We start from the raw sequence: 111191 nt of genomic DNA, 5'->3' as shown, positions 1-111191 counted from the left end.
TTTAAGCAGGTTCCATTAACTAACCTACCCGGTCATTATTAAATTCAATTCCTATTAACTTAGGGTTTGGTTAACCAAAGTCGGGGCTTAAACTAGCTACCATGCTAAGGTCAAACCAAATTCACACTTATGGCCCATAAGAACTAATCTAGCCACACACAAGGGTTTAAAGGATATATTTATATATTTATTTTTACACCAATACATAGGCATAAATTCAATAATTACATTCATATCCCTAAGGACATATTTGTCACTCAGGTCAAACCCACAAAGATAGACAAGCTCTAGGTATGGTATTCTAAGTCATTTTGGGTGTCACATCACAACTTAGGACTCCCTCTATGAGTCTAAACAAGGTTTGGATGAACCAAGTAAAGTTCAAATAGAGGTTGTCACTAGTCCGTGAGGTGGCATAGATGACCTCCACATACACGTGGCCACTAATAACCACCCTAGGCTAAACTATCTAAAACCAGCCTATTATTTCCTTTCTTCTTGTCTGGCTACGAGTTGGATCCTATGTACCCCGATAAGGGTTTCTATATCACATAGGTTTAGGTTTCCCAAAATTTCACTCTCAGTTCGCTCACTAACAGGGTCTAAGAATTTTCATCCTTAAAGGTAACTCTCCTCCTTTCACATACGAGGGGAGTTAAAGCATTCACTAACGCCTACCATTTCTTATTGGCTGGCCCAACGGATGTAGGCCCAAGAATGTAAATACCATAATTCACATTCAAAGCAAGCAATAATTATGCATGGGCCAAACAAGATGGGGGTCTAATCTAGGGTATGGGCACAAAATCATCACATATGGGTGTGGCCAAAAGGTCTCAAAATCTGGGCTCAAAATCATAAAAGAAATCGGGCGAACTCATAAGCGGTATCAGTACTCTGGGTCCGTTCATGGCTCCTCCGTGAAAGATAGGGAGAGCGGAGTAACGGACGGATGCGGAACGTGAATCTGTTCGTTCATCCATTCTCAGAAGGTCAAATGGCCGAGAGGATTTGAATTGAACGGATCTATGGACGGACTCATACATGTGGATCCGTTCGTTGATCCGCACAATTTTAAAAGTGAAGATTTACGATTTTGTGCAGAGCGGATTAACGGGCGAAATCACGATAAGTGGATCCGTTCATTCGTCCGTTCGCAGAACTTTAACAAAACAGAGCCGCGAGTTTTAAAACTCATTTTTGGCTCCAAGAAAAGGGACACAATCATAGGGGAGAAACCGCTCCAAGGGATTTTCGCCCCAGCCTTCCTTGCCCTATTTTGGGTGATTTCTTGGTGATTCAAGCCCCAAGGTTCATCTCCCACACTCTCAAGGTAAGATTTTCTTCCCATTTCTCTTTTTCTTCCATTTGTGGGATTTTGCTTGTGTCTCTTCATCTTCCTTTTCCCTTTTTCCTTGGATTTGGGATAGACATCTTAGGTTTATGATCATGCTTTGGTTTTGATTGTGTTTCCATGGCCATGTGCACCAAGACCATGCTAAAATCGATTTGAGGCTAGGGTTTTTGGGTTTAAATCAAGCCCTATTGATCGATGGCACTAAATGGGTGGCTCTTTGTGTGATTATTGTATCTTTTATGAATTTTAACAGTCTTTGCAAGGATTTTAAAGATTGTTTGTCCCATTTTCCATGCCTAGTTGAATTTCACAATTTATTCCTAGGTTTTGGGTAGAATAAAATCCTCAAACTTTCAATACTTGGAAAACTTCTCAAGTCCACGCTTAATCCATTGTATGCATCACAATTTCATAGATATTATTCCATTAACATGTCCTAAAATACATTTCTCATTTTCATTTAAGTAGTTGCTAATAATTCCTTGGTGTTTACCTCATTTTCCTCAATAAACAAATCTAACCTCTTGTTGGGGCATCCCACTCAATTACTTACTTATTTGGTGTTGGTTGGAATGTATAATAGTCAAAAGCAATTATTGTTTACATCAATCTCACTTCTTCCCATTCACACACTAGGGATCTCACATGGATTTTATTTGTGTGTCAACCTTGTCTCTTTTTCTTCTCAACAAATCTCCAATGGTATCCATGTTTTATCTTATTATATTTATATATATATCTTTTGATCTCCTCATCATGTATAGGCTTCTCATTTAACCATTTCCATACCATTTAGGTATTTCACTTCTATACTTTTAATTGCAAATCTTATATTATTATTCCAATTTGGCTCATAGTTGTTGTCCTTCTTTGGATGGTGCCTTGTGTGTAGGTAACTAGACATTGCTCCCAAGAGAAAGAGGGACCTTGCTATCGTGCCTTCCATCCCCACTGCCTACAATGTGCATCGATTCACTTCAGAAAAGACTGAGGGGATTTTCCAAGAGCACCTTTTCAATAGAAAAATCTTAGTAGAGAGGTATGTGACTATGGAGGAACTACTGGCATACAAGGTGGGTGCCAGGTTTGACAGGTTGAAATGGAGCAACATGTTGATTCAGCCCGAGCTTTATTACCCTACCTTGGTCAGGGAATTTTACTCTAACCTGGTACTAGTTAAGGAGGATGATAATGAGTTCAGGCTGACTTCCTTTGTGAAGAGAGTTGTCATTAGTTTCACTGCAGCGGAATTGGGAACTCTCCTTGATGTTTCTTCAGAGGGTAAGAGGGTTTATTATCCTCCAGGCAGTCATCCAGACAAATGCCTGCATCCAGAGGAGAGTAGGAAGTTATTCAAGGTCCTAACAAATGACAAGTATGAGGAGAATATTGATCTTTCCAAGTTTCCCCCTTCTTAGCGGGTTCTCATCTTCATTGCCAAGACCAATCTGGCTCCTTCTAAGGCACAAAACACACTGCCTCCTTTGATGTCTGTAGTTCTAGCTCATTCTCTGTACAATGGCCAGCATATTTGTCTGCCTCATGTAGCCATGCAGCATATGGCTCGAGCAGTAATGAATCCCGCCCGCAATAATACTCTACCCTATGGTCGGCTACTAACTAGGATTTTCTTATTCTTTGGGATTGATCTGAACCGTGAGCCCAAGGAATCAAGCATTGAGGGGTCTATTGGGTTCAATGCACTGCAAAAAATGAATTTGTACTATGATTATGACAGTGTTGGAGAGCAGGTCAAGTATGGGGATGGTAGAAAGCCCAGGGATGATGATGAGGATAGTGATGATGACCTCGAGTTCATGGGTTCTGGACCATCTGCAACAGGGTCTTCAGGTGCACCAGGGGGAGGAAGTGACATCTTGATGGCTATCAGGCAGCTGAACCTGAGGATGGTGGATGGCTTCGATGAAGTCAAAAAGCAACTCTCCACTCAGGCTTGGCGCCTTGAGGGCATAAAGCGAGGGGTAGATGACATCAATGCCTTCCTAGGTCGCGGTGGTGGCAATGGTGCAGATGACTAGCCCAGCTCTCCCTCCAACAATTCTTCGAAGTTATTCTGGATCAGTTCTTTTATTTTCCTGTCCTTTGGTGGAACTCTTTTATTTTGCTTTTCCTTTAGTTTTCTTGCATTTTCTCTTTTTCTTTTTCTTTTTTCCTTTTGATCAATTGGTTTGAACAATTTGGGAACTCTTTGGAACCGGTGGATGCATATTTTGATCTTGGATAGTTAGAATCAAGTGGTTTGAGTTGGAACAGGTGGAATCTTGTGTTTTGGATTGGAAAGGGCATAGTCATGCCCAAGCAGAAATTTGGAACAATATGGAATTTGTAATTGGTCTTATATATATAAATATGCTTATATTTGCTTATTTCTTCTTATTTGGATTATTGTTGGTAATTGTGGGTTGGTTGTGTTTGATTCATTATTTATCAGAGATATTCATATATAATTATTCAACCTTTACTTAGTTAACACCCAACAAGCAATTACATAATTATATTCAACAGCCTATATTTCAGGTACTAATTTCCATGTTGCCTATTATTTTCTAAGTTCTTGTTTCACCACAATTAGTTTTTTTCCTATGTCCATATACAATCATTTATGTTCTTGAGATTTTTAATTTAGAACCTAATTTGTGGAGAGTAAATCAAGAGGTTACGTCCGGACTGTGGTTGTGATACCACTCTGTCACGCCTCCATCCCGATGTAAGATATTTTACTACATAGGGGGTGACTGGGACAATACACATCATCCCAATACCTACCATGATCACAGATACAGTGTCCCGAGCCACAGTCCACCCTGTCATCAATGGTGATGACAGCAAGGAACGCACTAAAATGGAATAAATCGTTCCAATCACAGAGTTAGCGAAAGTGAAATTTAATTAAATTATGTGAAATTATAGAGCATCGATTCTCTAATGATAACACATAATACAATTTCCATAAGTGTAACCATTCAATCTCTCCCTATAAATAAACATAAAGTTTATACATGATTGTGGAATGAATACAAAAATTAAATAATAAATAATTACCATAAGGGCACTATTCTTGGGTGTACATCTACATCCAAGTTACAGCCACCAGCTCCACTTGATTCGCATCCAACGGTGCTCATCAAGAGTAGTACCTCCTGTATATCAACTAAAAAAGAGGTTACGCAATGGGGTTAGCTACACTAGCTAGTGAAGAAGCAAAGGGGAATGCACAAGCATACACACAAACAGTTTCAATATCCGAATGATGCATGCTAATGTTAGATTCATTTTTCACCTAGCATACAAATTCTATCGGTCAAGTGTATGCTACTGTGATAACTCGGGAGACACTGAGGGTCACTTGACTTATCGCCCCAGTGAAACCTCAATTATCACATGGGAACCTACGTCGATAGAAACCATCAGGTCACCCAGTGGCAGACTCCGACAGCCATCATTACCCCTGTCCTGGCCTCTCCCACCTCCACAGACCACAGGTGCTCAGACTATCCAACACATAAACCCCTATTGGTAAGGATCGTAGCATAAGGGAGCAAACGTCCTAACCACAGATATACTATATGCAAGTCTTATCATCCCGAGAGGTCTTTCGGGTGCATCAACGTCTCATTCCATCTAATACCCGGGTACCAGTACGGCACGGCACATACAGAGCAGGATGGCATATAACAGTTTTTATAATTAAAATAAATTAGGATTCCAGTACCGGCACACCGGGCACTGTAGCCCAATACAAGGGTGAGAATAATATCACATTCATAACAGTTCACATTGAGATAAATAATGCAATGCGCACAATGCTTATATTTATATAATAACATGCTTAAGATTGTCAAATATATATATATATATATATATATATATATATTCAAACCCAACAAAGTCACCTAAAACCCACTCACTAAACATCGGGTGTCATCCGGCGTGGTTGACATGAATCTCACCAGTGCACCAGCCTAAACATACAAAAAAAATCATTAAAGCATGTATAGAAGGTTCCCATACTAGGCCCCTAAGATTAAAATCAAGTTTCAACCAAGACAGCACGGGCGGACTCACAAACGGTAGCAAAGGTGAATCTGTCCCTGACTCCGTTCAGGCCAAAAGATAAAAATAGAGCAAGCGGACCCACGGGCGGAATTTCTTACTTGGATCCAGTCATGCATCCGTTCGAATTCTGAGACACTCCCAAGAGTGAGCGGACTCACGGGCGGATGTGTTTCCTTAGTCCACCCCTACAACCTGTCGATCCCTGAGACATACCCGAGAGTGAACTGCCCCCGGGCGGATTCAACAGACTTGAGCCCATTCCTTCATCTGTCCAGGCCAATTCACAGGGATTACATTGGGGGGACTGACGGGCGGTACCACGATCAGTGGATCCGATTGTACGTCCGTTGGCAGTCTCTTTCAAGTTTTCAAAGGGCTTCTTCTCCAGCTTGAAGCTAGGAGTGCACCCAGCTCTTAGAGACATGGGAGGGGTGTCTAAGAGACCCTAAGGTCACTAGAACCTAGGCTCACCTCTTGGATCCAAGATCCTACAAAGGTTTGGTCTCAATTTGGTCCAAAGGTTAGTTTCAAGGTTCAAAACCAAAGGTTCACCAACCATGGCTGAAATGCAACACTTATAGGTCTCCAGTGGGGTTTGATTAGCATCATTTGAGCTCCAAATTAGAGTCAAGCATCACCTTGAGTCCCAAATGGAACCCTAGGTTAGCCCAAGCTCAAGGAAATCTACAAAATGAAAAGAGAAATGGAGGAGAACCAAGTTTGAGGTCTTACCTTGGTGAGCTTCCTCCCTCCAACCATCCTCTCCATCTCTTCTCCTTCACCTTCTTCTTCTCCCTATGTTCGGTCAGCAAGAGAAGGAGATGTGGGGCAGCCAGCCATCTTGGCATAGCTCCCCTCTTCTTCCCTTCCCCTCCTATTCCTCTCCTACTTCCACTTCTTCTTCTTCCTTCCTCCTTCTCCTCCTTCTCTTGTCTCTTCTCCTCCACGGTTTGCTTGGGAGGGGGAGAGATAAGAGAATAAGGATTCTCTTATCCTTTTAAGGGGTAGAAGGGGCCTTAGGTAATGTTTGGTTAGGTATCCTTAGAACATATTTAACCCCTTAGGTCTTAAATGGATTTTAATTTGGGTCTTAGGGCATGTTTGGCCCAAGTCCTAAACCATTAGGTTCATTTAGTTAATTAGGACATGTTTGGGTTACACCCTAAGTCCATAGGACCTAATTGTTCACTAAGGCTTGTTTGGTTTAAGTTAGGGTATAAAACCCATCAATTCTTTAAGTTAGGCCTTGTGGGCCCACTTTCATGGCCGACTTAGCCAATCAATGGTAAGGGTAGGGGTCCATATGGTCCAAAGGTCCAATTAGGGTGTTCGGGGTACGAGGATGTGGGTCCCACAGGAAAGATTACCAAAAGAGCAGGCAACAGCATGGGCGGATCGTCGAGCGGATTCAGTTCGAGTGAGTCCGTTCGTGACTCTGATGCTGCTATCAAGGCCCAAAATTCAAGGAAAGTTGCGGGACTTTGACCCACACTTCCAGTACCTCGAGGGGATAGTTATAATAATATTTTAAATTCAAGGTCATTAATATTGTTGACCATTGCCACCTAGGCATTACCCTGTGGGCAAGGTCTAAATTACCCCGGGGCATAAGGGTATATTTCGGGTGCGGGTGTAACACAATCTCTCTCTTGATGTTCCCCAATCGGATAGTGGAGACCTTGTTGAGTGACTCTTTCACTTACAAAATGTTCACATGTTCCCCAACACATCGGCTTTTGTTCTTAGAACCTCAGTTATTGATGAACCAAAGTATATGTTTGCATTTTGCAGTGACAAGATCCTCTCAAGCATTGAGTTTCGGTGACACATGTCTATCCCAAACATATATGTGACGATAATACACACGAGAATTGACATAAATAGATACTTCACCAACAAACATCCATATGTGTGCTTGCATTCGTACCCTGACATCAACGTGTCTAGGCATACCTAATGCGACAACCATATGATAAGGGTGCCCAGCCCAAACCCTAGTCGTGACTCCAATTTAAAGTATAGACTTAAGGATACATAATGCTTGAAAGTTTTATATCGCATGTGATAAAATCAAACCAAAACAAATAAACGATTAAATTGAAAAGTAAACTAAGTTTGATGGACACATAAATTCAACAAAGGTGAGAGCTGGGGGTTGACAAAGTTGCAACGGCGGCACGGGGGTTACAAGAATGACAAAGGGACGATTACAAGGCATAGAGTAATTGGGACACAAACCAGTCTCTAGTTTGCCAAGGGGAAAGCTAGAGCTGTAGCTAGAGAATGGGGGAGAAGAAGGAGAGAAGAAATTATGTGGGACAACGAACTAACCAAAATAACCTCATCCACATAAGGATGTACATGAGATGTGGCTAAGGGCTTGAAAGAGAGGTTAAAAAAATTGATTGTAACAGGGTTCGTAATGCCCCAGTCCCAGGAAAAGGGAAAGAGCAGTCCTCACGAGCTATGACCGTATGGCTATGATGTTTAACTTTATAGTAAACATTTTAAAAAATAAAAAGAAATATATTTTAATAGAATCCCAATATCGATACCATCATCATTACATCAGAGTTGCATAAGGTACGAAAATTAAGTATGTACATTTCTTATACAAAGTTTCTCGCCCATTGGCGCACAATCATACAATAGACACCTCCGTACAACTAAATGAGTCTCAAACAAAGGTTGACAAAATTTCCCTTTGAAAGAAATTCTTTCTTTCTAGACAACAACAAACAACACTATGTTGTATGGCGAAGGTCCCGTCAATCTCCATTGGTCCACGAATTCATCAGCACTAGGACACCCAAAACATGCTAAGAAGATGGGTCCCCACAAGAGTGAGCTACAATGGCTCAATGAGTAAATATACCTTAAAACACTCTCAACCATGTAAAAACATTTAGTAGTATTTTTCTCAAAATTCGCATTTGAAAACTCATAGCATTCCCAACATCGAATCTCATAACAATCAAACACATATATTCACGTCAATATTTCTTTTTCTCATTTGAAAACCCATTTCCTCTCTTACTTTCACACACTTAATCATACCATGCTCACTCTCACGGTGAGATGGGCACATAATAGTCTCGCACTCAAACCCCAAAAGCAAAATCAACACCATGATCACACTCAAGGTGGAATAGCCTCACAAGAATATCATTCTCTTATTCATATCTCAAAATCAAGCTATAACCGCATTCATGGCGGAATGGTCCCATAATAGTATCGATCACACATATTTCCATCCCCAAGCCAACTACAACAGGGTGGGAAGGACTCATTACATCTCTGCTACTACATTTGCTTCTACTGCCACCTCCATTACCTAATCCATACCCTCCACTCCATCCTTACCCCCGCTATGAGGAGGTATGTGCCTATGGTTTCCCTATCTCTCATGCAATCCCCCCTATCCATATGAGGTATCCATCATCCCACTTTACAAAGTGAGGTGTCACACAACCATATCTGTACCCTATACTCCATCCTTACACTCGCTAAGTGAGGTACGCGTCTATGGTCCTCATCTCTCATGCAATCCCCCTCGTCCACATGAGGTATCCAATACATATTCCACTGTATCACAAGCGCTTTTAGTACATCACATTCACAATACACAACATTCAATTTGCACAAGGTCACACCATTTAAAAACATGAGATTCATATCTATGTTACAGTTAGCAGTTCCACAATATACGTCTATTCATTCTTTCCTAGAATAATTATAGCATTTTAAGATCAACCAGTCTCATCTCAGTCATATAATCATGACGCATTGACCACACCCATCATCATGCCATACATAAATCATTCATGTCACTTTTTATAACTCCAATAAACACAATTCATTTCTTTATCTACGATATCACAAGTTATCAAACAATTAAAGAGAGTTCTAAGGTAAAACCACTCACCTCATTTGGCAATTGACGGATTGCCTGATCGAAGGCCCTAGGGTTTTTAGTTATCCTCTCACCATCTGAGATGAAAAAGTCATCAAAAGTGTCACTACTCTTGAATGAACCAAGGGTCACATTTCCATTGTGTTGGGTGATGTGGCCACATTGCCGTTATCCAGTGGATCCATAACGTCACGTCCCGTAATAGAAGGGATATGGGTGAGAGTTTGGGGGGGCGATTCCGCGTTAAGGAAGTAAGCAACGGTTCTTCTATGGACTCCTATAAATATGGTTTTAAGGAATTGGAAAAATAACGAAGCATAACGCAAGTGGAGCCCCCAATCATCTGTTCATCACTTTGTAATCTTCTTCTCTAAACAGGCACTGTATTTTCATCGGGTGACTCGATTCTCATCTCTCGACGAAGTCGATCTCTTATACTGGTATCAGAGCGCGGTTGTGTAACGGAAATCTGATCTCCATTGTCGAGTTGAACCTGCAACTAAGGCACCTAACCTCTCTGACTTGTAGCGGCTCCTTCTTGCCGAACGAAACAATTCGTTTTTTTTCTCTTTTGGAAGAGAAGGTAGCCTATAGCTCTTAACATATTTCTAAATTTCATTAATTGTTGCTGCCCCAAGTCCGAGAGGTAAGTGAATTTTTTTTTTAATCTTATCTCATTATTACTTTATATTGCTTCTAGAGAAAGCAATCTGAAAGTGGGCTGACTTCTCAGTTAGGGAGGTAAATTTTATTTGATAATTTTTCCTCTCAAGCCCCATCAGTTTGATAAAGTATTTAATATTTTTTTTGTGTCAAGTCCCATCGACTAGAGCAAGACTAGTATGACTGTGAGTAGTTCATGAATTGTTTATGATAAAGTTTTTTTATAATAATAGTTTATGATAAAGCTTTTTTAACAGAGATTTATCAGTATTCAGTAAATGCATATACTTTGTTGAATGCGCCATGTCATTAATGTATATTTTTATGCATTGACTCTATCCCCAAAATAGGTAGAAAAGACTATTTTGTATTGTCATTGAGTGTTTTTGGGAAACTATTCTGAATCAAGTCATTTTTTTTATGAATGCATCAGCCCTTCTTTGTGACAAGTTTTTTTTAATTTACCTGCCAACATCTCCCATTGAAGTGACAAGACACCTTGAATTTGTGTCTCACAGTATTAAAAAAGGGATTATTAATTCTGATTTTTGGAATTTGATATTTGAATGAAGTTTTTATATTATTTGATAAACACATTGCGCGTTTCTCCACAACTGTAGTTAAGATCGATAATTTTTTTTAATCCATTGATGCATTTAATGCTTTCTGTTAAAGTTTTTATACTGACTTTTATATAGTCGTTTCATATCTATCACTATTTCTGGGTGTTTTATTTGTTTTCATGAGATTACTTTATTCTGTTATGCGCAGTTGAGATAACCTTTTAAGAACAATAAAATTAGTTTAGTATATTTTTAAAATTCCAGATTTTAATTAAGCTTACCGTATATCTATTGATATTTTCTTTAAACCCTTAGAGAGGGGAAACATAATTAGAATAGAAAATTAAATTTTATTAATTATTTGTCAGATCATCATTATGGCCGAAAAACCCGTAGCACAAGAAATCAATCATCTTGAGAAACTAAATGGATCGAATTATGATACATGGAACATGAAAATTAATCATATACTGATATATGAGAAGTTGGACCATGTTCTGGAACCAAAACCTGTGGTTGGGGATAATTCCACCATTGCAATGATTAAAACTACGGAAAAATGGGTTGAAGATGACAAGAGAGCCCGTAGCATGACCCTTTTGAAAATGGAAGATCATGTGATGAAGGTGTTTAACAACCACAAGTCGACCAAAGCAGTGCTGGAAGCGGTGAAGGTCAAATATGATGTAAAAATTGAAACTCACATTCAGCTATTGACTCAGAGATACAATAATTGTAGAATGGCTGAAGGTGAGGATGTTGTGAATCACATCAACAAGATGCTCGTAATGGCTCAAGAGTTGGATGATGCGGGATCGAATGTGTCAAATAACTACCAAGTATCCACAATCATCAACAGTTTGCCCCCTTCTTAGGCAATGGCTCAAACTGCACTGAGATTCTTGGGAGAAAATCTCACTCTTGAGACGCTTCCCCAACAACTACAGTACTTCCAAGAGTGCATGGTGACTAAATCCATGAGTGAACTGCACATAGCCCAGCCTAGTCCAACTGAGCCTGAGCGTGGACAGGTGGAAGCATTGGCACATCAGCACCAGACCCGTCCCATTACCAACCAGCTTCGCCTGAACACCAATCTGAATAGGTTTAAGGGGACGGGTAAATGGAAGCCCAAGAATTTTCATAAGGTGCGACCTGGAGCATGCCACAATTGTGGGAATTTCGGCTACTTTAGGGATAATTGCCCTAATCCTAAGAATAACAAATGGAATAACAAAGGAAATCACGGACCTGGATCCTCATCAAACACTCAACGGAAAGAGTTTATTGGCACAGTTGAGTGCAATTTGTCTGCGGAACTGTATGAGGGGTGGTGGATCGACTCAGGTGCAACTCGTCACATTGCAAAGACTAAGCAAGGACAACAAGAGATGAAGCCTCTTGCACCTGGAGACCACAAGATCTTCATGGGAAATAACTCATATAGTGAAGTGCAAGGTATTGCTGACTATGTGCTGGACCTCGGGAAGGCTAATTTTCCTCTCAATGATGTAATCTATGCTTCTGACATGCGCCAAAATTTAATTTTTGTACCCGCCCTTGTCAAGAAGGGCCTTGATGTGCGCTTTATAGGCACTGAGGTCACTATAGGACTACACAGTCGTTCTTTTGCTTCAGGACGATTTGTCCCTAAGCAGGACTTGTTTTTACTTTCTACCGTTGAAAAAGTTATCAATGTAACCACTGAAATTAATGAAAAAGCACCGAGTTCATTGGTTTATTCTGATTGTGCAAACATAGTTGATTCATACATATGGCATATGAGACTAGGACACCCTGGAATAAAAAAGATGGGAAAAATAATTAAATTGGGGTTAGTTCCTAGGTTAACTAAAATAGAATATGATGCATGTGAACATTGTTTATATGGTAAGATGACTAGAAAACCCTTTCTAGTGGGAGTGAAAGCAAAGGAACTCCTCGGAGTGATACACTCTGACATTTGTGGACCACTCAATGTGGATACCCATGCTGGAAAGACTTATTTCATCACGTTTACTGATGATTTCTCTAAATATGGATACATTTATTTACTAAGTAGGTTGCATGTTATCACATTCCTCTCTCTCTCCAAGAAGTTCTGGGGAGAAGCCATTCTCACAGCAAATTATATTTTGAACAGAATTCCCACTAAGTCTGTTGAAACTACACCCTATGAATTATGGACAGGTAGGAAACCAAACTTAGAAAATCTAAGGAAGTGGGGATCAGTAGCCCATGTTCTAACACCTGAGCCATATAGAAACAAATTGGATTCTAGAACAATCAAATGCAAGTTCATAGGATATCCAGAAGGATCAAAAGGGTATAGGTTTTATCACCCTGAAAAAGGGGTCATTGAGAGTCGTGATGCGGAATTTTCAGAGAAACTAGAAGGGGAACCGCAGCAGGAGGATACTGAACCCCTGCATGTTATTGATGATGACTATGGTATTGACTCTCAAGAGGAACCAGGAATTTTTTATCAAGGAATCTATGCTCCTGAAAATCGAGTTGATCTTCAAGGGCAAGACCCGGAACCTAGGGTAAGTGGGAGTAAAAGAACAAGGACACCACCAACTTACTTAGATGACTACAACCTTTATTTATGTGAACCATCTTATCATACAATTGACACGAATGTGGAAGAAGTAATTGATCCCGTGACCTATAGTGAAGCAGTTAAATCGCCAGAATCAGGTGGATGGCTAAATGCCATGAGGGAGGAAATCGATTCTATCACAAAAAATCAAGTATGGAAACTTTGTGACCTACCAAAGGGTAGAAATACCATAGGATGCAAATGGGTGCTTAAGAAAAAATACAAAGTAGATGGGTCTGTTGACAAATTCAAGGCCCGTTTAGTCGCAAAAGGTTACACCCAAAAGGGAGGAATAGACTACCAGGAAACTTACTCACCGGTAGCCAAATTTGCCTCTATTAGACTGATATTGGCCCTAGTTGCACATCTGGACTTAGAATTGTTTCAGATGGACGTGAAAACCGCTTTTCTGAATGGAGAGTTGGAAGAAACCATATACATGCTATAACCCGAGGGTTTTCACGTAATGGGACAGAAGGATAAAGTATGTAGACTTAAAAAGTCTTTGTACCATTTAAAATAGTCCTCATGACAATGGGACCTGATATTCCACAAAACGATCCTTAAATTAGGATTCGAGGCTAACAAGTTGGACAATTGTGTATATGTCTTGAAAAGTGGGAACAGTTTTACCATTCTCTCCTTATATGTTGATGACATATTGTTAGCTGGAAACAGTATAGAAGTGTTGAATAAGACCAAGCATGAACTTAGTAGCAGATTTGAAATGAAGGATATGGGGGAAGTGTCATATATCCTAGGAATTCAAATCTCTAGAGACAGGACACAACGTAAGTTGTGTTTGAGTCAGAAAAAATACTTGAGTTCTGCGTTGAAAAGATTTGGAATGCAAAATAGCAATCCCTCATCGACTCCAATTGTTATGGGAAAGGCTTTGTCGAAAAGTCAATGCCCTCAAGAAGGACAGGAAAAGCTAAATGTACCTTATGCTCAGGCAGTAGGTAGTTTGATGTACGCCATGTTATGTACACGACCGGATTTGGCCTATCCAGTAGGATTGGTAAGTAGATACCAAAGTAATCCCGATTCTACCCATTGGGAAGCAGTGAAAAGGATTATGAAGTACATCAAAGGAACTAAACACTTGAAATTATGTTTTCAAGCTGAAAAACTTGAGGTCATTGGATACTCTGACGTAGACTTTGGAGGGGACAGAGATGATTGTAAATCCACCTCTGGTCATGTATTTATATTTGGAGGTGCAACTGTTTCTTAGGGTAGCAAGAAACAAGGGTCTGTTGCAAGGCACACACAAGAAGCTGAGTACATTGCTTGTAGTATGGCAACTACTCATGCAGTCTAGATAAGACGATTTTTAATGGAATTTGGGCTGGATCTTGTAAATGGACCAGTGAAAATATTCTGTGATAATCAAGCGGCAATAAGCTTGATACACAATGGTGTAAATAGCTCGAAGGGAAAACATGTAGAAATACAATACCACTATATACGAGATATTGTAGAAAAGGGTGAAATTAAAGTAACCTATATACCTACAAGTGACATGGTAGCTGATCCTCTCACAAAGGGAATTCATGCGGAAGCCTACATCAAACATGTGAATTTGATGGGACTAAGAGCAATCTAAGTCTGGAATAGGGACTAATTGTTCCTCATCATGGCAATAGAAACTTTTAATGATTGTTCCTGGAATTGGGAACGGAAACAGAAATGTCATGATGGATTCTTCCTGGGAAATGGGGACAGAAATGGAAATGACATGACAAATGTTCATGGAAATTGCAATTAAAATGCAAATGTAATTCCTGGAAATTTGGGAACAATAATGGATTTTTTTTTTTGGTAGTTCATGGAAATGGGAATGGAAAGGAAATTTCATGACAGAAGTTCCTAGAATCTGAAACATGGACTATGGATTCGGACAATGTGGCCAAGTGGGAAATGTTGGGTGATGTGGCCACATTGCCATTATCCAACGGATCAATAACGTCACGTCCCGTAATAGAAGGGATATGGGTGAGAGTTTGGGGGGGGGGGGGGCGATTCCGCGTTAAGGAAGCAAGCAACGACTCTTCTATGGACTCCTATAAATATGGTTTTAAGGAGTTGGAAAGATAACGAAGCATATCGCAAGTGGAGCCCCCAATCATCTGTTCATCACTCTGTAATCTTCTTCTCTAAACAGGCACTGCATTTTCATCGGGTGACTCGATTCTCATCTCTCGGCGAAGTCAATCTCTTATACATTGGACCATACTGGTCAAAACAGTCAAATCCCCCAAACAAGGGTGATCTGGACTCTCCAACAATCTACCAGGTACATCTGGACTCCTATCCAAGCTCGCCAGATCCCAATTCGGAAGCCCACTGCCAAGCTAGCCCTGCATAAATTATAAAGATTCCATTCATCCTGACTCGTCGAAGAGTTTACTGGACTTGCCAAACACCTCTGCTGGATCTCTGGTTCCTACACAGAATTAGCTTGAGAGTGCAATTTTTTGGGTTTTCTCAAGGGGCTTTTGTCCCAAACCCTCATGTATGGCTTCCTAAACTCTTAGGGTCAAATTCACTACAATGGCATGCTCTATAGCATGGATTGAGTAAAGGGAACTCGAATCCACCCATTAATCCCATATTATTCATCTTCTATGGTTTCAAACATAAATCTTAGCTTGAATCCCCCAACCCTTCTTGTTTCTTTTGAAACTAAGACTATAAGTGTGCGTATTCGGTCTCAAAACACCTTTTACATGTGTTGAACCCAACCCCAACTCATGAAACGAAAACCAAATGAAATCTAAGGCATTTTACCTTCCGGGTGACTTGGTAAATCCAAGTTGGTGCACAATGGCGGTTTCCACACCATCCTTCAAGATTGAGTGAGCATCGTCTCTTTCCAATGCTGCCCATTTTGAAGGTATCATGGTCGTTCTCCCACAAGCTTGATCGATGGAGGTCCTCCTCTCCTTCCTCTTTTCTTTCTCTTTTTCTTCCTCTCTATTTTTCCCAAATGTGGTGTGAATAGTGGTACTTAACCCAGCCCAAAGTCTTATATAAACTACCCCTTGGACCAAGTTGGTCCAACCATGGGTCCAACCTATGGCTCAAGTGAACCCAGCCAAACTCAAATTGATTCCTTACATGGTCTAAAGTCTTCCAAGTTATTCCACTATTCATCTTAAATTTAATTTAAAATATTTATTTAGATTGCTTGCCCTATTGCATCACAACTCCCATCTAATTATGAAACTACAATCCTTCATAGGAATTTTTCTACAATGTTATAAATTTCTAAATCCGATTTTCGGGGTATTACAAGGTGGGTTACAAACAGAAAATCCCTTTGTAAAAAGTTCAGGAATATCATTAGTTATAATTATCATTTTCTCAAAGTTAAGAAATGTCTTTAAGTACAAATATATTATTTTATTTTCTTAATTGTTTTATTTTCTTTCGGGGAAAATTTTCATACATGGTCGTGTAAACCGTGTATGTGAGAGGGTGGAAGTTTTAAGGCATTAATTAATGGGTAGGGATTTATGACTTTTCCAACTCTTTGTGAGAGGCCCTCTCACATGCACGGTTTATACAGCTGTGTATGAAAACTTTTCCCTTTTCTTTAAGTACAAATATTTTAACTATTGCATTTGTTCATTCAGTTTTAGTTGATTCCAGAACTTAATCCATGAACCCTTTGAAACCTCTGAATCCTGAAATGTCTCCATTATTCCTATTCCTTCTTTGTCTCCATTATTCCTATTCCTTCTTTGAGGTTCCTAAATTGAATGTGCAAATGTGGTTACTATATTCATATTTTTTATGGTGGTAACTGGAAAGTTTCCTAAATCACAAAGTTTGTTGTAACCTACTTATTGACAAGAGTTCCGTCGTTTCGTGCGTGTTTGTTTATCCGCCATTGTGCATTGTTCTACCCCATCTTATTTCAATCAATTGGTTCTTCAATTATTGTTTCAATTATTACTAAGATCATTCCACCGTGAAATCACTCTTTTTACACATTTTTCATTCACATTCTTTTTCCTTGATCTTTGTGTTCTCCTTCTTTCATGTCATTTCATCACATCACTTCCTTCTCACACATTTATTTTCTACTTCATTTCCCCCAATCCATCACTTTCTTTCATAGATTAATTCTTTTTATTCAATTATCTTCTACTAACTCATTTCCATCAATTTCTTTCACACAATATGTTTCCCGCTTTTTCAAATTTCTTATTATCCCTTTGTCTGCAATTCAATGATAATCTAATAATGAAATTGGATACTTCCCGCTCACGCAAAGGGAAAACCATATTTCATCATCCCCACCACCTTCTAACATTTCTTCTTAACCTACCTTTCAACGTATTGTTCCTATATCACACTCATCTTTGCCTTCCTCCTCTAAGACTATTAATCCTCCACCACATTCTACAACCGCTACTAATCCTCAGTTTCAACCTTCTAGAATCACTTTTCCCATTCCCCTTGACCATGATACACCACTCAATCCTTTACCTTTGCACCCTAACCTTTCTTCTAATGGGCCGGGTTAGTAGATGAATCATCTTCGGATGATGTTACTTTATCGATGGATGATGCTATTGTAAGAACAAATTGCTACAAGTGATGCACATTCTCATATTGGGAAAATTTTGGTAGCCAAACCTTATCGTTAGAAATTAGTTACAGACAATTTGTTGCGTGCCTATAATCCTACATTTGGTGTCCATGCTACTCTGCTCAAGGATGATCATTATCTGTTTGGCTTTGATCATCTAATGGATTTAAATAATGTTCAATCAGTTGGTCCTTGGAGTATCAATGGTAACTTACTGATCTTGAAGCACTGATCTCCCATTGCAAATAAATTCTTCTTCTGTTTCTCTTTCTAGGTTTAATTGCATGATATCCCTTGTGATTTGTGTACGGTGAATCCCTTGTTGAACCTCTCTAAGAAGATAGGAGTACCACATCAGTTGATGATCGAGGATGTCAACCTATGAAGATGGAATGAAATAAGTTTGTGTTTTACAGCTATAGGGTTCGAGTTGATGTTCGACGATCGTTAAATCGAACTACTGTTATAATTGCGGGGTGATAGGACATGAATCTAAGAATTGTGTGGCTCTTTATGATGCCTGGTTTTCACCGCAAGTCCCATAGATGTTCAGTTACAGTTGATTGTAATGTTGGTCCCAAACTGCATTTTGGATCGTCTCTTCATGGCTTTGCTCCATCACTGAGATAGATGGAAGGTTCTAGGGTTTTATAGGATTCAAATTCTAAGTTGATCAGTGATCAGAGACTGCAGGAGAACCTGCCCAGAGAAGAAGACGGTTTCAATAACTATTGCAGTGGTGGTTTCAGCATCTCATGTGTTCAATAGTCCCATTTCCAACCAGCAAACCCTTCCTTTCGTACTTGCCTCCAACTCCAATACTGCCACATCAACAACCTTCACCCTGCCTTTTCCCACATTATCATCTCTTCTTTCACTTCCTCATCTCATCCACAATTCCCCCTCTTTCCTATCTAGCCTTGTGGCAATACAGTCAAGGATTGGACATAATTTTGGAACTCTTCCAGAGTTATCCAGTCTGTTGACTACCTTGCTCCATTCATCCTACACCTGTCTCACCGATTCCATATACCCCTTCTATTTCAGTGATCCAACCCCTACTTCTGATGCTCAAGTTATTTCGATGGTTCCAGTTGTAGTAACTCAGAATTTTTGTAACTTTAATAATTGGGGGTCATGCATAGTAATGATATAAATTTAAATTCTAAAGTGTATGCATATAATGGAATCATCCGTGCTAAGATGTAAAAGATTATTTTATATTTTAGATGTATTTTTTTGAACGAGCATGATGAATGATGGGTGGATGTATATATACAATGCCTGTATTTCATGCAAAATATGGTTTATTTATGGTAATTTTTAGATTTTATGTGGCTGACTTAATATGGAATACTATGTATGATTCATGGGTTTACTTATGAGATTAGTTTATTATTGGTTCAATTAGCACAATGTTGGGTTGTATGTAAGTTATGATTCAGCCATATGAGTAAATGGAAGTTTTTTGGACATCAATGATGATATGGCAAAGTGATGAAAAATACCATTTTTATATTAATGTTTTTTTCTTTCTGCCCAAGTTAGAAGAGAGATTTTCAAATACTAATCAATTGAATTAAGGGGACAATATAGGGACACCCCCTCAACTATGGCCTCTTTTCATGTACACCCCCTTATCTTTAAAACCTTTCAAACACACCCCCTCAACTACGGCCTCTTTTCATGTACACCCCCTTATCTTTAAAACCTTTCAAACACACCCCTTCATCTATTGAAAGTAAGTAAATTAGTCCATCAAACTAACTATTATTGGTTTTAAACGTTAATACTCACCCAACCATTTTTTTAGGACCAAATTGCCCAAATTAAAAGTTTGAAGATGAAAATACCCTCTATACCTTAATACATTTAAAATAAAAAAAGACTAAACTACCCTAAATCCTCCCACCCTTCCAGTTACCCTATTTCCCTAATCTCTCACGAAACCTCCTCACCGCTACTATCTCCTCGACCCCCACCTTCATCTCCTGTTCCCCTATGCTGCTTACTCGGAGAATCTCTCCCTTTATATTATTAAACAATTTTTTTTTTCTCAAAGAATCTCTCCCTTTATATTATCACCCCTCTTTATAAGGAGTCACATTTTTTTCATGTTGCCTTAATTTCTACCTAAGTGAGCTCACATTTATAAGCTCTTTTTTATTTTTTGTTTTTTTTTTTGTTTTTTCTGATCATCATGGCTTTTGTGGTTTTATTTTTCAATAACCAGAGAATGGAATGGTAAAAATAAGCACTTTTTGTTGTTGACCTTGAAAATATCAGATTTCATTCTCCTTTGTTAAGAGGTGGGAGATGGGAGCGGTACAAGGGAGTGATGGGAGGGGGTGGTGAAGTAAATTAATAGAGGTGGGGTGGGTCGGTATAGGGGAGTGATGGGGTGAGGAAGATAGTAGAACGGGGGGGTGGGGGCGGTACAGGAGAGATGTGCCCAACCCTATGGCAGACTAAGAAAAAACAAAGGCATGATTTGTATTTAATATTTATCCCTAAAGGGTATTTTTGTCTTCAAACTTTTAATTTGGGCAATTTGGTCCTAAAAAAATGGTTGGGTGAGTATTAACGTTTAAAACTAACAGCAGTTAGTTTGATAGACTAATTTACTTACTTCCAATAGATGAAGGGATGTGTTTGAAAGGTTTTAAAAATGAGGGGGTGTACATGAAAACAGGCCATAGTTGAGGGGATGTCTCTATATATTCCCCTTGAATTAATGATGAGAGAAAAATAAGAATGAAGTTTCTTTGTTTTGGGAAATTTTCAATGGCTTAATATCCTGGGACCAAGTTTTTGGTAATACTTGACTTAGGGAAATATCAATCGAGATAGTAACTTGGGGACCAAGTTTTGGAAAAGAAAAGGGATATTTTGTTTGAGAAACACCATTTCAGTCCCAGCTCGTAGTGAGCTAGGAAAGCTTGAGAAGAAGAGGGATTTGAGAAATTATGCTCCAAGATGACTACATTGGATGATTCAAGGCTGGTTTGTTAATTAAAAGTGATGTCGGAGCTGTGATCCAAGTTCCGGTCTCTGTAATTTTTCAAGTTTGGTGGTTGCAAATAAGGATGTAAAAATTTTGACGTTTTGAAGCTAGGTTTATCTCAGGTATGATTTCAGCATGAGAGTTGGAGTTTTATTTGATAGTCCTAAGTCCAATGAGTAGCTAAAGTAATGTAAACACTGAGTTGAATGGTATTTTTGTTATGCATACTATTAGATTCAAAAAAGAAGAGAAAAGAGAAGGTGATTCAAGGCTAAGACCATCGATTGTTTATTTGATTTTAACGATTTCTACAGTACGATATGTGAATTCAAATGCTAGATTTATATTAATAATTATACTATGCATTTATGGTGGAGTTTGAGATAAGTTTTGATGTCTTTAGGTTTCAAAGATGGAATCCTATTTTTCAGATGCATGTATGTGTTAAATCTGAGTTCTCTGTTGTGGACAGAATCTGTCCACCTATGGTAAAACGTGTATGGATCATAGTAGAGTAAGATTTTGGTGGGTCTCAAATTTTTTATGGATAAGGATAACATGTATATTAATGACCACGTCAAATTTGAGCTGCAACCGAGCTCATTTGGTATGTCTGATTATTCCAAACTCGGGTCTGATGTGTTGTCAAGGAAAGAATCCCAATTCGGGAAAAAGGTAGATGAAAACCTAACCTAGGGTTTGAATTATAGCTTATTTTTAGTTTATATAATTCCATTATTATATCTATTTTAATTCTAAAAAAAATATAAAATTAATATGAGATTGTTTGTATGCCCAAAGATAGCAAACTCCGAACTGGTCTACTATAGGGCAGAATCAGTAGCAGTGTAAAGATGAGCCTAATCACCTGACCTATACTATGAGAAGAAACATAAATTCTGGTATGGCTAAATATTTTGTAGATATATTAACCTTCAAAAAGATTGTAATCGTTTGGATTCAAGAAGCATTTGTTTTAAATTTTAAGTTTAGTGCTCAGATTCAGTAAATTTGGGGTATAAGGAATGTTAGGATCTTGTGTGTGGGTCGTGTTACTTGTTAAAACCCAACCTAAATAGATTGTTTAATCCCTATGTAGACTCTTTTTTAATTGGATCAAAACATCTTGAGGACTTTTGATCTAAGGAAGACTTGAAGGTGAATGAAACTACCAAAACCTCTATGTATTATTTTATATAATCACTCTTTGTTTAATATTTGTATGAAATGACATGATTTAAAATAGCATATATGAATGTTTTGACATATATTTTATTTTACTGTGAATAAAATCAAGGGATGTGTTATAATGGCATAATGAGACTTTTAAATGTTTTATGTTCTATGTTACCGTTGGACAGCTACCCTTGCCAATAGGGGTTGATGTTGGGGTAAGTTTAGAACGAAGGATAGTGAAGCAGACCATTACTTAAGGGCAAGCGTTCCCCTCCATAGGAACCTTGTATCGGATTACATGAGTCTCACATTAACTTCTAGCTCATTGGGCCGATTGGATTAGGTTAGAGTGGGAAGACGGTGAAGTAGACACGCTACATAAGGGCAAGGTTTTCCTTTCCATAGGAGCCTTGTACCAGACTACATGAACCAAAGCCACTGACTCCTTCCTTCCGTGTTCTTTCTGTTATTAGTAGTTCACTTTGAGCATACTTTACCAAATGATTTAAAGCAATAGAAATAGATGGAGATTGTAATTTTTTGGTGTTTTACTGCATATTTTATGAACTTTAAGTAAGCATGGCATGATATTTTTCAAATGTATTATTTTGAAGTGTTTTTAATCTGCAAATTCAAATGTTGACATGAAAGGATATTTGGATTCATTTATTTAGAAAAATACATGTCTTTAACCTATTTGTGGTTATGTTTTCTTTTACTCACTAAGCTTTCCCAAGCTTACCCTGTTACTAATCTTCCAGATGACGTTGAGTAAGAATCTTATCAGTGTGAAGAATACATTGTGGTCATTGAAGAGAATGATTCCCAGATTTAGAATGTTTAATCTTTTTACTTTAATTCCTTATAGTTGGAACAAGTGCAAATGACCTTGGATTTTAATTCAAATACTTTAATTTATATAAAGATTTTAATAATTGGGATGTAATTGAGATTACTTTCACTTTTAATTGTAATGCCACTAGCACATCTGAATTTAGACATTTGAGTTGGATAAAGATTTATGGTTATGTGAGTCTTCCGTTGTGTATGTTTATAATGATGATGTAGATTATTTGGAATTAAGAAGTTATGGTTATATTTTGGTTCACTATCTAAACCATTCTCGATCATGTGGTTTTGAGTGACAACCACTACCCCTACCCCCTAGGTTGGTTTTGGGGGTGTTACAACAACTCCTACAATGATGGGCGAAATTACGATGGGTGACACTTCCACCGCTGGTGTTGACTCTCTACGTTATGGACTATTTATTGCACGTCCCCCTATGCATAGACCTAGGATTATCTCTCCTTATGAAACCAATAAGAGGCCTCAGCCTGCTTCTCAAAAACCTGATTTTAATGCACATGAACCAGATTCTTTATAGGTTAATAGCATTACACCCGTGGCGGTTGATTCTCAGCCCCACAAGCAACAATGAGATTTCTAAATTGAAATTGTTAGGGGATTGGGAGATCCTTGACAATTCGGCTGCTCTCTCAACTCCCCTGTTGTGATCGGACATACATTATATTCCTTATGGAAACCAAATGTAATTGTAGCCGTTTGGAGTTTGAATGTTGTCGGTTACATATGTATGGTTTGTTTACTATTGAACCTGTTGGGATTTCTAATGGTCTTTGCTTTATTATGGAAAAAGCATGTGAATGTTGATTTTCTATATACTTCTAATCGGATTGTGGATACCTTTATTTCATATGAAGGTGGAGATCCTTTTTATATAACTTGTGCCTATAGTGACCCCATCAAAACTCTTCAGCAATTAGTGTAAGATAAGTTGATATCTATTGGTGCTAGTTAACATGATAAATGGTTGGTGCTTTGGGATTTTAATTCTCATTTGTCTTGCCATGGAAAACAAAGGGGAAATAAGAGTTATAATCGTGACATATCACAATTTAAGCATATGTTGGAAGTGTGCCATCTTGTGGACTTGAACATTCATGGTCCTATTTATACCTGGTGTAATAGACAGGTTGGTAACTCCAATGTTATAATTAGATTGGACAGAGCTCTCTCCAACCTTAAATTGGAGGTTACATTTTGGTGATGCGGCTCTTCTAGCCAAACCGACCATTGAGTTGGAACACTCACCACTTCTTATTGACATTGAAGGAAGGAGACCTTTTTGCTTTGAATCAATATAGTTTTATCATCCTGGTTGCAAATCTATTGCAACTAATGCTTGGTCTGTCAGTGGTTAACACCTGAGAGGTCTATGTACGATGGAATAAGGAGGTATTGGGTAATGGGCAACAAAAATTTAAGTTTTTTATGCAAGATATTGATGCTTTACAGAGACTTCCACTGACACAGGCTATTCAAGGATAAATTATTTCCTTAAAGAAATCATTACATCTGGTATTGGCAAATGAAGAAGAGTTATTTTAACAGATATTCGGAATAACTTAGCTTAAGAAAGAAGATAAAAACACTAAGTTCTTTCATGTTTCCACCTTGCAATGGAGACATCAGAATTGGATTCTTAAATTGAAGCTTCAGAATGGCCTTTAGACACAGGCAGAACAGGAGGTCTATGATGAGGTGCTCATTCATTTCGGTGTCGTTTTCCAATCCGAAGGTAATGATTCTGATTCTCATAATATTGTTTTTGATGCAGTACAACCTATTATTACATCAGAAATGAATGCTATATAATGTGCTATGCCTATATTGTAGGAGATGTGTACTTGTTAGTTTGCCATGAGTCCCTTAAGTCTCTTGGTACAGATGGTTTGCCCCTTGCACTATTTTCAAAAAGTATTGGGATCTCATTCATAAAAACTTATTCAACTTTGTGAATGATTTCTTTCTTACCAGTATGATGGTTGCAAATTGAATGAGACTTTGATATGTTTGGTACCTAAGGTCTCTAATCCAGAAATGATTGATCCACTTAAATCTGTTGCCTTATGCACCGTTCTTAGTAAGATGGTGACGAAGATTCTTGCATCAAAGCTGAAATTGCTACTAGATGATGAGGTGGTCTCCCCATTCCAATCAGCTTTTATTCCAAATAGATCTATTTCAAATTATATTTTTGTGGCCCACGAACTCTTCCTTTATATTAGACACAGGAAGAAAGGCAAGTCTATGTATGTATCACTAAAGCTTGATGAAGAAAACCTATGATAGGCTTAAATGGGGCTTTATTGAACATATGTTGCTTGGAATGGGATTCATATGACATTGGGTTAACTTGGTGATGATATCTATTACCACTATTTCTTATCAAATATTAATCAATGGTGCACAACCATTACACCGAACCATTACACCTACAAGGGGTATTCGACAAGGGGATCCTTTTTCACCGGTCTTATTTATTTTATGCTCCCATGCTTTGAGAAGTATGTTAATGAAGGTTAAATCAGAAGGTAGTATATGTGGGTTGAAGGTTCGGAATAGAGCACCAACGGTTAATCAACTTTTATTTTCCATTTTCCAAGGTTAATCTTAAAGAGGTTTGTTCCCTGAGGGACTGTTTGATCACTTATTGTAAAGTATCAAGACATGCTATTAACCTCAAGAAGTCTTGAATGACCTCTCCAAATACACATTCCAAAATGAAGAGGTGGTTTTCCCACATCTTGAAGATTCCTTATGGAGCAAGGCCTAAGAAATACCTTGGATTGCCAACAAATTTCGGAATCTCTAAGGCATCTTTATTTCAAGATATATCCACTAAGGTAGATAGCAAAGTATAGTGTTGGAAAACAAAGTTGCTATCACACGCTGGTAAGGAAATTCTTGTGAAATCAACGGTGTTTTCTATAGCTAACTTTGCCAATATGCACTTCAAATTACCAACCTCACATCACAAACATCTCCGACAAGTTGCTTCCAAGTTTTACTGGGGTGAGGGCCGGCTAAAAACCAATTGGGTTTTATAGAGTCGTTTATGTCAATCAAAGGAAAGGGGTGGATTGGGATTTCATAATCCCTCTTTGTAGAACAAAGCATTGTTATCCAAGGTTATATGGTGTATTTAGTCAGATCCTAACTCCTTGGCTTGATTTTAAAAATCAATTTACTATCCTAACACATCTTTCCTACTCCCCAAAGAGGGGCATCAACCTAGTTGAGGCCGGAAGATAATGGCATCCAACTCAAAAACCTGAGCTTCAGGGTGGAAAGGCCCTTCCAAGGTCATAAGTCAAACTGCCACACATTACCTGACCGATGTGAGACTACATTCCCCTCCCATTCATAGTAATGGAGCTCATTCGCTACATCAACTCCCCCTAGCTTTTGGCCATGGGCCCCACATGACAGGTGCATAGACAATCCACTCTGATACCACTTAATGGCGTCTAACCCAAATGCCAAAGCTTTATGGTAGAGAGGCCCTTCCAAGGTCATAAGCCAAACTGTCACATATTACCTGACCGATGTGAGACTAAACTCCCCTTTCATTCCTAGCCATAGAGTGCATTCATTGCATCAGAAGAGTAGTATAGAGGGTAAGAAAGTCCTTCCTATGGGTCTTTGTTGGCAAGTTGGCACTAAGGAAGGCATTAATATCTGGTGAGATACATTCAGGGTTATAAGGTTACTACATCATAACCTATTAGTCCACAAATTGATAAGGTTAGCCAGCTTATTGACCAAGGCAGTAGGAGATGGTGGTGGGATGTTTGATATAAGGAAAATTAAGAAGATTAACTTACCTTTGTTCCCTCAAGAAGATAAACTAAAATGATCTTTCACTAATAAAGGAATATACTTAGTTAAGAGTGTCTACCATCTTCTTACAAACCACAAGCAAAAAATGGAAAATGCAACGGCTTTATGTTGCACCTATTTCTGAAGTTCCTTCACTATTACCCTGGATTTCGGAGTAGGATGCAAATTCACCTCATGGGAAAGCCTTTAATAAGCAGTTGATCTTTCATGTTAGCTTCATTTGTTGGCATCCATGGTTAGTAAGAAACGACCTTGTGTTTGAAGTTTGGACGTTATCTTTGGCCTCCAGACCAGGTTACTGTTGTAGCCAATAAATTGTTCTTGGAATTTCATACTTTTTTACCATTAAGCCATTCTACTACAGCATCAGTTGTTCTGCTTCCGGTTCCTTGGAGTACACCTCCCTCAAGTTATGTGAAGGTCAATTGTGATGCCAGTTATCTTAATGATTCAAACCGGGGAGGTGTCAGCTTTTATTCCAAGGGAGATGAACAGCTTGGTTGACTCCCTGGCTAGGAGGGCATTGTCAGTGTCGCGTACGATGGTTTGGGCAAACTCCAATCCATGGATTCGAGATTGTTGTTCTACTCCAACCATAAGTTCTACACGTTTTGAATAAAATTAAGTTTGTGTGATGGAGACATTACTCCACCTTTCAACCATGGTACAAAATTTCGCGAGATAACACTGATATATCGCAAAATTTTGATAATTTCGGTAGGGCCGAGACGAGATGGGCTTCCAAAATGAAAAAAGTTCAAATTTCGGTATATTTTGAAATATTTCGTAGAAATACTGTGTATTGAGCAGTATATTTCGATAAATTTCGCAGAAATACTGTGTGTATTGAGTATTGAACTATTGACTATTATGAAGTTTATGAGTTATGACTTACGCACTTATGAGTTATGACTTTATGAGTTTAAACTTTAAACTAAAGGCTACATTTGACTTTATTTTTGTTTCATTACTTTGTCAAAATTTCTTATTATGTCTTTTAGTACTTAAATAATATGTATTTAACTATTTTATACAATAGGGTCTGACCGTATACAGTCAATCAAGGGTGCAAACCCAAAACACCACTTTGAGTTCATTTTTTTTGCAATATGAAGGTTTAAATGTGTTTATTTAGCTTAAATAAGGGTGTCCATGAAGTATCAGGCCTAGATATGACCAAATACCCACCTAGATGGACTCCCGAAATATTGCAGAAAAAATGCAATATTTCGACGAAATTTTGCCAAATTTCAGATATTTCGGATATCTCGGTAGGCCAGAGATACCAATATATCGCGAGATATAGTACTATGCTTTCAACCCAAAAAAAAAAGGGTTAAAAAAACTGGTAAACTAGCTAAACCAACCCTATAGATTCCCACCACTTGACATCTTTAACTATCATAAGGTTGTGCGCGCTCTTGTAGCACAATGGTGGCAGCCAGCAGTATATTGAGTCCAGTTCCTCTGCACGTACATGCAGGTGCACGTACATGTGAGAGGTAACCACCTATTTTTATCATTTACAAGGGGATGAGGGGTATTAATGAAAACAAAAAGGACAAGTGGTTACCTCTCACCTGTGCATTCACCTGCACGTACATACAGATGATCCATACTACAATATACTATCAATAAGACTAGGGAGGTCCTGATAGGCTGATGTTAGAATGAATGGGTTGTCAATGAACCAAAAAAAAAACCTATCATAAGGTTTGACTTTTCTAAAAATTATTAATAGGCGCGCAATAAAAAAAGAATAAACTAGAACAACAACGAACACAGCCTTATCCCAACTTAATGGGGTTGGCTACATTGATCCAAATAAAAACAAAGAAAAGAAAATTGAGATAAGATGGGGAATGAGATGAGAAATGCAAAAATGGAAAATGACAAAAGAAGGATGGACATTGAGAGAATTCCTATATTGGAGAATTAGGATTTTTTCTTTGAACCATAGTGGACATTGAGAGATTTCCAATGCAAGTTACATACAAGAGTTGTAAGAAGAGTAGTGCTTGTTCCTACGGCCAATCATCTGTTGGTGTTGTATTCCTTTTTAGAATCTACACTTATGAACTAATCCCTCTAATGAGATAGATTGAGTACTCATTGAGACAGAGAGAAAGAGAAGAGGCAAAGTTTCGTGCTTGGGCCCTCCCGGAGCATATAATCTTGTATAGTAGTCCAGATGGAGGAGTTCGGTGTGGTGCACGACCCAGGTGGAGACTGTCCGGTGGTGGATTTGGCGAGATTCTTGGGTTTTTCGACGCTGGAAAAGGTGGTTAGTGAAGGGAGGAAGCCGTTATCATATGCAGTGATAGTTAAGCCCCCGTCTTACCGAGATCGATAGTCTCCCGTCGTCGGTCAGGGATGGGTCTCTGACGCGGATTAAAATTCCCCAGGCGGCCTATGTGGAGCAGTTGGGCAAACTTCAACACTCTCTTGTGGGCAGAGTGAATTTCAGATTCACAACAATGGACAAGCTGCGTGAGGTTTCGCAGGCATGGCCTCTGCAAGAAGGGGTGTCATTGAGATCCATCGGCAAAGGATTCATTATTTTTCGCTTGACAAATGCTGAAGATATGACGGCTGTTTGGCGAAGAAGCCCTATTCGAGTGGATAATCAATTACTGCGCTTCCAACAATGACGAAAGGAGTTTAGGGTTCACGAAAAATCTAGTACCCACCGGCTGACTTGGGTACGCTTTCCGAATCTTGACGGGCTTTTAGGCACAGGGCTGAAGCATGCCCAACCTTAGTTAGTAAATACGCATACCCGAATTTTTAAACGTATAATACTCCCATCCCCGTATTTTTATATAAAAAAAAGTGTTTTTTAATCGATCAAGTATTATACTCGTATAATACGCTTTTTTTTTTAAAAAAAATAATACCCAAAAGATTAGAATTTAGGGAAACGATTTCACTTTCCCTTTCGTCCCTTTCGATTTGCGTTGAACATCCAACCGTAGCAGGCAACACTGTTGCCGCAACAGTAGCCGCCCTCCATCTCCAATCATCCTCCCCACCTCCGTTCAACAAAGCGGCACTTAAGTCTTGTACTCTCCTCTTGTTTCTCTGGTCTTTGAACTTTGATGGTGGTAGTGAAGCAAATGAATCGGTGTGATATTGGCGAGAACGGCTCAATCTCTATTCTATTTTATTCTTGTTTTTCTGTCTCTTGTAGCTAATGTGTACAAGTGGAGATCCATATCGGAACTCTCCCTCTTGTCTTGTGTTGGTTAATTAGTGGGAACTCATCCCCCTTCACAAGAACACATCTGGTTAAAAATATATGGTTATCTCATTGTAAATAGAAAGCAATGTAATGTTGGAAGAATGATTTAATGATAAGGTAGTCAACTTGCTCATCTCATTTTCAGACAATCTACATTCATTTCTTGTAGATTATTGATGTTTTGGTATGTTAAATGATAATCTTAGAGATGTTATATAGCATATTATATTATTGTGTTTATTTTAGTTCATAAAATCATGATATTATTTTGTTTATTAGGTGATGAATGCATGTTATATAATGAATATATGTCCGTTTTTTTAAAAGTATTATTGTCGTCTATATCGTATTATACCCGTATTAAACGTGTACCGTATTATTACCATATGCATTTTATGAAGCTGGATTTTTGAAAAGTATTATTACCGTCTAGTCCGTTTAATTGCCGTACGTATCCGTTCCCGTTCAATTGCCATTCCCGAACTTACTAACTAAGTGCCCAACCATTGGTATTGAAGTGGAAGGTTCTAAGGAGCTAACCCCAGTAGCGGATGATCCTGCACCGAGTGTTCATGCTCGTTCACGGAGGGTTTGGCGTTGGAGGTCATCGCCGACGTCGGAGATGCCGCAGCAAGGTAGAGACGTGGCGATGCCTCTGCTTGACAGAGACGTGGTGCAACCTACTTCTGAACACCTGGATAGAGTCGTGGCAGTGCAAACGTCTGAGCGACAGGGGGTAGCGGTTAACAATTCCTGTTTTGTAGGAGACTCACATAAGCCGTATGGAGAGGGTATTTCGGTCTCTAGAGTCATTGTCTCTCTCTCTCTCTTCCATCTGGATGTTGTAATGCTCTAAATCACGTGGAATTTGAGGCCTCTTCTATTGGGACTGGAGTTGCTGAGACAATTGTGTCTTCTGGTTCCCATGCACACCACGTCTCTCAGGAGGATGGCCTGCTATTGAATCAGTGTCGCGTTAAGGAAATCCCAGAGCAACCAGTGGAGGTTACGTCACCGATTACAGTAACCTGTCGTAACAGTGGGCGTATGGCTATAGTAGTGCATGATGAATCTGAGCAGCTTCAAGGCGACAAGGAGGGAGGTGCACCTTTTGTAAAGGTGAGCAAGCGCAGAGGAGTCTGTGAAAAGCATATTTTGAAATCCAATATCCTTGCAAGCTCAAGGCGTTGTGGTATGGCCGAGATCAACGTTGTGGACCAGGCACTGCAAGAGAACTTTGGTTTGGACGCTCTGGATGCGTCACCCCAGCTCTAATGTATTTCTCCATGAAATGCCTTCATTGGAACATTAGAGGTGTGGGTAATTTTCGTGCGCATGCGCATTTGCGTGGATTGGTGAAGGCTATCTTGCCAGATTTTCTTTGTTTAGCTGAGCCCAAAATTGATGTAAACACATGCCTGATTGGCCTCCCCTCTGCTATTGGCATGACGGCAGAGATAATTTCAAATACTCGGGAGGAGGGAACGACTAATCTATGGTTTCTATGGAGGGTCGGGCTTCCCCGTCCTCAAGTGATCATGGTCTCTGACCAGCATATTACATTGCAGGTAAGGTTAAGGGGATTAAAAGTCTGATTAAGGTGGTACATGCCAGTTGCTTTCGCGCAATCAGGCGCAACCTCTGGTGCGACCTGGTTTCTCTGTCAGGGGTAACATGCCCATGGCTAGTTCTGGGTGACTTCAATGCCTATTTATATGCTGAAGACAAGAGAGGTCCTGGAAGATTCAACATGGGGTCAGCAGAGGAATTCGCTGCTATGATTGATTCTACTTCACTTTCTCTGATCCCCTCTATTGGTAACAGATTCACTTGGTCAAATAACCGCTGTGTGGGGAATGTCCGAGCTACTTTGGATCGAAGCCTTTGCAATGATGTTTGGTGGCAGATTTATTTAACTAGTGCACAGCAGGTCTTGTTGAGGGGGTCTTCAGACCACGCCCCGATTCTGGTTCTCTGTGAAGATGTGCCCCGTCCTGCAAATGCTCCTTTTCGGCTCCAAAGATTTTGGACAGAACATGAGCAATTCAAACAGTTTGTGCAGTCCTCTTGGGAAGTGTCGGTCAGAGGTTCACCATCATTTGTGGTGGCTCAGAAGCTTAAACGTTTGAAAGGTCCTTTGAAAGCATGGGCGAGAGACATGTTTCCACATGTGGATAAGGAGGTAAGTAGGACCCAATCTGAACTTGTGACAATACTGAATCGAATTGAAATGGAAGGCTTCTCTGAGGAACTATTTGATAAAGACTACCAGATGCGAAAGGAATATGATCAGGCTGTAACCCTTCAAGAAAAGATGTGGTGTGAAAAATCAAGAGATAAAAGGATCAGACTGGGTGACAAGTGTACAAAATATTTCCACCTTTTGACCAAAATTAAAAGGTCCAAGAGCTCCATTCGCAAGATCATAAAGGATGATGGTACGGCTCTCTCTGATGCGCATTCAATAGGTGCTCACTTTGTTTCTCACTATGAGAATTTTTTCAAAAGAGGGGTTTCAACAAGGAAGGCAAAGTTGCTTGATGTGAGTCCATCTCTGATATCAGCTGATGATAATGCTCTGCTTGCTAGGGTTCCAACACATGAAGAGATAAGGGCTACTGTGTTTTTACCTTGATCCATCTAGTGCTCCAGGCCCAGATGGGTTTTCGGGAACTTTTTACCGAGTGTGCTGGAGTATTGTTCGCAACGATGTCAGTAGGGGAATCCAGAATTTTTTCAGGGAAGGAATTATCACAAAGGGGCTTAATAATAATCTTTTAAGCCTGGTGTCTAAGGTGGAACATGAAGACAAGGTTGGTCAATATAGGCCTATTTGTGTAGGAAATTTCTTATTTAAATTGATCCCAAAAATTTTGGCGACCAGGTTGTCTTCCATTCTACACAAAATTATCTCGCCTGAGCAGGGAGCTTTTCAACAGGGCAAAGTTATCTTTGAAAATATTGGTGTGGCTTTAGAATTATCTAATTTAATGTTCAAAAATAGCAGATGTGGTGGACTTGGTTTAAAACTGGATATTCAGAAGGCATTTGACACTTTGGAATGGAGTTTTTTGTTTGAAGTGCTGCAAAATTTTGGTTTCTCTGAATTGTGGATCTCCTGGATACACCAAATCATGTTATCCTCTAGAATTTCAGTGCTGATCAATGGAGGTGCAATGGGCTTCTTTGGCATGGAGAGGGGGCTGAAGCAAGGAGACCCTCTCTCTCCCATGCTTTTCATCATTGCCAAAGAGGTTCTGTGTTGAGGGCTCACTGAGCTTCGCTCCATGGGTAGCTTGAAGACTTTGCCAGGTCCACGCCAAGTACCCACTCCTTCTCATCTGTTGTATGCTGATGATCTTTTTATTTTTATGAAGGCTGAGCTGCGACAGGTTAAAAAGGTTTTGAACTTTTTAGAAGACTATGGAGAATTCTCTGGACAGAAAATTAATCTGGCAAAGAGTAAAGCTTTTCTAGAGAGGGTCCCTACCCCACGCAGGCAGAGGTTGGTTTCAACTCTACAAATTCCCATATGCTCTTTTCCAACAAAGTATCTTGGGGTTGGACTGTTAAAAGGGAGAGTTAAGAAGGATGTTGTGTTGCCTTTGATGGATCACTTCAAAAAAAGGTTGTCAGCTTGGAAGGGGCTGCTTCTTTCCATGGCAAACAGAGTTGATTTAGTGAGAGTTGTCATGTCCAGTATTCCCATTCATAACTTGTCCATTTATCTTTGGCCTGCTTCTGCAATAGAGATAATGGAGCGTTGGATTCGCAATTTTATATGGTCGGGGGAAGCTGATAAAGCGAAAGCCATCACAGTGCGATGGGATAGCCTATGTAAACCAAAAAAGGAGGGAGGTTTAGGCATTCGTCGTTTGAGGGATGTAAATTTGGCTCTACTTGCGAAACTTGCATGGTTGATAAAAGCAGCAAAATTAGACCTGGCAAGGTTTCTTCATGGCAGATTTGTGAACAAGGAAGGAAAATTAAGAAAGATAGTGGGCTCTTCCTCTATCCTCCCAGGGCTCCCTAAAGTGTGGGAGTTTTTTCAATTGGAAGAAAGATGGGTGGTAGGGGATGGGTCAAGGATTCGGTTCTGGTATGACAAATGGATTGGGAATCAATCCATAGAAGATCTGCTTCTCCCTAACCGGATCCCCCAAGGCTTAACAGCCACGGTTTCTGATTTTTTAGGAGAAGGGTGGAACTTTCCTCAAGTTCAAGATCGAGGTCTACAAGAAGTACTTTTGATGATTCAAAACATGGGGATCGCTCTATCACATCGAAGGGATGAACGTATGTGGGCTCATACCACCTCTGGAGTATTCACTATTAAATCTGCCTGGGACGAGTTGAGATTAAAAGTTACCCCTCCTTCATGGGTTTGGGCAGTATGGCAGAAAACTTTACACCCTCGCAACTCTATTTTTGGTTGGCGGATGATGCATAATGCTCTACCCACAGATGATAAGGTTTGCCGCCGATCAGTCCCCTTAGCTTCTCGCTGCAAATTATGTCATTCAGCCAATGAATCTGGGCAGCACATCTTTGTAAGTTGCAACTTCTCTTATATTATATGGAAAGAACTCCTCTCCTTATTTAATGTAGTTTGGAGTGGGTTCCCCTCAACAGAGCTTCTATTCTCTTAGTGGCGGAGGAAGTCCAAAGTGGGACCACTACCATGCATTTGGAAATCACTTTTAATAGTTACCTGCCAACAAATTTGGTTGGAGCGTAACAAACGAAGATTTGACAATCAGCAAAGTGATCCAAAGCAGGTAGTTATGAAATGTCTCAGAGCAATCACAGATTGCGCAAAATTTTCAGCAATCCACATTAAATCAATTCAGGAGCTAATATTGGCAAGGTCACTTCATGTAAGAACAACCACACCGCCTAGCAAGAAAGTAGTGGAAGTAAAATGGAGGGAATCCCTGGTGGTTTGGTGGAAACTCAATGTGGATGGATCATCACTGGGGCTTATTCGAAACCATCTTGGGGTGGTAAGAAGGGCTTTTGCGACTTATCAAGGAGTTGGAACCAATCACAGTGCTGAATTGGGGGCCTTTTTTATAGGAATCAAGGAAGCCCAAAGGCTAAATGTAAATAAGCTGTGGGTGAAGAGTGATTCTGCTTCAGTGGTGTCAACCATTCTATCAGCTAAGCTCCCATGGAAGTTTATACAAGAGTTAGGGGTGTCAACGGGCCGATTCGGGCCGGTTTCGATTTGGGCTTTTCGGTTTCGGTGTGACTTTTATAGAAACCGAAACCAAACCATTAAGAAATGTTCGTTTCGGTGCGATTTCGATTTCGGTGCGGTTTGGTTTCGTGTCGATTTCGGTTTATGATAACGGGTTGATATCGATTTGGATTCGATTTGGTACCGGTTTTATATAACTAGTAAGGTCCGATTAGTGTTAATTTTTCTTCTCTTTCTCTTTTAAGTACATAAAATATTTTAAATACAATGCATCTTTGTATCCTATGTCCTATGACCTATGGATACAATTGGTTGGGTAATCACTAACAAAGGATATGAGATAAAGTGAGAAACTATCACAACACATTTAGGGGGCAATGGGGCATTAGGCATTTACTTATTTACTCATTTATCGGGTTAGGTCGGTTCGGTTTGGGTTCGGGCCTAACGGTTCGGACTAACGGTGCACCGTCGGGCTAGCCCAAACCAAACCAAACCGTTTGCCTCTCTGGTCGGTCCGGTGTGATCCGGGCTGGTTCGGGCCGGTTTCATCGGTTCGGGTTGTGTATTGACACCCCTAACAAGAGTGGTGGATAACACAAAATTTCCTAGGGACCATCCAACGGTGCATTACCCATTGCTACAGAGAAGGCAATGCTCTGGCGGATTCACTCGCAAGTCATGCTGCAAGAACAAAGTCTACTCAGGTCTGGGATTCTCCCTCGAGCTTCATTGTTAATGCAGTAAATTGGGAAGCTCTGGGTAGGCCATTTTACAGATTTTGCTGAATCTTTTGTTTGAACTACTCAGTGTTACAGCTTACTGCTGAGAACCGTGTAATTTTAAATTTATTTTTCTTTAATACATACTTTGCTGACCATTAGCAAAAAAAAGATCGATTGAGTACTCCAATTATACATGAAATACAATTCTCAGAAGAAAAAAAAAAAGGTATGATTATAAGTTTTATAAAAGGGAAATTTACGTTTACCATCCCTAAGATTTCAAACAATTACATATACCACCCCTAGAATTTCATCTATTTCATAAACCTCCTCTGTATTTTGAAAAGATTCTTACAAACGTACCCCTACTGTTAGATGATAACAGTTAAGTGACGATGTCATCACCCAAAATAAATCTAAATATCCATAATACCCTTACAAACATACCCCTACCATAACAATTTTTTTTAACCCCAAACTAACCTTGAGTCCATGTAACATGATCCTTTTACCCTCCTCCTTCCTCCAATTGATTGGCAACGGTACTGACAATGAAGAAAACCCTGAAACACAGTGGTAGCACTCCCTGAACCAGGTGAAGAACCAAAGAGGGCATCGTCTTCCTCTCCCTTCTTCTCCACCCTTTCTTTTCCCATGACCAAAGTCCCCAAAACCTAACCCCACCTTCGATTTGCCAATACAACATCTCTTTCCCTTCTTCCCATCTCCATCGATTGCAGCAAAAGATCGAAACCTATTTCTTTTTCTTTTTATAAAAGCTAATCTGAAATCCCAGATTTCAGTCATTCCATTTGAATCGGCTATAGATGCCTTGTGATTTTTTATTCCAATATTGACTCTTTTTCTTTTTTCTTTTTATGGAATTATTGACTTTAGTTTTACTTTATGTATCTAAATCCAAAACTTTCCATCGATTCTGGTTTATGTTGGAGGAGAGAACCAAGGCAAGGAAAGACAAGGATTTTGAGAGTACAAGTCAGATCAGGAAACAGTTGTATGCCAAGGGCATTTCTCTTGAAGGGTGCTGTAACAACCTGGTAGCCTTGTGTACCTTATGAAGATCCAAAGCCTACCTAAATTTCTATAGACCTGTTTAGTATGAAGAATTTTATTTCCGGTAAATTTAAGAAAGTGCCCACAAATTTTATGGGCATCCCCTTGTTTTTAACCCCCATTCTTTTGTTGGTGATCTGGATCATCTTTAGGAATCAATGGCTCTACCGAAGCCGGGACCAAATTACTTGGGGGGTTTATTTTTCGGTAGACTGGAGGTCAAAACTCTTGTATTTTGATGGATACATGCACAGGTGGTTGTTACAGTGGTGGATACGGTGGTTATAACGGAGGGGGTAGAAGTGATGGTGGTGGTGGTGGTGGTCGAAGGGGAGAGGGTGGTGGTGGCTACTTCAATTGTGAGGAGTCAACAGGGAGGCAGAAGGTATGGAGGTGGTGGCTGCTTCAAGACCATAGAGATGAACAGTAACAGGGATGGAGTAGATTGGGTTTATTTCTTTAAGAAATAAAGGCAAAATTGTCATTTTCTTCCAAAACTAAGAGTTAGTACTCATGGGTACGGAAGTATTTTTGAAATTTCAGGGGTCATGCATGTAATTGTTTCAAACACCAATGGTGGTAGACGTAAAAAATTATGACACCTACTTCCAACAAAATCATTTGCATTTTTTGGACCACCACATGGTTTCTAATAATTAATCAAATCCCAATTTTTTTCTTTTTGGTGTGTTTTTTTTTTTTTGGGGGGGGGGGGGGGTTGGGTGGGTGTATTCGCCATCACTGACATGCAATTTGCAAAAGTGCAAGCCATCTGATCGTCTAGTCAAATAGGAAACGGCAAAATAGGGTCAACAGCTTTCCCACCGGTTGTGTGAATTCAGTCAAACTGATAAATCTGAGCCTCCTGTTGGTTAATCCCACAGTTAATAGGTCAGGTGTGGCATTAGATTTTACGATCCAGTTTATAAAATGAACCAGCCTTATGTTAGTGCGCGCAGGACACTCAAACATAGACCGGACCTTCCATTAATTTTGATGCATAATATGAACGTAAATCCAAATTGGGACTGCTGGGTCATTTTCCAACCCATGCATGCCTAATTAAATTCCATGCCTTGCCATTGGAAACAAACAGAAACCACCACAAGCAGTGCACGTTTGCTGGAGCAAGCAGGCAGGCAATTTGAAGGTAAATAGGTAAAGGAATACCTGACTGGTCTATGGTACCTATGACATTTCATGAACTCTCTCTCATTAGAGTATCGACCCTCGAAAATCTCTCTCGCACAAATACACACACACACACTGCCTTTCCTTGTAAACTTGTTAACTTAATGATCAGTTAGACCTTTCTAGCAAACTGAAAAGAGTCTTTACTAAGCCACTAATCCAGAACACCTAGACAACATCAAAAGATTAATCCTTGATACATGCTATCCATAAAAATCAGCAAGATAAAAGAAGACAAATGTAAATGGACTTACATGAAATTTGCTTTCTTATCAACATTTTGCAGTTCAGGTCCAAGCCACAAGCCATACACCTGTAAAATGCAATTTCTTCTCATTAACAAGACAGTTTATAATACACAGCCAGAAGCATGAAATGTAAACATCAAACAGATTATAGGAATTTAACTTCCTTGAATCTCAGGGCAGTCTGATTTGATTGATCAGTAGGCGAAAAAGGGAAAAATCCCAAAACAAACAGAAATAACATAAGAACCTAAGAGGAGCAAGGAGGGACGAACCTCACCCATTGTTAATGATTTTCGAGGCCTCAAGCATGAAGCATACGATGCATTTTTTAAGCATCACCAGATAGATGAAATGTCATCAGTCATCCCAAGCATCATCAGCAGCACCCTCCTTCTTCAGGTTCGTTGGGGTTAGCATATACCTGTACTTGTCCTCAATGTTTATTGATGCTGGACCCAACACTGAACATTTGGATAGAGCAAGCCTTGCTTCTCTTTGGGCAGCTGCAGCTTCTCTCTCCTTCCTTCTTGCAACCTAAAATAACACCAGAAATTTGGCAAAATCATTAATAATGAATGTAAATAAATGCAAGTATGCAGTTATACTAAATTTATCCCTTTGGGTTGGGAGTTGTACAACAAATATTGAAGTAAATAAAAGGAAAAAGTGCACTTACTGCAGTAAAGCATATTCTTAAAGGCAGAAAAAGGACATGGTTGGGTGCATGATGGAAAGTGCAGTGAAAGGGAATTAGAGGTGAGCATTGTAGTCAAAGGACATACCTTCCCCGTTGCAAATGACACAGTATTTCCAGATTCTACATCTGCAATTGCTTTCCTTATGTGTGCCACAAGGAACTATGAGATGCAAGCACCACAAAACAAGTATTAGAAAGAGTTCAAATTACCAAGTACAAAACTGGAAGGAATCACAGGATGGGGAAATAAAAGCAAAAGACAGAGAATACACCATGTCTCTATCAGTATAGAATGATGTAGCCTGGCCTGTAGATCCAGCACGCCCTGTCCTTCCAATCCGATGCACAAAATCCTCCATTGCCTATCAAAGTAGCCACATTGCATGTTTGAGGTAATATTCCATAAGCAAAATATAAAAATAAGGCTAAAATACAATGCTTGAATGGTCACATAAAGTGGTATAGATACTCCTTTAAATATTTCTACAGAATAGAAATCCTATGCAGAAGACAAATACTCTTTCAACTTCAAGGAGATGATATAGTATGACAAAAAAACAATTCTAGTACACAAATGAAAGCACAGATTCTAGGAGGAGATGATATAGTATGACAAAAAAATTCTAGAACACAAATGAAAGCACAGATTCTAGGAAGGAAAATCTAATATTCACAATAACTGTCAAAGTTTCTCCAGTGAGTCACCAAGTCAGTCAACTTGGGATTTAGATTCATGAGTTTTGGCAAGCACAAAGCCAGCTCCACATGCAGTAAAACAAACCTTAGGAAGATCTAAATTAACAACATGAGCAACTCCAGTTACATCCAGACCACGAGATGCAACATCAGTAGCAACCTGCACATAAAGCTCATAACATAAGCTACAATGTAGATGCAATCAGACAAAAAATCACAGCATAATCTTGGACAAAATCTCAAAAGCAGTTAAGCAAACAATACCAAAATATTGGTAGCACCAGATCTAAAATCACGAAGAGCTGCCTCCCTTTCACTTTGGCTACGGCCACCATGAAGAGCAACAGCATGCAAACCTTGCGCTACCAAAGCTTCTGTGACTTCATCACACCTCGTCTGAAAGGGTAAATGCATTCATGATCTTGAATTTGTATGATTAGATGATGCAAACTGGAATTATAGTGCACAAACATCAGCCCCAATACCTTTCTCTCAACAAAAACAATGGTCAGTGGCTGTGGATGGCCAGAACTCTCAGTCTGAGAAGCCTCATCCACAAGCAAGGCCAGAAGCCGATCAATCTGTATAAATCATACATTGTTATAGCTCAACCAACAACAGCAAGTACATCAGCTCCCCAATCAACAATGAAATCTTTGCAGATAATTCTAAACCATATGCAGTTCTCAGGCAATTTCAATATTAAATACTGGATAATGCAAACTGGGATGTTTGATAATATGCAGACTAGTCAAAAAAGAGTGCCCTTTAACTGCAATAATTAAATAAAGCCGGAGAAGCATTAAAAATTTCTTAAAAGAAAGAAAGAAAATCCAGTTTATGCAACACATAGCAACTGACCACAGGAACAAAAGAGAGGTAAGCTTTTGAAACTATGATGTTCCTCATTAATAAACAATCAAAAGGAGCATTGACCAAAATACAAGGGTTTGTGAAGTTGTGACTTATCTTTGTCACAAGTCACTACTTGCAAAGTGGCTGCTTCAGGTGATATAGGAAACCATACCCATCTCAGTGGTCAAGTCTCGGCCCCAAACAATTATAGAGAAGCAGCTTAAAAGTGAAGCCACAGTGACAAAAAGTTACAAGAATGCCACTATATCCAATTATCCAGCATGATATACCCGTAGTTTTATAAAATCGAACTCAGTTTTAGCTACTTCCCATGCTTTGTTTTTTGCTGAAATTTGCATCAGTGAGATGGATGTGGGCCCTCTATCACGTTGATCCTCCAGCCTATCCATGTGCACCACCTATGTTACCCAGATTTGGCACTTTCCCAACCAAATCGCATGCCTATACACATGGACATGAATTCAGAAATGGGTGCTCTATGGATTCGCCCTCTGTCCCAAACTCCTTGGGCCAAAAAATGAGAGAAAAAAAAAAAGTGGCAACCTAGTGGAGAAGAAGACCAGAGGAAGCATAGGAGGCCAGGAAGGTGGGAGAAGAAGCAAATGAAGAAGGGAGGCAGGGAAGGAAAATGGTAGAAGAAGAAGAGTAAGCAAAGAAGACAAGGGGCAAAGGAAATGCCAACCTCTTTTCACTCTGGTGGTCCATCACTCTCTCATCCAGCTTCGACCATGACTGTCCAGGCATCGACTGTTGACCAAATGACAAACATCTCTCTCCAGTCTCCACCCTATGACTCGTCTCTTCATCTTCGATGACTCCTCCCCCACTCCCCTCAAGTCTTTAAAAGATGAAATATAACCCAGGGTCCACAGCCTATTGTGTAGACCCAATTTACAAACTATTACTTGAAAATATCCCTTATCACAGGATGTTATTATTACACCTAGGGTCCACAGATAAAACTATAGAAGCCTAATTTTGGACTTGATGGTTTTATATTTAATTTGATCCCTCTAATAAAACTTATAAATTTGTTTTTTGAAATATAAAAATAGTTAGGCTTATCTCAGCCCAACCAAGCCCAGGGACCCCGACTGGCCAGATTGCACCACTAGGAAAAAAGTATATCTGGTTGGCCCAAAAATCTACCACAAGGCATGTTTGATGGGCCCCAAATTTGGTGGACAGGTAGACCCATAGGTCCCCTGCTCATATGTAAAGTTTCAGCCCAAACAAAGTTTGCCAAGTGGCCAAATAGAACTTAGAAAATCCAAGACAAATGGGAGAGTGCACAGTAGTGGTAGGAGTACCATAGGCGTGCATGGACATGCATAGGGAGGCATGCAGCATACCAGTACAAACAAGGGGTATACGAGTTTATTTGAGTCTGAATTTGACTGGTAATTTATCCAGACTGTCCACTGTATACCCAATGATCGGAATTGCCACGTCATTTTGCCATGTGGAAGATGGGCCACAAAGATAAGTTTATCTACAACACACCATGTAGGGGCAATTTTCCGTTATATTAGAAGGATATTGTTGGAATTTTAAATTCATTTAAAATATTTGATTCAAAATATTTTTATTCTTTATTAAAAGGTTTATTAGAGGGTTTTGCCGTTTCCTAATAGACACCTAAATGACCAATGGGTGTACCTATTGGAAGACTTGTTTGAATGGTCAACAAACAAGTCTTATGGGAAAAGGCATGTTTTATGGGCATATCCTTTGGAGACACCCTTGGGGGTGCCTTTTCTTCTCCTATATAAAGAGAGGAGTCTTGTCCATTTCTCTAATAATTTTTGAGAAAACTTCTTTTGTTTTTCCTCTCGGCTTTGTTTCTCTGTTGTTTATATCCAATTGAGTGCAACTCTCCGTGCCCTTAGTAGCCTAGTATTTGAAGTGCATCATTACTAGATAGCTTTAACCGGAGCGTTGTTTTATCTTGGAGGCTGATTCGCAAGGACCCGGCTGCACCATAGGGGGCGTCTACAGTCTTAAGGAGAGTGATTTTTGTCACGACTCAGCCCCACCATTTCTTTTATTTTCTTCATGTTTTTCAGGCTTATGACGCGTTATATGGTGCTTGAGATTGTCGTCATTCATCTCGGTTTGTCTACATTGAGATAAGTAATCTAACTCCTTTGTTACATATATATATTGATATGTATGTTTTGGAAGATTGTTTCCAACAATCTTAAGACTGTAGACTTGCTTTTATTTGCAATTCTGATTACTTATTTGGCAATTCTGTTGGAGGGTTGTACACGTTTGGTTAATGAATGTGCTTCTCACAAGAGACTCAGTCCATCTAGAGTGTATTTTTGCTTTATAATTTGAAAAGGTGAAGGGTTTATAGTTGGGAACGATGAAATACCTGTTGTCATTTGTTGTACCCTTCCATGGCATGACAACCAGATTATCATCATTGGATTCTTTATTTGGTTCATCTCAGCAAAGCATTTAAAGCCATTACAATGACTGAAATCCTGTTGTGATGCGTTGTACGGCCGATTGAGTTTTAATAATGATATGAATGCATCGTATGTTGTGCTGTTTAAAGAAACAGTACGTTTGTTTTATCTTGCTTTTGAGATAATGAGATAGTGGGTCGATCATATTATACTCTGTGCCATCTTGTTGGGTAATTGATAAATTTATATTTGGTGAACTGTTTTCCTCTTCGGGATGGTCTACCTATTTGAGCGGATATGAGAATGCGAATATGGTTTGTTGTGTTTATGCTTGAAAGTTTGTATCTCTTTGTAACAAAGAGACGTTGGGAGAAGTGGAAACCTGCTGGTCACTTTGTCCAAGAACACTGTATAATGATCTGAAACAGTGTTAAATCCCACCTTGCTAGCCCGCAACCGTGTGAGCAGTATTAATTCCCCAGTTGATCCTTCTCTGGTGGCCACAGAGAATTAGAAGGAACACAACGGTTTCAAAGATTTGAAACGGTAGAGCCATATTTTCTCAAAGGTTCGAAGCGGTGAATTCCGTCCGAACCTGTTCAATGCCTCTCCATCTGTATGTGGACTGGAGTAATAAGTTTTTGAGTCTATAGAACCGTAGCTTTCATTATCTGGATTTCAGTGAATATTAGCATATGGTTTGGTTTGAGGATTGGAGAATTCTGATGTACAATGTCTGTAGTATTATAAAATGCTTATATGCTACTATATATGCTGATATGGTTTGGTTTGAGACTCTCATTCTTAATATTCAGCTTTGCTTCTGTGGCTATCATATGCATGTCTTTTTCCAACCAGAAGTATTTTATTTTGACATATTTACATCCATGCATTTGATGAGTGAACTCTCATGTTGAACCATCACATTGGTTTTGACCGAATGCTTGTGATTGTTGGGGTAATCACAATCTGCCTAGGTTGTTAACTATCCTATTTGTTACATGGATTGGTGTAATATCATTCCTATGTTGTGTATCAAAGTAAATTGATCATGGTTATATGATCAGGTTTGATTAGATTATTTTATTTGATGAATGATATTATCTCACTATACGTGAAGGAAACCACTTCGTGACTATTAGGTTGAGTATATGATCATTTATACTCTTATTTTAATGTATTGAAAGGAATCTAACTACTTTTTGGTATGGGTTAGCCAATCTATGTTGTTGTGTTTCATGGTGTTACATATATATCACAACGTGTTATGATGCAAAGTTTAAAATATATATATTGCATCATATGTCATGATTGCATTAAATGCCTAGTTGTTGTATTTGATGGTGATCATATTTTTTGGCTGAAATTAATGGCTAATAAAAGTTGTGTGACCATATTGACTGATCTATATTTTGAGAATAGGTTGGAGGCCTGGTTATCAAATTAGATAATTTGAGTGTTGGTTTGTCCGGTGGATTTATCGGTCGGTAAATCAAGTAAAGCCAAGTGACTGTATTTGTTGATCAAATCAGTTGATGATAGAGATAAGTGACATTGTATACATATTGGTCGAATGCTTATTCTATTGGTGTTTGTGCATGTAATTATAAAATTGTATGGAACATGAATTTGAAATCCATACTATATTTGATATGCAAGTAATGTTGCATGGGTAAATTAGTATGGAAGTGTGGGGGTTACAGTTTTCTCACAAGAGCAATCTCATATTATTTTGGCTTATATCTTTGAATGTGATAAATCCAAATGTGGGGGTTATTATGAGAATACGTATATTTACATGTTGAGTCTCTTCTTTAGAGATAAATAAAACCAAGTAGAATGATTAATCTCTATTTGAAAATTGAATCTAATAGATATGTTTATGTAAATATTTGGAACAATACCTTAGTTCAAATGTGGCATGTACAAACATGTGTTGGTGGGGTGATTTAATTTTACAAGTTTATGGCTTGTAAAAAGGCTGGATTGGGAGCCACTAGGCTAATGATCGGTAATATAACAGATGTATGGTGATGGCCGAAACCAAATCAATGTAAGCCCTTATCCGGAAGGGAAATGACATGGTCAGTAGAGAAAAAAGACTAATATGTTTTAGTTATATATCTGGTGAGGCTAAGGAAGGTAGCGGTGTCGATACAGTATAGTCAAGACAAAAGACTAATACGATTATATAGCCTCTGACCACTGTTGTGGTACACATCTAAAGGAATGAGTTTAAAGCCTGTGTCATAGATCATGTGATGGACACCCAACCTATGTGAAGAGGTTTAATCCTGAATTAGGTTCAAAGGGTAAAAACGAAGTCACCGGATGATATGTTTAGTACTACTAAAACTCGCTCATTCTGGTTAGATGGGAAAGTAATACCACCACAATGAAAGGAGGATGAGTTTTAAACTCTTAATTAGCCGAATCCGACGAAATGTGGGGGTGTGTTAACTGTGGTGCACACTGGCTGACCTAAGTGGATGTAGGAGGTCAGGCCGCCTACCGATGAGAATTTTATAGGTGAATTCTCTAAACATCCATGAAGCTGAGATGGGGACAAGGCCGGAATTATTAAAAATAAAAATGTCCATACAATTAAAAGGGAGCTTCACGAGGGTCGATTGATAGGAGGTGGATGGTAGGCTAGTCGGCTACACCAATGAGGAAAGGTTCAATAAGTCTGACTTCACCCGTACTCTGTAGCGTAGTCTATCAGACCTAGTGTAGGTTCAAGTCCGAAAGACACCTGCAATGATGCGTCCTATTATATCTAATTCACTCAATTGGATTTGTCGATTGTTTTGGATATTTTGAATCTGTGGGGGATTGTTGGAATTTTAAATTCATTTAAAATATTTGATTCAAAATATTTTTATTCTTTATTAAAAGGTTTATTAGAGGGTTTTGCCGTTTCCTAATAGACACCTAAATGACCAATGGGTGTACCTATTGGAAGACTTGTTTGAATGGTCAACAAACAAGTCTTATGGGAAAAGGCATGTTTTATGGGCATATCCTTTGGAGACACCCTTGGGGGTGCCTTTTCTTCTCCTATATAAAGAGAGGAGTCTTGTCCATTTCTCTAATAATTTTTGAGAAAACTTCTTTTGTTTTTCCTCTCGGCTTTGTTTCTCTGTTGTTTATATCCAATTGAGTGCAACTCTCCGTGCCCTTAGTAGCCTAGTATTTGAAGTGCATCATTACTAGATAGCTTTAACCGGAGCGTTGTTTTATCTTGGAGGCTGATTCGCAAGGACCCGGCTGCACCATAGGGGGCGTCTACAGTCTTAAGGAGAGTGACTTTTGTCACGACTCAGCCCCACCATTTCTTTTATTTTCTTCATGTTTTTCAGGCTTATGACGTGTTATATGGTGCTTGAGATTGTTGTCATTGATCTCGGTTTGTCTACATTGAGATAAGTAATCTAACTCCTTTGTTACATATATATATTGATATGTATGTTTTGGAAGATTGTTTCCAACAAATATAAATAATATGTATACCTCCCAAGTCCTCGAATTCTATTTTACAATTTGTCAAGTCAGACACCCCGAGTCACTGTTGGGACTCTTGACACCATAGTTTAAGATCTCGCGATATATCGGTATCTTGGGCTTGTCGAGATGGCTGAAATATACCAATATATCCGAAATATGGTATTTTTTCTGCCATATTTCGGCAGTCCATCTCTTGTGGGTATTTGGCCATATTAAGGCCTGATACTTCATGTACACCCTTATTTAAGCTAAATAAACACATTTAAACCTTCATATTGTAAAAAAAATGAACTCAAAGTGGTGTTTTGGGTATGCACCCTTGATTGACAGTATACGGTCGCCGACCCTGATGTATAAATAGTTAAATACACATTGTTTAAGTACTAAAAGACATAATAAGAAATTTAAACAAATAATGAAACAAAAATAAAGTCAAATGTAGCATTTAGTTTAAACTCATAAAGTCATAAGTGCATAAGTTCATAAGTCATAACTCATAAACTCCATAATACTCAATAGTTCAATACTAAATACACAAAGTATTTCTACGAAATTTACCGAAATATACCGAAATTTGAACTTTTTTCATTTCAGAAGCCCATCTCATCTTAGTAGTGTCGAAATTACCGCAATTTACTGAAATTTCTGCTATGTATCACGAAATTTTGAACCATGCTTGACACTAGCCTCCGCATCCTAGTAACATAGTCTGCCACACAGCAAGAGAGAGGTTGTGACCAAGACAAGTTCCCAAAACCCTTCTGATGCCTACATAGTGTTTCAAAGACTAACTTGCATCAAAATGTGTTGAATTACTAATCCAGGTATTCTTTCTTTCCTACAACTGATGATCAATGAATTTCATGAATGATATATGATATAGGTACTAGTAGACCTAATATTTTTCTTTCTTTTTGTATGATATAGGTCAAATCATTCTCCAGATTGAACATTCAAAAAAGCCATGAATGACCACATAAAGCATCCAAAGAGCCCTCATTCAAAATTTATTTATTGAACACTTTCAAACCAATAAGCATTTTGTGTCGCCACTCACTACCCTGCCTACGTTCTTTTCAAATACATAGATAAAGAGTTGAGAAGAGGTTAAGTAACCAATACAAATAAGGTATGTTAGGTAAGGCTGAGTCACGACCCTTATCCTAACATACAATGAACCTAGACAATCTAGTTGTCTAGTCAACTCTTATCCTTTAGCATAGATATCCCTCATGCCCAGCTGGAATACAATAGGATGGAATGACTTAGAAGTCAAACCCTTTGTGAATACATCAGCTAATTGATTCTTGGAGGTGACAAACGGAATGCAGACTGAGCCTTGTCCAAGTTTCTCCTTAATGAAGTGTATGTCAATCTCAATATGATTGGCCATGTCGTGCTGGACTGGTTATGAACTATATTGATTGCTCCCTTATTATCATAGTAGAGCCTCATAGGTTCTTTAAATGTCACTCCCAGATCGCCAAGTAACACTTTGAGCCATATAAGCTCACATACACCATGTGCCACAGCACGGTATTCAGCTTCTGCACGAGATCTGGATACCATTGGTTGCTTCTTGCTTTGCCAAGTAACCAAATTCCCTCTGAGGAATGTACTATATCCTGAAGTAGAGCGTCGTTCATTAATGGAACTGGCCCAGTCAGCATCTCTAAAGGATTAAACTTCAAATGGCTGTTGTTGAAAAATAAAATGCCCTTTCCTGGTGCGGATTTCAAGTACCTCAGAATTCAGTATTTGTTGGAAAGCTTTCAAAACAAAGCTTTCCAATAAGTCCAACATTGCTTAAAACTGATTTATATTGAAGGAGTTATGTACTGGTCAAACTTAATTTAGTGTACGCGTATTCTGTCAAAATCGCTCTGAATGAAAATATTTTTTTGAACATTAAAACAAATGAATATTTTACCGCACTTTTGGTTTTTAGCAACGTTTTACCATATTAAGATTTATGAAATTTTTAGATTTGAGAAAAACCCCAACATTAGAAAGTTGAAAATTGCACATACTGCCAAAAATCCAGTTTTTGTTCTTGAACTGGGGGGTTGACTTTTTTTTCCTTTTGGAATTTGATTTTTGAACTATTTTTATTAGATTCAATATGAGAAATATCTAAAGTAAATGATTTACTTAAATGATATTAGGCATAAATAAGTGTTTGTCCTGGTTTTGGCCTAAATAAGTATCTGTATACCAAGGTTTGCATAGATAGGTGTCTGTATACCAAGATTTTCCACCGAGATCTCGAGATCTGGCACTCATATAAAGGGTTTGGGTCGAGATTCTCGAGATCTCGGCGAGATCTTTGCACTTTTTTGTTTTAAATGCCATCTCATCTCGACCTTGGGAAAAAATGAGATCTCGCGAGTTTTAGTTCTATGTGCAAAACTAGAGAAGTTAGACTACGTACATTATAATATGAAGTTGAAGATGAAATATTTAGAGTTGGAGAAAGAAGGGGATGAAGTAGATGTCAACCCAATCGACATCAACCACACACTTGACAAAGAAGATCCAGTTAGAGCATGGATAGAGGACACCGATAAGGTATTGGTAATGGATCAGTTAAATGAGGATCGACAAACAACAGCACCTGATCCAACCATAAAAAATCCTTAAACAAATTGATGATGATGAAACACAGGCACCATAAAATACACAAGCACAAGAGGTCAAAGAGGATCTCAGTAGCCCAGATGAAGGTTTAACTAGGAGAACGAGGTCAGGTCATCAGTATGGAGGAACTCAACATGATAGTGATGCTGATGAAGGCGGTAATGGTGATGGAGGTGGTGGGAAGATAATGATTCATACGAGACAAAGTTAGAAATAGGGTGTTCGGTGCAAGCTTTAACTCCCTTCCAAATGGCAATAGGAACGTAATCATCAGATAAAGAAGAATTACTTGATGTTTGCGAAGGATCTAGGTTAAGGAGCGTAGATGTATATGGTGGATTGGAGATGGACTGCTTTTCCTTTTTTTGAGAACAAGTGAGTGGATCCCTTTTTTTCCAATGGTGTCGGTGCAATGTCAGGTCTCTCCTTTCCACTGCCAATATCAATGTCTTCTCCCCCTGAATCCGAACAGTGTCAATAACCAAAGGATTGGGAGGAACCTCAATAGAAGGAATCCCTTCCTCAACACTCTCCCCCTGAAGATAAGACTGGTAGTAAGACTCAGTTTCATAGAAAACAACATCCACAGTAACGAGTAATCGACGGGAAGGAGGATGTTAACATTTGTAACCATTCTACGAAGCCAAATACCCAAGATACACCTGAGTGCTCTCAGATCTAATTTGAAACGAGAGAGAGAGAGAGAAATTATGGGCGAAGCAAACACAGCCGAATACCCTAGGAGGAAGATGAGAAGCAAGGGAGGGGTCTGGAAGTACACTAACACGAGTTTTGAAGTCAAGGACATTGGAAGGGACCCAGTTGATGAGGAAAGCAGTAGTAAGGACTGCATCACCTCAATAGAATTTAGGGCCATGAGTGGTAAACACTATGGAGCGGATATCTTCAAGAAGGTGTCGATCTTCCTTTCTAGAACACCATTTTGTTTAGGGATATGAACACAAGAGGTTTGGAACAAGATACCGTGTTCATCAAGAAACTGAAGCAAATGACCATCAGTATACTCAGTCCCATTATCGCTTCCTAAAATCTGAACTTGGGCATTGAATTGAGTCCGGATCATGGCATGGAGAGACTGGAAACAGGAAAAAGCTTCGGATTTTGTCCGAAAAAGATAATCCAAAGTCAGACGAGTACAGTTATAAATAAAGGTGATAAACCATCTGTCATAGAGAGGACCCCACAAGTCAGAGTGAATATTAGAAAATGGAACACTGCTTTTATTATCACTGGGTGAATAAGGGGACCGAGTGTGCTTTGCGAGTTCACAGATATCGCAAGCAAAATTGTCCGGAGTACAGTGCTTTATTAAAGAAGGAAGTAAATAACTTAAAACACGAAAAGAGGGTTGACTGAGACAATGATACCATTGATGAAAAAAAGTAACAGCACTGTATGCACGAAGAGTGTGAGCTGAGACCGGGGGAGGTGTAGCAGTAAGATCTGGGTCCAAATAATACAGCCCATCACGTGCCCTACCATATCCAATCGTTGCTCTTGTCACCAGATCCTGAAAAAACACAAATGAGTGGAATAAAAGTGAACACAACAGCAAAGGTCAACGGTGAGACAATAAATGGAAATTAAATTTGCACTAAGGTTAGGGACATGGAGGACTGAGAATAAGGAGATGGTAGAGGAGAGCAAGAAACAGAACCTTTACCAGAAATACCAGACAGGGATCCATCGGCGACTCAGACTTTGTCCTTACCCAAACAAGGGAGGCACAAACCATGCCCGAGGAGCTAGTCATATGGTCGGAGGCCCAGAATCAAGGAGCTAGGAAGGACTAGAGTGAGAAGAAACATGAAATATGCCTGATTGAGCTAGATGAGAAGCAGGTGTAGTGGAAGAAGTCATAGTAGAGGGTGTCGTACCAAGTTGTGCCATCATACATTGGAGAGCAAGCATTTGTTCTGAGGAGAACGGGGAGGCCATAGCAGAGGAAGAACCATTAGTTGTTTCACATAGACAAACTTGAGACCGAGAGGACCCTTGTTTCCCACCACACCCCCCTTTGGGGCGACCATGAACTTCCAACAGGTCTCTCTAGTGTGGTGAGGACGTCCACAATAATCATACTTAACCAGGTTCCTTTGCAGAAGCGGCCGGCTTGGTAGTGCTAAGGTCCAATTGTGGTAGAGTCTGAGGAATGGTAACAAGTGCTAAGGTCCAATTGTAAGCCTGGAGCAATGTAGGGAATGTATCTCGGCCAAGAACCTGAACTTTGATCTGATCATACTACGGATCAACCCAGTAAGAAAATCATACACCCTTTCCATCTCACGCTTTTTCTGAAAAGTACTAGCATCAATAGTACATGCCATGGGAACTGGGTGATAGAAGTCTAACTGTTGCCAAGTATTAAAAGTGTAGTAGTAAGTAGGGTGTGATAACTCCTTCGGAATACTATCACAAACTTGGCAACGACGTTCATAGATCTGAGCATAATTATTCGGTTGCGCATAGGTCTGTTTAACAGCGTCCCATAATTCCTTTGTAGAGTTTAGTAGAACAAAGTTGGGGCTGATAGCAGGCTCCATTGAGTTCAAGAGGAAAGACATTGTAGGGCATTATTTGCCAACCAAGTGTTCGTGGCAGTAGTCTCACTCGTCTTAGGGGTGTCACCAGTTAAATACCCCAAAAGAATATTGTCTCGTGAGAAGGCATGCTCGGGACCAGGTTAGATAATTGGTCCCATTGAGTTTTGTAGGACCTATCTAGTATCTACAGAGAAGGGTTATGGCCATGGGTTCCAAAACGACTCACCATACTACCCTCCACTCCCCCTGTGGAGATGGTACTTATTTCCGCCATAGAGATAATGAAGTAATACAGTAATAACAAGTAGATCAACTAACCGGTGGCATAAAACACTCACTGGGGACGGTAGTAATGAGACAAAAACAAAATAGGTTGGCAGTGATGGACAAGGCGGGTAGCAGCAGAAGAGAAGGATGCAGCGGTAGGAGGCCTAGGGGATCACAAAGGAATGGCAGCAGGAGTCGGGAGCCCAATGGCGATCACATTAGGAACCAGATGATGTAGATCAAAACATGAAGGAGAAGCGTGAACAGTGTCACAGCCCCATATTTGACCTTGATGGGAATATTCCTAGAAGATCTTGTGGGGCCCAAGATCAGATTGCATGAAGGCTTTATGTGTGGGGATTTAGGAGTAGTCAAGTTTCTATTTAAATAGTTAATTGTTTCTATTTTTGAGTTTCTATTTTAGTTTCCTGCTTATAATCAAAGTCTCAGGCTTATAAGGGACTTGCTATTTTGTTGTTTCTATTTTTGGGCTCAATACTTGAGCTTATATATTGTAATCTGCCCATAGAGGCGCCCCCACGAATTAATGAAGTTGCTTAAATTGATTTGTGCACGTTTTGATTACCCTACTGTGAAGATGGAGGGCTAGGAAGCCTGGCTGAAAGAGCCAAAACCCTAGGGGCTGAGAGAGTCGAACCTCCATATCCCCCCCTTTTCTATCTTCTTCCCTTGCCCTACTCGATTCCCAATAGTGCTGCTTCTGCCTGTGACTGCTATAACTGCTGGAGTGCATCTTGAAGACTAGAATCGAGTCCCCTCTCAGATCCAGCTCTGTTGCTGCTGCATCAAGCCAAAGGAGGACATTGATTACCCCATGGTTCTGCTGTTCTGCCCAGATTTCTCCACCAACTTTGAGTAACGATATCTCTGCAACAAAAGCTCATCTTCAGCAGAGGTTTGGAGGGCTGAATCAGACCTACAAGAGGCCCACTCGTTCCCTGATTTTGGTGTCCTAGAATTCACTGGTTTGAGAGATCTGTCCTAACCTTCTAATTTTGACTCCAGTCCAAATCTCTGCAACCAGCCATCACAAAAGGCTGAAATTTGGAGCACAAGACCTACCCAGCCCCTACTCCACTCGATCCAAGTTTTTTATCCCAATCTGCTGGCTGCTTTGGTTTCTACACCCAATCCTCTACTTCCTAACTTTGATGATCAGCTGCTACTTGTGTTTCTGACCAGTCAAATTGGCCCAAATTTAGAGGCTTACTTGTGCATGCCTAGACCTGTACTCGACCTTAATATTGGCCCCTTTACTTGGCTGAATCCCGAGTTCCAGCACAAGCCCTAAATTTGAACTTTGGGCCTGATTGTAACCCCGCGGCTAGCGTTTATTACTAGTGACTGGTTGATTTATTTGTGGGCTATTTTGGGACTTGGTTAACCCTAATCTAGTCTTACATTACCGAAGGGTCCAGAGAAAATGCGGCAGGGGCCTGGGGACCCTGAGGTAGCAGCGGCAGCAAGGGCACAGTGCCTTGAGACACCGATTGGAGGAGCCAGGGATCTTAGGCGAACATGGCAGGGGGCTTGGGAGCCTTTGACCACAGAAACAGGAGCCTGAAAGCTTCCGGTGAGAACAGAAGGAGGCCTAAGAGCCTTTAGCAAGATCGATCAAAGGCCTGAGGGCCGGCAGCAAGATCGATGCAGGGCTTGGGATCCGGCAGTGTGATCGGAGCAGGATCTGGGAGCCTCCGACGGTAGTATGCAAGGTCAAGTGACCCACCTGCGAGAAGGACGAAGGAGCTTGAAGCCTGTCCATGAGAATCGAGAGGACCCTTGGGCCTTTCCGCAAGAATGAGAGGGCCTGTGGAACTGAACCTTTAGGTGAGATCAGCAGGACTGGTGGGCCCAAAGACATGTGGCATGGGGCCCAGAGGCAATGTTAGCGGTGGGGCCAGTGGAGCATTGGCGGTGGTACTTTCAGTGTGGTCAGGTGGTCAGCGTGGGTGAGTGGTCATACACAGCGCAACATGTAGAGGAACATGTTCAGTCTACCATGCTTGACCAGAGAAGGGAGGCCAAAGCCCCGGTTGGCACTGTGTTCGATCCTACAGGCAGTGGACTAGAAATAAACATCAAAATATGTATTACGCTCTGATACCAAGTTGAGAAGAGGTTTGAGTGAATGGATTGGCTTGTCTAGAATGACAGAGGCCGTTGTTTATTTATAGAGACGATAAAAGGCACAAATAAGGTATGTTAGGTAAGGCTAAGTCATGAGCCTTATCCTAACATACAATGAACCTAGACAGTCTAGTTATCTAATCAACTCTTATCCTTAACATAAAGGAGTCGCGGCCATCTGAAAGCAGCTACCATGATAAAGTCCATATCATGACCAAAAGTGAAAAAGGTTTCAGTTCTAGGGATAATAATTTGCACATGGCGCCTCTAGACAAAACCTAGTCCGACCCAGGCATGAAAGTATTGAGGCAAAAAGGCAAAAAGTTTTTTACATATTTTTACACACCACCAGCAACTAATTAATTTGTCCAATTTTTGGCGCAAGGAATCTAGAATTTGACAATGACATCAGATGTCTACAAAAGCAGCAAGAAAAAGGTGATGATCAAATGACTTGAAGTCAATGAACGATTTACTAATCCTTCATTTTAACTGCAAATAAGAGCAACTTGGATGCTGCTCCATAAATATCTCCAACACATGAACAGAAATTATAATAAAATACATTCTCATGTGTAAAATACTACATTACTACAGATCATAGGCAGCAGGATTATAGCTTAATATAAAAGAAGAGCATATAAATAGGAACTCATGACTCACAAAAGATGGTTTTGAAAATGAGCCAACAGATCCAATGAAAGATAAGTGAATTCTTTACCTAAAGATGTCTCCAACATGTTTATATCAATCTAGATCCTTACAAATTTAAGAAGATTAACTGACATATCTCCTTGAGGATAAAATTTGGCAATAGACAGATTGGGCTGGAAATGACAGTAAATTGTGTGACAATCATTCATAAATATTACAAATAAAACTAAATACGGGCATTAGATGGTAGCTAGAAAAGAAAATTTAACAAAATTAAAACAGATTAAATGCTAAAAAGAACACACCAACCCATATCACTAAATCCAAAATGAAAGTGAGAATTTGTAATATTTTCAAAATTGTCAAAATGAGCTAACCTTCTCACTTTCAGAGACTTTCTCCAATATTTGAGATACATTCGCCGTAGGGCTGCTTACTTTGCCCACTTTTACTTGGACAGGGTTAGTAAGATACTCCTAAAATTGCAAAAAACAAGGGGCTCACAATAAGAAATTCAGGCAAAAATTTCTTCACAACAGGTTTAATTGGCAAGAAAAATAATAACATTATATATAATTCCAAAAAATTCATTCCAATACTTTGGTTCCCTGTAAATTAACAATTTTTTACCCTTTTCCACATGACATCCAGCCAATGGAAGAGTGAGAGGGGAAGGTCATGTATTAGTGGGCACACCATTTCAAGGTCTTTCTATGATCCTAGGGGACAGACCAGATTACAGAGATTACAAACTACTATCAATATGAAAGAAGAGAAGATGTTCACCCAGTCTGAATAGGAAATGAAAATCACAGGACAACTTCAGGCAGACTCAGTAAATGAAAAGTAATTTATAGATCAAGAACTTTAGCAAGGGGCAGAAAAATTTATTGACCCCATGGTGAATTTAGCAACGGAGCTAATTCCAAAATCAACAGCTCAAATATCAGATTCAATTTCAAACAGTCAGAAATTAGACCCAGAACATCACAAAATTTAATCACATACTTGTAAAGTTAACTGAGTTGGGGAACATGTTACAAGCTAACAATGCTGTTGGTAGATGCAAGGACACAGGTCAGAAGAAAGAGCATCTTGGGACCCAATCCTCTTAGGTCAGGATTCAACTGTTCGACAATCATAGATTTTGATATTTTTCTATGTTTAATTTTTGAGTTGAAGTTCACAGGGATAGCGAGTCAAGTGGTTCTAGTTTTAGAAGTAATGCATGGAGAAGCTTATTTTGATGGAGGCCAAAGGATTTCTACAAAGGCAACCTAGAAAGGCCTCCACATATAAGCACAGCTAATAGGAGGCTGTTTCTACCAAATGAAGGCCTGATTTGACCAATCCGACCATTGGATATATAGGTCCCTGACACCCCTTTGATTATCTACATGTAAAGATTCATATTGCATGACGACCGTATGCCCCGCCATATAGTAAGTCCTTTCCCCTTTTCAATTTCATCCACCAAAACAGTGAAGGGCAGATGTTGCTATTCCAACTGTTGGCTGCTAGATAGAGGATCCTGTCAATTGGCCATGTGTCAAATTTCGTATTTGAACTCAATCTTATGTCGCGCCATTTATTGAACATTTCCTCCAGTATCATCAGCCATCTAAATATTGACCAAAACAGACCTATGGGTTGTGCCACGTACAGTAATGTTTCTGAAACAAAATTCATAACATGAGAGAGATGTGAATAACATGTACAAAAAGTTTCAACACCAAATGGCTGCTCAAGGTACCCATAGGTGCTTGACTCCCTGATGTAGATTCTGGCCAGAGGAAGAGACAAAGGACCAGGTCCCCCTTTGGGCCAGAGATGGACCAGCTTGAGTCAGCCCAGCAGGGCCAAATTGAGCCAGCCAAGCAGGGGTCCAAGATGCCCCACGATTGTGAAAAGGATCCCCCATGACCAGTCAAAGAAGCTCTCCAATTTTGAGAGGAAGATGCTCCACAATTTTGCTAGGATCCTCCCTTGACCAGTCAGCTCGATTTGGTGCACTTTAGTAGTTTCCATATTTAATAGTTTCTAATTTGTGGCTGAAGTATAAAGCCAAGTAGTTTTAATTTAGTTAACTTCTATTTAGCTAGGATTTAGTAGTTTCTATTTTAAATTAGTTTTTATTTTTGGGAAGCTTCTATTCTACTGTAAGCTAGCCTAAGCTATTAAAAGCATGGTCCAAAATTTCGCAATATATCGCTGATACCTCGGCATATTTTGGAAATCTCGACACTACCGAGACGAGATGGGCTTCCGAAATGAAAAATGTTCAAATTTCGGTATATTTCGTGAAATTTCAGTATACTGTCAATCAAGGGTGCAAACCCAAAACATTACTTTGAGTTCATTTTTTTGCAATATGAAGGTTTAAATGTGTTTATTTAGCTTAAATAAGGGTGTACATGAAGTATCAGGCCTTAATATGGCCAAAAACCCACCGAGATGGAGTGCCAAATTATGGCAGAAAAAATACCATATTTCCCTGAAATTTCGGAATGTTTCGGAAATTTCGACCAGCCCGAAATGGCGAGACGAGACAAAATTTCGAACTATGATTAAAAGGCATCACATCTTAATGAAAAGACAGAATTTTAGAAAAAAGAATCTCCAGGCCAATTAGCCATCAAGTATGGGAGTTTTCCCTGTGCTGCAACAGCTGAGATAGCTGTGGGTGAGAAACCAGGCTGAGCGAGCCATTCCCCCTACCCCCTATCTTCTATTTTCTATCCTCTCCACCATCTGTCTCTCCATCGATCTCTGCACTCTGTTGTGTTATTGTGACTGATCCACACATTGAGAAGGCAATTCGACTGCCTCCACTGCTGCTCTAGTGCTGCTGCTACTGCTGCTGTTGCTGATCACTCAAGACTCCTAAACCTCCTGCGGATTCCAGTTTTTGCTACAGGTTGTCTGCAAACTTCAGGGCTCCACAACTCCATCATCCCTCCTCAGTTTCTATAGAGATTTGGAGCACAAGGTCCCCACACCAGGCCCTACACTCGATCTTGATTTGGTGTCCAGACTCTCACTAGTTTGCAAGTTCCAGCCAAACCTTCTATTTTGGTGACACCCCTGCATCTCCCAATTCTGTCATCAGAATTGTATGAAATTTTCAGCAAAGGATCACCTCCATAGGATCTCCACTCATCCAAGTATTGACCCAAGTTAATGGCTGGTTTGGTTTCTACAGCTAAGTCCCCTACTTTTTAATTTGGTGTTTTTTCCCTTTGACTGTTTCTACTTTCTAGGCATCCAAATTGGCTCCAATTTTGGGATTGACCTGTGCTGGTCCCTACTTGAACTCGACCTTGAAATTGGCCCATTCTATTGGCAGAAACCTGCGTCCCAGTACCACCCTTTTATTCTGAACTTGTGTTGATTCAAGCACTTATACCTCGGTTTATTCTTTGACTATTGTGGGTTTAATTGGGACAAATTCTGACCTAGATTTAGTCTTACATTACTCCCTCTTTATGGGTGCTTCCCAAGAGAATCCATGCATATCATTACTTCTCCTATGACAGTAATCCCCTACCTACCATCTGTATGAGAAAGATGGAAGAGTTGGGGTTGGTAGTCTTGCCAAATGTTTCAATTGTTTCTCGTATGATACTTAACTCATGACCAGTATTTTCATCAAGGGTTGTGGTTGTGCAGTGAACCTTTCGTTTTGAACTTTCCCTTTTTATGTTCTCCCCACACGTTTCAAGGCATCTCTATATCCCATTTTCAACATTATAAGGAGTCAATGTGTCAGGGACTAATGCTAGAAAATTCAGTGTCCCAACACCAAAATTTCATAAATGAACTATGTTTGGACTTTGGAGTACAGCCAAAAACTGAAAAAGTAAAACCCCAACAATTTGCAATACTTGAGAAGGAAAGCTTAACAGATTTAAATTTTTACAATATGTTGATGCAGAATTGAAGAACTACCACCGTAGGAAATCAAAGGCCTAGCGTGATCCAGCCTATTTTAAAGCCTTGGGTACACTTTGTTTTAAGTTTAGGCTATTTGTTTTCTGTTTTAAATGTTTTAAGTTAGTCCCAGTTGAACCAGTGGTTCAGTTAGTCCAATTTAAGTCAGGTGTTTAAGTTTGGGTCCACATCCTTTTTAAAGGCTATTAGACTTTAAAGAGGATTGGCCAAGCTGTAAGGAGTTCGCTAGGGGGTTTCCCAGCTTGACTCCAACTTTGCTTTATGGATGTATAAATAAAGGGCATGGGGTTCATTAGCCATGATTTTTTCTGCTGAAAAGTTTCTGTTTTCTACTCCTTGCATGGAGAGCTTCTCCTTGTGGTGAATCAACAATCAAGGTTTGATTGGTGGGGATTCCAGTCAATACCTTGTAATGGGAAGCCCAGGAACTGTCCTCTTGTTCTCCTGTCATTCAATTCCTATTCTTAAATTCTGCAAATTGAATTCTGTTCCTGTGACACATAAACATAAGTCACTGTAACTAAGATTGTTGGATTTAAGCTCTTTTACCTTGCTGATTTCAATTCTGGCTACAGATTTCTTCAGTCGAGTAGTCGACAGTACAAGGGCATACCCAGTGCACAAGGCTCCCACCACCGTGTGGTCTGGGAAGGGTTATAATGTATGCAGCCTTACCCCTGCTTTCGCACAGAGGCTAGTTCCAGACTCAAACCCATGACCACTTGGTCACAATGGAGCAACCTTACTGTTGCACCAAAGCCCGCCTTCTTGGTGCATATTCTGTTTTCAAAATTTTGTTGCTTGGTTAATACAATCCTACTACAAGTGGGATTGGGTTTTGGGCTACTAGAGAGCTAATCGATTTCAATGTTTGTGTTCTGTTCTTGCTGAAAAATTAATAGTGTGAAATTCAGGTGAGTATATTAATTATGTTTTCAGATCAGTCATACGACTCCTAGTTTGAATGGTTTTAACTTATCCTAGTTCCACTAGGACTCTATGAGTTGACCATAACTTCAGATCTACCCATTGGATTTAACTGATATTTTCAACAAAGTTTATCCCATTCAAAAGGAAGCACTCGACCAGACTTTCAGCCTGACCTGGTTTGTCGATCTATTCTATGTGTTTTATCCTAATTCTGGAAATTACAATCTGTATTGATTCTGTTTTAGTACTGGTTTTAACTTCTAAATCAGAACCACATTACATGTCCATCAATGTTGAGCATACCTTGTTATGGAAGCTCTTCCCAAGCATGTTAAGCCCACATTTATTTTAGAGTCAATCCTAAAATACAACAACAGTCAAGCTAACAAAATCAAAAAAATCAACTTATCGAAAGATGAAAAAATCTGATTTCGATTCCGGTGAGTGCTTAATTTGGTGACACAAGTGAACGTTAATTTGGGGTTTATTACAAGGTCCATTAACATGATGAGCATACTCAAAGTAAGGGAGCTTCATATAGCAAGATTGCTTGGTAGTCTACGAGCATGAACACTACTAAGATGTTAACATATTACATATAAATTGTCTATTGAGAGACGAAATATTGTCTCTTCCCACTTTCCTAATATTGTGTCCTCTCCATCCTCTTAACAACTTTCTACTAAACATTACCCCCAATAAGAAAAACAAAGACTAAGATGTAGCAATACCTGTGCAAGTGCTTCAATCTCCACAGGCATGGTTGCGCTAAACAACAAAGTTTGATGCTTTTTTGGAAGGTTCCGCATCACCTAATAAAAAAATAAATATTCAGTATGTAAGAATCTCTTGATACCAAAAAACATACTGCCGGGAGGGAGGAAGGCAAAAGCAAGAAAGACAAGGAAAGTAGAATTATCTTTCCTTGATACAAAACACATTCAGCATTTATCAGTCAGTAAGGGGGTTCAGTCAGTTCAGGATTTTGGGAAAAATGAACAGAAAAATAAGCATGCTAGTTTCTTGTGAAGGAAAGAGGAACCTCACAAGTAAAATCATATAGAATGTTATTTTAGAAGAAACATGAAGAAATTAGGCTTGCAAGCAATATTTTACAAGTCAAGACAAACAAATTATATTCATGTCCATAGTTGCCCAGGCATTGCCAAGGTGACCGTCTTGGCATCCAGGCACCTTGAAAACAAGTGTCGACTTGGTTGCCTTGTTGGTGTCGCCCTGTGTCCAGGCCCCCTCCAACGCCTTGGTTCACCTAGACGCCATGAAAACTATGTTCATGACGAAAAGAAACCTCAGAAACTTGCGTATTTAAACATACAAAGATCTGCAAGAAGAATAATTACAAAGATGCAACTTAGGTAGGTTGGGCATGCTAGTAAAATTCAAGTTTAAGTGTACCCAAGCAAAGCAAAATTTCACAAATTCATACAATTTCAGTCTTGCGTTAGGTGGTTTGGTCAGATTGGATTGTGGAGAACAATTCTTTTTCATTTACTGAATTACAAGGAAAGTGAAATAGAAGAGTCTCTCATAACCATCAAACCATGGCAAGGCTATGTGTTTTTATTGGGCTTCCCCAATGAACTGGTATCTGGCAAGCAGATAACCTGCCAGACAAGGAAATTCACACTCTCATACTAATAGAAATGCTGATAGTAAAAAGGCATACTCTACCTCAGACGTGCTCTCCATAATCCCAAGTCCCAACAAGTCAATGGAAGGGGAGACAGTGCATAGGGAGGCCATCAGAAGAAGGAGCTGGACCAAATATGGAATTCCAAGCATGGCGAATGGGGAAGGGGCAGGGGATGGCAAGGAATTGTGCGAAGGGGAGGGTGCAAGTGAATTGGTCGGAGAGGCCGATCATGGAGGTCGGAGAAAGCAAGGGGTTAGGGAAGGGGAAGGTCATCCTAAACGGCTTACTTTTAATAAAGGGCTTATTTTTCGGCAGATATATTGTTACTTGTGTCCTTGGGCTTTTACCAAAGAGAAACAGGCCAAATTGAGCAGATCCATAATTGTCATGGCGTCATATCGCTGGAATAGTGAGCATATCGACCAACGATATGAGATATGTACAAATATCGACCGATATGGTCTCCATGGCACCGACATGGATGCCATACCACGATATATGGCCATATCGGCTGATATTCTTGTTCAAGTGTATAAAACTTAGTTTTTCATAATTATTATTTTTTTTATCCTTTTAAAAGATAATGCTTTTATCTTAATGTGTATTGGAGGTGTACCTTGAAAAGTTACATCTGCAATACACATTAACATAAAAAAATTAAAAAACACTATTGACTAATGACTATACCCTAATAGAAGTCGAAAAGAAATCTGAAAGACTCAACAGAGAAGGAGAGAGCCGTTAGAAAGAAAGAAACGAGTTCTTCACCTCTTCAAGACTTCGAACCCCTCCAGCAATCCAGCGACTATCGGCCTCCTCACTCACTCACTCACGCACACGCACACACACATACGCAGCCACTCCAGCGAGAGACAAAGAGAGAGAATCATCTTCTTCACTTCCAGCGACTCCTCTTCTCCTTTTTTTTTATACGTAACACAGGCCAAGGCCACTTTCAGTCTCTCGTAGTCAACACACACGCAGAGAGAGACAGAGAGGGAGAAAATCGTGAGATAGAGAGAGAGTCGACAGAGAGGGGGTTTTTTTTCCTTTTTCCTTCTTGCCTTGCAGAGCTGCAGGCTTGCACACAGTGTCACAGTCAGAGAGGTTTTTCTTTTTTCTTTTTTCTTCTTCTTGCCTTGTATGCTTGCACACAGTCAGTCAGTCACAGAAAGGGGGTATTTTTTTATTTTTTTTTTCTTCCCTTGCACACAGCCACACACACAGAGAGACTGAGGGAGAGAGTCGAGAGACAGAGATGGGGGGAGGGATTTATTAAAGCCAGTAATTCACCACTCACACACAGAGAGAGACAGCAATTTTTTTTGGTTGATTTTTCAACTTTATTATCAGCAAGGCTATTGCTATCAATTATTTGATAGGCTAATCCATGGTTTCATACTTTCATATACACTAATGGATATTACACTTTCATGAATTAAACCATAGTAGATTAGTAGTACATTTTCATGTTGACTTTTGATGTTATAGGGTATATATTATAGCATACTAGATGACAATAAAAATAGATAAATAAAAAATAAAACATGGTCGACATGATCACCATGGCAACGACATGGCAGGCGACTTGTCGATATATCGATTAGCATAGTTCAAAATCTCGCGAAATCTCGATCGAGATTTCGAGAATTTCGACCCCCTCGAAACGAAATGACCCCTCGAATCAAAAAAATACTAAATTTCGATCGAAATTCTCGAGATTTCGAGATATTTCGAGACATTTTCAAAATCTCGCGAGATTTCAAAAATCTCGAGAAAATGCTTTATATAAAATACCATGTTTCAATAGTCTTGGTCGAAATTTCGACCGAGACTGAGAAACAGAGCATTTTTCCTCTTTTGCTTGGTTTTTGAAGGTTTTTGCTTATTTCTTCTTCAATCTTCCACTTCCCACTTGAATCCTTGCCACATCTACGCCGGAATCACTTGGAGAACAAACTTCTTAGCACATTTGTGAAGCCTTTCCACTATTTCAGGTAAAACCATATTCTCAAAATTGATTTTTTTTAGGGAAATGCTTAATCAACATGTTGTTTGTGATGAAATAAATATATGTTAGACACCGGAAGCCGATCTACGACTTCACGGTGTCGAAATTTTTTTTTGGCATATATATTATTTATTTATTTTTCTACTTCAAAAATTGGATTTATTTACAACAAAAATCAAAAAATAATAGGGGTTATGTATATTGTACGGTGATGAATTAAATATATGTTAGACACCATTGGCCGATCTATGGCCTCATGGTGTCAAAAATATTTTTCTGCCAATAATTAATTATTTTAATTTTTTAAAATTATAAAAAATATTTAAAAAATTCAAAAAAATAGTAAAAAATAAGAAATAATATGAGGTTTTTGTTTTAAAATTACTGAAAAATATAAAAGTAAATTTTACATACTTCTTATTTGCTGCCCATTTACATATCTTTTCGATTTTGTTGTGCTAGGCCAATATTTATTTGAAAAATATTTTTAAAAATTGCTTTTAAATATGAGAAAAATATGAGGGTTAGGGGAAAAATACTAAATAGTTATATACTTATATTCTTGTGTTAGTGCTCTTCAATCTTAATTCTTAAACATTTAAAATTTTAAACTAAAAGAATTGATGTGCTTCAGTGATTAATGAATTGTCTTTTATTCATGCAACAGTAAACTAGTCTGATTATGACAAACCGTGGTAAACGACAGAGCCAGAGGCAAGAGGGGCAGAGGCAGCCGGCCCAGACCCAGGAGGAGGGGAGCACACCCAGGCGCACTAGGGGTGACATTGCATGGTTGCATGGCACTCCAATTGATGGGGATAAGAGAAAATCCCAATGCAACTATTGTCACATGCAGTTTTTGGGAGGTGGTGCCACTAGACTCAAACAACATCTAGCTGGGAATTCTCCTGAAGTGGTCGCATGTCATATGGTCCCTGTGGAGGTATCTAGGGCTGTCATTGATTACATGAAGGGAGGGAGTAAGAGGAAGGCTCAGAGGGAGAAGGCAAAAGTAGATCTTGAGGAAGCAATGGGGTGTATAGCGGGAGGCCAATCAAGCCATCGTGATGATGATGATGATGACAGTGATGATGTCTATGTTCCTGATGATATAGAGACTGAGCAAGAGGCTAGGGATTGGAGACGAGCACAGATGATGAGCAGAGCCAGTTATCATGAGGATCAGGAGAGAGTCGAGAGACAGAGAGTAGGTGGTAGTGGAGGAGCTAGTACCTCTAGAGCTGGTGCTAGTAGTAGTGGAGGAGCAGGTACAAGTGGAGGAGGTGGGTTGCCTAATCCCTTTAGGAGATCACAGAGTACGAGGGCAGCTCCCCCTCCGGCTCCACCACCACAAGATGACCCAGCACTTCACCAAGCACCTGGTGTTTATAGAAAGAAAGGCAACAAACAACCAAAAATCAAGGGAGCATGGAAAAATCGAAGGGGATGGTGAAGGAATCTATAGCTAAGTGGATGTTATACCATACCATCCCAAAACACAAAGACAAGGCCCCTTTTATCGGACTATTATAGATTCCATTCTTGAGGCTGGCCCAGGTATAAGGGGCCCACCCCATATGAGATTATGAATGTGTATTTGCCCCAACAGAAGAGAGAGCTTGAAGACTACATCAATGAAATGAGGGGGCTATGGGAGAACTATGGGGTGACCATAATGTGTGATGGTTGGACTGGTCCTACAAGAAAGTCCATCATCAACTTTATGGTGCATTGTGATGGGAGGACAGTCTTTCTGAAGTCTATTGATGTATCCAAGGAGAAAAAGGATGCAAAGTATATCTACAAATTGCTGAAGGAAGTGGTAGAAGATGTAGGAGTGGGGAACGTTGTCCAAATTGTAACGGACAACGGAAGTAACTACAAGAGTGCCGGTGAGAGGTTGATGCAAAACAATAAGTACCGGTTGTTTTGGACTCCATGTGCTGCCCATTGTATAGACCTCATGTTGAAGGACATGGGAAAGATCAAATTGGTACAACATGTCGTGGAAAAGGCAAGGCAAATGACCAACTTTGTCTACAACCATGGGTTTGCACTAAACCTCTTGAGGGAGAAGTGTGAGGGTGACTTAGTGAGGCCAGGCATAACTAGATTCACCACCAACTACATTGCACTCAAGAGTATAGAAACCAAGAAGACTGGACTGAGATCAATGTTTGCTTCTGAAGACTGGCTCAACTGGAATGGGTCCAATACCCATGGTGGTAGGGAAGCACAAGCTACAATTTCATCAGATGACTTTTGGTCTAAGTTGCATAAAGTGGTACAACTTCTAGACCCAGTGGTCAAGGTTTTGCATATAGTTGATTCTGCTATCAAGGGACCAACCATGCCACATCTATATGCTGCCATAGACTTGATGAATGAAGGTGTTTACAATGCAAATCCACGAGGTAGCAAACATTTTCTCAAAATTATCAAGGAGCGCTGGGAAAATCAACTTATGCATCCACTGCATAAGGCTGGTGAGTGTACACTCTTTGTTTTTTATGCAATTACATCTTTTAAAGTTAATTTGAAGGATATATTACTAACTAGTGAATATGTAATCTCAATTTCAGCATATTATTTAAACCCCAAGTACCAATACAGTCATAGGCTTGGGTTGAATAATAGTCTTATTGACGCAGTCAAAGAAGTAGTTGCCAAGTTGGAGCCGAATAGTAAATTATAGGCGATATGCAACAATGAGGTGAGTCTTATAAGTTATAATTCATTTGGAATTACTCAATTCAATACTAAATAGTAACGAGTCATTACTAATTTTAAATATTTTCCAAATGATTATAGTTGAAGACTTTTAGGGATGCATTGGGAAGTTTTGGAACCGAAGTCGCTGCAAGAAGGCGGACACGCGGTGATGCCGGTACTCATTAGTCATTACTTCATTAGTCATTACTCAATTCAATATCTTATTCTTTTGAAATGAAGGTGACATGTTTCTTTTGTTGTAATGCAGCTGAATGGTGGGTGTTGTATGGGGGTTCGGCAAACAATTTAAGAAAAATAGCAATCAAGGTTCTCTCCCAGACATGTTCAGCATCTGGCTGTGAACGGAATTGGAGTACATTTTCTCTCATCCACTCCAAGAGGAGAAATAGATTGGGTTCTGAACGTCTCTCTGACTTGGTGTATGTGCATTATAATTTGAGAATTGAAGATGCAACACATACGCATGGGACAAAAGGGTATCAGGAAAAATATCGATCTCGCCGACATTTTCCAGGTGGAGTCAGATGATGAAGATCCTATTGTTGATTGGGTGAGGGATAGAGGTGAGCCAGTGTTAGATCAGCCTGGAGGTAGACCTGACCCCATGATAGCTGAACACATACAAGCTGATGTGGATGACTTCATGGCTGCAGAGGGTGAGGTACATGCACGGGACGCGTCACCCATACCGTTCCAGTCTATTGGTGGTGTTGATGAGGAGGATGAAGATTGGTCTATGTCATCTGGTGGAGATGGTGGTGGTGGAGATGGTGATGGTGGAGATGGTGGTGGTGGTCCTGGTGGAGATGGTGATGATGGAGGTGATGATGAAGGTAATGATGGACGTGATGATGATGGTGATAGTGGTCAAGCATATGAGGGAACTCGAGTCCCGTTTATGGTACAAGAGCAGCAAGAGGCAATCCGTGCCCCCACCGGCCCCACACCAGCCACACGGCCCACATCGTCCACCTCGACCTACTCGAGAAAGCAGCGTGGCCAGTCCCGTCCTGGTGGTCGTGGTAGTGGTACTAGTAGGCAGGCTGAGCTTTTGGACATTGATGCCCTATCTGGCTCTGTTGGTGGACTGAGTATTGGCGATAGAGACAATAGATCGAGTGGGCATTTTCGTGCCCCATCTTTTCATGTAGACAACAGTCCATCTTCAGCACAATCAGAGCATGGTTCATCCCATTCACATCCATGTGGCGAAGGGCATTCTGGGCAGTACCCTTGGGGCCAGCAGCCTATATCTTCTCCATCCATTCCCAGTTTTGAGTATGACTCCCACTCACAAGGATATAGTGGATCGTCTTTTGTGCATGACTTCTTTTCCTATACTGGCTACCCAACCCACCAGCCGCAGCCGTACAACCCGTACATGCTCCCAGAGCCGTCATATGACTCATATCATAGTGGATCAGTGGGTAGTACTTCTTCACAGTTTGGTGACCCATATCCTAGGATAGGTTACCTTCAGCATGTTGATGATGCAGTTTACATGGCCACTGTGGATGACTACACTCGCTTCTTCTCCCGGACTATGACGTGGCATGCATTTGTCCTACGATCGGAGAAGCGATACACGTCGGCTCCAGCGACCATGAGTGGGGTTGATCCTGGACGGCGGAGTAGTTATTATTAGCAAATTTGTAAACATTTGAGATGAATGATGACTAGTTGACTACTTGACTTGTAACCTTGTAGGGGACAATTGGGGATATTGACATATTGTGATTTGGAATGTTTGATATCATCTTCTTAAATCTTAACTCTTAAGTTGTTATTTGTTAACTTGTTATTGACTTGATATCTTATGTACTTAATATTATGATTTATGACTTAACTTATGAGTCATTATGTTTTCAACTTAGTTCCAAGTCAATTTACTTGTTTAATGTACAATGTGTATGTGTAAATGTGTAATTAACTAAGTTATACACTTATACATTAGGGTTCGACCGTACGTTGCCAATCAATGGTGCACATCCAAAACACCATTTTGGATGACTATTTTTGCAATTTGAACATTTAAATGTGTTTATATAGCCTAAAATAGGGTTTCTATGAAGTTTCAGGCCTTAACTTGGCCTAAAACCCACCGAAATGACCTATCGAAACATACCAGAAAAAATACAATATTTCGACCGAAATATCCAAAATTTCGAATATTTCGGATATTTCGGATATTTCGGTCAGCTCGAAATACCGAAACGAAACGAGTTCTCGAACTATGTCGATTAGACACCCCTCCACTGACTTGGATCACCATGAGGACGTGACAACTATGAGAAGATCTAATTAGAAGATGGTTTTCCTGTAATTAGCTTATATTGTGGAGGTCACTCATAGAAATCCGTAATTGGGGGGCTTAGTTGTAATTTTTCGAACAATAGTTTATCTGGTCTTGTTACTGGTATTGAGTTGCTATTTTTGTTGTGTTTCTAGAATTTAGTAGCAGGCTAGTAATTAGACATGATTAGTTGTTAAAGTGTGTTAATGTGTCTAGGTTCATCGTATGTGTCAAGATAGATTGTGCACATGTTTCATATGTTAGGATAAGGATTGTGAGTCATTTTTAGCAAACATTCTATATTTGTAATCTCCTCTTCGTCTATACATAAGTGGTGGCCTCTGTCATTATTGACAAGCCAAGTGATTCTCTCATATTTCAACTTGGTATCAGAGCTCAAAAGTCAAAACCCTAAAAAAATTTTGGTTTTTTTTTCCGCCACTGCCAGCAAGGTTCCACCACCAGTTCCCGAGGCTCTGGCCTCCCTTGTCAAACATGGTTGACTAAACCATGTACCGCTGACCTTCGTTGACCGGTGTACATTACACCGCTATCGTCTCCACCACCACCATTTCAGCCGCCACTCACCGCTCATACAGCAACGTCGCCCTTGTCACCCGGTTTTTAAGCCCTCACCTAAGGCTCCAGGCCTTCGGCCCACCTTATTGCTGTCACTGTGGGGGCTTCCCAGCCCCTACCGCTATCAGCACCGGCCTCCCAGGCCTACCTAGCCCCTGCTTCCATCACCGCCGACCTCCCAGGGTCACCTAGGCCCTCAAAATGCAACCTAGGGCCACCCAGGACCCTCTACCGCAACTGCCTAGGTCCCTGTCGCCACTCCCTAAGGCCTCCAGGACCCCTGTCGCCACTGTCTAGGGCCCCCAGGCCCTCGTCAGCTGATCCCATCCGCTTGCCAGGCCTACCGAGGCCCTCTTTGCTGTTGTTTGGTTACCACATGCCCCCCTTTAATGGCTTCCCACGGCATTACGCTATGCTAGCCACATCACCCCATCCTTTTGTGCATTTACTTTCATCTTTCACTCAGTTTGGTTGAGATTTAGCTCTATGACGGAGAACATTGTTACTGCTGACTCCCTGGGAGATCTTGGGGGTAGCGAGGTGAGTCGTATAGGGACTCATGGCCATCACCCCTCTCCAGCCGGGACCCACAAAGCTGAATGGCACTAATTATCTGGCATGGTCACAAGTGTGCCTCTTAACCATACTGGGTAATCATTTTTCGGGCTATTTGACCACTAATACTCTTATGCTTTCTAGGAATACTACAAAGAACACCTGGTTGGCACATGATGTCCTTGTCATGCCTCTTCTACTCAACTTTATGGAACCTGCAATTAGTTCCAGTTTTATGTTGATGAACTCTGCCAAGGAAATTTGGGATGATGAAAGCAAACTTACACCCAGCCCAGTAATTATGCTTAGATATATGAGCTTCGCCTCCAGGTTCATAGCACTTCTTGGAAAGAACTCTCGTTGACTGCCCATTACGCTACTTGAGTGCTCTCTAGCAACAACTGGATTTTTATCATCCCATACCAATGGCATGTACTATTGATACTCTCAAGTCTCACCTTTCAGAAGGAGTGAGAAATGGAACGTGTAAGACTTCCTTACTAGTCTAAATCCGGAATATGACCAGATCCTTATTTAGATCCTCAATTGTGATATATTCCCTACATTATTTCAGGCAAATAAGCTTCTTCAGCATGAAGACCGTCGTTGTTCTGTCATGATGTCTGCCAGTGTTCCTCCTTGCTCTACTCTAGTATCTACACCTGCCAGTACGGACTCATCCAGATGAGTACCTACTGTCCACGAGCCCATCAAGTGTGATTTTTATGGCCGGTCACGCCACACTCGTGAGACATGTTGGAAGTTGCATGGTCGCCCTACAGAGGGTGGTCATGGTGGGAAACAAGACTCCACTTGCTCTAAGGCTCATCTCTCTGAGACAATTGACAGCTCCCTCCTTGGCCCTGCTCCGCCCGCATCGGCTTCTACAATGCTTTTCTCCATAGATCAATTATAGGCTCTTCAACGCATGATGTCTCAACTTGGGCCTCCTTCGTCCACCCTTAGCCCTGCTCCTACCCATCTTACTCAATCAGGTAATTTTCATTCATGTCTCTTCTGGTTCTAGTTCTTCTTGGTTGCTTGATTCAGGCGCTTCAGACCATATGACTAGTTCCTTAGATTTATTTTGTTCCTACCTTCCTTGTTCTGATAAGGACAAAGCACATGTGGCCAATGGATCTTTATCCTCCATTTCTATTAAAGGTTCTATCAATTGTTCCCCTTCTATTTCCTTATCATCAATACTTCATGCTCCTAATCTATGTGCTAACCTCCTTTCTATCTATCATCTTACTATGGAAATAAATTGTTGTCTCATTTTATTCCACCCATCGTGTCTTTCATGATCTAGTGATGGGAGCGACTATTGGATATGGTAAGGTGTGGGACAGGCTGTATTATTTGGATCTACCTCCTTCTACTGCATCTCCTCCTTTTTCGGCTCATACTTTGCCCTCCGACAACCTACTTCGCCATGTTCACCAATGGCATCGATGTCTTGGTCATCCCTCTTTCCGTTCTTTACGTTTATTGTTTCCTACTTAGCTTAAAAATTGTAGTCTGGATAGTTTTCATTGTGAAACTTGTGAATTAGCTAAACATACCCAAACAACTTATTCCCCATCTTTTAAATAAAGTGAACTTCCTTTTTCTGTTATTCACTTTGATGTATCGGGACCTTCTCGCATTGTCTCTCGGGATGGTTGGTTTCCATTGGTTTGTCTCATTTATTCATAATTGTACCCGCCTTACCTAGGTTTACCTTCTTCGGCATAAATCGAAGGCATTTGCTTGTTTTCAATCATATCTAACCATGATCCAGACCCTCTGTTGACAGATTCAGAATTACAGTAAGGCTTGGATGATTAATGATCGCCCCAAGCTCTTTTATTTATATCATTGAAAATAGAGGACAAAATTACAAATAAGCGATGTGGGACTAGAACCCACATAATAGAAACATAATAGAAAGAAGAAAAAGTCTAGAATACCCCTTCGGTTCTAACACTCCCCCTCAAGTTAGACCAAATCTGTCATGTCCAACTTGACTAGATTAGGATGGAACAACTTCCCAAACAATCCCTTGGTGAAAATATCAACAACCTGATTAGTAGACTTCACAAAGGGAATACAAATCAACCCTTCTTCCAACTTCTCCTTAATGAAATGTCTATCCACTTCAACATGCTTGGTGCAATCATGCTGTACCGGGTTGTGTGCAATGCTGATTGTAGCGTTGTTGTCACAGTATAACATCATAGGAAGATGAACAGGAACACCAAGGTCTTGTGGCAAGCCTTTCAGCCAAAGTAACTCACAAATGCCCTGTGCCATAGCACGAAACTCTGCTTCAGCACTAGAACGAGACACCACATTCTGCTTCTTGCTACACCAGGTTACAAGATTGCCTCCTACAAAAGAACAATACCCACAGATAGACTTCCGATCTGCAAAACTAGCCCAGTCAACATCAGTATATGCCTCTATCCGTAGGTGACCATGAGGAGACAAGAGAATGCCTTTTCCAGGAGCTGACTTCAAGTAGTGAAGAATCCGAAGAACAGCCTCCATATGAGAAGAATAGGGGTCATGTATGAACTGACTCACAGTACTCACAGCAACAGCAATATCTGGACGTGTGTGTGAGAGATAAATCAGCTTCCCCACTAGTCTTTCGTACCGGCCTTTATCAACAGGTTCACCCTCCTTTTCCTTGAGACAGACAGTAGCCTCCACAGGAGTATCTGAAGGGTGACACCCTAACAAATCAATTTCAGCCAACAAGTCTAGGACATACTTCCTTTGGGAGAGAAAGATATCTTTAGAAGATCTGGCAACCTCAATCCCAAGAAAGTACCGTAACTTCCCTAGATCTTTAATCTCAATCTCCTGCCCAATAAATTTTTCAACTGGCTGATCTCATCACCATCATTGCCAGTAACCACAATGTCATCCATATAGACTATAAGAACAGTAAGTTTTTCACCAGCCCTCTTTATAAAGAGAGTGTGATCAACATTACTCTGTTTATAGCCCACAAAAATCATGGCATTGTGAAACCGACCAAACCATGCTCGAGGTGACTGCTTCAACCCATAAAGTACTCGCTTCAACTTACACACTTTACCTTGATTACTGTCAGAAGAAAACCCTGATGGAATATCCATGTACACCTCACCAAGCTCTCCATTTAAGAAGGCATTTTTCACATCCAGCTATTGTAGATCCCATCCAAGATTGACTACATAAGATAGCAAAACCCGAACTGTATTCAACTTTGCAACAGGAGCAAAGGTCTCTTGGTAGTCAATACCATATGTCTGAGTGAAGCCCTTTGCAACCAAACGTGTCTTATATCGATCCACAGTCCCATCAACCTTCTGTTTGACCACAAACACCCACTTACATCCCATTAGTTTTTTCCCTGGAGGAAGGGCTACAAGATCCCAAACATTATTCCTTTTTAAAGCACTCATTTCTTCCAACATAGATGCCTTCCACTTTCCATCTCTCGCCCCCCAACTCTCGCCTGACTCCGACGACCATGAAATTGGCTCCGATTATCCAGTAAGTTCTCCTTTTCTCTTCTTCTTCTTCCCCCTCCTCGACCTCGGCTCTTCCTTTTTTTTCTTTTCTTTATTCTGATTGTATCAGTTATTTTTCTGCTCAAGCTCCAGCTCTTGCGACTCTAGCAAAGATGAAGTCGAAGAGAAAGAAGAACTTGAAGGGGGAACTCGATGGAGCTCGACGTTGCTGCAATCGACGAAGATAACGCTGATGCCGCTGTCGAGTAGATTCTTTGTATGTTTCTTCCTCCGCCTCATTTTTTTTTCCTTCTTCTTCATCTGCTTCTCCTTCTCCTCCTCTGTTTCTGGCTTTTCTATTTTTTTGTTTCTTTTTTTCTTCTTCTTCTTCCGGCCTCCTCCTTGTATTTAGTTCTTCCCTTTTTTTCTTCTTCCGGTGCCCTCCTCTTCTTCTCCTTCTGGTTCCGGGTTTCTTGTTTTTTTTTTTTCCTTCTAATGCTTCTTTGGATACTTGAGTGGCTCCATCTGATGGCACCGTGGCATTCCTTCTTGAAACCCTTTCTACCCCATCTCATCCTTGAAACCCTCTCTTCATCTTTTCTTTTTCTTTGGACAAGAAAACCCTCTTTTGTCTGAAACCCTCTTTCTGCCTGAACGTCTGAAGCTTATTCTCCTCTATCTTCTTCTTCTAGCTTTGGCGGCTGCCGGAGTGGCTGCTGCTGTAATTTCTGTGATTCAATGTAAATTGTGCATTTCTTAGTATAATTTATGAAATGCATCTGTTATTGTAAGTTATGCAATTTGTGATTAAGTAACTATTTATTCTGTGATTATGCGAGTCTGTAATTCTGTCATTATGTGAGTAAGTAATTATGTGATTCATTGATTTAGTAATTATGTGATTCACTGATTTTGTAATTCTGTGATTATGCTATTTTGCAATTCCTTGATTATGTACTTCAATTTTTTCATTTTTATTTAGTATATAAGTAGCATTATATAAAAATTAATATGCTATTTGTGCCTAATAAAATGGTTATATAAAAAAAAAAACTAGAACACCTTGTTCGCCAAGGCAACGCCTTGCGGCCGCCCTATCGCCAAGGCACTTAGGAAGACCTTCAAACGCCATGGTCACCTTGCCGCCTTGATAACTATGGTTAGGATAAGGATTGTGAGTCATCCTTAGATAACATTCTATATTTGTAATCTTCTCTTCGTCTAAATAAAGTGGTGACATTTCAACTTTAGTTTCTATTTTGAGTCTAAATAGGAGTTGCAGTTTTAGTAGGAGCTTTATTTTGGTTATTTATAAAATAGGGTCTGTAGGATGTAAAGAACAGGTTTTTATTTTAAGAACCGTTGAATAGTTTATTTGGAATTCCAGTTCCTCTTCTCTGCCATACTTTGGCTTAGATTTTCTGCTATATTTCTATCTCAGTTGCTGTTAACGTTTCTGTTGCACTATTCCTTGTTGTGCTGAACTTCAATGGTCTAGCTTCTGATATATTTTTAAGTATGTGTTTTTGAATCTTGTTAGAATTTTATATCGCAAATCTTCTTTAGAGAACAGTTTCTTTACTGCATTCTGATAATGGAATGGGTATCTCACAAACTCCCTAGAGAAAGAAGAAAGCAAAAATCTGTTCTAAAAGGAAATAGTCTGTGGGATGGGTATCTCACAAACTGTATCATGAAGTGCGGGTATAACATGACAAGAAATCCAGAAATTTGAAGCAATTGTACAGTGATTTGAAGATGTTACTTACCTCTCTTATCTGTGGCTCAAAACCCATGTCCAGCATTCTGTCAGCTTCATCTAAAACGACAAATGATATCCTAGAAAGAAAGGTATTTCCTTGCTGCAAATGATCAATAAATCTTCCCGGCGTGGCAACCACAATATTTACTCCTGCTCGCAGCTCAGATCTCTGTCAAAATTCACAAATAGAAAGCAAACAGAAACAGTATAAGGGAAAGTAGTTGGTGATGAATCTTCCAAGATAATGCATAGAAGAAAGCAAATTAAATTTGAGTACATAACTGTTAGTACATTCTAGTCAACTTATGTTTTAGTACCTTCAGACAGTGTTTGGAAAACTGTCTCGGTTCTCAGTCATTCTTTTCTTTATTAGAAAGACCAGGTAACGTTTCTAGCTAGAAACTAGTACAAAAGGATATTATGTGGAACTTGTTAAAGTTTGTTTCTCTAGACTATTCTTTCTCTGCTTTGGGGTTTTTGTACTTACATTAGGTTTCTAAGTCTTAGTCCTAGTTATTAGTGCTAGTTACATTATGATTCCTAGTTGTAATTGGAGTTATTGATTGTAATTTAAACCTATAAATAAAGCTATGGGACAGGAGACTGATCAATTCGATCACAAGTTTTCTCTCCTGTCCCTCTTCTCCATTCTTCTTCTCCATCTCCTCTCTTCACTCTCTTGGTTCTTGTATTCTAGGGCTCTGCCCTGCTACATGGTATCAGAGCACAACCATTATGTTGTTTCTGATCTGCGATTCTGGTTTGAGAGTCTTCTACAGCTTAATTTTTCGTTGAAGGGTGCAGCACCCTATGCTGCATATGGTCAAGGATTAAACCCTAGATGAAGTTTTCAATTAAAAACTAGGGTTTTACTACTACTGGTTACCTGAAGTGAAGAATCGATTGGAATTTTTCACTACTGTTCAAGTAGAAGCTGTGTTCAACCTCTAATTCTGATCCAATCAGTGGATCTATATTGCTCTTCGAAGTAATTTTTCATTACTTTCCCTAGAGAGGGATCATTATCAAGCTATCTTCTCCAATCGATCAACTACATTACTGGTTTCCTACTTCAGGTACAGAATTCGATTTCTACTCACTACTCTTGGTTCTGCTACTTCTGGGTTTTTAACCCCCCTACTGCCGATTGATCTGGTACTGCTAATTTTGGGTTTTTCAACCCTAATTCTGCTGGTTGATTTATTGCTGGATATTTGGTTTTTTATCTACCCTACTCTGGTTCTATTTGAAGAGCCAGTTATATCATTATTTCTGCTGCTGTTGCTGCTGATTGCTACTGCTACTGTTTCTTCTCAGGTTTCTTAACCTAATCAGGCTCTAGTCAATAGCTGATTACTCTACTACTGCTGCTGCTCCAAGGATTTGCTAAACTTTACTTATGGCTGATCCTAAAACTCAAACGGACACTGCCCAAGTTCAAATTACTACCATCAAGTTATCTGGAGTTTCAAACTATCTATGGCACAGGCAGTGCAAGCATATGTTCATGCAAAAGGCAAAATAAAGTACATTACAGATGATCCACCTATTGTTGATCCAAAGGATCCTACTACAGTCAAAGCTCATGATGAGTGCATGCGTGAGAATTCAGTTGTTATGGAACAGTGTTGAACCTGCTATTGCATCTAATGTGATGTTTCACACTCTTGCTAAGGATGTTTGGAATGATCTACTGGAATGATCTACGTGAAAGTTTTTCTCAACAAAAGAATATCTCCCGCATGTATGACCTTTATGAGAAGCTTTTCACTTTCCAACAGGGAGATAAATCTTTGAATTAATACTTTGCAAGTTATAAGGGAATGATTGGAAAACTCCTGATACATCAGCCACTCACCACTAATTTGGATTAGTTAAAACAACAACGGGCAGAATTTCGTGTTGCAAAATTTTTCGCAGGACTGCATCTTGACTATCAGTCTGTAAAAGGTCAACTACTCACAGGGGAAAAGGTTCCTTCTCTCAATGAAGTTTTTTTTCCAATCAATCGTTTCGCCAATCAATCTAAGTTTGGTCCTCCTCCCAAAGAAAATTCAGCTTTCGTTGCTAGTCGTGGTCACCGACGTAGTCGTGGCAAAACCAGGGGCCATGGTCGGGGTATTGGTGGAAAAGGTACCAATTATTCGTCTTTTGTCAAGTTTTCCCGCCAATGCACTTATTGTGAGAAACAAAATCATATTATGGACACTTGTTGGGCCAAACATGGTAAACCTGAATGGGCAAATAAACTCGCCGATGCTGCCATGACTGACACTTCTATTGAGAAACCTACCAGTGATATGACTCAGAGTTCTACATCAGGTACCCCATCCATTGTGTCCCGTGATGATTACAACCAGCAAGTTAAACGCCTCCAACAACTTGAAGCTAATTCTGCCTCCACCTCTACCGCCACCGTAGCATATAAAGGTAACTCAGTCTTTTACCCTTCTTCTGCCTCTTGGCTTATTGATTCTGGTGCCTCCTGTCATATGACTGGTAAGTCACATCTGTTTTCTTCACAGAATCAAACTTCTTCTAATGTTATCTTAACTGATGGGTCCTCAACTCAAGTAACTAGTCATGAAGATGTTTCTCCTACATCCTCCATGACCCTCTCTCATGTCCTTCATGTTCCAAAATTACCTCCAAGTCTTTTATCTGTTAGTCAACTTACTAAATCCCTTAATTGTTATGTAACATTTTATCCTTCTTATTGTGTTTTTCAGGACCTTCAGACAAGGAAGATGATTGATGGTGAGCTTGAGTGTGATGGCTTGTATTACCTGGATGGCACAGGACCTTCTACTGCAGCTATTTCTACTACTATCCCCTCTCCATGCAATGGCATTTATGCCTTGGTCACCCCTCTCTACTCAAAACTTCAGTTAATGGTTCCTAGTTGCAAGTCTACATCCCATCTTGAATGTGAAGCCTGTGAACTGGGCAAACATCACCGTGCTTCTTTTCCTGTCTGTACTAAACCTAAAAGCTCTTCTTTATTTTCCTTGGTGCATTCTGACATTTAGAGTCTATCTCATGTTCGTAATAGATTAGAATTTCTTATTTTGTTAGTTTTATGGACGATTATTCTCGTTCCACTTGGGTTTACCCGTTGAAGGACCGAACTAAATTTATTACTGTATTCAAAAAATGTTATCAAGAAATAAAAACTCAATTTGATAAGTCCATTAAAATTTTCGTTTTGGTAATGCTCTTGAACACACCCCATCTAAGATTCCTGGTTTCTGGCTTACTCATGGTATTATCCATAAAACTAGTTGCTCGTACACCCCACAACAAAATGGAGTGGCTGAACGAAAAAATAGGCACTTACTGGACCACTACTCCTCCCAATCGACCTGTTGCAACTCGATCGACCTGCTCTAATCTTGTTCACGCTTGACCCATGTAAAACTGATCGACCTGCTCTCATCTTCTTCACGCTCGGCCTGTTGCAACTCTTCTTCAAGTTCAACCTCTGCTACTCTTCATCGCAGTCCACCTCTGCTCCACGTCCCAATGTATGAAGTTTAACCCATTCAAGAAAACGAATAGGTTTACATCGATTTAAGGGTTTTAAACTTCGATTTGTGATGTTTTTAGTTTTAGGGCTTCATTTCCACAATCTCAGTTAATCAATTTCTTTTCACACTTCCGAAGTTTCAGCCTCTCTTCTTTGTTCACTGATTCTCCCCCAAGTCCTACGGCTAAACCCTTCAAGCCACCGTCAAGCCTTCAACCTGCTCTGCAAGTTCCGGCAACACAAGTAACCTCACACTCTAAGCACCCCGGGTGCGCGCCAGCATCCTGAGACCCCCTGTTGGGTGTGTGTTAAGAGGTAGAACAGTGGAATGTGGCAAATGTCAAGGCTTGAATCTTTGTGGGTGAAGAATTCCATTTCGTTAAGAAGAAATTCTGTCTTTCTGTAGCTTATTCTGGAAAATATCTACCCTTTTCTTCATTTTTGTTTAGCATTCTGTGGTTCTATGGTTTACAGATTTGAAGTTTTTCCTTCAAAATATTGGGTTTGTTACTTTGTCTCCCCCACCCCTTTTGTTGCTCAGGTTTCTTCTTTAATAATCAAGGGCATTGGATGTTTTCTTTTGTTTTTGCTTGTTCTCAGTTTTTTTTTTTTTTTTTTTTAATTCTAATTGGGCTTTAGATTAAGCTTGTATGATGAAAGTGTTGAATTTAGTTAGACAAATTCTTTGATTTTCGAGGATATTCTCAAATCACATTTCTTAAATCTAAATTGGTTAGCTTGTATTGATGGGTAGGGTTCTTAATAGTTCAGATAGTTATGGGAAATGTGAAATTATTGGAACCAGCTAGTAGGGTTGTAACTCCATGAGATTCCAATACTTTAGAATGATTGGGCTTTTTAAGCCTTGACTCTTTCTGTTTTTCAGCTAATGAAGAAATTGGTTTATTAAGATCTCTTGTGTGGAGTATTCTTTTCATTATATTTTAATGGAATTTCCAAATTTGTTTGGATGGTTGAGCATTTATGGTTATAGTTCTTGAATTGAGAATTTCAGAATCCTAGAATCTATTCTGAGAACGCATATCAAACACAATCTGAAGTCCCTTTTTGTGGCTTTAATGTATAATCCTCTGCAAATTATTACTGGAGTGGTGAAGTTCTTGACAGTTTGAGCTTAATGGAGCGGAGCCGATTTTGTTGGGGATATCAGAAGCTTATATTAAAATGTTCTTTTGATAACTCAAAAGGCTGAAAAGAGGAACAACAGAGAAAGAAACATAGTTATAGGCCAACTCTAATTGATTTGGTCAGGTTATGGTAGGAGGGCGGGGTTTATGCCTTTATCGGATTCCCTAAATCAGAATAAAACTTTATTGCTTATATCAGGGTGGCGGATCTCAATCATAAGAATGCTTTATGGGTTAGAATTTTATAAGTTAAATGCTTTTTTGATAAATCTATTATTGATAAAGTTGGTATGGCAAAATGGGGTCATCTATTTGTGGATGTTGTTGCTTCATTTGTCTAGCCTTCCTTTGATGAATTAATATGATTTCCTTAACAAAGGTGTATGATTTTGTAACTGTGAATGCATGGATTGTTGGGTTATTATCTGCTTGTTTGCTTTTGTCTTTAGTTTGATGAATTAATATGATTTCCTTAACAAAGGTTTATTATCTTCTTGTTTGCTTTTGTCTTTGTTGGATTATAGGATTAGGTTGTCTAAGGTAATAGGGAGCTGCATTCATCTCCAAGGCACTGTATTAGTTGGGTTTAGGGTTTTAAATGAGAAGAATTTTTGGGTTTCAAAAGGGGGTTTTGCTGAGAAATTGAAGGAGTAGTAGGAAGACGAAATGTAGGAGTTGGAGGAGAGATTGATCGATGAGGGTTGGCATGGAGCAGGCTGCAACAGCTGTCTGCACTAACAGCAGGTGCAGCCACCAGCAGGGACCGGCTGGGCCTGGTCTGCGCTCTCTCACTCCTCTATATATGTGTGCGTGTGTGTTGCTGTAGTTGTATGTGTGTGTGTGTGTGTTGCCTCTTTAATTATTTTCTTGTTTTATCTTTCTTTTTCACTATTATCTTTCTTTAACAACTGCATGAGTTTTTTTTTTTTTTTTTTTTTTTTTTTTTTTGTCCTACGGGCCCAAAGAGCAAGTATTTGCCCTTTGGGCCCGTAGGAAAGGTCATGCCTTACCTTCTCAGGAGAGCTGAAGAGAATAGAGGGTTTCTATCTACTTCAACATTAGAAAGACAACATATGAGGAAAGAGTTACAGACGAGATTCAGGACTGCAATTGTGGGAAATGAGACAGACAAGATGATGACATCAGTCAGCCATTGGCCATCAAGCTTCTTGTTCATCTAAATTATGACTTAACTTAGAATGCTTTGTTAAGCCAATGACACTGAAATTTGTGAGATCTGTTCTCATGTTTGAATCGATTGCTCTTCTTCGGACTTATGTAAATGTAGTACCTAAAATGTTAATGCTTTGTTAAGCCGATGGCAATGAAATTTGTGGGGGGAAAAATGCTGTACGAGTTCTTTTATGTATTTGTTTTCCTATTGCCTCATTTTTCTACCCAAGTGAACTCACATTTATAAGCTCTTTTTTGTTATTTTCTGATCATCATGGCTTTTGTGGTTTTTTTATTCAATAACCAGAGAATGGAATGGGAAAAATAATCTCTTTATTGTTGTTGATCTGATGAAAATATCAGCTTGTACAAAGAATATACTAAAAATGTCCAGTTCATTACTATATTGATTTGGTTCAGTTTTTTTTACCAAAAAAAGAAGATTCTGTTAAACCATAAGTATAAAAGCCATAGTGTAGGTGGCAATTATGTAACTTTTGGTAAACAACAGAAACGATTCTGTTAAGTGCAACCCATACAGATTTCTGTTTCTTTTAAGTTTTAGAAACAAATTTTTTTTTTCAGGGTTACCATACAGCATTTCAAGACCCAGAAATGCTCAAAAAGCACAGAAACACAAAAAATTGTGTTGGACCCAAAAACACTAAAAAAAATACAGAAACGTTACCATAATGAGCCTAAGCGACCCAAGGCACCAGCCTATTGCCTATGCATGCAGTATATGACTATACGTAATACAACAATGATAATTTTATATAATTATGCTTATATGCAACATAAAAGTCATATCAATGCAATAGGATATAATTACGCTAGTAGTAACCTAAAAAGGGTGTATCCAGTGCACAATGCTCCCGCCATGCAGCCTTACCCCCGCTTCGCGGAGAGACTGTTTCCAGACTCGAACCTGCGACCACTTGGTCACAATAGAGCAACCTTACCGTTGCGCCAAGGTCCGCCCTCTTACGCTAGTAATGACCTAATATGAAAAAATCAACACATAATAACAAAAGTATAGGTTATAATATAAGCATATTCATCAAAAACAAATATACATAAATCAACGTAAACTCATGAAGTGTCAACAAGGCATGTTGTCACCTTAGACCAAAGAAATAACTTGGACACCCAGTCGACGCCTTGACAACTAGGCTTGGCGATGTAAGAAAAAGACCACCGTTGCTAGATCGAGTGTTGAAGCTGAATACAGAGCTATGGCTCATATTGCAATTGAGTTATTGTGGTTGAAATCACTTCTTCAGGAGTTTGGGTTTCCTACTATTAAGTCGGTTGATATGTTTTCTGATAACCAGGCAGCTATCTATATTGCCAGTAACCCCGTCTTCCATGAACAGACCAAACACATTGAGGTTGATTGCTACACCGTGTGTTAGTACTGGTAGCCAGCTGGGAGATATGTTTACCTAGGCATTGTTTCGGCCTGCTTTTCTTGAAGGATGTTGGAAGCTGGGCATGGGTGATATCTATGCTCCAGCTTTGGGGGGGGGTGCGTTAAATAATTGTTGTTTTTGTTTGCCACAGGTGTAAGGGTAGTATAGTCTTTCACTTTTCTTTCTTCTCTTACTTTTATGGTCTGGTGGTATCATATATAAGATCACGGCTGCATTTAGGGAGCCCAAAGGGCTTCTTCAACAAGCCGGTAGTGACCTCACTTTCGAAAGAGAGTCTCGACGTGGTGGTGTGCACGAAGCTCCATAGCGGAGCGGCTACTGGGCGACCGACCTATCGGACCTGGTAAAAAAGCAAGTGAAAGAAAGACCAACGACGATCCTATCCTAAAGGAGGAGGAGGAGGAGGTGTGCTAAGAATATCTTCTTTCAGGCGGTGGAGATCAAAACTTTGATTACGGTTAGCGGTGAAATTCAATCTTCGGATCGAAAAGGCAGGTTCAGTTGCTGAGATTTCCGTTCTTTTTAGCCTTTCCGCTTGCCTGCTACTGTAACTGAAGTCGGAACTCTTTTCCTTTAAAGCGAGAAGTACACAAGGTCAAGCGGATAGAGAAGTTTCGGAAAGGAAGTAGTTTCAAGCTCTTTCAAACCTAAGCAAGCAACCATATGTTACATTTTTAAGTGAAGGTCACTTTTCTTTCTTCTCTTATTTTTATGGTCTATGTTACATTTTTAAGTAAAGGGCAGGTATGCAATTTTCTTCTTCTTCTTCTTCTTCTTCTTCTTCTTCTTCTTCTTCTGTATACTGGTGGTTATTTGCTTGATACTGTTCCAAAAACAACTAATAAGACCCCAACTAATCCTGTATTCCTACCTCCTACACATATTTTAGACCCACTAATTATAATGTAAACCCCTTGAATCAAAAGCACAACACAAATGTAACCCAACCTACAGTATATTCCCACTAAATAAGCTCATTCCTGTGATTTATCTGCACCAATTCATCCCTTGATGGAAAAAAACTCGTCCTAAAGTTTAGAAGCTAAGTAGAATCACCACCACACGACCAACTATCATTTTAAAATAAAGCTATGTTTTCTCTCGTACAAGAGACAAGCACTGGGAAGCAGGGGGTAAGGCTGTTGGTGCGATGGTTAAGTTGCACTCTTGCAACCTGTTGGTTGCGGGTTTGAAACTTGGAAACAGCCTCTCCTGCGGAGCAAGGGGGTAAGGGTTGCCCCTCCCAGACCCTGCAGTAGCAGGAGCCTCGTGCACTGGGAAGCTCTTCTCTCGAACAAGAAGAATAAAATCAGCAACTCTCGAACCCTTCTCATCTAAGAAGTGATGGCTTTGATACCAAATAGTGATATGACTAGTCCCGAACAAGAATATTCCAGATAGAGACTAGCACAAACAGGATTTCAAAAATAAGGATACGGAACTAACAGAACATAATTTGAAACTAGACCTGATACAAAATAGAAATGATAGATCAGGGCAAAAATCTACCAAACCCGTGAAGAAAATCCACCCTTCCACTAAGGAATCCATGTTAGCCTTCACTTGGAATCCACCAAGCACTTTACTGAATTCACATCACCAACTACAGAATCCACAGCAGCAAAAAATTAGCACACACACACACAAAAAAACATTAGCTAATATAACTTCAAATCATTGGAAAGCCATAGGCCTTCACATCTACCGATTTATAATGTGAGCTAATCCAAGTAGGAGAGCATCAAAACTGATTACAGATACCCTTATTCAAAAGAAATAATAAAAAACAGCAACCTATTTTATTAAAAGACTGGCTCTAGGGATAAGAAATAAGATAGAAATAAGCTGGATTGCTAACTTCAGACCTATTCTGATTTCTGACTAAGGATAAGATTAAATAAAAAATAAGAAGTGAAAAAGAAAACAACTATCAAGACCCCAACTAATATTGTATTCCTACCTCCTACCCATATCTTAGACCCATTAAAGTGACCCATTACAATGATTCAATGAAAACCCTCGTACCAAAGGCCCAAGCTGCCCAACACATATATAACCTAGCTCAAGGCTTATTACTACTAACTAAAGCCCCTACAGTGAATTATCCACAACACCAGGAAAGATTTTTCATTTTTAAATATTTCCTTACATTATTTTGAAATGCTTTAAAATAAACACAACCATAAAAGGCAGCACTGCACCAATGCCTGTGCTATAGTTAGGTACCTGCTCTCCTATGTTTGTTCCACCCACAACAATAGCAGTTTTGAAGGAGTCCAGAGATCTGCTAAAAGCCTTGACCTGAAAAGAAACACAATTTATTATTGAAAAATAGGAACAGGAAATGATAAGATATTCTGAGAGAGGTTTCTCAGATCAGATGAGGATTTAATCATACATAATAATGCCTTCAAGGAAAACCCGTGCGAGTCTTGATATCATCGAGTTTTAAAAGTCTGGATAGAAGTATCTCAGAATTTTCATTTTTTTTATGGTGAAGCCAAAAGCTATTGAAAAAAAGGGCAAATGTACTACAGTTGGAGAGAAGCTGGGAACTCAATGAGCTGATATTAAAGTCAGTGGGAACAAAACAAGCTAACTTTTACAAAACTACACAAAGAATGTGCATTACTTCATTTGTACAGGTGAAGGAAAGCAATAAAATGCAAAGCTTGCAACAAATAATTCATCGGTCAAATAGTCGGAAAAAAAAAAGCATATGATCACACCTTGATACCTTCTGAACAAAAACATATGACACTAAACACCCTGTAACCTTCTGAACAAAAACATCTCTCTCTCTCTGTGTGTGTGTGTGCTCAGGGATGCCCCAATAATGGAAGCAATTTCCAATTTAGTATGACCAAAATAAGCTTCGACTCAGGCCCATAGCTCACTTCGTTGATGTAACTGCACCATCTGGCAGCGTAATTCAATTACTGCAGGTTTGTTACTAAATGACATCATCTATCAGTGTAATTTATTTCCATCATCCAGGTACAGCTAAAGCACGGCTACCTCACCTCTTTCTCTATCTGTTGGGCTAGCTCTCTTGTTGGAGCCAATACTAGAGCCAAAGGTCCATCACCACGCCGAATAGGAGGTTGAGCCAAGCAGTGCTGCAAATTGAAAAGTTAATGTTAGGAGAAAACCAGCAGTCATGTAGTACACAATTCATGATTTGAATATCTAAAAGAATTAAATATAATTCATAATTTCATAAAGCATCAAGAAATTCATAATGCATAGAAAAAGGATGACTAAAAAGACCTGAATCATGGGAATAGCGAAAGCAGCAGTTTTCCCGCTCCCAGTCTCAGCACAACCCAAAAGATCTCTTCCACTAAGAGCAACAGGCATTGCTTGGGCCTGAATAGAAGTTGGTCTTGTGTACTCATGAAAAGCAATATCCTTCATGATGCTCGGATGCAAACACTATTAAAGTAGCTATTAGTACACAAAATTAACTAAATGACAAACAGAACTTCGAATTATTCTCAATTTAACGAAAAAAAAACTCATACCATATCTGTAAAGGATTCAATTGGTGCATGAGCAGGTTGAGAATCTGAAGCAACAGTAATATCAACATTCAATCGCAAGCGAACCTCTTCAATCTGGGATTTTATTTCCCGGGAGGGGGGGGGGGGGAGTGACATGTCAGGTTACTAGATACAGCATGAAAAATCACATGTTTGGCTTTAATGTTAAGTTCACTTTCAATCTATCCTGACTAACTAGCAAATATTGATTACTGACTCAACAAAATGCAACAACAAACTTTGATGAAGCACTACCTAGCATACTGATCAGATCTAGAGCAACCACATTTCAGATCAGTGGCCTAAACATCAGAATGTGCAAAACAGAATAGAACGTGCATGCCAAACTCAAAAAAATATGGCATAGGAAATCACCAGAAGGGAATTAATATGTCCCAAATGCAATGGAAATACCATAGTAGCTTGCATTTAGTTTAAATAAAATCTAATAAAAAGGAAACAAAACAACCCCGCACAAAATGAGAATGGGCTGGGGTTATGAACTTATTATCTGATGATCGAGTCGATTCCATGATTATAAGTTCATTCCATACCGGACTGTGTTAGCTGTTGATATAGACTAGGCTAAGGAACGGAGTCTTAAACTTACGGACCAAGAGTTGCTAGCCTTCCTACGCAGAGCAAGGAGAAGAAACAAGGGAAAGTCGAGTAAATAGAGGAAATAGAGAAAGTAACACTGGACTTGCTAATCTCCCACCCAGTTTCTATAGCCCAACTTTTCCGACTCAAGATTTTGGGCCAATCCCACTGATAAAACAATGGCTACTCTTGACGGTACAAATCACTTGAAAATAAAGGTATTCGTTCTGTAGTGGATCTCTTAGAAGATCAATTGCGATTTGCTCTGGTTCGTTTAGAAAATGCTGTTCGAGGAACCATATGTGGAGCAATTCGGCATACATTGATACACTTGCTCAGCAGAACAAGACTCATACAGAGCTGCACCCCTTTAATATGATGTGAAGAAAAGGGGCCACCTCTATTCTTTTCTGCACCAATCCTTAAAAACTACTACATCTTTTTTGTGGGTGTATAGCTTAAATAAAGAAATATTTCTAGTCATTGAAAGGGTTCAGGAAAGTTTCCTATTCTGATGCAGCAAAAGAAATATAGGGAGGGTCTAACAAAAAGGTCCAAACTCCAAATTACCCATCAGCCTACCAGCTAAGCAGATGCCTGACCCGTATTACTCCACATAAGAGGTCAAGAAGCCCAGCTCAGTTACTTTCTTTTCTGCTGGACCAGATTGGATGTTTAACAGCATAGTCCACAAAACCTACCAAGTCGCTCTGTGTCTTTTTCATGCTGAACCTGAATCTGAATGTCCCTAGGACCTGTAACATGCTTGATTGTGATTCTGCTATTCTGTTGGTTGAAATTGAAGCTATGTCAAGAAAAGAACAAATCAAACATCCCAGACTCTGTTTTTTAGTCTGACCATGAACCCTTGAAACTTAGTTGAGGCTCTCCTATTAATGAAACTTAGGTTTTAGATACATGGATCTAATTCCTGAATATCAAGTCTTATCATTTTTGGATTTTTTTGGATTTCATATTGATTTTTAGATAATCATTTGCTGAAGCTGGTTTTCTAAGATTGGATTCTCCACATCAATCCTGCTCATGAGTCATGGCTCATTTCTTCTCTTTTAATACTTCGTGGGCCCATTAGCAGCATGAAAGGTCTTTTTGTAACTTATCCTGCATTAACGATAGTACGATACAATATAGTACCAGAAAAAGAGAAAGAATCTTGACTGAGGAAGAATATCATGTATTTGGGACTTTTCAGTACCTCTAATTATCGAACATGCCCTAAAGAAGTACCCCACAAGATGAGACCGCTGCCTCCATGCAAAGAGGAATTAAAAAACACAATAACAATTACCACTATAATTGAAACGATGGACACAAATAGAGGTCTTAGTTCCATGTCGATTTGATCGTCACAGATAGTAGAGTTCTTAGACTGACTTGGAATAACCAAGACAAAGTTCACCAAGAGGAAACAGTATCAGCTCCAATATGAACTGTCCATGAAGTGGCTTGAATGATGTTATCCAAAAGAACATCTACGACGTCATCCAGAAGAACATTTAACTTGAGTGCCCCTATCAAAATCTGTACGCATAGTTGTCAAAGCGTCGTCTAGGCATCCAGGCTCCTTCTAGGGTCCAAGGTGATAGCACACCTTGTTTGACACTTCACGAGTTTATGTTGATTTATGTTTTTTTTATGAGTATGCTTATATCTCCTATGTTTTGATTATTATATGTTAGTTTACTCATAATAAGGCATCATAATTAGATCATATTGCATTGATATGGCTTCTATGTTATATTACATATATTGCAAACCTAGGTGCCCCTCCAACGCCTTGTGTCACCTAGTTGCGTTGATGACTATGTCTGTAAGCATCCTGATCTAAGGCTAAGAGCATCAGAACTGAGCTAGAAAAATCAACAATTGTCAATAGCTGGGGGAAAAACTGATTTCTCAATTCCACAACATCTCAAGTAGAAGATTTGGAATAGAGACCAAAATCAGTTGTTGAAGTAAAGGAGATGAGAAAAAAGACCACGGAGTATGTAAAGGAATCCTTCGAAAAGAGGGCAGTGTCATATTCAGAATTCATTTTTGTAGCAAACATATGATTCTTAGCTTGTACTGATCAAGTCAATTGAGACAGAGACCTGTCAGAGGTCAAGCGAAGGTCACAGAGTGCAGAAGCCATTGGTGACACGTGACAGAAGTTGTAAAAGGACAGGGAGCCCTGGGCGATGCCTTGTGGGAGCCTAGCAGTGATCGCAAAGAAGGGCATGGGCCTTGGGTGGGCCAGATAGGTGCAGGGGCCCTAGTCGGTGCACGGTGAGAGGGTGAGAGCCCGAATGGTGACCGGTGAGGGCATGGTGACAAGGTGGCGTGGGACCATAGTGAGGCATAACGAGTTGGCGTGGGACCATAGTATGGTCAGTGGGTCAACATATGAGTAAAGGCAGCATGTTTTAAGTGGCCATGCTCAGCCTTAGGAGGCCAAGGTCTCTAATGCGTAGGGCTGATCTCTTTTGGTAGCGGGGAAAAAAAATACCCAACGTATTGGGCTTTGATACCAAGTTGAGAAGAAGAGATTGAAAGAATGGTTGGGCTTGTCAAGAATGACAAAGACCATTGCTTATTTATAGATATGCAACCAATTAAAATATGCTATGATAGGCGTTGTTCCCAGGTCGACACTGAGAGGGGGTGAATCAGTGTGCTCAAAACTTTTCCCTCAATAGGTTCACTTCACAGCTCACCTATTTATATCCCAAGCACTCTGCACAGTCATTGATGTAATCCTCTCAAATGCACAATCATACCACCATACACAATCTGACAACCCTGACTCAGAGGCTCACACAACTACACTCACAACCCCTGCTGCCAAGAGCTGCTATGCCAACTGCTGGTCACTCAAGCACACACTCTCAATCACTGCTGGCATACATACACACATACACACCCCAGCCTGACTGTCAAAGGCTCTATCAAGTGTGTACAACCATCCTGCAGAAAAGCACTTCTAACAAAAGCAAGCAAGCATCCACAACACAAAGATATACGTGCTTCAGCAAGTTGCCTACGTGCACGGAGTAATGGTCACACTGACCTCATCATTTACTCAATACTGGTCTTCAACTGCAATCAACAATCCAGGTCATATACCTGCTTCCACTCCTGATATACAAAAGCAAGGGCAATCTACCCCAGTGGTGTTTTAGTCACAACTATGACTCAGGACACCTTGTCTGCTTCAACCCCTAATGAATACAGCAGCAAGGGTGTTACCCCCAATGGTACCCAACACCCACTGGTTATTAAAATAAAGAATCAGACTTATAACAATGCCCTACACTGAAACCACATCTAGTCGAGGTCTTTGCAGTAATACAACCTAGCTAGCATATACAAATAAATACACAATATCAAATAACATGCCACTGGAAAAGAAATGCTCACAACATGCTATGTCTCTAATCACTTGTATTCCGAAGAAGCTTGGCGATGGCAATCCGGCTTCAGAGAAGGTTCCCTAGCAATGATGGACCTTCAAAGGGATGTCTGGCAGTAGACAATCCTTCTTCTTCTTCCCGTCTCTCCTTTCTTCTTCCTCAGTGTTTTTACAAACACCTTGAGTGCATACCCACACACACACAAATTTCCCTTTTCTCTTCTTCCTCTTTTCCCCTTCTTCTTTTTTCTTTCTTCTTCCTTCCTTCTTCTATTTCTTTCTTTTTCCTTCTCTTTTCTTTCTTCCCCTTTCTTTCACTCCATTTTTGTAAACCACACTAAGCAAATTCGAGCATCAATGTTTCCCCTCCATTACAGCAGCTTGAAGAAAGTAAATGGGAGTCGATTCATGTGCATACAACAAGAGGGAAAGAGGGTTTTTTTCTTTTCTTCTTCTTCCTCTTGCATTTCTTCACATAAATGCACTTCCATGCATTGCCCAAACATACAATGGAGCACAACCACCATTAGAGCACTTCAAGATGCCTTCAAACATCCAAGAAGGTGGGTGGAGAGGTCTTCAATGCATTCTTCAAGCAAGGAGAGCTTCAACTCCTAAAATCCGGATTTTTCAATGAATAACACCTCTGTTTTTTTTGTTACTGGGAGATAGAGCTCTTCAAAATGAGAAAATCCCAATTTGGTTCACCTCATTTGGCCATCGGATGAGGAAGATATCGCGTTTTGAAGTTGGACCATTCATAGAGCTCAAAATGGAATCTCGTGGGAGAGCAGGGTGTACGCGCAATGCATTAAAACGGATCTTGATCCCATGTAGCGCATGTGCAGCATTGTGCAAATCAGAGACCGGTCGATCAAAATCGTGGAACTGAAGCTTTAATGCAGTCCGTCAGATTGGCGTCAAAGGTGTCAGTTGGTCAATCGTCAAAGGCTGACAATGGCAGGCAACGTTTCGCACACCCATTGGCTCAATTCATACGGTCTCATCTAGACCATCAATCTTGTCGGTGAAGGCAGGAAATATTCTAGGCCGTCGATCTCATCATAACTGTTAGGATGAAATGCGGCTCAATAGATGCCTCCGAAAAGGAATCTCGGTGAGGTGCTTCATACGCGGGTGCTACACTTAGTCAAGGACCACAGCGTCTACAGATCTGGATTAATCTGGACCGTTCATTCAAATTTTAAAATCCCAGTTGAATGTTATCCTGTAGATTGGAATCTTTTGCACTTCCAGCCTACCAGATTACCAGTATCTAGGCTATAACTTCTTTGTTTTAGCTCCGATTTGAGCGCCGTTTGCGGCCACGTGTCCGTGACGAGGAGCACTACCAATCTAAACTAGCCACGTCAGCAAAATCCTTGCTGTTTTTCCCAGGGAACCCAAAAACAATTCAGATTGACTAAAATGCCCTTCATTTTAGGTGACCAAACGAGAATCGATGTAACTTCGCCATCCGAACTCGGAATTGCGCTATTCCTGTTGCGTTTCGAAGAAGACTCAATGAGCTAGAATATTCATGTGGATTGCTCCACCCAGTTCTGCCGTTACACCCTCCAAAAATACCGACCAACACGCTGCCAGTGTGGAAACCTATGAAATCAACATTTTAATGCAACTAGCCTTCACCCAGGGCTGTTTAACGCTTACAAGAACTGTTAAAGGCTGAGGTACAGTGTCCTATGCAGCCACATAAGCACATATGCTCCTGCATCACTACCAACATGTCACATTATTGTCAAATGACAAAAATGCCCCGTGAGTTGCATCAACACCCCACCGACCTCTGTGATCAAAATCACCAACATACTCTTGGATGCTCACTATCACCTATCTAGGCCATTAGTACTCTATAAAATTACAGAAATGCCCTGTAATGTTGTTCATACCTAAAATGACAGAAATGCCCCTGGATGACTCCCAAACACTATGGGACTTCTATATACACTGCCAAACCCCTATAATGATGTCACTGCCACTGCCACTGTGAACACTGTAAGAACTACTGGGGATGTTGGGACACGATCTAGTCACTACCTGAAATCTGCCAACTCATCTAGAATGATATCTATACACTATCATGATCACATACACTGCCCCGGTCTGCCACTGTGCACTCATTGCCTCTATCACTGTACTTCACCAAAATGCATTGTGTTGACAACAATAACAACACATGCACTGTATTGACAACAATGACAACCAACACACAAACACTACCATCTGCAGTGTGTGTTCAACAATAGGTAAGATTGAGTCATCATTGTTATCCTAACATACAATTAACCTAAACATCTAGACAATCCTTAACAACTTACCAATAGCCCCTTGCAAAATTCTGGTTATTTATCAAACTGCTATTGCCTTTTAATACTTGGAGTCTTATTGATTGGGTGGCCCTATAAACGATCTGAGTCGGGTTTTGGAATACCAGATTGCATTATTTGGTATATTTTGTTTGGGTGGTCCCATAAGTATGGCCAATAATTGGGTTTCAACCCGGTATTGCATGGATGATTTACAAAATTATCCTTGGCCGTGTATTTGCAATTTTATGGCTTTGGTGGACCCAATTCACATCAGTTTGGGATTTGAAATTTTTGAATATTACTACTTGCATGGAGATTATTTGCTATAGTGAGGGGGAGATTGGAGATTATTTGCAGCCACTCTTGATTACTGGATTATTTTTTTTTTGTGATGCTCACATCCCGCATCCTATGTTTTATTACAGCCTCAGCATTATTTGTTCACGTGAACGGAAGATTGGAGATTATTTGTGATTGCTCCGAGGATTCTGAGCATGGTTTAAAATTTCACGATATATCACCGAAATTCCGGTATATTTCGGTATATTTCGACGCTACCAAGACGAGATGGGCTTCCATAATGAAAAAAGTTCAAATTTCGGTAAATTTTGGTATATTTCGTCAAAATTTCGTGAAATTTCGGTATATTTCATTAACCAATGTGTATTTAACTATTTATACATCAGGGTCCGGCCGTATACTGTCAATCAAGGGTGCAAACCCAAAACACCACTTTGAGTTCATTTTTTTTGCAATATGAAGTTTAAATGAGTTTATTTAGCTTAAATAAGGGTGTTCATGAAGTATCAGGCCTTAATATCGCCAAAACCCCACCGAGATGGAGTGTCGAAATATGGCAGAAAAAATACCAAATTTCAGCAAAATTTCGATATATTTTGGATATTTCGGAAACCTCGACCAGCCCGAAATGGTAAGACGAGACGAGATTTTAAACCTTGATTCTGAGTATTATATGTTGGTTGAATATTATTTATAGCAACCAATGCCTTATTTGTCCACGTGTCGTGCTACACGTGAGGGAGAGATTGGAGATTCGTATCTGCTCAAGTCATCAGTTTAAGAATATTATTATTATTATTTATTTGTTACTGTCCTTAGAAACATGAAGATTATTATTATTTACTTATTTGTGTCCTCAGCAACAATTTTATCTATGAAGAAGGTATTCAACAACCTGATGTTGCTACTTGGTCCACTACAACCTGATGCAGTTACTTGGTTCGCAGTAACCTATATTGCATATTTATCAGTGGAATCTTATCTAAGACCTCTGTTTGGGGCTCAAGAGAGAATTTGATCTTTCTTAATCAGATCTGGGTTTGCAATAACCTATACACTTTTATCTAGCTTATTTTGAGAGGAACTAATGATATAGTCGTTGGACGCTGCACTTTTATCTGTCATTGTTTGAGCAAAGTACTACTTACTACCTACCTTCCTTGACAAGAGCTTATGATGTAGCCGTTGGATGCTGCACTTTTACCTTTCTTTGTGAAGATTACTACTTACTACCAGCCTTCTTTGAGAAGTGCTTTTGATGTTACTGTAACTACTATGATATTGTGGGATGTGATTAGTGTTTACTACCGCTTATTTTGCTCATTGTTGATTAATTTTATTTGGCACAAAGATTATCATCTACTAATGATGCTATGATTTGTGTGCTTGAGCTGATATTGCTACCTAAATAAAGTTCTCTCCATGCTCATTGGCGTCTACAACTGCTATTCAGGACTGGTATTGCTTTTAATATTTGTTCTTGTTGTTTCAAGCCGAAGTATGGAGCCTTTGATATGTGTGCTCCAGCTTTAGGAGGAGTGTTAAGATATGTACCACGATAGGGAGTCCCTATCGTGATTTCTTATATTGCTTCATGTCTTTAATTGTTAGTAGAAGCTAGGAGTTAGTTGTCAGTTTCCTAATCTAAGTAAGTTAATTGTTTAGACCAAGTTTAGTTTCCTATTCAGATTACAATTGTATTTACAGGTTTATTGTTGAAGATAAGGTTCTCTATGTCATACACCCATCCAGATTCATTGTATATGTATGCTAGATAAGGCCTATGATTCAGCCCTAGCTAGCATACCTTATTTGTAATACTCTATTTTCATTATAAATAAATGAATGCCTCTGTCACTAAGAAAAGCCAATCTATTCTCTCAACCTCTCTTCTTCTCAACTTGGTATCAAAGCCCAATACTTGGAGTATTTTTTACCTTTCCGCTGAAGGTCAGCCTACACTTTCAGGGAGGCCGAGCATGGTCACCTAAGATCATACAGCATCCATTTACCGTTGACCACTGACTGTATCATGGCCCTACGCCCTCAACCCACCAACACTAGGGCTCCTGCCCCCGTATCATACATCACCAAGGCGCAAGGCCCATCTGAGTTTTTTATTTAGAATTTGCCTTTGGCCCTCTCGGATCCCACAACACGACTAACTCACTTCGGTCCTTCACCTTCTCGCGCACGACTCCCAGCCTCACTGAGGCCCTCTACAAATCCTATAAGGGGTATCGCCCTACCTCGTTGGTCACCCCAGGCCAAGACAATACTCTAGGGCTTTTGCCCTCCTTCGCTTGGTCGTCTCAAGCTCTGACTGCACCCCAGGGATTCTACCGTCCTTTACTTGGTTGTCTGAGGCTCCGACAAGTAACCAAGGGCACTTGCCCCTTCCTGCAAACACCATCGGCCTTACTGTCTCTGCCTAGTCGCCTCCACCTAGTCACCTCCGCCTCTGCCGGTACTAACAGGGCACCTATTCCTGCCTGCGATCACCACAGGCCTCACCGAGACCTCTGCATCTCCCCATGGTCGCCTCCACCTCTATCAGCACCAACAGGGCCCCTGCCCTTCTTTCCGTGCTCATACTAGGCCTCGCTAAGGCTCCTGATCGTCTCCAACACTGCAAGCACTACCTAGGTTGATCTCTGCCATAGCCCTTCTGCTTGTTGCTCTTCACTAGGGCTGCTGCCCTCTCGCCCCTATTTCCTAGGATTCTCCATCACTATTGTAGTCAACCTATGAGCCTCGTTCAATGAGTGACTTTCTTATTATTTATTGGTTCTTGTTTTTCCTCCATTTCAGTGGATGAAAGTAGTACTTCCTCTAAAGGGGGGAGATGAGGGTAGTGTGTTGGGTCATCTTGGAACCCATGGCCATAACCCTACTCTCCAAATAAGACCTACAAAGTTGAATGGAACAAATTATCTCACCTGGTCTTGGGTGTGCTTTCTCACTATCCGGGGGAACAATTTTTTGGGCTATTTGAATGGTGACATTCCCAAACCGACTGAGATTACTGTTGCAAATAATTGGTTGGCCAATGATGCTATCATCTATAGTTATCAAGGCGAAAAGGCGACCAAGGCGTTGGAGAGGATCCAAAATCAAGGCAACGCCAACAGGGCGGATCAAGGCGTTCAAGGCCCCCACCTAGGCGACCAAGGAGCTTAGACGCCTTGATAACTATGCTATCATCATGTCTTTTTTGTTAAACTCTATGGAAGCAACTATTAGCCCAATTTCGTTTTGTTAAACTCTGCTAAAGACTTATGGACTGCAGCCAAACAAACCTATGCCCAGACTAATAATTATGCTCAGATCTATGACTTACGTTGCCAAGTCCATGAGACTACTCAGAATGAGTTATCACTCCTTGCTTACTACTCCACTATAAATAACCTGTGGCAACAGCTTGACTTCTATTACCTTGTTTCCATGCCCTATACTGCTGATGCCAGTAGCTTCCAGAAGGAGCGTGAAATGGAAAGTGTATATGACTTTCTCACCAGATTGAATCCGGAATATGATCAGATCCACATTCAAATTCTTGGCCGTGATAAATTCCCTACCATACTTGAAACTTATAATCTGGTTCAGCATGAGGAGTGTCGCCACTCAATTATGATGCCTACAATGGTACCTTCTAGATCAGCATTGGTTACTACCCCTCAAATAGATTCCCCTAAACCAGTTGCTCCTGTCAAAGAGCCAGTTAAGTGTGACCATTATGGCCTTCCCCATCACACCAAATAAACTTGCTGGAAGTTTCATGGTCGTCCTAAAGGGGGAGGTCGTGGTGGTAAACACGGCACGCTCCCAGCTCGTGGCTAATACTACTGATGGTTCCCCTTTTGTGCCTCCGTCTCCATTCTCTTCAGAGTAGATGTTGGCTCTTCAACATATGATGGCACAAATGGGTGTTGGTGCTCCTCTTATGGCAGCTTTTACCTCAGCTTCTCATCTAGCCCAATCAGGTATATTTCTTGCGTCATCCCAGTCTAGCTCTTCTTGGATCTTAGATTCTAAAGCCTCTAACCACATGACTAGTTCCTCGGAAATGTTTCGTACCTATATCTCCGTTAAGGTAAGGACAAGGTCCGAGTTGCTGATGGGTTCTCTTTCTGCTATTTTTGGTAAAAGCGCTCTCCCTTTTTCTCCCACCAACTCTTTTATCATCTGTCCTCCATGTCCCTAACCCATATGCAAATTCACTTTCAATTTATCGCCTTACTATTGATTTTAACTATTGCGTTCACTTTATTCCACTCATTGTGTTTTTCAGGATCTGGTGACAGGGGCAACGGTTGGCTATGGTAGGGTGAGAGATTGACTCTATTATCTGGACCTAGAATTTCCTGTTGCATCTCCTCCAGTCTTTGCAACCACTCTTCAGGCTAATAGTCACCTTCACTAGTTACATCAATGGCATCGCCGTCTGGGGCATCCTTCTTTTCCCATTTTGAATCGTTTGTTTCCTTCTTTAATAAAGCACTGTTTAGCAATTTCACATCCATTGCAAGTAAAACGTCCTTGAGGACATTGTGGGGACCTTTTCACACTATTGCACGACGTGGATACCGATAGTTTATTAATTATATTGATAATTGCATTCGCTTAACTTGGATTTATCTCCTTCAGACAAAAGCCGAAGCCTTTTTTTGTTTCCAAACCTTCCATAACATGGTGCAGACACAATTTAATGCCCAGGTTTAAGCCTTGTAAAGTGATAACCGGACCGAGTATATTGATGGCCCTTTCCACAAGTATCTTGACGACCATGGCATTCTTTCACAATCTTTTCCTATGTTCTGACTTCTGAGCAAACTGGTATTCTCGAACGAAAGAATCAGCACCTCCTCGAAGTCGCCCAATCTATTATGTTCCCTACCAGTGTTCCGAAGTTTTATAGGATGATGCAATTCTTACCGCTGCCTTCCTCATCAACCGGGTTCCTTCAGCTGTATCTTACTTCAAAACACTAGTAAGTCAGCTTCCTGACCCTGCCCTTGCCTCTCACCTTCCTCCCCAGATCTTTGGGGGTGTCTGCTTTGCCCACAAGTCCCCTCCAACTCGCTATAAGTTTGACCCTCGAGTCTTCCGGTGTATTTTTCTTGGGTACTCCACTTCCTAAAAGGGGTACCGATGTTATCACCCCCCTTATCATAAGCTCTTCGTCACGATGGATGTTACCTTCCATGAGGATGAACCTTTCTATCAGACATCTGAACAATCTTAAGGAAGCGATGCCTCCAAGTGAAAGTTCTCCAAATCCTTTTGCCATTGGTATTGTTTCTCATCAGGGGGACAATGTTCAGGGAAAACTCTGACTGGTGGAAAAGAGCTCATTACTTATTTTCTTCACTAAGAGAAAGTTGTCCCTACCTTACCATATCCTTCTGCACCTCCTGAACTAGCTCCTGAGCACACAACAGGTAACAATTCTTCTCCATCTAATGATGATCTTCCTATTACTGTTAGAAAGGGCGTTAGATCCTACACTCAACACTCCATCTCTAAATTTGTTTCCTATGAATCCCTCTCTCCCACCTTTTGGGATTTTGTTTCTTCATTATCCTTTATGTCTATCCCCCAGGACTAGAAAGAAGTTATCTCAAACCCTAAATGGAAGACTGCCATGATAGAGGAAATGCAGGTCTTGAAGAAAAATGATACTTAAGAGCTTGTTCCTCGTACTGAAGGAAAGAAACCAATTGGGTGCAAGTAGGTGTTCACTATGAAATAAAATGCAGATGGGACCATTGCACGATATAAGGCAGGACTGGTTACTATGGGATTCACTCAGACCTACAGCAGTCACAAAAATGAATTCCACTTGAGCTCTATTATCATGTGCTTTAAACCTTGGATGCAATCTTCAGCAATTAGATGTAAAGAATGCCTTCCTTAATGGTGATCTCGAGGAAGAAGTTTACATGGACATCACTCCTGGTTTTGACTCATCAACTACAACTGGCAAAGTATGCAAATTCAGGAAATCTCTTTATGGCCTGAAACAATCACCTCATACCTATTTTGGCAGGTGTCAGGAAACTATGCAGAAGTTTGGTTTCAAACAGAGTTATACTGTCCATACCTTGTTTGTCAAACACAAGGATGGCAAAGTCACAGCTCTTATTGTTAATGTGGATGATATAGTGATCACCGATGATGATGAGGCAGAAATTTCTCTGTTAAAGAGTCAATTGGCAGCTGAATTTGAGACGAAGGACTTAGGACAACTCAAATACTTCCTAGGGATTGAAGTAGCCTAATCCAACAAAAGGATCTTCATTTCCCAAAGGAAGTACGTCCTAGACCATCTTGAAGAAACAGGTATGCTTAGTTGTAAGCCCATTGAATCTCCCATTGAAATTAACCACCAACTTAGCAGTACAAGTGGTGACCCTGTAGATAAAGAGAGATATTAATGTTTTGTAGGAGACTCGTCTATCTCTCTCACACCAAGCCAAATATTGCCTATGATGTAGGCATTGTTAGTCATTTCCTACATGATCAAAAGACTGTTCACCTTAAGGCAGTATACAGGATTCTAAATTTCTAAGGTATTTAAACTTTAAAGTCAGCTCCAAGAAAAGGTATCTCATTTTCAAATAATATAAGTCTGAAGTTGGAATCTTTTACCGACATTGACTGGGCTGGCTCCATTGATGGCCGTCGCTGCACTTCAGGTCACTATACCTTTCTTGGAGGAAATCTGGTTACATGGCAATGCAAGAAACAATCTGTAGTTTCTAGATCCAGTGCCGAGGTTGAATACAGGTCAATGGCACAGGGATTATGTGAACTCATTTGGCCAAAGATGCTTCTCAGTGATCCAAGGATAGCACCTGGGGGGCCTGTGAAGTTCTATTGCGACAATAAAGTTGCAATCAGTATAGCTCATAATCTAATTCAACATGATAGGACCAAACATGTTGAGATTGATCGGCACTTCATCAAGGAGAAAATTGAGGAGGGTTTGATATACACCCCATTTGTTACCAAGGAGAACCAATTGGCTGAAGTTTTCACTAAAGGCTAATCTGTTAAGTCCGTCCAACCTATTGTTTCCAAGATAGGCATGCGAGACATCTATGCACCAACTTGAGGGGAAGTGTTGAAGATAAGGTTCTCTATGTAATCCGTCCAAATTCATTGTACTTGTATGCTAGATAAGGCCTATGAGCCAGCCCTAGCTAGCATACTTTATTCGTAATCCTCTATTTTTACTATAAATAAATGAAGGCCATTGTCACTCAGACAAGCCAATCTATTCTCTCAACCTCTCTTCTTTTCAACTTTTATAAATAAAAGGCATAACCCATGATAGATCTCTGCATTCTAGACTATTATGGTTTAGCTTTATCTTCTTCTTCCATCATCTCTCTCCTTCTCTCTTCTCTCTTCTCTCCTCTCTCCTTTACTTGCAGGTACTGGTTACAGATTTTGGGTTTGGCACAGGCACGAAGGGAGGCTTAGAGGGCCTGGTTTTACACTTTTACTCCAGCAATTATTGTCTCGTCGATTGCAGCAAAAGAGAGCTCGATTTGAGAATGGAAGAAGGGTTTGCAGCAGCGGAGGAATGAAGGGATGAAGGCCGAAAGGTTTTTGGTAATTGAGTTTCAAGAGAAGGATTGGCCTCAAGGTTATGGTAATTTCGTCTTTTATGTTTTAAACAGTATAAAACAAGTATACTACGCATTTAATATGCGATAGTATAAAGTGTGAATATTTTTCCAACTCTTTGGAAATATGCGGATTTTTTTCATCTAAAAAATATGGGGAATGGTATAATTCGTGCACTAGACACGAATTTACTAACTATGAGAGGTTCAGAGTTGTTGTCACTCTACCAAAAAAGACCCTCCCAATATTTTCTATGATGGACAAACTTCTATTCATATAAGCAACATTTGAACATGTAATATAGTGAGCTTGTTATTACTTGTGAGAAGCATTTTAAAGATGTATTTTACCACACAAATACATAATGCCCACCAAAAAACCCTATACCACAGTTAATAAAAGCCAATTTTCCCTTAGAATACCATAATTTATCCGTATCCAACACACATTTCTCACTCCCATCTCTTCATATCCCTTTACCCATCAAGAGAACCAGAAAATGAGCCAAACAGTAGACTCCAGTAGAAACAAATGATCCTTAGCAACATCTGTTTTTTTCTCTATCTGATTATCTATAAAGAGGATACATTAATGCAATGTCAAAAACATTAGTCAATAAAACATATTTATTAAACCGAACTGGTGGCAAACTGAAAAATAACACACGCAGCATAAACATATCCAAGAAGAGAAATTCATTAACAAGGAACTCAATGGTAGCTTGGATCAGCTAAGGGAATCTGTTAGTGAATCAACAACAGGAACCAATGCATAAAGTACTCAGAAACGATCTACGACAGGAACTACGCTTGTTCATGATAAATCCCGGAAAAAATTTTCTGCAGCAACCACCAAATGCAACCAAAAGCCAAAAATCGTGAACAACTAAAAAAAGACGGAGAAAATCATGGAAACACAAGCGAACCAAAACATACTGCAAAAACACCCTGAACATAAACAAACGAACCCCAAATCACAGTGACCTAACCTGTTCAGGCTTCAGACGGAAAACTCTCTCGGACGGCTTCCACTGCTGGAAAACAGGTTCAAGCGCAGGGAGAGCTCTAGAATGCGGGAGACTGGTGGGGGTCCGATGAGTGGCATTGGAGATGCCGGAGAAAGCAGAGGATGAGCTCCAGGACTGAAGAGAAGAGTAATGAAGGCTCGAAGATGAATTTTTCTGATTGTTATCTAGGGTTTCTGATGTAGCTTTGGAAGCTGTGGAGCTCCGAATTGCAGAAGATTGCCGAAGGTGAGGTGGAACATAAGACATCTCTTCCTCTCTCTGTGTTCCTTTTCTAGAATCTTCGAAGCTGCGACGAGAGAAAAATGAGAAGAAAGATTGCTCCGACGTTACGAGATTAATGGGAGTATGACTGAGTGTTCTTACCAAAAGAAAAAGTGTGATGTAAGTGAGTGTACGAATGAGTAACGAATGTCAAAACGTAGAAGACGTGCTTTTTTTCTTCTTTTTTTTTTTTTTTGTAAAAGTAGAAGACGTGCTTTTTTTAATTTGTTTCAATTTGTCCAATTTGTCGAGTTACTGTGGGCAGTGACCCGATGAAACATATTTTTAAACCTCTCTCTCTATCTATATAAATCTAGGGATGTAGGAACTAAGGTGGTGTAAGAAACCCATCCAACCATATCGCTATACTTTTTTTGTTTTTGGTGAAAAGAAAATTTAGTATTGAGAAATGTGTACAGCCAATAGCCTCATAAAAACATAGTCGGTGAAGCCATGGAACGGATTTTGGCCACTTTGTCATATACATGATAGACGAAGCCTTCTTAATCAAGGAATCAGCAAACAAATTCCTAATCCATTAAATATAATAAAAAGAAATTGAACTAAAAGGAAGCAGCCAGATGCTTCACATATTCAATTGTTGGAGCAATATCAATGGATGGACAACTTGCTAGCTCGAAAATATAATTCACAACCTCTCTACAATCAGTCTCAACTTGTAAATGATAGAAGATTGATGCAAGGGCTTGAGTAATGGCATGTCCAACAACAATAGCCTCTCTTTGAAGTGTTGAACCAATGCAATGTGGAACTGAGACCACCTATTGCTACCAGCCTCTATGGTCTCTAATCAAGACCACCCTTTGATTCACCCCTAGACATTATAGCGTCATAGTTGATCTTCATGAAGCTTGGCGATGGAGGACTCCAATCAGCACTTGATGTAGCACTATTCAGCCCACATGGTGCATGAATCATGGCTGAAGATGAAGTAGTGGACTAATACTCAATAAAAGCTTTTTCAATAGCACTTATAACCTCTTGAGGAGACCAATTTTTAGTGTTGAAAGCTAGGTCATTTTTAGCACGCCATAGGTACCAACATAAGAAAGATGCATGGGAAAGGGATTCCTAAGCTACCTTTTTATCATGATGAAAGGATAGATCTCAGCTACTTAACCAATCTGAAACTTTCGGACTTTGATGTGATTGAGGCTATAAGTTAATGCGCTCCCAAACCATACAGCCCTAGCAAATGGGCACTTGAGAAGCTAATGATCGCCAGTTTCCCTTGCTGATCCACATCTAATGCATGCTGAAGTAATAGACAAATTACAAGATAAATGTTCCTCACTGGTGGATAGTCCCTCATTACAAACACGCCAAAAGAAGACTTGATCTTTGGTAAAGTGGGGATACCAAATCCTGTTCCAAACTGAAGCTTTTACACTTTCCATTGATGTAAGCGTGAGGAAGATGCACGAGAAGCCAATCTTGACTCATTCAAGTTTGAAAGCAACTGGTATGTTGATTTAATGGTAAAGATGTGACAACCCCAAACCCGGTGAGGGTAAAAGGCACTGCTCCTACGGACGGCGGTCAAATGACCATCCATCGTACCCATACAATTAACACAACTCTATAAATATACATACTCATCGAAAGTCTTAATTAAAGAATAAACACAAAGTGAGTTTCATTAAATTTGAAAAGTCAAAAAGTAAGACTAATGGCAAGATATCTATATTTTGTATTCAAGAGTTATTCCATTGTTGTTCCTTCTTAACATCATATACATCAGTATCTACACAAAAAGTATAAATGAACAATTTTGTTATGCCTCTCAAGATCTATCATTAAGGTTTGAGCACCCCGAGTACTCGCAACCCCCAATGTCTAGAGTTGTACATTCATACCCTCCAGCCTTGTCATTTGTAAAATCAACATACAAATGGGGTGAGCTAAAAGGTCAATGAGGTGAATCATGCCGAGTATATAATCATACATATCAAGTTACAAGACATTTTAAGTTTTTAACAGCTATAAACATCATTTTTTGAAGCAAAACTAAGTATGGTCATCTTAGTGTCCTTCCATTGTGCACAATAATCTGAGGTTTTGCTGGCCACCCACAATTGTCTATTCTACTCTTTAAATCAGTCACCAAAGTATTGGGGAGGAACAATGTGAATGTGATCGATGATTCCCCAAGATACCCCATCTACTCCCTTTTTTCGGTCACCGTAGCACTGGGGAGGTCTATGCACTAGTAACTCGTGTATAAGTGTATGTCTCAGACTCTGGTTAATGGTCTACTCCTTGTTCTAGTCACTGGAGCACTAGGGAGGATTATAACCAGTCATATCATGCGTTACATATTACATCTTCCCTCATCCAGTACCTATCCCCTACTAGAAAGGGACGGCAATCACAGGTAAGGGTTCTACATTAATTTCATTGTCATTCTTATTTCATTCGTACAAACATCTCGCATTACATTCTTGTCATTTCACTTGTTCATGTTCATTACTTGCATTCATTCATTTATGATATCATTCGTATGTATGTTCATTTCATTCTAAAGCATCACAACTTGTTATATAACATATTAAATCAGCAGGTCTTAAAATATAACTCATTTCATTTGATAAATACATAATAATATTCATTTCTTTACATAATACATTCCTACATATACTACTGTAGACTTATCACATATCAACAAACATGGTCCATTCACATACTCATCATATCATGCTTCATACAATCAATAATCTGTAACAACAGTATATAATCCCTCACATTGTTAACATTATATATAATAATACATTCCTACATATACTACTGTAGAATTATCATGTATCAACAAACATGGTCCATTCACATATTCATTAGACCATGCTTCGTACAATCAATAATCTGTAACAACAGTATATAATCCCTCACATTGTTAACATTATATATATATATAGCAGTGCATCGTTCAATACACATGATCCATGCACCTTTTCTTAATTAAGTAATTGTCCCTGTTCAACAACACTTGAGTGTATGTAGGTACACCCTTTGTGATTCCATAAATCAAACTTCAATATAACTTCAAATCTCCCTTCCTTAAAATCAGTTTCAGTTGTTCTTCTATTCACTGGCTCAGCATACCACTCTAATTCCCTATTAGAACAAAATATAAAGGGAAATATCATCCCCCTCCCCTCTAAGTTTCTTTAATATCAATCCAATACCCAAGTTTGGGAAAATGACAATGCCCTCCCCTACTTTTTAAAGATTCTATCAACCGTACCCTAAGTGACTAACTCTGATAAAATAGCATATGAAAAGTTGATGTTACCCTTTTTTAATTGGAGTTAATGGGTGGATCCACTAACCCGACCCTGGCGCACATTAGCACCTTCTCAGCAGTGCACATTAGCAAATCCCAATTACTTGACTTAAAGAAAACCTTCTCTTTTTTTTTTTTTATTATAATGAGGGGAATCAGACGGGAATATTCGTCATCGTCATCCCCAAATCGACAAACAGGGAAAAAACCCTGTTAGGGTTTCAATTCACCCACCGCCGCCCCTTGTGGTGGCCAAAAGGAGGGCCGGCAGCCTTGAAACTCATGGGCGAACGACAACTGTTGATGATATTTGGGAGATCAAACTAGAAGGGCTACTCGACAGTAGTTGAAGGCTGGTATGAGATTAGGTTTGGTCTATGCTGATAAATCTCTACATCTAATCCCTATATCAAGAATTGGCATATCTTATAATATATTCATCTGTTTAACTTGAAATTTTCAGAATTTATCCCTTGATATATTATCTCCACTCGATGGGATTCTTAAGCTCATCCAAGTCTCTTTGAGTGTGTTAGAGTAAATCTATTGAATCCTGAGTTCAAATCCTAATTCTGTCAAAGTGACATACTAATATGTACAAGGGTGGGGGTTGAAAGAAAATAAGGAAGAAGGTAGGGAAGAGATAAGGTAAGGAGATGGAAATGAGAAGCCAAATAGAAGTTGGATGGAGGGTGGAGGGTGAAAGGCGGAAGTTGGGGTGATTGTGGATTGTTGAATGATAAAAAATAACAGAAATCAAATCTCCAAAGCTTAATTTCAATTTTAACTAACCAGCGGATTTTATGTTTTTCTATCTATTTCATCCTGGTTTGATTTGCTAATTAAATATAATTTTGTAACCTGTTCAGCCCCAACTTTTGGGACACCAAAGAGCATCTCTTAGGTAACCTTCGACCTTAGTTTGGTGGGCATCAGATCAGTATCTTGGCTTCTATCTTAAATCACCCAAAACCTACAAATTTTGGATTCCATAATTTTAGGTATAGTTTTTTGGGGTTTTGGAAAGGGAGTGGGTCACGGTGTGACAATAAATTTGGTTAATAGAAGGAAAAGAGAGATGGGTTTGGTTAGGGTGTTTGGAGAAGAAGAAGAAGAAGAAGGCGGGAAGAAGATTGGGGATGGAGATAAGGGCTTGGGTTTCAGTTTCGTATGGAGAAAGAGACGGGTAATATCCAGTCTCAGAGAGGGATGGAGGAGCTGGGTTAGAAGATGGAAATGGGGTTCGGCGGTGGTGGTGGTGGAAGAGGATCTGTGGCGGCAGCGGTGACAATGATGGTGGTGCTGGCGGAAGAAGAAGAAGAAATGGGGTTTTGGGTTGAAGAGGGTAAAATAGGAATAAAATTACATTAAGGGTAATCTGGGGTTTTAGAAAAATTGGACATGCCTACGTCATCACTTAATGGCATTTTTTAACGGTTAGGGTATGGTTGATAGAATCTTTAAAAAGTAGGGGAGGGCATTATCATTTTTTAAAACTTGGGTATTGGGTTGATATTAAGGAAACTTAGAGGGGAGGAGGATCATATTTCCCCCAAAAATTCTATTAGAAACTCATTAAAACAGTAGTAACATAACAACAATCAAATCTAACCTTTGAACTTACCTTTAAAACCTAAATAGCTCTTCAAACCCTTCTTCCTTCGTCTTGCTCAAACTTCTTTCAAATTCTATTTCAAACTATGAACTCAATTGTAAAAATCTCAAATACTTATGATTTAAAAAACCACAGATTGTTAAGAGCCTTAGCTAGGCAACCAATTCAACATCAAAAGAAACAAAATCCAACTAAATAACCTACCTCTTCTTCTTTTCTTTTCTTTAACTCAGTAGAGCAAAACCAACAATGTTCTAATTGTATGACAGTCTTGCTCAAATGAAAATATTAACTAACTTACTTGCTAATTACTAATTAAGTTAACTAACCATCATTAACATGGTCAAACCTAGCTTAACTAACCACTAAACAAGCCTTTGACACCTCATAGCCAGCTCCTCCTTAACTTGCAATGTGTCTGGATTCCTATTGCCACCACCACCTTGGCCATGCAAATGGTGGTTGTTTAAACTTTAGTCAAACAAAGTTGTTGATCCTTGATAACACCTCACCTCTATGCAATGGGGCTGCTAACCATGCCACCACCTCATCCTCTGCATGCACCATGCGACAACCCTTAAGTAGGACACATGGTCTAATCATGCTAAGCCACCTCTAATCCCACATTAATCATAATTAAGCCTCCACTAATTGAAAGTAACTCCTCTAATGACCTAACTAATCATGATTAAGTACTAATCAGCTTTAAGATACTAACACACATGCTTACCACTTTAACTTGTTCACACACTTGCTTACTTCTAAGTAAGCTCCTAATCAGTACTAGAACCTCTAATAGCTCAGTAATACTAATTGCTTATTACTTAGAAAACGCATTATTTAATCCCCAATCATGTAAAGACTGCAATGATAATTATAAATAAAATGTTTTGAAAAATACTAGAATAATATTCTAATGATTCAACACAGATATCATGCTTAATAAATTAATAAGCAATTCAAATAACACTATAATATAAATTTAAGGACTACCATATTTACTTAAGAGTCTAAACAAAACCCAGTAGTGCCGGTATTCCCTACAAACTCATGTGTTGTACTTACTAGTACCAAAATAAATTAATATTAAGCAATGTTCTCGTAATGCAAAGCATTACAAAAGATACAATTCTTCATCCCCCCCCCCCCCCAAAAAAAAAATCTACTTATCATCACAAACAAAGAGGCTAAGAGTGATCTTTATAATAGCCTCTCTATCTGTTGGATGGAAGAATTGATGCAAAAGAGATGCACTCCATTATCTATTAGAAGAGTCTATAAGATCTGAAATTGTTGAAAGTGTGCAACCAGATGGACGTGGATATTGGAGCTTGAAGTTTGATGAAGAGGGTACCCAACCATCAGCCCATATGTCAACATGGGTACCATCTCCTACTTACCAAATCAATCCAACCTGCAAATGTTTATCCCTTTTAATAGACTCCGTCAACCCATGAGGACTTATTACCAAGCCGAGCATGCATAAAATCAGTAGATGGAAAATAAATCGATTTAATAAAACAAGCCCAGTGAGTTTGGCGAAGACAAAAAAACTCAATGTTGCCTTTGCAATAAGAGCTTGGTTTTTCAATTTTGGGTCCTAAAAACATAGTCCTCCACTACTCTTTGGTCGACACAGCTTCGACCAAGAGATCCAATGGATCTTGTATCTTGAATCTACACCTCCCCCAAAAAAAATTCGAATATGCCTTCCTCATATCATCATGAAAAGAGATGGGAAAATTGAAATGTGAACCTGCAAAATTCGCCATAGGAGACACAGTTGCCTTTAAGAAGACCTCCTTCCCTATATGTGAAAGCAAGGACTCCTTCCAACTTTGCAATTTGTTTGAAGTTTTCTCCTTTACATCTTGAAATAAAATCTATTTTGAGGCATCGAAGTCAGTTGGTAGTCCCAAATACTTTGTAGATATATCTCCATAAGGTACTTCAAGCACTCCTGAAAACCAGCATTTGAACTTGTCATGGGTATTCAGACTGGATGCAACGCTTGATTTATGCAGATTAATGAATTGACCCGTCGCCTTGCAATATAGATTAAGACAGTGCTTAAGAGTTTTAATTTCCCGAAGATTGACCTTAAAAAATAAGAGGCAATCGTCAACAAACAGGAGGTGAGTAATAGGAACACTCCGAGAACGAACCTTGACTCCTTGCAATTCACCAAAAATCTCTGCCTCCCTAATAATGGATGATAAAGCTTGAGAACATAATTTGAAGATAGCAGGGGAAATGGGATAGTGAAATCTTCAGATGTAACTTCTAATAGGGCCAAACGAATTTACTTAGCCTCAATTACCATAGGAACCGAGAAGATAGCTGGTTAAAAAATCATAAAACAAGTCAAACTGCCAAACCTTGGTGGTCATGACAGACATAACTGATATCCCCTTTCCTTGAGTCAATAGACAAACTAGTGTCATAATTTATCTTGAGAAATTTGGAAGTGGGGGATCCTAGCGCTGCAGAGAATTAATACTAACCTGATATCTGTTTCCAAAACCTGACCGTGGAAGAGAAGAGTTTGCTTGATAAAACTCTAAAAAATGTCTTTATGCTAAATAAGATGACCTCTAATGGTGACTAAGTTCGACGCTCAAATAGATAATGGTTTTTCGCCAACCAGAGATACCAACAAATAAATGACCACAGAGGCATTAGTTCCTTGCTCACTTTCTTACTTTTCGAAAGAAAAAAACTCCATCCATTGATCCAATCATGAAAGGTGGTTTTAGATCCCTCTGGACATTTATAAGATAAATTGCAGCCCAGCCAAACCGATTCTGCAAAGGGAGAAGTCAAAAACATGTGAGTGATTGATTCTTTGACATTATCGCATCGGGCACAATGGGGATCAACCTCGTTCCCTATGACGAAGATTACCCATTGTGGCAAGACCTACTGCACATGCCCTCCAAAGGAAGCTTTTTATTTTTGGAAGTGTTAATATTCCATACTCGGTTAGGCACTAGCACCCAAATTTTAGGCAAAGACGACAAAGCTTGTGATGCTTTCTTCTCAAATTCCATGTTAGACAACATGTGGTACGCAGACTGGACTATAAGCATACAATTTCTTGCAGCACCCAATACTTGTTGATTTTCTCGCGGGAATAAAGGTAGGTGGATTTTCATAATCTCCTCCACCTTGGACGACCGAAGAAGACAAGATATTAGCTCTTGTTTCCAAGTTCTGTTGTCTTGGTCAATAAGCTGGGAAACCTTATGAACATCACAATTTGGCAGTGGAGATTGCTGAATTCGAAAACTTGGAAGAGAAGGCGCCCATGAATGATTCCATAGATCAATGTTATTTTCGAGTCCAATACGCCAAATTAACCCAGCTTTCAAAACCTCCCACCCTTCCAAGACACTACGCCATGCCCACTTCGATTGTTGCCTATAGAAGCAGAAAGAAATCACCATGAAGGAAATAGATTGATTTAAGGAACTTAGCCAACATCGCATCAGGTTCTGACCACAAGCGCCACACCATCCTTGATTACAAGGCTTTATTATGGAGGGTTGGATCTCTAAACCCCATGCCACCTTTCTCTTTTGAACGACATAAGCATTTCTAGGAGATTCAATGGAGTTTTTGACTTTCCATTAGTATCACCCCAACAAAAGTTTGATGCCGCTTCACGAAATTGTTGATGATGGGATGCAGGAAGCTTGAAATGGGAACAAACATAGTTAGCCATCGAGAAAGTATAGATTTAAGCATCACCTCTTTTCCCGTATGAGATAACAATTTAGTTTTCCAGCCTTCTAACTTTTTTTTAGAAATATCACTGAAAACATCAGACTTTGATGCACCAAACTGGGTAGAAACGCCCAAGTATTTTTTCGGTCCCATTCCATATGAAACCTTTAAGATACGAGAGAACCATTTCTTCAGTTTTGAGAGAGTATTCGGACTAAAAGTCATAGTGGACTTTTTGAGATTGATGGTTTGGCCTAAAGCGTAACAATTAATAGTAGGGAAAATTACACTGCCACCCCCTCTCGAGATTCATCTCATGATAGAGGAGACGAAGAGCTATGGGCTTAGAAGGATTACTGAAAGAGAGAGACTGCAAGCGTTTTAGGTGTTAAAAAATGATCTTCTATTGCAAGTAGATGTAGGTTGAGTGGGCTTTGGGGGTGAAATTTGGGGCAATCCGACGGCAATCCTGAAGTAGAGGAAGAAGACTCCATTTCTGTCGTGCTTTGCAACTCCGGCGTCTACCGTTCTCCTTTATTCTTCTTCATTTTCCCGTCTACTTCTTCTAGAATTAGCACAAGCTTTTCTCTCTATTGTCATACTATGCAACTCCAGCATCTACCGTTCTCCACCCCTTCAAGTCCTGAATCCTGATGAAGTTCTTCTTTTTCCCCTTTTTTCTGGGTTAACTTTTCTTTCTCCACTTCTTTTTTATTTGGTTCCATCTCTCTACTTTCTCTTTTTGTTATTTCTTTTCTTTGCATCACATAAATTTATGGATTTTGCAGATTTTATTTCTAGGTTATAAGGCTGTTAAATAAACCCTGCCCCTGTAGCCTTAGTTGAAGAAAGTCTGCAACTTAATCTTCTTCTTGTTCTCCTCTCCTTCAGTCTTTCCCCTTCAAGACCCATTTTTCCATTATTTCAGCAACCGATAAAGCTCTCGTTTGTCCATATCAAACAAATTTCATAAGACCTGAATATCGCTACAATTAATCAATGGCAAAATAGTTTAGCAAATAAAAATATCAAAATCAAAATCAAAATCAAAATCTAATTTTGAGAGAACAATAGCGAGGGGGTAGTTACCAGGACGAAGGTGTTCAGGTCCGACATTAATGAGATTCATGAGCCCAACACGACCATCAAACTTGGCGAGGAAGACAATGGCATGTGCTTGGGATTTTGGGTTTTTGATTCATTGCAAGCAAGGTCTGATGCTGCAATTCTCACTGCAAGCTTTGCAGAGAACTCGACGAAGACCATGTTAGGTCGAGATTCAAAGTTTGGGTTTGCAGATTTTTTAGGGTTAATAGCGAATGAATGAGAGCTGGGAAAAAAATCCTAGAGAGTATAGAGGGAGAAGAGATGAGGGAGAGAAGATATAGATGTATAAATGAAT

The 111191-nt window shown here is 39.7% G+C and overlaps 1 protein-coding gene across 1 annotated transcript; it reads right to left on the bottom strand.

Moving 5' to 3' along the window:
* Positions 1-38700: 38700 nt before the first annotated feature.
* Positions 38701-101229, bottom strand: LOC122656594 (DEAD-box ATP-dependent RNA helicase 20-like). The gene is made up of 14 exons (XM_043851187.1): positions 100848-101229; positions 85565-85657; positions 85311-85475; positions 85064-85159; positions 84267-84341; positions 74768-74929; positions 60420-60500; positions 55185-55283; positions 40223-40318; positions 40002-40133; positions 39823-39897; positions 39314-39403; positions 39127-39201; positions 38701-38878 (listed from the first exon to the last, which is right to left on the bottom strand). The coding sequence occupies exons 1-14, from the start codon at positions 101130-101132 to the stop codon at positions 38702-38704; spliced, it is 1701 nt and encodes a 566-aa protein (XP_043707122.1). The 5' UTR covers positions 101133-101229; the 3' UTR covers position 38701.
* Between the last annotated feature and the right edge of the window lie 9962 nt (positions 101230-111191).

The sequence above is a fragment of the Telopea speciosissima genome, chromosome 3, assembly GCF_018873765.1.
Source record: "Telopea speciosissima isolate NSW1024214 ecotype Mountain lineage chromosome 3, Tspe_v1, whole genome shotgun sequence".
Taxonomy (NCBI): Eukaryota; Viridiplantae; Streptophyta; class Magnoliopsida; order Proteales; family Proteaceae; genus Telopea; species Telopea speciosissima.
This window is presented reverse-complemented; position numbering and strand designations above follow the sequence as displayed.

Excerpts from the sequence above, each read along its gene's own strand:
- LOC122656594 (XM_043851187.1), bottom strand. The coding sequence starts at position 101,132 with ATGTCTTATGTTCCACCTCACCTTCGGCAATCTTCTGCAATTCGGAGC. Across the intron at positions 74,930-84,266 it reads GAACAAACATAGGAGAGCAG|AGATCTGAGCTGCGAGCAGG; the intron begins GTACCTAACTAT and ends GAATTTTGACAG. Across the intron at positions 38,879-39,126 it reads TGTCATTTGCAACGGGGAAG|GTTGCAAGAAGGAAGGAGAG; the intron begins GTATGTCCTTTG and ends GTGTTATTTTAG.